At 46.2% G+C, this 122,005-nt stretch overlaps 5 protein-coding genes and 1 non-coding gene across 19 annotated transcripts; 3 read left to right on the plus strand and 3 right to left on the minus strand.

The window, feature by feature from the left end:
• Positions 1-3,801: 3,801 nt before the first annotated feature.
• LGALS3 (galectin 3) lies at positions 3,802-8,580 on the plus strand. Its single transcript, XM_032112691.1, has 7 exons — positions 3,802-3,876; positions 6,134-6,187; positions 6,305-6,327; positions 6,619-7,041; positions 7,190-7,278; positions 7,539-7,707; positions 8,325-8,580. Exons 3-7 carry the CDS (start codon positions 6,310-6,312, stop codon positions 8,478-8,480), a joined length of 855 nt encoding a protein of 284 aa, XP_031968582.1. The 5' UTR covers positions 3,802-3,876; positions 6,134-6,187; positions 6,305-6,309; the 3' UTR covers positions 8,481-8,580.
• A 977-nt stretch (positions 8,581-9,557) lies between these two features.
• On the minus strand, positions 9,558-29,580 carry DLGAP5 (DLG associated protein 5). Of its 5 annotated transcripts, none has more exons than XM_032112690.1 (20): positions 29,539-29,580; positions 28,890-28,947; positions 26,147-26,396; positions 24,719-24,927; positions 24,153-24,257; positions 23,654-23,738; positions 21,861-21,959; positions 21,028-21,098; positions 19,078-19,370; positions 18,576-18,694; positions 18,376-18,493; positions 17,904-17,989; positions 17,196-17,356; positions 16,372-16,464; positions 14,732-14,951; positions 13,521-13,743; positions 13,100-13,157; positions 11,855-12,020; positions 11,435-11,484; positions 9,558-10,776 (listed from the first exon to the last, which is right to left on the minus strand). In XM_032112690.1, the coding sequence occupies exons 3-20, from the start codon at positions 26,385-26,387 to the stop codon at positions 10,654-10,656; spliced, it is 2,520 nt and encodes an 839-aa protein (XP_031968581.1). In that variant the 5' UTR covers positions 26,388-26,396; positions 28,890-28,947; positions 29,539-29,580; the 3' UTR covers positions 9,558-10,653. The 5 variants fall into 5 exon arrangements, with proteins under 5 accessions (XP_031968581.1, XP_031968580.1, XP_031968579.1 ...); XM_032112689.1 differs by having other exon boundaries at positions 18,376-18,496; XM_032112688.1 differs by having other exon boundaries at positions 24,710-24,927.
• Positions 29,581-36,246: 6,666 nt separating this feature from the next.
• Positions 36,247-75,769, plus strand: FBXO34 (F-box protein 34). 10 transcript variants are annotated; one of them, XM_032113361.1, is made up of 5 exons: positions 36,247-36,365; positions 48,685-48,784; positions 49,961-50,039; positions 61,844-64,540; positions 72,955-75,769. In XM_032113361.1, the coding sequence occupies exons 4-5, from the start codon at positions 64,464-64,466 to the stop codon at positions 75,098-75,100; spliced, it is 2,223 nt and encodes a 740-aa protein (XP_031969252.1). In that variant the 5' UTR covers positions 36,247-36,365; positions 48,685-48,784; positions 49,961-50,039; positions 61,844-64,463; the 3' UTR covers positions 75,101-75,769. The 10 variants fall into 10 exon arrangements, with proteins under 10 accessions (XP_031969252.1, XP_031969257.1, XP_031969251.1 ...); XM_032113366.1 differs by lacking the exon at positions 48,685-48,784 and having other exon boundaries at positions 61,844-64,079; positions 64,341-64,540; XM_032113360.1 differs by lacking the exon at positions 48,685-48,784 and having other exon boundaries at positions 61,844-61,946; positions 62,756-64,540.
• Positions 75,770-79,301: 3,532 nt separating this feature from the next.
• On the minus strand, positions 79,302-98,619 carry ATG14 (autophagy related 14). The gene is made up of 10 exons (XM_032113370.1): positions 98,390-98,619; positions 93,594-93,656; positions 93,417-93,459; positions 92,928-93,009; positions 88,473-88,710; positions 87,680-87,909; positions 87,062-87,179; positions 85,863-85,953; positions 85,667-85,752; positions 79,302-82,672 (listed from the first exon to the last, which is right to left on the minus strand). Exons 1-10 carry the CDS (start codon positions 98,617-98,619, stop codon positions 82,366-82,368), a joined length of 1,488 nt encoding a protein of 495 aa, XP_031969261.1. The 3' UTR covers positions 79,302-82,365.
• Positions 98,620-100,870: 2,251 nt separating this feature from the next.
• On the minus strand, positions 100,871-110,050 carry TBPL2 (TATA-box binding protein like 2). Its single transcript, XM_032112762.1, has 7 exons — positions 110,000-110,050; positions 106,610-107,007; positions 105,783-105,870; positions 105,445-105,536; positions 104,211-104,378; positions 103,128-103,222; positions 100,871-101,382 (listed from the first exon to the last, which is right to left on the minus strand). Exons 1-7 carry the CDS (start codon positions 110,048-110,050, stop codon positions 101,303-101,305), a joined length of 972 nt encoding a protein of 323 aa, XP_031968653.1. The 3' UTR covers positions 100,871-101,302.
• On the plus strand, positions 109,862-109,933 carry TRNAG-UCC. Its single transcript has one exon. It is a non-coding gene; the product is annotated as a tRNA-Gly (tRNA).
• Positions 110,051-122,005: the final 11,955 nt, after the last annotated feature.

Genomic DNA, 122,005 nt, shown 5'->3' on the forward strand with positions numbered 1-122,005 from the left:
ATGGGGGTCTTTGGCCCCATCTGCACTGGCATTTGGGGTCACTGTAGGTATTTCTCCTCCAGTTATTTAATAGTATTTGCATGAAGGACTCTCCATAAGGGCCCCTGGGCATCAGGCTGCAGAGGAGGATGGGATTTCTGTGAAGTTCAAAGCCAGGGCGAGTTTGAGGACTTTTGTAAATCTCTGTTGACACAAATTGCTACGAGACTCATTGAACGCTTGGAAAGCAGCTTATGCTCAGATCTGAATGTCAGGCTCAAAGTGCTTCTCATTTCCTCATCTCCAATAATATAAAAGCTTCAAACCTTAGCAGGGTTTTGCTCATCTACAGCATCAGCAGGAGAAGCTGGGTGAAGCTTTTTGGGGTGGACTTGCAGCTCTCCTGGTGCTGCCAGAGCAGGAGGGGGCTGGGGGAGCTGCAGTTTTGTGTTTTCCAGGAGGAGAAGGAAGCTCCAAAGGCAGGAGTTTTGCTTTGGTGCTTTATAAAGAGAATAAGAGGAGGATAAAGAGAGAGAGTCCAGACTCGCTGGTACACAGGAGGGTTCATGTGAGCAGCAGGGGTGGTGCTCCTTATCCACTGATTTTCCTTTCTTTACCACCTGAGTCGGTGAAGTTCTCAACCTTCCTCTCGTGGAGTATTTCCCCAGTGCTGGGGCAAGGTGAAGTTTGGGAGGAGGAGGAGATGGTGATGCAGCCAAGGAAGCTCTGGAATGAGCCACCTCCCCAAAAGGGCTGCACGAGGAGGAGGAATCTTCAATTCCTGCTCTCAGAAGTCCTGGGAGGATATTGCACAAGCCTGGCAGGTCACAGAGGAGATTCCCGTTGTCTGATTTTGCCCTTTCTTACCGCCGAGGAGAGTCGGAGGTGACTCGGCCACTGGAATGCGGGGCTGAAACTGCAGTGACACCTCGGGGAAGTGCAGTGAGGGGCTGCACCTCGCAGCCGCATCCCCAGCTCTGAGAAAGGAGGTGATGTTGTTCCAGCTCCCCAGCCTGGGAGGTTGCACAGGGAGGAGGCAGAGATGGTGGCTGAATTTAGCACTTTGGGATCGTGCCAAGCACGGCCTCCGTGGCAGATCTGCAGCCCAAACATTGCACACTGTGGGTGCTGCCAGTCCCACACACAAGTCAGGCCACAGAAATCACAAGGCAGGGAAACATGTGGATGTGGGTTTGTTCTGCTCTGTGAAGGGAAGCGGATCTCTCCTGCCATGGAGCTTCTTGCCCTCTGCACTGGTTTCCTCCACGTTAATTTACCATCAAGAAGAGAGGAGCAGCTTTCTGATTATTGATTTCCAGTCAGCAGTTTGAAATTACTGCTTTAAAGTTATTTAACTTTTAGAGATCCATTATCTATTGCAGTGAGGTCTTTTTCCACAGCCCTTTACCAGCTTCAGTGAGGAACATCAACTTCCCCCAGCCAAACCCAGCCACTATCACCTGGCTCTTGCTGTTGGAGAAATGCTGGGAATTCTAAAACGGGGGAAGCAAATCGTGCTTAGAGTGTTTGGCTGCAGTGAAGGGCAAGTTGAGAGCACATCCCTGAGAAATGGGGTGGTCTCATGGCTGATCCACCTCCCTGGGTCCTCCATCTCCCACCCCTCAGATTTGCAGTTTGGGGTTTTAAATCATCCATGGTACCAAGGAGGGTTTTGTTTTATATTGAGGGTTCTCTAAGCCAAGCAGGGCACTTAGGAGTGCTTAAAAACATTCAAACCCACAGAATATATCGATTTTTGAGACACGACTAATTCTTTACCCACTTTGGAAGAGGCAGGGTTGCATGGGCATCACAATGCTGCCAGTGAGGAGATCTTTGTCTTACGTCTCCCTCAAAGCTGGGGTGTTCCAGCCCTGCCCTGCTCACTCATGGCAATAAACCAACCTTTCACTTCTCTGGATCCCAGGAGACAAAACTGTGAAGCTCAGTGGCCACACCTCGGTGTCCTGTGACTCACCGTGGGATGACTCAGATAAGGAGCATCGCTGGCTCTGTGTGCAAAGGGCTCCAGCACCCACCCCGTGGATGCTGAGTCATGGAATCACGGAACGGTTTGGGTTGGAAGGGATCTTAAAGACCATTTCATTCCACTCCTGCCACGGGCAGGGACGCCTTCCACCAGACCAGATTGCTTCAAGCCCCATCCAACCTCACTCATCATCCTCACTGCAGCTTGGTTTATTTAAAAGGAGGAATTAATTAGCTCTGGTTTTGATTTCTGTATTCACTGACTTTTGGTCAGATATTTTTCTTTAACATCATGTGTCTGTTGCATAACTGGAAGCACAAACCTTATGGTATTGGAACAGGAAAAAAAACCAAAAACAGGCAAACCTTTTCGGTTAATGTTTGAAGCCTTGGAGTGAAATCCTGAAAATAGCAATATGGGTTTTCCATGAAAATCTCTCTTCCTAAATACATCTTGAGAGACTCTTAGGGAGGAAGGGAAAAACCTGTGCATTAAGGATTTCATGTAGCCTTGTCTGTGTTACAGACTCAGGAAGCTCCAGCTCCTCATGCCATGGATCAAGGATCCTTCAGCATTACTGGCTTGAACCCTCTCCAGCTCCCTTTGCCCTAAAACACCTCCAAAGATATTGCAGTGTTTGTTTACAGTGGGGTGGGTGCTGTGAGAGGCAAGTGAAACAACACTCCCTAATTAAGTGTATTTCTTATGTACTGATATACTTAATATATATTACTTAATATTTATGTTAAGTATAATAAATATATATATTTCCCTGAAATACTTAATTTTCAGCCACTCCCGCGGGTATTCCTGGCATTTTTACACACTCGAGTTTGGTCTGAATCCCTGTGACAAGTATTACATGAAGCTGAAGGATGTTAAAATCCAGGCTGGAGCCCCAGTGGAGAGGAGGCTGCCCTCTTTCAAGTCAAATCTTTTAGAGAATCAGAGCTGACCCAGAGGAACTTATATTAAAATTAATCAAACCCAAAGTCAACAGATTTTTGCCCTTTTTTTGGATATCAGCTGCAGTATCAGCTGAGCCCTTTAGCTGAGCTAAAGAAGCAGTTTCTACATCTGTGATGACACCAATTAGAGGGTTCGTCCCTTGGTAAGCTTTGGTCAGCCCTGAATTGGTCAGGGAGGTGGATTAAATGGTCATTGTGTGTTGTCTTCCAACTGAAATCCTCTGTTCTGTTTGATTCTAATCTAGTCCAGTCTATTCCATTCCATTCTAATTCCTTCCCTTTCCCTTCTCCCAGCAGCGCAGTGCAGCAGATCAGGATTTCAGCACAAAACCACCTCGTTCTTTTCCATTGCTTCAAGCCGTGGAGCCCATTGAGCAAACCAGAGATGATTCACCCTCAACCTCAAATAAAATCGGGCTTGTTGAAATTCCAGCTGCCTCTAACAGCTTCCCAGAGCCCGTCCTCTGCCGGCCTCGCTGCGTCGGGGGGAAGCAAAGATTTTTTTTGGCCTTTATTTTTTCGGGGTTAAGGAGAAAATGTTCAGAGCTTAAAAGCCAATTTGTGTTTTACTGAGCTTCACTAAAGCTGGGGGAATGGGGCAAACAGGAGATGGCAAGGGCAATGGAGACACGGGCAAACCGCTGGCAAGGAAAACATCTGGCAGCGGCTCCAGGTGGGCAGGGCAGGAAAACGGGAACCGTGCGTGGAACGGACCCGCGCGAAGCAAACCACAAACCACGAGAAAACCAAATTACTCTCTGTTAACATCCCCCGTTGGTGATGTCACCACTGATAAGGGGAAATAACTCGCTGTTCTGGGCTGTCACGGGTGTCCCCGGCGTGGGGACCCTCCCGGCACCGCCCCGTCCCCGCCCCCGGGCGGGTCCCGCCGAGTCCCGGTGCGGGAGCCCAGAGCCGCCGCGGAGCCGCCGCACGCAGGTGAGGGGCTGCGGCTCCCGCGGGGACCCCGGGGGAGAACAGGGGGATTAGGCACAGGTATCCTTGGAAAGGAAGGGTTAGGGGTGCTCTCGTCCCCTCGGAGTGCGAGGTGGGACACGCGTGAGCTCCTCCGGGCTCTGCGGTTCGGGGCGCGCGGAAAGCCCTCGCTGGATTTAGGGATAATGGTGGGATGGTGACTGTGGAGGAGCTCGAAGGGTGTTCGCAACTCGCGAGGTGCTGGGCAGCCCTGCCCGTGCCCCAAAATCCTTGCGGGGTGGGGGGTGGGAGGCTGGGACACCCAGGAGAGCAGCTGCAGGAATAGCACCGAAGGGGAGAGCACTGGTGTTTCTTTCCCAAACGGAAGTTTTTTTCCACTTGCTGTGAATATAGGGAATGTTTGGGGTGCTTCACGAACGTCAGCTCTGGGATGTTTCCTGCAGCTGATCCTCTGCCCCGGCAGATCATCGTATTAGTACATAAAAAATACAGTTAATTAGGGAGTGCTGCTTCAATTGCCTCTCACTCAAGTGAGTTTGAGCTCAGCTGCGCAAATGCTGTTGGAAATCAGAGCCCAAGTACTCGATGAGGAGCAGCTGAGGGAGCTGGGAAAGGGGCTCAGCCTGGAGAAAGGGAGGCTCAGGGGGGACCTTGTGGCTCTGCACAAGTCCCTGACAGGAGGATGGATCTGGGAGGGATTCAGGCTCTGCTCCCCGGGAACAAGGGACAGGATGAGAGGAAATGGCCTCATATTGCACTAGAGGAGGTTTAATTGGATATTAGGGAAAATTTCTTCGTGGAAAAGGTTGTCCAGCCCTCGAACAGCTGCTCAGGGCAATGTTGTAGTCCCCATTTCTGGAGGGATTTTAAAGCCGTGTGGATGTGGCACTTGGGGACATAGTGCTGGAGGAATGGTTGGACTCAATGGTCTTAAAGGGCTTTTCCAGCCCCAGTGATACTGTGATTCTCTGCAATCCATCATTGGGGCACTGCTGAAGAAGGTGGGAGAAAACCCCTTCCCACAGCAGCGGGCAAATAACCCAGAGGGGCATTTCCAGAGAGCTCCAAGAGCTCCAACACTGCAGTGACAGGAAAGGTGGCACCGGGCTCCAAGCCCGACTGCACCCTTTGGTGGCAGAGGAGTAGTGGTTTTTGGAGATTTTGGTTACAAACAGCAAGCTGTCCAGACCTGTCTCCAGACCCAGCTGGGAGACACGAGACTCCGGCCACCCTGTCCCACCAGGGCCAAGGGGAGCAAAACTGCTGCTCCCTGAGGTATTCCAGGGGAACAGGGGGATCGTGCAGGACCTCCCACTGGAGCAGCACAAGCCGCTGGCAACCATGGAGCAAACCTGACCTGGCCGGATCCAGGCCAGGGGAGTCAGCAGGAGCTGTGTGTGCACCCCTGGCTTCACCTGCCAAACTGATGGCAAACCCAAGGGCTTTAAAAAGAACCCAGAAGGCAAATAAAACTTTGGAAGATATGGGCTGTTCAAACAGTCTGGGCTGCTGGATGCTGCCTTAAAAACCCCGTGGGCTCAGGAGAATGAGTGTTTTACAGGGAGAGGAGTTATTTGCTGGGTGTGAAACTCGGGGGTTTGTTGCTCCTGCGGCAGGGCAGCCGCGCCGCCTGCGAGCTTTGAGCACCCGAATGTTTCTTTCAAAGAGAATTTGCCTTCTCTGCTTTAAATTTGGAATTTTCCTTTTCTCTCCCTGTTTCTGGCTGTCCCTTTTTCCTTCTCTTATGAATGCTCCCTTTGATGGGAGGAACCCAGCTCGGGCTATTCCTGTGCGCAGGCAGGTGTGTGTTCGGCCAGGCCGCGTCGTGGACTCATAAAACTTGCAATGCAGCTTTTATCCGCTGGCCCGGAGCCGCCGTGTCCCTCCCACGGTGCCCTCCGGCCGGAATGGGACAATTGTGGATACATGGGAGGGGGAAGGGGACCTGTATCCATGGCTGCCGCCCTCCTCTCCCCATTCCAGCCCAGTCCCGGGGTGGCTGCGCGTCCCCGATGCGCTGTGCTGGATCTGCAGCTCGCACGCAGCTCCTGGTTGATGCTGTGCCTCCTGCATCCCCCGGGAATTCTGTTTGGGTTTTTTAATGGAAATCCTTTCCCGGATGGTGCCTCAGGGCTGGGGAAATGAATAACACTGAGAGTGTTGTAAGCTCAGTGGTGGATTTCATCCGGAGAGTGTCTGGGCTGGGCTCACCCCGGAGCGTTCGGGCTGCTCATGGCAGTGACTCCCGTTTATCCCACAGGTGTTGGACCAGGATTTGTTCTGTGGCACCGGAGCTGTCGGCTCTGCTGGGCAGGTATGTGATGAGAACTCAGCAATTGCCACTGTAAACTGTAACTCCCCTCAAAAATCTCTGTTTTTTGGAGGGTGCAGGTTAAAAATGACTGAAGCTTCTTTTGTCTTTTTGTTTCAGGAAAAATGTCAGACGGTTTCTCCGTAAGTATGGATTTCTTTCAAAAACCATGGGGGCTGTGGCTGTGGCCTTGAAGCAGAGACCTTTGGCTGGGATGGGAGGGAATGTGTCCTTGCTAACCTGTGTAAATCCCCAAATCCTCTCCAGCTGCGTCAGCACTTACTCGTTTTCTGGAAAAAACTGGGGGGCACCTGAGAGTTGAACTCTTGCCCTCAGCACACGCTTCAGGCTACCAAAGATGGATGTTGGAGAACTCAACGTGATCCCAGGAGGAATCTCCCCCTCCTGACCCTTGTCTTCTCCTCTGCCCCCAGTTATCCGACGCCTTGGCCAACAGCAACAACCCAGCCCCCTGTGCCCCCCCTGCCCAGGGCTGGCCCTCCTGGGGGAACCAACCAGCAGCTCCTGGGACATTCCCAGGGTATCCTGGAGCACCAGGGGCCTATCCTGGAGCACCAGGGGCCTGTCCTGGAGCACCAGGAGCGTACCCAGGAGCACCTGGAGCTTATCCTGGAGGACCAACAGGACCGGGAGCATACCCAGGAGCACCTGGAGCTTATCCTGGAGGACCAACAGGACCAGGAGCATATCCAGGAGCACCTGGAGCATTCCCTGGAGCGCCAGCAGCAACGGGGCCGTTTCCCACCCCAGGACAACCATCCAGTGGCTCTGGATTGGGGCCTTCTGCTCCTCAGGGAGGACCAACTCCTCCTCAGGGAGGACCGACTCCTCCAATGGTAATGGCTCCATCATTTTGAGGGTTTCTGTGTCTTCAGTAGCTGGTTTTGCTTGGCCACAGGAGGGACCTGGGGCTGGTTATCCCCAGGGTGGCATTTGGCTTCTGACATGATTTTTTGTTGACACCAAATCCCTGTTGTCTCCCAGAAAGTCCCCTTTGAGCTGCCCCTGCAGGCAGGACTCGTCCCTCGGCTGCTCATCACCATCACTGGGACCGTGAACCCCAACCCAAACAGGTACTGGGGGCGTCCAGCTCCGAGGGTGGGGGGTTTCCATGGGGCACTGGGGGTGGAGCAGGGAGGGCTGGAATTTGCTTTCCATTCCTGCATAACACCTGCCTGGTGTACCATCAAATATTACCCTAAATAAATGTGTAAATGCACTGTTGTTGCCCAGCGGGGTCTGTGGGGTTTTCTTTCTGCTGTTTTTGGGAAGCCCTGTAACAGAGTCCAGGGCTTTTGTGGCAAAAGCAGCAATTCCATTATTGTCTTTGCAGGTTTTCACTGGATTTCAAGAGAGGGGATGACGTTGCCTTCCACTTCAACCCCCGCTTCAACGAAGACCACAAGAAAGTCATTGTCTGCAATTCCAAGTTCCAGAATAACTGGGGGAAGGAGGAAAGGACAGCTCCCAGGTTTCCATTTGAAGCTGGAAAACCCTTCAAGGTACCAGAAAAAACCATTCCAGCTCAGTCTCAGTGCACCAAAAGCACTGAGAGGGTTTGGGCAACAAGACCTGTGTAAGGACATTGATGCTTTAGCACGGGAATCAGCTCCCAGGGGTGCTTCTGGGGCAGCCACCCCATGTGCTTCCCTGGCTGTCCCCACAGCACCTCCCCAGCTCTTCTGACCCCCTCCTGCAGCTCCAGCTGCCCAGGGCATAACTTCTTCCCCCTTCTGCTATCCCCATGGATTATGAAACCCTCCTTATTTACACTGTTGTTCTGCAGCAGTGGTTGGACAGGTTTCTGTAGCGTGTTTTCCCTGCTGGCAGCTCTTCACGAGGTTTTTTTCCTATAAAGGAGGTTCACACTGTGCAATTCTGCTTTGAGTGATTGGCATAGGGATGAGGAGGCAGAAACTGGGCTAAAACATGGAGCAGGGAGAGCACAGGAGAGTTTTGGGAAGGTAAAGGCCACTGATGTTGCACCTCCAGCTCCTCCATATGCCCCAGGGCTGGACTCAGCTGGCAGCAGCCTCCAGCCAGTGCCAGCCTGCGGCTTTAAACTTCTTCTAGAACAAATCCAATGCGTTTTGGGGCTGATTTGGGGTTTTCTTTTCAGCTCCAGATCCTTTGTGAGACGGATCACTTCAAGGTGGCCGTGAACGATGCTCACTTGCTGCAGTACAACTTCCGCGAGAAGAGGCTGAACGAGGTCACCAAGCTCTGCATCGGGGGGGACATCGCCCTCACCAGCGTCGTGCCCACCATGATATAACTGGGGGGGGACTCTGGGCAAACTGTGCTCCTTCTATGGTCTAACAAAAGTGCCTTCTCCCAGGACCATTGTGGGGTAATAAAACATTTTACCTGAAAAATTTGTTTTTTATAATATCTCAGAAGACAAGACGCCCTCCGGGCAAGCTGAGTTCTGATGTGGCAGGAGCTGAATTCTTGCTGTAGAGACAGAAACAAGGAGTTTGATTTCTGTGGAGAGGAGTACTTGGGAATGGAGCCTGTGGCCTTCTGTCCCTGGTCTTGTCACCAAGGGCAGCAATCCTCTAGGAAACACAGGGAAAACCTGACAGCCTCCGAGCCTGAAGTGTTTCAGGAGAGGGTTCAGAGCTGGAGGAAGAAAAATCTCTCTGCAAGCCTGGGGCTGGAGAAGCCATCCCTGTCCTTCATTTCAGCCCAGCTGGGGGCCCAAACCAGCGTGTCCCAAGTACAGTTCCCTGCCCAGGGAGATCCCACCCTGCCGAGTGTTACGTACTCCACGGAACGGGTCACGAGCCTTGTGCTGCTCCCCACTCATCACCCCTGTGTGAGTCAAGACCAGTTTCAAGGGTGGGGAAGTTTATTGGCAAATTCACCTCATGAGTCAGGCTGGTAAAAAAAGAAAACAGAAGTATGTTCCCTTTGCTGTGAGTCACTGCAGTCTTGTCTGGAAAACAAGAACAGTGCAACAGCCACCACTGAAGTTTCCAAAGATTTCTCTGACGTGTCTCATGCTGTTTTATAACAGTGATTCCTTTTATACTTGGGAGTGCCAAGTTACAAACAGAGTCCTTAAAATTTCCAGCAGATGCAGCACTCTAGAGCAGCACACTGCTACCAGCAGCCCAGAGAAGCTGTGGCTGTCCCATCCCTGGAAGTGTTCCAGGCCAGGTTGGACAGGGCTTGGAGCAACCTGGTCTGTGGAAGGTGTCCTTGGGTGGAATTGGATGGGCTTTGAGTTCCCTCCCAACCCAAATCATTCCTCAGCAGGAAAGTCATTAAAAGGTACTCAGAAGCATCCCTAAAACTGGAGCTTAGTAATGAACAGGACATTGGATTGAAGAAAGTGGATTCCAGCACACATCAGCTTCCTCTCTTTATTCAGTGTAATCAGTACACAGCTCCCAGGTTAAAACTTGCCAGACGAGCCCTCCTGGCAGTGGCAGCGACACTTTCTGCTGAGGGACTGAATTCTCTGCTTGGTTTAGGATCGAGGCTGGTGGAAGGATGTGTGTGTTACACTAAGGTCACCAGTACAAGAAGAAGCCCAGTGGAGTATTTGTTAAAAATACAACAACTGCAGGTACTGTAATACTCCTCAAATCCAGAGTCTATAGAACTGGCATGTTCCTTATGCACAAATATGTTACAGTCTGGATGGGGAATGCACAAGGAACAAGATGAGAGAAGAGACTGAGCCTAAAGATGTCTAAAACAAGGAGAAAGGTCCTTAAGATACTCAATAGAAAACTGCATCCTTAAAGGAAATAATATCAATGCCTATTTTAATACATTGCCAAGAAAACTTAGAAATCGGACTTATCTGACATTATCTGACTTAGAAATCCTTGTTCTGAGTTAGTTTCTAATATTACAAACCCAGTGGCTGTTAACCCCAGGAAAGAATTGCATGCATCCAACACTGCCATAGCTGGTGCTGAGGCAGGTGTTAACACACCAGACACTGGAGCCTGAGGGTGCAGAGGTACCCCCAGAGCAGTGACAAAGTATTCCAGGAGGGAACAGGCTGGGTCTCACCCCAGGAGGTGCCCTCCCAGCAGAAAAGGGGCACAGGCATAGCTGGTGGGGTAGGCACCTTGGAATAACAATAAGTCATGAGGTCAGTCAGGTCAGGGCAGAAAGTTTAAAGTTTTACAACCTGAAGGAGACAGGAAATACATGAAATGATACCAACATAAAAATGCTTCAGGTTGCAGTCAGAATTTACAGCCAGAGGATACAGCAGGGATCACCAGAACACAGCCCACTACTGCTGTACAGCAGTGCTTGGTGCATCACAACCACACCGTAAAATGATACAAAACCCATTATCAGATCCATTACCACAGGTACTCTTCCTCTCTCAACACAGTTCCAGTGTAGCAGACTGTGTTCCAGGTACCCTCTGTGGGCTTCTTGGTCACAGTATTTACATATTTTGCATTTTAAGTCACTTTTCATTGATCCCCTGAGGGACCAACAGGAGAAAACACGATGAGGTCACTGAATACTTCAGCTGCTGCAAACTTCTGGGCTCTGGTCTTGACTGGAGTGAAGGGAAGCTCAGCATCCTGCATTGGCTGTGGGAGGAGCCAGAGTGTGGAGTCAGTGTTTGAAGAACACTTAAACCGTGGAGCACTGGAAGGACTCTGATTTCCCCAAGAGTAATTTTGCAAGCTTATTTGCAAGCATAAAATGAAAAGTGATTACACGTGGTCCATGTTGAAGACAGACATTCCTTACTCAAGTCAATAATCCATATCCTAAAGAGGATTTTTCACAAGAAATCCTACACCCAAATTCTATGAATTCTATTAAGTGTGAAAGCTTTTGCACACCTGCTTTTCCCTGCTGAATGTTACTTCCAGCCCCAAATGCTGAAGTGATTAAAAAACCATTGGGGTAGGCTTAAAAAATTCCAGGAAGAAAAAAAAGGCTATTTTAGTGAACATCTACAAGGAAATTTGTAAGAAACATAATTTAAAGGCTCAATCTGACAAGAATCCGACACAGTCCTGTTACAAATGTCTTGATTCATCCTACACTCATCATGAGCAACAAGGAATCCAGTGTGAGCCCAAGCAGGGAGACAGCTGGAATGTGGCTTGTATTTAAAGATGTTATCGAGCCAATTCATGTAAGAGTTTAATTTTCTTTGTGCAGTAACTGAGACTGCAGCAAAGGTTAACAGTCCTGCAACACGCAGCTTTAGTCAAATAAACTTCAAGGTCAACTTACCACATCAAGAGAATTTCTGTCAATGGGTGTCAAACCACTGCGTGAAACATCTGAAAAATAAGTATATAATTTTTTTTTAAAAAGTTACTCTGAAAAAGTTTCCAAAGCTGAAAAATCAGTATTGTTTTCTGTATTTATTAAAAGAAGAAATCCAAACTCTAAACTGTATTTATTTCTTTTTATCAGCTTTCTGCTTCACATAATCACACAGAAACTATACAGAGAACTGCTGGGGCACTGTTTGCTCATGTGCAGTGTGTGTTTGTCCCACCAGCTAAGGGAGGCTTTGCTAACAGCACACACAAATCAAGCTGACACCGATTTCAAAGAGTAATATTCAGATTATTATAAATGGTTAGAACAACCAGAAGGCCCCAGCAATGCCACCCAAACTACACCATGCAGCTCTAGGATAATCACCTGTTTCATGTATTTGTGGCTCTCCAGACTGAGCAAGGTTTGTGTCTGTGCTGGGATCCTTCTCTGGGCTGCACATGACTATGTCTTCTCCTTGTTCTGCAGCAGACAGTTCCATCTCTTCCATGCCATCCACTGCCTTTGATTCACTGCTAGAATTTCCCAGCACCTGAAAAATAGGGATTTTCTCTGCTTCCAGCCATGTCTTTGTTATGTCAGACCAAGTCCACACATCTAACCTACAGTTTTTATGGACAATTCAGGAGAGATGGAGTTTTAACTCCAGGCACTGCATGAGGCACAGGCAGACCAAGGCTCAGGGTTTAAGGCTGTGACCCATACCCCAAACACCCTTTAAAGCCTGAAAATCCCTTTGACAGTTCTTCCACAGGGAAGAAGCTTTTGAACTTCAAGTGTTACCTGGTGACTTTTCCTCCAGAAAAACCTTTTAGCAATACTGAAAAGTTTCCCCAGAGAGTGAAATCACCAACAAGTGATTTCTCATTTTGATAGAGAAAGAAGGAAGTAAAAGGCATAAGAAAAAACTAGTAACCAGGATGTTTCAAATATGTATTATACGTAGGGGGATGGGAGGGGAAATGACTGCTGCTGTCATGCACAGATCTAAGCAGTAACAAAATGAAGATACTCCACTTTCAATGAAAGGCACTGAATGATGATTAAGTCCACAGCACTGGCTCTCACTGAGTAGCACAGTATCATCTAAATTAAGAGGCCACATTCCTGTTTTTTAAAGGCTACTCAAACACAGGCAATGTCACCAAGTCTTCAGACATTTCAGGACATGGATTTCTGGCACTAGGATTAGTTCTTGCTATACCTTTAAGGAGATTAAGAACCCAATGCTCTCCTGTGGCAGCATGAGGACTGAGTGCTGTTGCTTTTAGTCACGGTCCATAAATGCACAAGCATTTAAAAAATCCACACCAGAAAAGAGGAGGTGGTGGACTTCCAGGAACAATGCTTGTCCAAGTGACAAGTGTCCTCATGGAGCAGCCAGGACCTCCAAAATACAGCTCTAAAGAGCAAGACAAGGTCCCCAAACTGCAGCAGTCCCCACCTTTGTCCATCCTCAGAGGGAAAAAAGCACTGCCCTGAGGAATACACAAAATTTCTAGAGTGAGGATTTGATCAGAAGTCCAAGTGTCTGGGGTAATCAAGAGAATTTTTCCTTTGCTAGTAATAACAGAGTATTTAAAGCACATCCATGAACAATGCATGACTTACCTTATTTCCCTCTGCTGTTCCAGCAACCAGACAAATTTCTTCTGCAACCACAGAAATGCTGGAAGAAAAACCAAAACATTTTCATTCTTCTCAATCATCTTCATCAACCACCTTCAATCATCTTCTGACTTGTCCAACTAATCTTACAATTTGTTCTGCAATTTTGCTAGCTTGGTTGGCACTTGTGAGCTACATCAAACTTCCTGGGCATACAATAAACTTCTACCCCCAGCAGCAAAATTACATTTGGGCAAAGCTCTTAATATTTGCTTAAGGGAAGGAAAAGTCACAAGTACTTTGCAAACTTTATCACTGCCAAATTGAAAGGTAATGTCTAATGGGTATGAACATCATGTCTTTCTGTTCCAACTCTAACATTATTTGTACAAAGTTAATTAAAAGCTGCTTTAAACATGCCTACCTCTGTTCAGGACCATCAGGGAGTTTATCCAGTGGGGGAGTTTTTTCAGTGGGAAGTTGGTCCATTTTCAAACTTTGTGCTGGGTGGAAGCCTTTGAGGCCTGATGGGGTTTGTTTTGCAGTTGCATCCTCGGGGTCACGGAGAGGAGAAGGAACGTTCAGGTGCAAAGCTCCAATGGATGGTCTTGGAGTCGCCAGTTTTCCAGGGGTCCTTGGAAGCAAACCTGGAAAATGTGTTTCATGTTTCATTCCTACAGCAGTTTCCAGAAACTGAAATGAACTGATCATTATGATTCTAACCAGGGCCACAATTGCTTTCTGCTTGCTAAATTATCTCATACAAATATTATATGGAAATCTTACATACACTTGCAAGGAGAAATTGAAATTATTAACTTTCATCTTTCAAATTTAACAGAGTTTAAAACACATTCAGAACTGATGCTTATAACAGATTCTCTGCTGGAGTTGGCTTAAACCCAGTGTTGCTCAAAGCTTTTCAGGAGATCTCCCCTACTAACAAGAGGCACATGAAAAAATTGTTAGTTTTGTGATGAGAAGAGAGATCTGCACCAAAAACCCCAGAATTTAAAATCAAATTATGAACTAGAAATGGGAGAGAAGCAGAATTACTGGAAATACTGGCTGCTCACAGATGTCAATAAGATAAGATGCTGAAAATGAAGTTATATTTTGAGCACCTGTTAAAAACCTCAAACTATTTAACAGCTTTTATAGCAAACTGGATTATGTTACAATCTTGTTAACCATGAACACAGATTATGGGTAGACTTTATCTGCAGCTTTGAAGACAGCACTGCAAGAGGTTTAGTTGAAAAAAAAAGATCCCAATTCCTGTCCTACAATTAGAGGATGTGAGCTGGCATTGACTTTGATGAAGAGGCTCGTCAGCTGAATCTGGGAACGCTCAGATTAGAATTTCATTATTAAATTTATGCTGGAAAAACATGAACCAGCTATTTCACCTCTGTCTAAGCAGGGATTTCATGCTGCCATAACCACTCAAATCAGCACATTCACGTACACCAGTTTACTTTGGAGCCCTGATGTAATTAGTCACTGGTTGAAATAGCATGTCCAGTACTGGAGTTGTAGCCAGGATAAACAGCACAATTCCTCTCCCCAATGAAATAGATTAAACTCTCTTCAGTAGTTCCAAGGTCACAGAAATCATGATTAAACTTCACCTACCTGAGAAGTTTTTCACAGGACTTTCAATCCTGAAAAACCCTGCTTCAAAAACCACTTTTTCTGCCTCTGGCAGCCTCTCCTGATGTGCACCCTCAGCGGCTCCCTCCTGCTTCATTTTATCCCTCATGGCTGCTTTCACAAAAGCCAGGCGGTTCCGGGCAGCAGTTCTGGCAGCTGCTTCCAGCTTGGCTTTGGGCACTCTACTTGGAACAGCCTTTTTCTGGAATGGTAAAAAAGCTGGGTCACACCTGGGAGCTCTCTGGATAGGAGTAATCACACATGAACCTCTACACAGGTGCTGGTGCCACAAACACAGCAAGGAGCAAAAGGAGGCTCAGGGGGGACCTTCTGCCTCTCCACAACTCCCTGACAGGAGGGTGCAGCCAGGTGGGATTCAGGCTTTGCTCCCAGGGAACAAGAAATAGGACAAGAGGAACTGGATCTAATTTGCACCAGAGGAGGTTCGGATTGGATATCAGGAAAAACATCTTCACTGAAAGGTTTGTCCAGCCTGCCCAGGGCAGTGGTGGAGTCCCCATCCCTGGAGGGATTTAAAAGATGTGTGGATGTGGCACTTGGGGACATGGGGCAGTGGTGGCCTTGGCAGTGCTGGGGAAATGGTTGGACTTGATGACTTTTCCAACCTCAACAATGCTACAATTTTATGCATCAAGGCCTCTGCTCATCCCCAGCATCTCTTGGGCTGCCATCCAGCTGCTAAAATGAGTCTGTGGTGACAACATTAAGATTTTTTTTCAAACTGAGTCTGCAATTCAGAAATGCAGAATACAACCTTTTTTCCTAATAAATTCAGTAAGATTTTGGAAGCACTGGGATGCAGGGACTCCTAGTGGCAGGGACAGAGTGTAACCACAGGACAGACTCCAGGCAATCAATGAAGTCTCTCTTGGCATTCAGTTTTCCAAGGGAAGTTTTGTTTTGTACCACCTGTAGGGTTCTGGCACTTGTGTGCAGCTCCTACAGGCCACATTCCCTCTGTTTTCCCACGCCTGAAGTTTCTTATCCACCTTCATATCAACTTTATGATTAGTGAAGCAGTCTCAAGGAACTGCACAGAGTTTAGGCAATGCAAATACACCTTGACACCTAGTCAGAAACAATTTATATATTTCAATCCAAAGAGTAGATAAAACAACTCATATTACAGCTTATTTTGCAATAAGCACTAACTTATTTTGGAGAGTGTCAGATCCATTTGTGCTTAGAGAAGCAGCAGTTTAAAGCCACCCATGGTGTTGGCTTAATGGGACACCATTATAATTGAGCACTCCCTGCTCAAAACTGGCAGTCACTGCCAAATTCCTGCATGGTTTCTTTTTCAGTTTCAGTGTCAATGCCAGTGGCCCAGATAAACTGTTTTACATCTGCACGGTAAGTTTATATCCTAAATTTAATAGATTTGTCTTACTAGCATAGAATCCAAAGACTCAAAAAAAGTCATTGTTCATTCTTAGCTCTAATCTTACCCACCAAAAGAGGCAACTAGGACTAAACTCTCCAAATAATACAAGTGCACGTGGGAGAGGCGAGGGAGAAGGGTGCACCCTGAAAGGAATTTCACTTAATAGTTAATATATCTAAAGAAGCCATACAAGATGTGCTTTAGGGGCTACTCATACCTTGACAACTGCTTTGCTTGGGACATCAAGTGGCTGCCACTCATTGTCTTGAAGCTTCTTCAGATTATCAAATTTTTTATTCACGTCCTCAATCTGTTGGTCGTGTATAAGGAAAGCAAAAGAATACATTGCAAAATAACCTTTATCCAAACAAGCACAGTCTTCCATCCTGCAGGATACAATCTCTGAAATACCTCTGAAGAAGCAGATCAAACCCTCATGTATTCTGCAGAGAATTCAAAACCTATGCCTAGGACCATAAATCCATCTCTGCATTTAACTACTTACAAATTCCTTTGTTGAATGCTGATTTACAACCTTTGGATAATTCAGAATATTGTATTTCATTCTGAACCCAAAGAAAGCATCAACAGAGGAAAAGAGATGAAGGTTTTCTACCACCTAGGCTCACCTCTAAATAGTGTTATTTATACATGTAGTTTCTGCATTATTTTCATACTGAAGCATGGAACCCCTACTTTTCAGGTGAGCTTCAGGAATTTTCCAAAAACTGGGAGGTAGACATTGCGACTGTATCCTCACTCCAAAACAGACTAATATTTGGCCAAACATAGTCATTCCAGAGACAGACAAGATACACAGGCCACAAGAAGATACAACAGAAGAACTGGTCCATGAATTATAAGTCATAGCATACCAACTGCAACTATTCACTGCCACAAAGTGTTAAAACAAGGACTTGCATTTTTAAAATTCAAAATAAAAACCAATCTGAATATAAAAAAACCCCAATTAGTTTCAATCCAGGGTTTGTAAAGAACGACATCAGTTTTACGCTACTACGTTAACATGCAAGTACATACCTGAAAATTAATCATATCCCAAAATCCATCCAGGTCTGTACATGTTGTTTCTTTTTCACCTCGTTTAAATTCACAATTATCAACCAGTCCTTCAAACTGTTTGAACCTTTCTTCCATGAGCAGCCTTGTCTGACCAACTGTGGTGCGAATCAGGTCTTTAGCTGGTAGCAACAAGAAAAAAAATAATACAGGACATCTTGGATAAGTAAGCGTTTGAGGAGTCTGGAGTTTGTTGTCCCATCTATTGCAAACCTGCAGTTCAATTCTGATGGAGCTTCCCTGTCCACTGGCCTGTTCTAAACTTGCTTCTTTCAAAAAAAATTACTCTCTCAAGTCTTAAAGAAATGCATTGCCGGAGTCATCTTTGTTTTCCCAGATAAGGGTACTTATTCCACATTAAAAACTAATCTTATTTTTAAAAATTAGCTTGGTTAAAGTTCACACATTTAAATACACTTCAGACTGGCAACAGAACAACTATTTTGATGTGCACTTTGTTCACTTTATCAATCACCATCACATCAAGTGCTACACAAATTTTTGTAATAGGAGACTTTTTGTCTTAGGGCAGACGCAACTCTAAACTTTCTCTAGCACAGCTTTGCAAATTTTTTTTACTATTTTGCAAAGAGCAGATACATGTCCTTCCCTCTGTCCCATTCAGTTCCTGTAACCCTCCTTCTAGTGCCTACTGCAGCTCACTCTTACCATCCTCTGGAATGTCCAGCTCAAGGTTTCCTTCCCACTGGAGGCACTGAGACAGCAGCCGCTCCGTCTCAGCCCGAAGAGTGGTTCTGAAAATACAGGGATAGAGAAAAAAATAAGGATTTGGAGAATTTCCAGACTTGTGGCTGTCAATGGTTACTATCCTTTTGCTTTCAGAGAAGCCACAGTCTTTGAGCAGAAGCCATTAGACTGTTTTACTTTGCTGACTGGCTGAGGTGCAATTTCTACTGGTTTCAAGCTCATGATCCTTAGGACAAGGTGTCAGTCTCCAGAATTTTATATTCATTCCTTGCACTAAAGGTACAAAAAGGAAGACGGGAATGTGTGCCTGCTCAGGTCACAGCTGGCAGGCACCAATCACCATTAAATTAAGCTGATCTTTAGAAGATGTCTCGTTATTCATATTAAGAACCTTCAAATGGACATCAGGGAAGTGAAACAAATGAACCCAGACCTGAAATAGGGCACATCATGCTCTTGCTCTCTTGTATCATCTGACTTCACTGCAAGTGCTGTTGAGAGAGGAGTTGTTTTGTTTGATTTCTGAGAGGAAGTTCTCTCATCTGATTCGCCTGCTGAAAAACATGAAAGGCATTTGTTCAGAATCTGGTGATAATTAAAAGCATTAGAGTAAAATAAATGTTAACTTCACACCTTCTCCTTTCAAACTTGTGGTCATTTGTTTTTCTTGAATGCCTTTAACAGCAGGTGAAGTTTGACTTTTTAAAGTAGGCTTTTGAGCTTTAGTTTCACTGGATTTTTCAAATATTTTGCTGGAAACAAAGAAAAGTACATTTAGTTACGACACATTGAGAAAGTGACATCAAATATGGCCAAACACGCAGAAATGCACAGCTTAGAAGGCAAACTTCCACACAACACTAGAGAACTCAAATAATAAATTAATAAATCTGTGCAGATAGATATAGGGCAAAGTCCCTGACAGCTGCTCCTAAAGGAAGGACAGAATTATGGATTAAATCCGTATCTGCTGTTGTATTAAGTCCACATTTAAGCAGTGATAGAAGCCATGAGGATCGGGTGTTACAACACAACACTTTGTAACAAAGTGAATCTCTCTATTGACAAATGTTTTTTGCATCCCCACAGAGAGGCTCACTTGTGTTTTAGGCCCCATTAGAAGAAAGAATCTTACACTGAAGATTCTGAAAAATTCCAGACAGCACTGGGAGTCAAAAAAGCATTTGCCCTTGAAGGAGACATGGGTGTCACACTGTAGGTTGCTAATCCACTCAGAGGCTGAAACACAAAGTTTTGAGGTGCAAAGGAGCGTGTTCTGGGTCTCCTTGGAGAAGAATTGCTGTTTTCCACTGAGGTTTGTTCTTGCTGAAGTTCTACTGGTATTGAATGCTTGGAATCAGCTGCAGAACTTTTCACCCTGGGATCCACTCCAGCATTTGTCTCCACTTGATGTTTAGAAGGAAATACCTGTAACAGCATAGACAGACAAATCAAATCATCCAATCAATCATGTGCTTGCAATAAGCATGGGCTGAATTATAACATGAGTGTCTGAAAGCCATCAGGAAGGGAACAGCTTAAGGTAAGTCAGCTCCTACAACAGCACACCTGTACAAGAGTGATGAGTTACCAACAAGTCCAACCATTTTTGACACCTGCAAATCATTCTAGAGACAGAAGTAACACTTCACCACAAAGAATGCAACAATCCACTCCAGGGGCTAAAGCAGAACAACTCACCCACCAAAACAATAATTAAAATTGGCAAATGCTTGCTCCCACTGCTAGAAAAAAGCTTTAAGGTGATAAAATCCTCAAGAGCAGAATTACTGGCTACAAATCCAACTAGGCCTGTTGAATAATCACAGTTTATACACATACTCCAATCCTATCATTGAAAAACAAGCTGGAATAGGCTGATAGCTGAGGAATGCAACCCAAGTGCAGTTAGCACCACAGAATGTCACTAAAAGAGAAAAAACTAAACAATAATTCACATTCTTACGAGATGAGTGACCAGATAGTCACACAGAACACATTTCTGAGATACCTAATCAAGATTGCTAGCTAAAGCCAGCTAAAACTTTGGGTGTTTTTCAAGAAAATATGCATCCTCAATGCACTGAAAGTCTTGTTATACTTTAGTCACCCCTGCTAGGAACGTAAACCTTGAACTTTGTTTTTAACCAACCTTTTCAAACAGGTTGCCTGTGGTTACAGTAAGAGTTTACCAACTGGCAGGGACTCCATCTGGTGAAGAGGTGCTTGTCCAAGGAAGACACAAATGCTCTTACCTCCTGTTTGGGTGTGATTGCACAATCTCAAACACACTAGAGCACAGCTGCAGTTACAGGAACAAGGTGGAGATGGGAGGTGTGAGAGGGAAGGGTGGAGCGCAAAGAAGGAAGAAATCATGGACAGCTCTTGCACAGAACTGTCTGCACATGAATGCAATAAAAAATCCTGGAAGTGATGGCAGCAAGAACCACAATGACTGCCTTCAGTTGTAAATCATGAAGAGAATAGCATTCTACCTTGCAGAGAATAGCGTTTCCAGCTTTATATTTTGGTGGTTCAAAACCTAAAATTGTGTTTATTTCTTAGCTTCTGGAGTCCCAAATCATTACCTGAGCAGGAAAAGGATCCATTCAGAATGCACTTCAAAAAGGAATGAACTGCACAGAATTTACAGCTGCTTGATAAAGCCAGCAAAGCAGTCTTTTTTTTTTTGTTGGCTAGTTAAAACATCAGATATATGTCATGTAAGAACTTCTTGTCTATTTTAAATCATTGTCCAGATCTTGATTAGTAATCAAATCATCCACCAGTCACATCCATATCCATGGTGGGATTCTTGGGGTTGCCCTGTGAAGGGCCAGGAGTTGGACTTGGATGATCCTCGTGGGTCTCTTCCAACTCACAATATTTTCTGGCTCTATACAGGCACTAAATTTGATCTTAATTTTAAAAATAGATCAGTATAAATACTTGGAGCTCCTTCCCAAGTTCTAGCTTATTAGTGAAATTATTACTTCTTCGCTTGAACATTTCAGCTACAATGACACAGTTACTGGCTCTTAAATCAGTTTTACTGCTTTTCCATTTCAACTATTACATGACCTACCTTTGTGGTATCAGGTTTGACAGCTTTCTTCTGCTTTCCTACACTTGCTGTCGCTCTCTGTGACTGGTTACCTACAAAAAGAGACACTCCCAGAGGTCAAAAAAGCATCTGAATAATGTAATCTTTCACCAAAACACCGCCATAAAAATCCAGTTGCTGAAGATGGGAGAGACTGTTTTATTTCTTGAGTAGGAGGTGGCTAGAGGGAAGAAATAGCATTGCAAAAGTTCATTCAAAAGAAAACCTGGCCTAGGATTTAACAGCCTAGTAACAGATGTATCACCAAGAAAACAGATTCGTTAAGTCATTAATCTTAAGACACTGTCATATAGTAAAAATAAAAGTCACCTTATTTCCTTAAAGTTTGAAGAGAGAGTGTCAAGCCAATTTGAGTTTAGATTTTTAATTTCTATATGGCATAGGAATTCTGTTGGTATATTGAATTCTAGTAAAGAAGCAAACATGGACAAAGAGAAATTCCTAACCTGAAGAACAAAGGCTCTCATCTCTTCCAGAGACCTTCCTGTTCCTGCTCACACATTTAATAATCATATGGCCATAAAGTCATACACCAACGAGGCAAATCTTTACCAGTTCTGGCTTTGTTCTTTGAGTTTGTAATTACCATGTGGACATCGATGCTCCACACTGATGGGTTTTGTGGGGAACTGTCCAGTGTTAGTTTGAACATCTCGATCCAGATATTGCAATGCAGTTCCAGACAAGAGTCTGAGTGATCCAGCATTTAGCCCTTTTCTTATATGATAATTTGGCATGACTTAAATGCAGTCTAAGGTACAGCTAGCTGAGCTACACAACTCTGCCTTACTTACCAGCAGTAGCAGCTGTCGGTTTCAGGACCTGCCTGGCTGCAGAGGCAGCTGCTCTGGTGACTCTCACATTTAGGGCTGGTTGGGGTGCAGTCTGCAACACTGCAGGAGAAATTAATCCCAGAGATTCCAAGTTTAATAAGGAGCTGCACTCAGGTAATAACTGAAAGTTTACATTTTGTAGAAATCAGAAAAATGCACCAGCAGTTATCAGGGGCTTGCCAGAATGAACAGGGTTGGGTGGTTTTGGTCAGTTCAGGGCAACCAGCACAGCTTGGCCTTGGCATCCAGGCAAGGCACTGAGGGATCCTCACTGAAGGTGGTTTCACTCTACAGGTCCATCAAGGCACCAATGTGCTTGCTGCCATGCAAAAAGCTTAAGGAATGCTTCCCACTGTTCCCTGCAATCAGAGTCAAGACTATTCCTGCTTTACAGATGAAGTTTTGTAGAGTAATAACTTTGCCATGGTTATTTGCACAGCTGGAAGCTTAAGCAAACCATTGGTGTAACAAAGTGATGCCCTGGCCATTATATGAAAGATTTCCAAGGTCAGAATTTAATGCAATCTAACAAAGTACCCTTAAGACTAATTGCCTCTGAAATATTTCATAAAACATGACAAGTTCATGCACCGTATTACCCATCTTAATCATTTTCATCTTTGTAATTTAGCACTGTTTCTAATAGGCTTTTAAAATGACAGCGTTTTCCTGCACAGACAAATTTCACAGGAGCTCTTTATTCCATACTCTGCCTGTCTGAAATCCCCACTTGGTTATTGTTAATGCTATTCCTGTCTTTAATGTCAAACTGCAATTCTGTAGAGGCTAGAATGAAAAGTTGGGAAAAAATTACTGGCTAAATAACTACAACATTGGATTTATCAAACATTCACTTCCCAAATATTTTTATATTGGTGTTTCATAGAATCCCAAAATGGTTTGGGTTGGAAGGCACCTGAAGGATCACCTCATCCCAACCTCCCTGCCATGGGCAGGGAAGCTTAAGTGCATATAATGCATATCCTTGATTCAGTACAAAACAAATAATCCAGTCTAGTGGATGACCATTTTTCAAAAATTAAATATTTAAATTGTTATATCAAACACTAATAATACATCTTTTCAGTATTCACCAAAGGCACTGCTGAAATTTATTTAAATAAGGGTCTGCTGCTTGCTGATTTAATTAGATTAATGATGTGAAAGTCATTTCACTCTGAATTACTGAATATCCTGCATTAACATCAATATTCCACGTAACTTGGCTGTATCTACTTAAGGATACCACTGGACTATGAGGAAAAGTTTCTGATCCAAGGTATTCTACCCCCTAAAGGTGGTGCAGGTTGTTTTGTTTTTTTAATTGCTGTTTTCTTAAGAAATACCTGTAATTGTGGCACAGAAAGCGACAGACACAAGGCACTTGCTCTTCTGTAACAGCAGCAGTCACTACCTGTGATATTCTTCTTGAGGCAAACAGAAACCTCTGCACAGCTCCAGGAGCTGAGGCAGCTGGCAGCTGTGCAGCTTGCCTACTGACCTGTTTCTTTTCCCTCTCCCAGGGAGAATAATCAGTAACCAGGACTGTCAGGATCCTGCATTCCATTTCCCCCAGCCTATGGAGGCAACAAGTTCACGTAATCCCTGGAGCCACATGCTTCATAATCTGCCAGCTGCTGCCCTTGGTAGGAATGGCCATCCTAAAATCTCCTCCATGCTTCCTACACCCAGAAATGTACTGGGATCTTTCCCCCCAGAACCCCCAACTTTCAGGTTCAGATGTACTTCCATACCTTTCTCTTTTTCAGCCACTTTCACTGTACTCATCTGTTTACGTCCTGCCTGTGTAGGGCGCATGCTCTGCCCACGGGCACTGACCTGCAAGAAAAAAAAGCAGGTTTTTTGTGAAGTTACAGATTTCCAGAAATTCAGCAGCCCAATTTCTTTCCTCATCTATCTATCCTAGACTACAGTAAGGGAAAAAATCAAATAATTTGTCACAGGGGGCTTTAAAAAGTAGAGAGACATTAAGGATAACTAAAATAGATTGGTTTAGGGATATGTTAAAATGCATTATCAAACTAGAAATTGTCAGAAAAAGAATGAAGAAAAATATTTAAGCACCAGTTTAAGTATCTTGAGAAACTTGATTAAAAAACAGATCCAGAAAACCTGTGCCCTTTTCTGTTTGTACTGATCTAATCAAACTTGTAAAGATACTACCCTGAGTCTGAAATTGCATCCCTTTCTCTAAATTTATTCACTGAAGTTATATATATATAAAAAACAAACCGTAGAGGACTCAGATGCAGTTGGAATCAGAGTTGGTATCAGAGTTTTTCCTTCTTGGATCTTGGCTTTTGAACGAGTAACCCTTCCAGAGAAAGCAGGAGCTTCCTGGAAACATCCCCAAGGAAACAAGAGTTAACACACTCCTCTTCCCCCTCGTCCCTGAGAGACTGAACAAGAAGCATAAATGTGAAAAACAATATGTCTGTGCGAAATGGGTCAAGTGTGTAAACTGGAAAGCTTTCAAAACCGAGTTGACTAAATATGAACAAGTTACTAGTTCTAAAATAACGCAGCTCTTTCATTTGTGGATGAATCATTCCAGTTTTTGAACTGAGCATAGTCATAAATACAAAAATCCACATATCACTAGCAGTATCTCCAGCTTTGTTTAAAAAGAGAATGAGCCAAATTACTCCCTTACTGCTCCTTACCATAACAAACATTAATAAAGCGTTTGCAAAATAAACAGCTGATTTGGAATAATATACACATCTTGTATTCAAATAGCAATTTAAATGAAGTACACAGATATAATTAATTTAGATATTAAATATTACCCTTGTTACCGTCTCTCTTGGCTTTGCTACCGCTGCTTCCTCAGGGGCAAGTGTAAGAAATCCAGGTGCAGCTGGTCTGTACAGCCCAACCTTGAACACCCCTTTCTTGGCTTTCTCCCTCTGCTCCTGCAGTTTGCGAAGCTCCTTCTCCTCTTTGTAGCGCTGGAGCATCTCCCTGCGCTCGTTCATCCTCTTGGTGGCTGCATTTGTGGCTTGCTCTGAAGCAGACATGGAAGACAGATGTGTTATAAAATCATGAAGATATTTTTGAGCCGACAAGAAGTCAGAAACTTTCAATAAACTTTTCCAAGCTAGAAGAGGAATGCAAGTCAAAGAGCAGAAGAACTGTCTGGAATCTCTAAAATTGTTTTAGTCCTTCCCACTAAAAGAGAATTCAATGGAAAATTTCAACTTACAAATAGACTTCCCCAAATATCCACCTGAGGATTACTGTAAATTCATTCCCATTTTACAGGGAATTGTAAATACCGTTTCTTGTAAGGCTGCTAGTATGAAAATTAACACTTCAGTTACTTATTTATATATTTGTACCAGTTTCTCTATTCAAACACTTGCAACGTCATTGAAAGCTGAGCTTTAGGTCGGCTTTAGATACCAAAGTCTGCCTCAGTTTGAGGATAAATGAAGCAGAAGTTTTATAAAAGAATAAAACCTTAAGAGATTGCAAACTTGAATTATGTCTACCTTAAAAATTAATATCCACTTAAAGTTGAAATTTATTAAATATAATCAAGACACATTTATTACATTTATTTTATATGATTACATACGGACTGCACTCCAATAATCTTCTGCTATCAAAATATTAAAGGTGAAAATATTTCTAAAAACACCTGTTAACATTTTTAAATATTAACTTAATTTCTTAAACCACAAGCATCCAGGAGAGCCAGGAAGCAAAATTCAGCATATATGCAGGCCCTGTTTTCTGAGAGGAAAAATAAGTTATCAAAAACTAGCCATTTTCAAAATAAAATCAAGCTATACATTTATCCATTAATAATTTTATATATAATACAAAATTGCCCATTGCTAAGTACAACTTAAGCACATGACAGGCATCAGTTATATGTTAGATGGTATTTTTGATTGGCGTTTTTCACATCTTAAAGGACAAAGCCATCATAAAGGCACTTCCTATTGAATATTAATAACAAAATGCATTCTTCCTTTAGCTGCTGCAGCCAAATCAGAGCAAAGCCTTATTCACACCACCGGAGCAGTGAGGAGGGCACAGCTGTATTAAGATTTTATTTCCTTGATTTTAACACTTGGAAAGGCTGATAGGGTTTTAAATCTTAAACTTTTTTGTCAAATCAAAATGTTGACTGTTATAAGGTTTCTGTGATAATGCTACTAAACATACTTAAAATTTTTAACTTTAAAAAAAAAGGTCTGTAGCAAGTATTTACTTACTCTGTTTCACACTGCTGTTCTCTTGAGAGCACAATTCTCTGGTCTCCTTGAGCTCGGAAATTCCCCTCTCCTTGGAGAGCTGAACATTGACATCTGCCAGGCCAAACTGCCGGCCCTTTTCAAAGAGTTTGTGCCTGTTCTCCTTCTGAAGGATGGATTTCCTGCGGGCAACCTTGGTTCTGAGGGCTTCTGTACTCAAATCCTTTTTGTATCGACTGGCAAACTGGGAGGTAGCAGCCATCCTGATGACCTTAGACAACAACCATAGTGATTAGGAAAAAACTGCCATGGTTTGTTTTCCATTTTTGTAAAAGTTTGCATGTGAGCAAAGCCCTGAATTCTTTGTTTCTGTATGTGACCAGAAAAAACTCCAATGATAATTTTAGTAATGACTCTTTCACCAATTTCTCATTATTTTTATTCATTCCAGGGACCAGTTTGGTTGTTGAGTGGTCAACAAGTCTGACACTGAATTAGGAGAGGACACTGCACTCATGTCTGGGATTGGCTGGGCTGCTTTCTCCACAGCTGTTTTCCACATTAAGGAGGTGAGCAAGTAAATGACAAGGCTGTAAGACAATACTTGGAAGCAACATTCCATTTAGATTAGACCTATCTGATAGCAAGGAATTTTGTCATGGCTAAGAGTACTCAGAACCAGGATGTTTCCAGGATGCAACTGCAATAAAATACTGGTTATTTCAAGCAGCATTCCTCCCATCTTTTTTAACCTGAGGAAGCCTTAAGCCAATTGTCAGTTGGTTTGCACTTGCTGTGCTAACAGCTCCTAAAGGGGCTACAAGAGAGGTGGAGAGGGACTTTGGACAAGGGATGGAGTGACAGGACAAGGGGGAATGGCTGGGATGGACAAGAGGGCAGGGCTGGATGGGATATTGGGAAGGAATTCTTCCCTGAGGGTGGTGATGCCCTGGCACAGGCTGCCTCGAGAAGCTGTGGCTGCCCCATCCCTGAAAGTGTCCAAGACCAGGTTGGATGGGGCTTGGAGCAACCTGGGCTAGTGGAAGGTGTCCCTGCCCATGGCAGGCAATGGGAACAAGATGGGCTTTAAGGTCCCTTCTAATCCAAACCATTCTGGGATTCTATTATCCCCTGCATCCCCACTGAAACCTGTCTTGCCAAGGGTCTTCCACCTCAGCCAGGATCTTTCAGATATCTCATCTTCCTCCACTTACAGAAAACAGCTTTACAGCAAGCAGGGTGACAGAGCTAAGCACCCAACAGTTATTAATTAATTGGTAATTTAGTCATTTACTGAGGTTCTTCATTTCAGGACAGCAAGCTCTGATCAAACTAAAGGAACCATCAGTGAACTAGACTGGAAAGACTTGACAATGGGTGTGCAGGATTTCTTAAAGCCCATCCCCTTCCCATCGATGTGCTACCAAAAGCCAAAAACTCAACCAGCAGCCTAACTGGAAAACCCAAATGTTAGAAGGAAAACAGCAGCAAAATAGAAGTAACACAGAAATAAACTGCATATGCTTATGGGAAAAGCAGTCAAGGAGAGGTCCTGAGCTGTAGGAAGAAGGAACACAGAGCAAGCCTGTTCAGATGCCATCAGTGCTGGCAGTGGCCACTCCCTGTTCCCCACTGCATGGAAGTGCTCATGTAGGGGGGAACTCGCACAGCACCAACAGCACCTGCACAACCTCCTGGAACTGCTTAGAACAGATACTGGACAGAAACCTAAATGGGTGCATTTTGCTCCTTTTTTTCTGATATGTTCGGTGCTGCAGAAGAGCAAAGTGGTCAATGGAAGTTGGAAAGCAGAGGGGAATAAAAATCAAAACACAAATCAGGGATTGGATCTCTTCCATGCAATCCTGGAAGAGCTGGTCCATGCCAGCACCACCCGATTTGTGAATATCTTGGGCTTCACCCTGCATCTTGCATTCCAGCTTTCAGAAATTGATTCAAAATGCCAGTTAATGATGACTGGAAAAACCTCCACTGCGGTTCATGGGTCATATTTGCCCTGCTTTACATTTAAGCGATTAAGGGAGATTAATTCATGAGCATCTCCAATAATTATATTTGAACTGATCCTGCTAGTAATTACAGAATTAGTCATTACAGATTTGTTAGTAATTACAGATCTTGTTAGTAATTACATGACATTACAGAAAGCCATAAAGAAAACAGTGGGAATACATCTCTACTATCTATGTCCTAGAAGCACCTGGCTTTTGAGGCCAGTGGATGAAAAACATTCCTCAAAGCAGCAGTTTAGTCTTTACACTCATCCTTTTACAGGACAAAGTTCCTAAATTTACCCCTAAACATGTTCTTTAAGTACAGCAATCCTTTCAAAGTGCATGCATAGTTTTTAACCTTGATGGCAACACAACCTATATTCCCAGAATATACATTGTTATCTATCAGGCAAGCTCTCAGACAGCTGCACTTGCCTTAAACACTGATAAACATTTAACACTGTTCTACCTCCTACTTTTAATATTTTCCTAGGTATTTACTGAAGTACAAGTCCACTTAGGACTTCTCCCATTAAAAAGTCCCATGAAGAAGTGATCCATATTTCAATAAGAAATCCTGCAGAATTAATCTTACAGATGAAGAGAGCAAATGTAATAAAAGCAGAGAAACAGACAGAGCTTCCCAGAAACGTATTCCCAATTCAGGAGGTCCCCAGTGATCTCTGTGGTCTCATTAAAAATGGATGGCATGCTCAGTATCCTAAAGATGTGTTTAGGACAAAAAATACCTGTCTCCTCTTCTTCCCAGGTTACTGCTCCCGTGGAGTATCTTGCCCGAACAGGAGCCTAGAAGATTAATTGGTATTTAAATTGGCATAAACTCAACTAAAGAAAGGGACAAAGGGTTTATACAAAAGATTTGTGACTGGCTAAGGTAGAGTACCAAAAATTAAAGCTGAAGATGTATTTTGATAAATAACAGCGAAGGAAAAGAGACACTTTTGACCAGCAACACTCTAAGAACCAAAGGGCAATAGGAGCATGAAAACATTTAGGTGCTCTTTTAGCCTGAATAGTGAGCAAACAGAGCAGGGGAAGCAAACATCGTTACGTTTACAGCGGGAACCCGTTAAGTTTAGAGACTGAGTAAAACCTGGACTCAACGGTTTCCAGACGGGCCCCGGGGGTCGGAACAGACTGTGGGGCACACCCCAGACCCCGCTGAGCGGGCTCCCCCCAGGACAGCCCCTTCTTCCCTTCCCCGACAGCGCCTCAGGGTTGAGGCGCCCCAACCCAAAGAAGCATGCTGCCAGCCCACCGCCAGGAGAGACCCCCACGCCGGGTCCCCTTACGGAGCCTACTGCCGAGGCGCCAAGGTCCTTCCGACCCCTGAAATCCCGTCCGGAGCCCCAAAATCCCCGCCGGGGCCGCCATTACCTGTCCCGGCCGCCCGCAGCCCTCCGCCCCGCCGCGCGCGGCCCCGCCTCGCTTTCAAATCTCAGCCGCCAACGCTCATTGGCCAGCGCCGGCCCGCCGGCTCCCATTGGCCTCACGCGCGGCCAGTGATGGGCAGCGCCGAACCCCCACGGCGAGCTGCCTATTGGTCGCCCGATTGCCACGCTTAATGCCCATTGGCTGCTCGGAGCATTTCCCCGCCCCCGCTTGCCGCTCATTGGCTGGCGGAGTGAGGAAGGTGAAGGTGCTGAGCGTGCGGGGGCGTGGCCTGTCCTTGTCGTCCCGGGCGGCGCGGGGGGGCGCTAAGATGGCGGCGGGGGTCGCTTGTGTGGGGGTTGCGTGTACCTGGAGTCACCTGTACATGAGGGTCACCTGGCTCCGGGGTCAGCCGGACCTGGCGGCCACCTGCCAGCGGTCTGGGCTTGCAGAGCCCTCACTCCTACCGAGAATCGGAGAGTAATGAGCCCTCCCACCACCCACAGAATCCCAGAACGGACAAGGCTGGAAGGGACCCCAGTGGCTCATCTGGTCTAATCTCCGTCTCGAAGCACATGGCACAGGATTGTGTCCACACGGCTCTGGAATATCCCAAGTGAGGCAGAGTCCGCAGCCTCTCTGCTCAATCTGTTCCAGTGCTCGGTTCACTGCACAGGGAAGTTCTTCCTCACGTTCAGGTGGAACTTGTGGGCATCCGTTCCTGCTCGCTCCTCTTGTGCCATTGCTGGGCCTCGCGGAGCAGAGCCTGGTCCATGTCTGAGACCTCCCTGTAGACACAGACAGGGATGAGGTCCCCTCTCGAAGCTGGACAGCCCCTGCTCCTTCAGCCTTTCCTCCGAAGGGAGATGCTCAAGTCCCGCTGTCGTCCTCCCCTGCACCCACTCCAGGAGCTCCATGTCTCTCCTGAACCGAGAAGCCCACAAGGTCTGTGTCCACACCTCAGTGACCGCATTGTGCCACCTCCTGAGGAGCCGAAGCCGGGTCTCCACAGGTCTGAAAGGGCCACAAACACATTATTAAAGTGTTTTTATTAAAGACCCTTTATTTCCTCCCATACACGCATCGCACCAATCCCGCCGGTTGCTAGGGTGGGTTGCGTTTAACAGCGTTCTCAGCTACTGGATAGTTCTGTGTTGGTTTGTAAGTGTTAACCTGGGAAATTCAAATGCTAACGGAGGAACCATCCGCTTGGTGGCACTGCAAAAATGGGGACGGCGTTTGGAGGGGGGAAAAAAAAAAAAAAGTATTGGGAAACGGGAAACTGGTGAGCCGCAGGAGCGGTGGTCAGCGGCGGAGGACAGCCATGCCCTTCCAGCTGCCTGAAAATGCGGGATCCCCTCTGGCGTTACAGAAATATATCAGTAATTTTGTATATAAACGCGATTTTTGGACAGCAATAACTGGATTAAAGGCCACAGTAACAGCGCAGAGCTGTTCTCCACGGCAACGATCAGTCTTGGATTATTGCAGAGTGAGTGGCTCTGGGCATCCCAGATGGGAGCAGTCGGGGAAGAGTCACCTCCTGTTTCTGCACAGACTGACAAAGGTTACGGCAAAGGTCACAAATATTGACCATCCAGCCTAATCCTACAATCATTTATTTGCTAGAGATAATAAAAGATCAGTATGGAGGTTATTGAGTGCTGCCAAACCGATGGTTTGAAAAAGATCCAATTAAACAACAGAAACACAGGAGCTCAGGTCTGTAGACTGTACAGAGTCCAATCCAATGCAGTCCTCGGTGTTTTCTGATTTTTCTTACTCCACTTTTCCTCCTGTGGCAGTGGAATTTGAGGACATTCAGCAATTCTACCTTACATCAGGATATAGTTAAACTATGTGAGCCATGCTGAAACACAAGTTTTAGGGGGAAAGTGAGTCTAGGAGTGTCATCCTTTCAATCAAAAATCAGTTCTTCTCTTACTGCATACCTGAATATGCTGAAACAATACTTGTTTGCTCCTTGGAGCATCTGGACTGACACATTTGCTCATTTCCACTCACGTGGATGTCAATACTGAATTTAGGAAGCTTTGCTACAGCCTGGGCTTAATCTCAGGAGCTCAAATAACAACACGAATGATAATACAGCCGTGGGCCCTTTGGGGAACCCGAGTACCTGCCCTGGGTTTGCTGTGCACCTCTGCAGGTGTTACCTGAGCCGGGTATGTTACAGCCAGAATGGGTTTCCTTAACATGCTGCAGACACACCTTCCACTGACAATATTTAGGTCACCACAAGGGTCTCGGTGTGCTTGAATAATGCCAAGATTTTAAAGTGTTGCAATGTCACTTGAGATAAAACACACTAATCAGGTGTTTTCCAACCAAATTCCTGATTGCTACTGATTTTATTGTGCTAAGAGAAATATTGTGGTAAGAGGAATAAACATATTACCATTTAATAGAGATAAACAAGGGATATGAATTTCTAAACTCATTATCCTGTGCAGATATTAGCCATGCCTGACAGGTAAAACTCTTTGTTCTCACACAGACCTGATGATTTTATGATAATATCCCATTTTAGCCATTGAGCTTTGAGAACCAATTTGAATTTCTTTATTTCTTGGCAATAAAACTGTCATTATCCAACACATTTTGTACTGAGGAGATCATTATGTGGCAATCTGCTAACTTGCTCTTTCTGCTCTTCATTCTTTCACACAGAATATTGTTCTTTGTGAAGGTGATTCTCCCCACCCTTGCACAAATGAGGAGCAATATGGAGTGTGTAGGGAAATCTATCCCCAAATTTAGCCCTGAAATAATTACACTTCCTGATCATATTTTTGGTGGAAGTACAGGCAAATGGAGCTATAAAGCTGTACCCCACAGCCACTTGCATGGAGTCAAAGAAAATCCTCTCTAGTAAAAACATGATGCTGCAGAGGGCACAGGGTAGCCCTCTTGCCAAATTTAATTGATAACCTCTCAGTCATGTATTGAACAGCAAACTCATTTTGATGCATTGGCTGCTGTTCCTACTTTTTCTCAGGCTTTTCATTTGAAGTGGTTGCTAGTTTAAAAACCAGAACAAATTCTAGGAGCAGAAAGTAGAAGTGAAATTCCTGTCTTTGAGCAACTGTGGAACACAGTTAAGCCTCTTGCTGTGTTCTGTGAGGTTTATTTTGCTCTGCAGCCCATTTTTACCAGGAATGGGAGGAAGCCACCCCGCAGTGCCTCAGCCTGTCACCTGGGAGGAGGGCATGCTCCAGGCAGGTAGAGAGAGATGTTTGGACTCTCACCTGGATGAGCCTGGAGAGCATCTTCCCTTTCCTGGGTATTTCCACCGCCCAGACCAGCACATACAACAACTAACATCAAATGCAACCCCGACACCCGCAGTGTTAAACAGAAATTGTTATTGCTCCGATCCTTCAAAGAGCACTGACAGGCTCCTAAACACCAATGTGTGGGCCGGGGACCCTGAGCTGATAGAAACACCTAGAGTGCCTATGCAAAGTGACTCCAATACACTCCTCGTTTGATGTTTCCTTCTCCCTGGTTTCTGCTCGGCAGGTGGGAGTTTCCACTTGCCCTTGGGAAGTGTCTCTCTCTAGACTATTAATAGCAGGACGAGGTGCCTGACTCTGGATATTCTGTTGCACTCTGGCAGCTGATACCCAAAAGCTGGATGTTGTAGCACATTTATAAGCTCCCAGCTTTCACAAAAATGCCAACTAGCAATGTCAGGAGGCAAAGTGCAGTTGGGAACACAGCCTGAGTGGTTTTATCTCAGCATATCTGTACATCCTCTGTTATTTATGGGGTGTTTACACCGAATGTTCCCTGCTGCTACAGATTCCACTCACAAACCTGCTCCAGCACTGCAGGTGAAAGCATCCTCAGCTGGCTTCTTCCCCCACGGCCCAAAGCCACATTCTTAAGGATTTCACACTTCTTTCCAGACTCAACCCATCTTGAGTTTTCTTCCACGGCAAAGAGGGGAGTGGGAATTAACCCCAGAAGAAATGCTGGATTCAGCCATAAGCCAACCATAAGCTGAGTTGAGACCAAAGTTTTTGTTGTTTCCAGGGACTTTGGAGTGGGTTGCTTTGGGGGAATTGTGTTTTTATCCCCTTGAGCAAAAGCAGATGAAGAAACCACTTAGTGGGGTGCGATTAGATGACGTTTCAGCAGCAGGAAGTATGTTTCTGAATTAGGCCAAGACCATTGCATTTTCCTCTGAAAAGACCATCCTTTTCCCTACTTGCACAATAATTCCAGTATTATTATTTTTTAAATTTTGGCTGAAAACCTGTATCTTTTTTGGCATGTGCCTCTGTTTTGTCTCCATTGCCCAGGAGTGGAACATCTGTGGAAGCTGGATGGAACTGCTGGAGTTGTGTTTCATGGTTAAAGCTAATACAGCCAGTAAGGAACATCTTGGTTTAGGGAGTACAACACAAAGCTGTGAGGAATATGACTGCTAATCAAGGTGGAAACAATAAAAGAGTTGTAAGGACTTGGTTAATCCTCTTTGCTCTGACAGAGTAAAACTTCTCCAGGTCTCTGATAAGATAGGACTGGTTTTCTTTATCTATTGTTTTTTTAATGTTCAAGGCTACTGAAATGCAGAAGGGCCAGATGGCCCTTTGAGCTAAACAATGTGCAAAATCTTTCTTATATTATCACTAAATGCCCCGAGGGGGTGGGAGGAGAAAGGTTGTTTAATCGTTAGAAGTCACTTAGCAGCAAATGGCAGTTCACTGTCTTTAGCAATTTACAACAAAAGATTGGGGCCGTATCTTTGTGGGGCTTTTCTCTAATAAGACAGGGCACATATTTCATTCCCCTTTAAGTCATCTGGGGATATCTTGCATCTCACTGCGTGTCACCAAACTGTGGGGCCATGCTAGTAAACAGGCTTTTTTTCCGTATGCATTTGGTCCTATACCAAAATACAGACTTTTTCCCTGGAACACAGGAAACTACTGTGTCAGCAGCAGCTAAATCCCGTTGTTGTTCTGTGGTTTGTTACAGTCCAGTGGAGAAAGTACTAGAGGGGTGAGAACAGTAGGGTCTGTTTTCTGTCCTGTCCTGATCTAATATTTGACCTTCATCTTACCTCTATCTTCCCTCCCACCCTCTATTTGTATATAGTGGCCGTAGTCAAAAGGGGCTCCAGACTTTGGGAGGTTCATCTCAGCTATCTGAGACACCATGTTAATGTGATCTTGGGCCTTGGCTGATCAGCTCTGCCCCTCACCAGGACTGTCATGGCACAGTGCTGTGCTGACACACTGCTTTTTAGCTTCAGAACAATCTCCAGGATCTCCTCTCAGTAGTGTATACACAGAGTAAGTAGTGCCGCCCTCCAGCAGGTCAGGGAATCATAGTTGTAGAATATCCTGAGTGGAAAAGGACCCACAAGGTTCATCCAGTCCAACCCCTGGCCCTGCAGACATCCCAACAATCCCATCCTGTGCCTGAGAGCGTTGCCCAAACGCTCCTGCAGCTCTGGCAGCCTCGGGACCATGCCCATTCCCTGGGGAGCCTGGGCAGTGCCCCAGCACCCTCTGAGGGAAGAACCTTTTCCTGATATCCTGAAGGTCTTCTGACGCTGCTTCCTGCTGTTCCCTCGGGTGGAAAGAAACCAGGCCTTTTCAGTTTCCTACCTGCTTCCATCTAAGTGGAAACGATTTGCAAAAATATTTTAAGGAGAGGGGAAGCTCCTTCCTGTAGAAACCCTTTTAGGTTCAGACTACCACCTGATGCCACCACTTAATCCCCCTTTTCCCAATGCCTTCCCTTTGTGTTTCTCTCTTGTTCCTGATACCTTTGGTTTCAGAGGATTTCTGCAGTGCCCTTCTCTTTCTCCCTGTAGGCTGAGACTTCTTGAAGACTGCACAGAGAAGATGGCTGGGGTGACACTTGCATGACAAACCACTGCTCTGGGTACATCTACACCAGGAACAGCAGCTCATGTTTTCCTCTGCCAAGGACAGACGACAGCAAAAGGGTATTTAGTGGTTGTGCCAGGGAGGCAACGTTAGCAAAACAAGCTGGCAAGGCTGGCACCATGCTGGTGGGGTTCCAGTATGGAGGGACACTCCCAGTGACCTCCCTGCAGCTCTTTTGGGATGGACTGCCAAGGGAGGTGGTGGAGTCACCATCCCTGGAGGTGTTCAAGGAAAAACTAGACGTGGCACTCAGTGCCATGATCTGGTTGACAGGGTGGCGTTCGGTCATGGGTTGGACTCGATGATCTCAGAGGTCGTTTCCAACCTAATTGGTTCTGTGATTCTTCTGGCCCTGCAGTCGGGAGTTCAGCAGGTTTCAAAGCCAGGAGGTTTATCGAACGACTTTTTGGCCTTCTGCAGAGGACCTTATAGATTTTTAGCCTGTTATCACCAGACTAAATCCACCGATAAGCTGCCGGTGCCACGCAGCGGGCTGGGAACTGGCACCCCCGTGGCTTCCAGTGCCACGTTGGTCGCTAAACCTCGTCGGTGAGCTGCAAGCCCGGCACACCGGGGCGAGCGGGGGATCACGGGGTCCCCAGCGCCGGGGGCTGCCTTGGAACTCGCTGGATCTCCAGGGAGCTGCTAGGAGCGAGGAGCCCGGGAAGCGCCCCGAGCCGAGCCTCCGGTGCCTGGCGCGGCGGGGCGGCCGGTGCCTGGCGCGGCGCGGGGGCGGCTCCGCGTCCCTCCCCGGCGGCTCCGCGTCCCGCCCCGCTCCGCCCCGGATTGGCGCGGCCGCCCGGCTCCTCCCGCCGCCGCCGGGCGCAGGGGGGATCCGGCCGAGCCGAGCCGAGCCGAGCTGAGCCTGGCGGCTCCGCCACGGCCCGTTCTCCGGCCCCGCTCCCGGTAGGCTCCCGCGGGCACGGCAGGGGTGGGTGGGCGCTGGGTTCGGCGCGGTGCGGGCAGGTGGGCGGCGAGCGGGGCCCTCCCGCAGCGCCCGCGCTCCGCCGGCCATGGCGGCTGCGGGGCCGCCGAGGGGCCGCTGCCCGCCCGCAGGACGGGGCCGCGCCGAGGGCACCGCGCTCTGCCCCCGCTCCGCTCGGCTTTATTTTATCCTCTTGCTTTATTCTGTCTCCGCTGCTCCCCCAGCGCCCGCGCCCCGCTCCCGGCCTCTCCGGGGGTTTTGTGGTGCTCCCTCCCCGGCGCTGCTGGCAGCGCTCCCGCGGCTCTCTCCCGGCCCGGCGGGTCGGGCAGCGGGAGCCCAGGAGCGGTGCCGTGTCCCCCGCACCGCCCGGTCGCCGTGCGGGGCGCGGAGCATCCCCGCTCCCCCGCGGTTGCGTAACGCGCCCGTCCCACGCGTGGCCGGGGGGACCGAGCCCCCCTGCTTTCTGCGGGTCAGTCTTTTCGCGGACCTTCTTTTAAAAGCGACCCTCCTCCCAAACCGCGTATTTTCCCCCCAAATTTTGGTCTCCTGAGTTGCGGTCACTTCCTGGTCGTGGTTTTCTGCACGGCTTCCCCCGTGGTTTATACATCGATCAGCCCTTCAGAAGGGAGGGGTTGTGAACTCGCTGAACATAAACAGTGATCTGAAAATGGCTTTAATGGTTATTATATATGGTGATAATTCTTGAATAACGCCTTCACGTGGGGATGGCGTAAGAACCTAAGGAAAGGTTAAAAGTACAATTACAGTGGAAGTGATTTCTTCTCGGAATTACTTCCTCCAAGGCCTTACTCGAAACAATAAGCATAGCTTTTAATTTCTTCAGTAAACCGAGGTTATTGACTTGTGCCGTGCGGCTCCCAGTTGGAAAAAATCTGCTTGGATCAGCCAGAGAAGTGGATCTGAGGCTCGTCCTGCGAGGTGCTTCGTGCAACGCCCAGCAGCCGCGTGTGTCTCTGCTCTGTTTTTAAATAACCGGCTTGGATGGGGCTGTAAAGCTCAGCCCCAGCAGCCCGGAGCGTGTTGCGGGCTGTAAAACCCGCCTGCGAGGCTGTGTAAGTACTCCAGGGGCTGGCCCTGCCCTGCTGGGCGCTGTCCTGGCCGTGCCACAGCGCTCGGCATCCAGTTTTGGTGGCTGGAGATATCCAGGGGAACAGGCGAACGTGCGGCGCAGGCTCCAGCCGAGAGTCTTAATGAGTGTTTGCGTAGTGCTTCGTGTTTTCTCGGATGAAAGGTTTTACATAATTGGCCATTATAATTGTCTGTCACCCCTAGAGAAGAGCCAAAAAAAACCCCTAAAAAACAAGCGTGGAGATAGGTAGTTGTCTTAAAAGTCCAAAGTCTAAATGCCTGTAGGTTGTGAATGCTGTTACTGCTCAGTGTGGAGGCAGCAAAATGACTGACTAAAAAAAAAAAAAGATTAATCTAATTCTGTCCTCCTTTCGAGCCATTTGATCAGCATCATTGGGACAAACGACATCCTGCTTGCATTTGAGCTGCTTGTTCTTTGGTGCCCAGACGAATTCCTAATGTGACTCTGGTTCTACTGGTGTTAATGTTGGTGGTTTTTTTTGTTTTTTTTTTTTTTTTTCCCCCTTGAAATCTTAACTGGAAGCCTTTTACAGTGTTTTGATTCCTTTTTAATAAATGGCTAATCCCTTGCTGCAGGGGATGGGAGTGTTTTGAACGCAGCATTTTTGGGTCCTGAGGGGAGGGGGAAGGGAGCGCCTTGTGTTGCTTTCCAACAGCTATCCGCCTTTCCCCAGCCTGCGTGAAAGGGCCTTATTGACTGAATTTGAAGGTAACCTGCCCAATTCTCCTCTTACGTGCTGAAACCCATAAATTTTCTGTAGCACAGAGCCTTTGAGGGGAAGAAATGGAATGTCAAGGAGCCTGGGCTTCATCACGAGCGGCCTGCTAACAAAGGCACTGTCTGTTAATTACATCGTACTTATCAAAATCTCCCCTCCTAATGACAAAGTAATAATTTAATAGGTGTGAAAAGTTGTGGGATTTGATTTAATACCACTGTCTTAAAATCATCCTGCACGCTCAGTATGACTAAGTTGTCGCTTTCATATTTAGTTGGAGAGTGAGCAGGGGCTAAGGAGAAAGCTGGGGATGTTTCACTTGCACTAAATGCTCTTTAAAATCTTTTCTCCGTTTGGAGAAGGATTGTGAAGAATTGTGAGTGGCTTGTTAAGTGCTAAGCTGCAGCTGAGTGACTTATGGGTTATAAAACATCTTTCTGTGTCTCTTACATTTGGAAGCTCGTCTTGAAGCTTGTGCTGTGGGTGTTTATCACGGTGTTCAGAGACTGGTCGGTAGTTCCCATGTCAGGAAGGACTGTGGTTTTGGGGTGTGGAGGTGCCAAGTTAGGTTTGAGTGGTGTGAAGTTGAGTGCTGTGTAGTGGATGCAGGACACTGCCGAGGTAATAACGCTCCCTGAGGTTCCAGGTGTCAACACCTTCATCACAATGTGTTATTTTCACTTCTCGGTGCCCTGTAGCATAACCAAACCAGCATTTTGGTATAATCCTCACACAGAGGTTGTTGTATTCCCAGCAGATAGGGCATATTTCAATATTCCTGTTGCAGGTTTGATACCGGGTTTCAGAGGAGAGAGCGGCTTTTCTTGGACCTGAGGGTTGAGCCTGTAAGGAAAACACAGGACTGATCCTAAACCTATCATGCAAGCTAATATAGCCTGGGAAGCATCTCTCTTGCCCTCATCTGCTGGGATTTTCTGTCCCTTGTGGATTATTTGGTCATTGGATTTATCACTGGATGTTCCTATCCATAGTTTTGAGCTTTTGAAGGAAACACTGGTTTAGTGAAAGTTGTGGGTTAGAGATCCTCTTCCCAGCTCTGTAAGCTCTGCAGGAAGGAGGGCACAGGAATGCTGCTTTGGTATGTGTGGCTGCTCTGTTTTTATTTGTACCATATTTTACTGGCTTTGTTTTCTAAGCTATTTTGATTCTATTAACTTATTAAACCTAGAATCTATTAGTCAATGTGACAGTCTTTCTTTAATGTATGAATGTTGTCCTTTTTTTTCAATGTCCTTTTTTCACCCCTGAAATATGAAACAGAATAATTATCCATAGTTCAGATTCTCCCTGTAATTGTGGGGTTTGTATTTAGAATTCACATTGTAGTTGTGGAATTAGTGTTTATTCCCCAAATAACTTTTCATTTTTTTTTGTCTTTGTTGTGGAAGCGGAATATCTGCTGTATCACTTGCTAATCCTGCTGTTGCAGTTTTATGCCTAGAGCACAACTGAAGCTGTATTTATCACTGTAGGCATGGTGGTTGGTTTATTTAACTATTTCGGGTATCAAACACAGAGAAATCACAGCAGGACTGGCTGGTGTAGGTACAGGATGAGCATCAGTAGTACTGTGACCTGGCTGCCCAAATTTGGGTGTCTGCAGCGTCATTGCAATGGGTGTCAGAGAGAGATGGATTAAATATAGCTCAGGTGTGTCCCAACATGTTGCAGCTGCTCCTCCTGTTGCAGTACAGGGCTAATAGGAATGTTTACATAGATCACCTTCCTACACATCCCAGGTTCACCTCTTTGGTAGCAAGTCGCTGCTGGGCAGCCACATGACTGCTTAAAGCTGTTTGGAGAGTAGAAATACACTACAGAGCGATGCAGAAATGGCTGTTAATAAATTGTCAGCTTTTAAAAAAATATTTAGAAATGGTTGACTGGTATCTTGGGGTGCAGAAAATAGTGCTGGTTTTTGTTTCTGTGCGATTAAAAAATAATCCTGCTTCAGAAGCAGCTCTGTCTGCAGTTCGCAGCGAAGTGATGGCATTTGGGTAGCAGGGAGGCAGAATTCCTGCCAGTTAAAATCTTGCTGTCCTAATATGCCATTCCATGCAGTGCTTGGAAGCTGATATACAGTGTTCTTCTGCCTTGCAGCAAAACAACTAGTGATTAAAAATTCAGCAGATGCTGTGGTTCACTTAACTACTTGTTCTTGCATCATTCAGGTCATATCACACAAGTAATGTTGCTAATGTTCAATCTAGCTGCTTTTTTTTTGCTCTAAGAATGGAAATTATCTGAACTACCATGGGATTTACAGAACTGTTTTGGCAGGAATTGGGCTATGCAAAGTAAGTTATTCAGGACTGTTTTTGCCCTTCCCCTAACTTGGAGAATCTTCTTTTGATTTCAGAAATATTATTTGTTCATGCCAGACGGGGCTGTAATTTCTTCAGCTTTTCCGTCTTTAAAAATCAAAATGTTTTCTTTTGATTACTTTGGGATAAATGAGACTCCCTAGATGAGAAGGAAGAGGGGGAGAGCATGATAGGTGTAAGTGCTTGCTTTCTTACTTAAACTCAGTGTTTCATTTGGCCACAGAAGTATTTTTGTAAGAGAATTCTCATTTTGTTGCGGGCAGGGTTTCTGCTGCTTTGTACATTGTACATCCTGCACAATTTTGGTTAATAGTATTCCATCCAGGGTGTCACTTACTTGACTTTTGAATTAGCATTAAACTTTACCATCCCCTCCCTGTATTCCTTTAATTATGTAAGCTTTGGGTTCTTTTTGTAACACACACACAGATTCTAGCTATCTTTTCTGAGCTGCCTGAAAGTAATATTCATGTAGGAAGAGAACTTGTAGTTAGTTTTCACTTCTTTCACCAGTTTTCTGCTTGGGAGCTGGTGTTTAGGAAGAAGCTTATCCACTCTCTTTGTGATCAGTGTGGTAGCTGCAGTTCTGGTTGCCTTCCCTACACCTTCTCAGGATTCTCCTACTGCTGCTGCAGTGGGAGATGCTCCTGGGTGGTGTCCCCTAAACTGGATGGATGTGTTGATATGAGCATGGCTCGTGCTGGTCTAAGAAAGATAAAAGGCACTCTGACAACAGACAAAAATTCCTGGGTCTTTCAGTGTCTTTGAGAGGAACTCGCTGTGGTGGGGCAGCTCTGGGCTTGAGAATTTGAGAGAAACTAAATTGAGAATATAGAACACAGGTCGAGTATTTTGGTCAAGGGCACACACAAGGTTCAGCCCTCGCTGGAGAGCTGCAGGGCTGAGGGGAAGGTTGTGTCTTTTAAAGTGTGGGATAAGGGGCAGATCCATACTAGGAAGGGAAAAGGTGAATTTGTATCAGTATATGATACAGCCCGTGAGCCAGGATTTGGAGAAATAATGGGCAAAGCCAGGAGCCTTTGTTTACACATGTTGTTTCGACTTGCAGTTTGGGTGACTTTTTGTGATCTGTCAATTAACACATCAAGAGGATGTATTTTTAGTCAAGGCAGACATTTTTCTTTGGAAAAACCTGTTTGGACTATTAACTCTAAATGTACTTTGAGATAACTTGTCTCAACCAAGTTGTCAGCAATCAGTTTGAAAAATGAAGTCTTAAATATGTAAGCCCTCCCCCAGACTCTTCAGTGTCCTGTTCCAGAATGATGGAAAAGAAGGATTCAGGCTGGCTTTTGCGTATTCCTGCTTCCATGAATGCATGTATCCAATGTGCTGTACTTGCAGAATTGATATTCAGGATAATATGTTTAATCTTCAATTGCAAAAAAACCAGCTTCACACATAGCTAATTCCATCTGCTGGAGAAATAAGAGCGAGGCTAACTTCATCACTTATTTGGGACCTGCTTTTTGCTGTGCTAATTACTATGTATGAACATTGGAAATTTGCATAATTTTTTGGCAAACCTAAGCGGCAGCCATTTAATTTAGAATTTTTATTAACTTTAAACATCCCTAGCAACTCCTAAGCTACTTCTGGTTCATTTTGTGGTTTTGGTGTTTTAGGGGGTTTGATTTTGAAAGCTTCAGTAGCTTCTTTTTCCTTCTCCTTGCAATGACTTTATATAAGCAATAGCAGCTTGCTGCCATTTCCAGTAACTTTCAACCTGCAATGTGACACAGAATTCCTTCTGTCATTCAGATAAAAAAAGTGTTGAAGTTAAGTTCTTGTAAAAAAAAAAAAAAATTCTGAAAAAATAAAATTAGAAGGTAGGTTTTGGTTGCTCTTCTGCAGTGTGAGAAGGGCACTTGAAATATTTCAAGAGTAGATGCGTTTCCAAAAGTAACCTTGGGGAAACTGGGGCATGTCAAGTCTGGTCCTAATTCTGGTAAAAGCTAGTCTTATGATGTGAATTTTTAAGCTCCAAAGAGTTTGGATGTAAATTCATCCTTGCAGATAGCTACTAAATGTTCTTTCTTACTCAAAGGCTGTATTTTGACAAATTTTCAGCTTCCCAAGGTGTCTAGCCATGCCTTTTCCACTTGGTTTGCTTTTGTTTTTGTGACCTCCACCTTTCACTGATTTTGCTGGTTGGCAGTCAGTGGAGGCGTATCATCTGTAAAATATTGAAGCAGTTGGAATTTTATAGCAAAAAATAATGTCTGCTTTATTGGAAAGCTGTCATTTGGAGTCAGCTGTTACATGCTGATTTTCTTTTGGAGGCAATAGACTGGATTAATTTTAAAATTTGAACTATTCGTGCCCAGTTTCTGTCTCAATACCATCAGCAACTTCCTGTGTTGCTCTGTGCAGTTGCTCTCCTGAGTCTTGGTCCCTCTTTTCTCATCCCTCTTGCTCTGTTGACCACTTAAAAATGCAGTTTCTTCCTCGGGATGAACAGGGTTATATTGCCAGACTCTTTAATTCCTCTCTAATTGGCAGAAAGCCAAGCATAAAATCTTCTTCATAAGTCACCCTAGAGGTTTCTTTGTATATGCTATTATTTTCTTTGTGTGCTAACATCACTGAAAATACTTTTTTTTTTTTTTCTCCCTCCCCCCAAGTCTAGACCAGGCATAATTATGTTCCTGTGTATGTGTAGGCTTGGGTGTTGCCACGCTGCAGCCCAGAGAGCAATTTGAAGTCCTTGGGCAGTTTAAGACCAAAATTTCTAGTAGCATCAAAGGCAGCACTATCCCTCTGCATCTAGGGAGGTGAAGTAATCTTCTGGTGTATCTGAACTTCAAAGACAAGCTCATGGCTTGTGCCTGTGGTCTGGCTTTCCGAGATGTGTCATACTGGAGGCTATATTTTAAAAGAAGAGTTTGGACCCTGGATTCAAGCAGGACTTGTGCCTCAGTGAGAGTGGCTAGTGTTGGACTGTGGATTATGTTCTATGGTTCACGTGCTTCAAAGTTGTCTTTTCATTTATAAAGCTCTTCATTGAGGTCTTTGTTCTGAGCTTCACCTTTATTGCAAAGTCTAAAAATCCTCTCCATCAAGAAGCCTTTGCTCTTGTGTTTGGCCTCTTAATGTTTTTATGTCTTTAGAGCTTCTCTGCTTCCTCCCACCCTGACTCCTGAGGTTGAGACAAGCTCCCTGTAAACATACATGCAAAACTGCCCCTTTTGCTTCTGCTGAAAGCTGCTCTTGCTTTGCCATCATGTCTGCTGTGATTTTTCTCATTCCTTTCCCTTCCTGACCTCCTGCAGATGTCCCGGTGCTGGGGAGAGGAGGATCCACAGCTGAACAGTGAGGGCATGCAAGGCATGGTACCTTGAGACACGTGTCAGGCACTTGGTAAGGGAATTCTAAAAAAACCCCACCACCCTTAAGGAAATCTTGAAATTGCCTGAAAATGGGTTTATACACCTCCATTTAACCATCAAGGAACCAGAGCTTGCCAGTAGGTGTGGGACAGACTGTTAGTTCCTTGTATTTTTTCACTTAATTTCCTCTCTAAAGAGGGATGACACTTTACCACTGTTTTTTTTTTTTTTAGTGAGGTAACTTTTATCTTAATAAACAGATGAATGAAGTGATGCAAAGAGTGCTTGTTTTTGCAGCTGAAATCTCTGTGAATCTGCTGCCGCTTCTGAAACTGGGGCTGTGGGAGGATTACTGATGGCAATGAATCCATCTTCCATGGTGTTAAGGGAGGGGAAAAAAAAAAGTCTCTGTGTTTCTCTTAAAGTGCTTATGGATTTTTTTTAGATGCAGTAGGACTGCAGATGTAGTCATATTAAAATATAAACCAACTCGTTTCAAGTTGGTCTCGCAGCAGAAGGAGTTGGAGACGTGACTTTGGTACAAGTTACTGGGAATTCTCTTTTTAACGCAGCTTTGCAGCCTGTGCTGTGGATGGGAGCCCAGAGCAGTCTGAGTCATGCTTCCTCCATGGATAGGACATGGGATGCCACCAGCAGTGGACTAAACCAGTTTTCCTAATGATTGCTTTGTTCAGCTTTAGCTACTTATGGGGTTGTTAAGATGGTGTCAGCTGATGTGTCAGCTGGAGGCCATGGGGTAAAGTGTAGGATAAAGAGTAGTAGTTTACATACCTTTGTAGCAAATGTCTCTGCAGCATTCTGCACACTCTTCTTGCCTTAAGAGTTTTCTTTACCCTTTTTCCTCTTTTGAATCAGTAGATGTATGAAGCAAGGAAAGAGTTGCATATGGATTTTGTGAGGTTAACAGGGCTTCGTCCCTGACCTGACTGAATCCAAGGAAGCGAAGGCACCAGTGCATCCTGCAGGGATGGCCCATTGTCTTTGGGAAAATGTTTTTAAGAAATTGGGAAGAACTAGAAAAATGTCAAGGAACAAATAAAAATTGAGTGAAATTCACTCACTTGGGTGAATTCACTGAGTGAGAATTGTTGCATCTGTAGTGGATCTATACAGAGCAAGTTTGTTGATGTTGCTTTAATAGTGGTTGTAAGGTTTTTGAAATTTAATATTTATATTTTTTGTTTTATTTTAAGGATTTGGAGAATGCCCCCTATCCCCTAGCTCTCCTTGTGTTCCTTGGGTCACAGATAGAGCCTTTACTGGGATAGATGTAAGGCAGAGGATGCTGAGGGAAGCCTTGTCTTTAATTAGACCAATGGGTATCTCTGGGATGGAGGGGAGGAGATGAGTGAGCTTTTGAGTCTGAATAAATGTCAGATTGTATTTTATCAGAATTGCAGTTTGGCATCAGGGATTCACTGAGTTTCCATTTGGCTGTGGGCTGTCTGGGGCCTTTTTGCATCTTCCATCTCTTAGCTGCAGTTGTGGGAAAGCTGCAGATACCACTTTACAGACATACAGCACAGCTCTTTAGGGGAAGGAAGGGTAAATGACCCAGGTAAAATGAGCTAGGTTGGAGTCAGTAAAACTACCCAGAGTGCCAGCAAGTGATACCTGTGTCCTGAGTTTAATATATTCACTTCCCAGTGGTCGTCCCAGGAGGATTAGTGAGAGATGCTTTAACTTAAAGCTACTAGGAACAGCTGAGGTTTTTTTTTTACCCCTCTCAAAAGTGGTTTGCTTTTACTAAAATAGCTAAATGCAGGCATGGTAAGCTTAATATATATGTGTGTGGGGGTACCTGAGAAAGCATCCCATTAGGTAACCCTGTAACTTTCTCCTGGGGAGATGCTGAGAATATCACCTTTGCTGCCAGTCAGGGCCAAGCCAGGCTTGTAAGCAGCTTGTAAGTGACAGCCCTACTTTGCTTTGGGGGTATTTTAAGTGATGAGGGTAGCAGAGCTCGAGGGAGAGGTGATAAAGTCTGTGCTGGTTTTCTTCTTGATAGGGGGTGGCGGAGGAGGAGGAGATAGGACTAATTGCATACCTTCCAATTCCAGTTACTTCATTACTGAATAATCATTGGAGCAGCCCTGCAATCTGCTCTGATAGCAGATAAGTGGCGTGGCTCGAAGCACTTCAATCTAAACAAAACTTAAGTGCTTTTTCCTTTTTCCCTGGAGTGAAACTGTAATTTCGTTATGTGAATGTTAGCCAGGACAAAGTTGTTTTTGCAGCTGTCATGATGATTCTCTGGGCTTTGTGTTAGAGGTATGTCCCCAGTGTATGTAGCAAAAATATCCTAAAATACTGCATTCCCTTACCTGGAAGCTTCAGTTGAAGGCTCTCCAAGTGTTTGCCAGGTGAAGATCTGTTTAGCTTTGACATTAGATGTCTCAGAGGGTTTAGATATAAACCAGTGAAGGTTTGGATTATATTCCTTTCCATAGCAATACATGTTAATTAGCTTCTCTGTCTGCATTAGGCCCTGAAATAGTCAAGTGAAAGAGCCTGAGCACATCTCTGCTGCTTCAGAATATGAGTCCCTGTGGTGAGAGTGGCCACATTGAAGCATTGCCTCATTTCGGTTCTCCGGTGTAGAAATGGTTTAAATGCAACCCATGTGATGCAAAAGAGAATTATCAGGCAGAACTTTGGAGAGATTTTGCCTTTCTTTGAAATGGGGTAAAAATGAATTCGTACTCCGGGCTGAACCCTGGGAAATCATAAAATCCTAGAATGGTTTGGGTTGGGAGGGACCTTCAAACCCATCTTTTTCCAACACCCTGCCATGGGCAGAGGCACCTTCCACTATCCCAGGTTTCTCCAAGCCCCATCCAACGTGGCCTTGGACATTTCCAGGGATGGGGCAGCCACAGCTTCTCTGGGCACCCTGTGCCAGGGCCTCATAAAATAACTGGAGCTGCTGTTGATGATGATGACTTTGAGGTACCGGCTTAAGGCCATGAGAGCACCCCAGGCAAGTGCCTGGACTTTGCACAGTGCAGTACTGGCCAAACCTTAAACTCTCTTCAGGCTCATTTTTTCTGAACTGCCACAGAACCATTAAATCTGATCTGTTCCTAAAAAGACAGCTGACTGTGCAATCTGAGCCACATAAAATTCTTTGTCTCTGCTTTGGACTTGAATGGAAAAGTAGTTTGTTTTCCCATTAAATTGACCTCAACTGTCGCTGCCCCAAAGGGGGTCTGTTCTTGCAGGCTCTGCTTGGCCGGGAGGCAGAGTGTGCTTGGCTCTCCCTGTGTTTTGCTGCAAGCCTGCTAACTCGCTCCAGGACAACGGGAGGATGATAATGCACTAAGGCAGGTATTTGTTAGCAGGTTAAACGTTTTGGGAAAGAAAATGTAACACACTTTGTAAAAGTTAATAGTTTTGTAAGTTCAGGCTTGGTTGTGTCGGTTGTAGCTTGGCTGGTAGGGTTGATTGTGTAGATCCAACTGCAGCATTAAGCTCTGGGAATAAATAAGGTGAGCTGGTGGTGAATTTCAAAGGAACAAAGAGTACAAGGCCCCTGTAGTTGAGTCTTACATTTTTAGGGTGGCTTTCAGAGGGAAAGGCCCAAACATGCTTTACAAACCAACCTGTGCATTGTGTACTGTAGTGGATCCATGCTTTGATAAGAACCGTGTGACTTATTTAAGGAGATGAACTGCATCACCTTCTTTTTTAAAAGAGGGATTTATTTATTCATATTGCGGAAAAACACATTTTTCTTGACAGTCTGTAGCTGATCAGACTCCTGCATCCCTTTCTAGCCACTGATGTTGCAGGGACAGGAGGCTGGCAGGTTGGATTGGGTATTGCCTGAGTAAAAATGAGGTTCAAGCCTGGAGTGTTACCTGGCAGGGCTGCCTGACCCCCACCTGCTGGGGATGTTGATCCACAGTGCTCTTTACCATGGTTTCTTTGGGAGAAGGTTTTAGGATGTGAGTCTTGTGTAGGAGCACAAGGCAGTGCCACACTGCCTTTTTAAGCCACCCACACTGGGTGGCTCGACTTTGTGGGGGGAAAAGAAGCTAAAAAATGGGTTATGATAGCTTTCATGCTGGCCAAGCTGCTCCAAGGGTAATCCAGGTGAAAAGGGACTCAACTATGGACAGGAGATTCAGCCAGGTGGTCAGGAAGCATCAGCAAAGCACAGCTCCTTCCTACGAGTGGGCAAAGGTCCTCCACCTGTAAACACCATCACACACACCCAGCCTTGGCTCTTCCCTGGCTTCTGTTTGCCTTTTAATGGTTCTAGTATGCCTTGGTGCTTCCTTCCTGTCCTTCTGGTGTTTGGCTTGGGGGTTTGATGGCCCCTCTGATGTTAGAATCAGCACATGGGAGCGGGAGGGTACTTGGTGCATGTCCATGGGTTTACTTCGGTGTGTTCATGACCTGGGATGGCTGCACTGGGACTTCTCATGTGCTTCCATATCCAGTACTGAGTTACCATCCATCTTCACTGCAGAAAATGAATTGAAGGCAAATTGTTACTGGAGACTTTTCTAGGGAAAAAGGTTTTAATGAGTACCTGAAGGGCCACAATCCTACAGATTGTGTGTGGTGTCATGTAGCTGTGAGCAGGTTTTACTTATTGCAGAAGCTGGACTGATTCCTCAAGGCTGGATAGCATCTGATTTTTGTATGAGGGAGGGGGAAAAGCTGTCTGACTTTAATCTGAATTTACTAGGTAGTTAATAAGAAAGACCTCTGCCCTGAGTGACTTGCTCAGCCTATGTTGTGTTGCAGGAGCTCCATGGAGATGAAGCCTGCTGGTTTTATTTTGCTCTGAAATCCATTTGGCTCAAAGTTGCTTCCAGAATCTCATCCTCCCTGGTCCTTCAGACTTGTGAGTGGGTAACCTGCTGAGAGTTAAGGGTTGTGGCAAAGCCTGGGTGCTTTGGTGGCTGAGAGCTGACATTGGCACGTGGAACTTGTCCTTCAGGTGACAGGCAGAGGCACATTTCTGAGAGCTGTGTGCTTGTGCCTGTCTCATCCCTTTATAATCTGCAGTTTGTATTTAAAAGTAGAGGGATTTAAGTTGTTTTCTGAGCAGTTGTGATCCATGGGAGCAGTTGTCTGTCGTGATGTTTGGCCCTGGAGCTGCCTTGGTGGCCGATTGCGTAAGCGAGCAGGGAGCGAGCGAAGGTATTTGCAGCAGTCACTTGGAAACTGGGATAATTCAGGCCTCAACCAAGCTCAGGCTCAAACAGGTTGTGGAATTTATTTATACAACACCACTGGGGTGTGTGACACTGCAGAGCCAAACAAACAGTGGTTCCCAGCCCTAAGGCTTGTGTTGGGTATTAGATAACGAGGGATGGGGTAATTACAGCCAGGGACATGGGTGGAGGGGTTAGAAGTGGGTGAGGGCTACATCCGTGTAGAGAACGTGAAATGTGCCTCATTAATGGCAGCGTTAAGAAACTGTGGGTGCGTCTGGGGTTGTGGGAAGGCTGGAGGTCAGCTCTGCAGAAGGAAGTGTTGACTGAGTTATTGGAAACGCGTGGATTAATAAGGGAAAGCGGAAGGAGGCAAAATGAAACCAGTCAAGCGTACGGGGAGGGGCTGGGCTGCACGGAAGCTGACGTACAACAGCAGTGGCACTCCAGGGGCTTGAGGAATCTGGGTGTCAGAGCAGCCACTGGGAATCCACAGCCGGACCCCAAAACGTGTGTGCTTGATGGGAACAGAGGGACAGGTAAAGAAAGGGGTCCACTGTGGCTTCTGGAGGCTTTGCGGTCCCTCCTCTCTGCTATCTCTGCACCCTGGGCTCCCACAGTGCCAAATTGGCTTCTGCCCAGCCACCTGTAGTTTTGCTGGGCTGTTTTTGGGGTGTACTTGTTCAGTCAGCACTGAGGACTGTGAATTGGTGGTTCTCCACGTCAGCAGTGCATGGGTTGTTGTTCCCGTGTACCCTTTGCTCTGGGCAAACCGGATCTTTCGGGTTTTAGGAGCTGGATAGTAGTTGTTAACACCGTTATTGTGTCACTAATTTCCTTTTTCCTTCCCTTTTGCTCTTCAGAAATGCCATTCTCGTGAGTGTGCAAGGAACCTACAGAAGTGTAATGTCTAAGCCTACCTGGAATAACAACTCTTGGAAGGTACCACCCTTTTTTAACTATGTGGCTTTGTTACAGGTTGGGTTAATGGTGCACTGATCTTTGCTTCAGAGCTTGAAATTGAAGAACTGTGTCTTATGTAATGCAGTCCCTTTGAAAGGGCTGACAGTGCTGTGATCCTGATCCTCCAGTCTCTGATTTCCAGAAAAACTGGGTGCAACCCAACACTTGGTTCGGGGTGCTGAGGGGCCATCCCTGTTTCTTTGTGGATGATGTCTTTAGGCAGCTCTGGTGTTGCCTTAGGAACAGATGGTGGTTTCTATTCAGAGAGCTGAACTAAGCTTCTTCATACTTGGTGGCCATCCTTGGAAACGTATTGCCCTTCATTTTAGTGACGCGTGATGGCTCGCCTGTTTCTTCAATTCAGTGACCTTCTGGATTGTCTTTCTTGGGGCTTCTAGGCATATTTATGAAGAATATTGTGATGAAGTGCAGTTACACTTTAACATTTAGATTGAAATGTCTTGGCTGTTCGTGCTGCATTAACCAGCTCTCAGGCGTTGGCTTGTTCCGCTGTCTGATCCCGCAGTGATGCCATAATACTGAATTTTGGACTGCCCTGTACATTGCCATGGCAACAGACTGATGTCACACGCTCAAGGACATGACTTCAGTGCACGATCATGCAGAGGCACAATCAGATTTGTGGAGGAGAAAGCTGACTAATGCACATCTCAAAAGCAAACAAGGGGAATGCAGGTTACAGCTGACCAGCCAAGGTGCCTCAGTGTGAAAATTCCCTGCTTAGAGGAGGGGCTGATCCTGTCTCTAAGACAGGAACAATTGTCTTGATGAGCTTCTCTTCACCATGGAGAAGCAGGTGACTTCTCCTGTATCTTTAAAACAGGTGGTGGAAGAGATCATTGTTTCTGGGGTGGGGAAATGCTCTCTGGTTTCAGCTCTAAAAGGGCCCTGCTTTGTTTTAATTTTAAAGAACGTCTCAGTGGTCTTGTAAGCACCCTGAGAACACTTTGACTTGCTTAATGTTGTTCAAACAGTTTAATTGGTTTTCCAAAACTTTTATTTTATCCATAACATTGGAAGGTGAAAGGGGAACTCCGCATCTGCATTATGGTCACATTTTCCTATATCCTATTAGCAGATTCCAAGATTGTTTAATGTGATCTCCACCCATTTCATTTGGCTGCAACCTTTGCTCCCATGAAAACAAGGCTGATTGTTCTGAATTGCTGTGTGTATGTGCTTTGGCACGGCATGAAGGTACCTATAATAACACAACCATTGTCTGGAAAAAAAGGCAGTTTGCAGTAATAACTACAAATAAAAGGGTGCAGTCCAGGGGCAAGACAGATAATGGTCGTTTTCCCACCCGTTGCACAGGGCAGATTCTCAACATGGTCACCCCTCAGCATGTCAGGGCTGTGGGCTTTAGCCTGGGATGTGAATATTGGGAATAAGGGACTGAAATATTTGCATGTTGTTCCAAGTTTCTCTTTCCTGGCCGCAGTTCCATTGCTCATATCTACGGATGGGGAGACTGAATGACTTTTGCACAATGCGGTGTTTTATTTGCATGCTGTGAGCAGTTTAACAAGTGTGTGTGTGTGTGTGCTAAATGAAGCATTCCCACTTTCAGTTAGCAGCTGATGCACCCTTAAAATTAAAAAAAAAAAAAATTTTAGAAAAAGTGCCTTTAGGTTGAACAGTGGGGTTTTGAGGAGTGACATTGTGCTGTGTGCTCGAGTCGTGCCAAGCCTGAATGTTAACTAGAAGTGCTGTGGGATGCAGCAAATAACCAACTTACACTCCTTGGTGCTAAAGTAATTTTTGCTCATCTCTGCACTTTAAGGGATAAAAGCTGTTACAGTGCAAGATTTGGAAGTAATGTAATTGTTTTAAATGCTCAGTGTCACAGGAACTGAGGATATTTAACAGAAACTGGCATTTCTTGTAGCAGTTTGGTTGCCTCCCAGGACAGGAAGCTGCAGAGTGTTAAAAAAGAGTCAGGGAAGGAGTTTTAACAACCCTCTCTGTAAATCTTGATGCTTGAATTCAGATCCTGGCCTTGAGCTGAAAGGACTGGAAGCTCTGCAAGACCCAGTGATTCAAGCTGCTCTGCAGAGAACAAGAAGATAATGGTGATGGACTATCAAGAAGGCAGCCTTGCTGAAAAGAGAGGCTTTGTGATACGGTCAAGGGGAAGGAAGTCTGGAGAACTCAGAAAAGGAACAGATGTTTTTGGTGGTGGGGAAAAACTTAACTATCCCTGTAGTTTGTTCTTGCAGTGGAGCCAGCAGGAGGAACTTGATACCAAACAAAAGTAGGCACACCCAGGATTTAGCACAGGGATCCTGGAAAGCTGAAAATCAGTGCTTTGGTGCTTTTCTGTTTGACAAATACCTTATACAGTGGCATCTGGCAGATGTAATAATGTGTGTGTGTGCAAAGGTGTGTGTGAAAGAGTTTGAAGGTGTTTGATGCTTCTCTTTAACAACAATAAAAGAAGTACTGATTTATGAAATGATATTCAAAGTGGGGAGCCAAGAGAGATGCTGATCCCTGAGAATGAAATAATGACAGAAGATGCATTAAGAAAGAGGGTGAGGTTTTTTTCTAGGGTGTGTTTATGGATTGTGATGACTGGAAGTGTGATAAAACAGATTGCTGATCCTGTGTATCAAAGTACCAGTGGCAATGATTTTTCAAGCTGTTGAAACTTGCATCCATTAAAAAAAATATATATATTTTGTTCTTCCTAATAGGTTAATCCACTGTAATGGGCTGTGAAATCAACCTGGGGGAGTTTTCCCATCTGTAAGTGATGCACAGCCTCTTTGCTGTCTACTTGGCAGCTGTGCCTTCAGATAATTAAAAGCTGTTTTTTAAATCCACTTTTCTTTCAACTCTTATTTTTCTGCGTCTTGCTACTTCTCTGAGAGCTGTCAGTCACTCTTCTGGCCAAGGTGTAAAAACCAAGATAACGTGCTTTTAGGAAAGAAAAACTGCAGATGATCTTTTTACTTTAATTTTTAAAAAAAGCATAAAAACTACAAAACTAGGTGAATGTGAGAGGCTTTTTAACATGCACATTACTGCTGCATTTCTAAAAGTAACTAAACTTTCCCAGAACAGTATGGAAAACTTTGACTTTCAGAGCTCTTGTGCCACTTGCTCCTCTAAAATCAATAACCAAACCTCCATGGTTCACTTAGGAAGCAGTTCCAGTTACCCAGAAATTACAGGAGTTGTTCAGCACAGGGATCCTCTGGTTTCAGCACATAGTTTCATTGCTCTGTAGTGTTTTGAGAGGCCGAAGGGTGGGATGCAGCTCCAGTGAATTTCCAGATTCCTAACAGTGTGAGGGACTGTTTTTAATAGTGATGATAAAAACAGCTATTCCCAGTTGGAGGTTAGTCAGTGGTACAATTATCAGAGCTATGAAATAGTGCAGGGATGGCTCGGGATGGAAAAAACTAAGGCTTGAAACTTATTTTCATGAGGGAGCTGTTTGAAATTGTTTCCTGCAAGCTCATGGAGAATTGGTGAGAGATATCAAATGGTGAGGACTCAAGTTTGGTGGCTGCTTTGGTAATTCAGTGTTTGGGCTGGCAAGCTGCAGCTGGCTTTTGGGAGAGAATTGGTTGTTGAAAGCCAGGGGGGCGAGTGGGAGCTCTGGAGTGGCACATTTGGTTTGTAAGGTGCAGAGGGTTTCCACAGCAGGGTCACAATCCCCAGCTCCAAAGCTGGCTCACTTAAACCACCCCTTATAACCACAGTTGTGGGCTCCTTATTTTCTGCTTCACATCTTAGTGATTTGGTGGGGTTCATTCATATATTCCCCATTTTGTCCAAGAGGGGAAACTCTGAGAAGAAAATATTGTTTGTGCTGAAGGGAGCAGTGGGAATACTGGGTTAGAGAGCAATGCAGGTGTTTTTTCATTTTCAGTCTTGATTATAAAACTATTTTTTGGACCTGTTAGAATGGGTCTAGAGGAGACCACAAAGATGCTCTGAGATGCAGAGAGCACCTCTGCTCTGGAGCCAGGCTGGGAGGGCTGGGAGTGTTCAGCATCGAGAAGAGAAGGCTCTGGGGAGACCTCAGAGCCCCTTCCAGGGCCTAAAGGGGACTTAGAAAAAAGAGGGAGTGTGACTTTTTACATGAACAGATAGGGATGGGACAAAGGGGAACAGCTTTAAAATAAAAGAGGAGAGAATTAGATTAGATATTGGGAAGAAGCTCTTCCCTGTGAGGGTGGTGAGGCCCTGGCACAGGGTGCCCAGAGAAGCTGTGGCTGCCCTTGGATCCCTGGAAGTGTTCCAGGCCAGGTTGAACAGGGCTTGGAGCAACCTGGGATAGTGGAAGGCGTCTCTGCCCATGGCAGGGTATTAGAACGAGGTGATCTTTAAGGTCCCTTCCATCCCAAACCATTCTAGGATTTTATGTTTTCTGTGTTTTTTCACTAAAAAAGTTTCAAGTCTTGTAAAACAAATCTGAATCTGATGTTTTTTGGTGGACTTTTCTATAGTTCATACCTCCAGAATGGTTATTAACATGGAAAGTATTGCACCAGGATTATTTCTGGTGTCCTCTTGTAGGTTTGTACCACTAAATTTTGAAGAGGAAATGTGAAAAGGGAAAGACCTGGAGCAGAAGTTGTCACAGTTCATAAGGCACTTGGGCGTGCAGAAGTTGTCCTTTACTGAAATTTCAGTGCTATTTTGGGGCCTTTCTTTTTTCTATAAGAATGAATTACAGTGGAATTTGTGCTATGCTTAGGATTTCTGAAATTTTAATTGTGTCAGTTGCTAGGTGTATTGACTACAAAGCTCTGAAAATATCAAACTATTTTTTACTTCAATAATTCTTGGGTTATTAATGGAAAAAAAAATCTTTTAAAATAGAGCTAAAAAAAGATTAAAGATCCATGGAATTGGTAGCTTTCCAGATTAGTTTAGATTTTAAGGAGTCTTTTGGAAACAATCATGCAATAAGATACTGTATTTAATCTTGGTCTCTACTGCAATTTACCAGTCAAAACCCCTGAGCTCATCTGAAACTTAGTTCAGCAGATGTTTTGTGTATAAAGTTCTCTTGAGAATTTCTATAACCCAGGTGATACTTTGTCTGGGAAGGATTTGCAGTGTGTCCTCTTGGCTGCCTTCTGTCTTCGTCTTGAGCACTTTGGCCATGATGTGTCACATGTCTGTGCTTTGGGTGTTCAAAGTCCTTTCTGGTCCCTTTAAACGGGTTCTGTGCTTTTTTACAAGCTGCAAAGCAGTTTAAGGTGGGAAATACCCTGATGCTGCTTTGGGATTGCTCACCTGCGTTTGTGTGACCCCAGCTCTGCTCACCAGCACTCTGTTCCCTCCCTGTTCTGCTCCTGCTGCTCTGTCTGTGCTTGGATGAGCTCTGCAGGTGCCTAGTTCTGGCTGAGGGATAACTGCTTGGATTGTGGTGGTGTGCCACGTGCTGTTGTGAGTCTTGTCTGCCTTGCTGTCCTGTTCCTGCTGTCACTGGTTAGGGTTCCAGCTTTATGTTGCTGGCTGTGACACCCTGGTGTCCTGTTTCTTTGCCTCTGCTTGTGTGACTTCACACTGCAGGCCTGGAGCTGTTGGAGAGATTCTCATTCCTGGCAGCTGCTGGAGCTGCTGCCCCAATGGTGTCAGAGAGTCCCTCTCAAAGAGACCTGGTGGTAATAGAGCTCTGGAGGCCTCTGGGTGTAAAGGTGGCTGCTCCCTGTCCAGGAAGCTGGGGCTGAGAATCATCTCTCCAGATGGTGTGTCCTCATGGAGGAGCTGTGTCACCAGGTCCAGGAGTTGCACAAGGATGTAAGAAGTTTGTGTGGCATTCGTGGGAATGAGAAACCTCATCAAGTTCAACAAGTCCGGGTGCAAGGTGCTGCTTCTGGGTCAGGGCAGTCCCAGGTATGAGTACAGACTGGGAGAAGAAGTCATTGAGGACAGCCCTGCAGAGAAGGACTTGGGAGTTCTGGTGGATAAAAAGAGGGATGTGAGCTGGCAATGTGTGCTCACAGCCCAGAGAGGATAACTGTGTCCTGGGCTGCTTCAAAACAGGAATGGGCAGCAGGTCAAGGGCTGTCATTCTCCTCCCACAGGTTGCCCAGAGAAGCTGTGGCTGCCTCATTCCTGGAAGTGTTCCAGGCCAGGTTGGACAGGGCTTGGAGCAAGCTGGGATAGTGGAAGGTGTCCCTGCCCATGGCAGGGGGTTGAAACTGGATGGACTTTGAGGTCCCTTCCAACCCAAAACATTCTGGGATTCTATGCAGTAGGATGTTTTCAGAGAGCTTAGCGACCCAGAAATCTGAATTCCCTGCTCTACATCAGGGATCCCAGTGGGCTCTGCACCACATCTTACAAGAAGTCAGAAGTGAATAAAAGAGGGAGACTGGAAAGTGGTCACTGTCTATACAAGGAGGAATATTCCTGTCCCTCCTGAAGACTTGACGTTAATAATAAGCGGTGAGTGATTGCAGTGAGTGACTCCCTGCTGCAGGGGACAGGCACATCCATCTGCCCCCCTGACGGGTTGTCCCAAGGAGTTTGTTGCCTGCCAGGGACTGGAATCGGAGATGTCACGGAAAGACTGCCAAGAGAGCTTAAAGGTCAAGATAAAGTTCATGAGATTACTGATTACTGTTGTGTTTTTTACCCTTTCTTAAATATGATTGATTCTGTGACAGTACCGGTTGGTTCAGTGATGGGCTCAGCCACATCCTGTGATGGGACATGTGGAGCTGGCTGGAAAGGGCCTGGGGCAGCCCTGACCTCCTCCAGTAGAAGCTCTGTTAGAACCTGACACTAATTAGTGATTTTATCTTTGTTCTTAGCCTGTAACCTGCTCCTTAGGAGCTTTATGCTTTGTTTTGTAAGGTACATCTGGAAAGCCCAGTGAATCCAAAGCTTGTGCAGAGGGTGTGGGTAGTGTCTTGTTTGTTGATGGGTGGGTAGGTTGTTTTTAGATGCTCCTAAGGAATCTGTTCTGGTGGAAGTTTGCAGATGTAATGAGGCGCTTTGTTCCAAAATATGCTGTGAAAAATAGTTTGAGCTTCTTTCTGCGTGAAATCTGTCCTGAAGTTGGGTATACTTGGATAGCTCTTTCCCTAAGTGCAGAGCAGACTTTTTTGTGAACTGCTGGCCTATAAATTTGGGATTTCTGAGTTCAGCATTTTTACATTGTCCTTGCAAGGTGAAAGGTAGTTCTCCGTGGAAGTGTGACATTGGGGCACCAGCAGTGGCCTACTTTAAACAAAAGTTTGAAAGGATATAAGATTTTGTGACAATTCATGAGGCATTTATGCTAAAAGTAGCAGAAAATGCTCTTACGTGAGAATAGAGTGGATTCAGGAATATGATAGAAAAGACCTGGGCATTTTGAATGACAGAAATCATGGACTCAGAGCATGTTAAGGGGTTGGAAGAGACCTTAAAGATCATCTCATCCCAACCTCCTGCCGTGCGCAGGGACTTCTCCCACTAGACCAGGTTGTTTAAGGCCTTATCCAGCCTATCCAAATATTTGCAAGTAATGGCACAGTTACTTCTAAAACTCTTTTTTTGGTACTGTTATATTTAATCTAGTGTTTGTACTGCTGAGTAAGGTTCGTTGAATTTGGATTTGGAGACCCTTAGGAAAAATGTGGATATTTTAGAGATGCCTAATGGATATTGTAACCTCTCAGCCTTGCAGGGGATTGGCAGAATGAATCCATGTGGACGAAACTGTGTCGTTCTGCTTTGAGTCTTTCGTGCGTCTGTGTGGGTTTGGTTTGCTTGGGGTTTTTTGGGGAGTGTTTTTTGGGGTTCTTTTGTGCCTCTGTCTGCTGAGAAGGTATCCACAGTGGTACAGGACAGAGAAATGCACAAAATAACCTTTTGGTTAAAGGGTAAGATTCCACTGAAGTAAATAGAATGGAATTACCCCTCATTCTGCTAAACTGTGTAGGTCTGGACCTGCGATCAGGGAATATGGGGTGGTCTCAGAAAGGAGAATTGGCCACCCAAGGGCTGGTCCAAACCAATTAGAGCCATAGAAACCTGTTAAAGGCATATTTAGCTCAGTGAATTGAGTTTTAAAGATGATGAATTTAGCGCTTAAGTCACCTGCTGTGGGGTTTTCCTTGTTAGCAGAGTTCTAAAGAAGGTGCTGTATTTATTTATTTGCTGGATATTTAGAAGTCAGCTGTAGGTTTGTTCTACTATTTTAAGAAGCCATTTCATACCCCATGGAGAGATGTGCAGGAACAATTATCACTGTGCATTTTGTGCTGTGGGGCAGGGGGCCTTCTTCCCTCTGTAGTGTCATGTATGAGATTTTTGGTTTCCTGGTGACATTTTACTTTGTTGCTATTTACCAATCAAAAGGCCAGTCCTATGCTGGAGTACACAGATGCAGAGATACACAAAGATACACTTGTAATCACAGATTTGCAACTGAGTTTATTTCTGTTGTGTTCCAAGAGCTGCCAGGAAACAGGAGAAGGAAACTTTAAGAATTAGAGTGCGTCGTTATCCCGTGCTGCTGGATCACTAACAAACTATTCCTGGTGAACTGGTGAGGAATTTCTGTGAGGCAGGGCACGTGATGGTCACTTTATGAGCTGTCACAGCAAAAACAAATCCACCCTCTGCATGCCAAAGTGAGTCAAGTGCACCTCTCCAGCCAGGATCCCTGCCATCAGGGTGATGAAATGATTGTTGGCAATCCTAATCTGTCACATTGGGGTTATAATAATAATAATAACAATAATAACAATAATAATAATCAGGATGTTTTTTAGCAAGCTAATGTTGTGTTCTTGAGAAAGGTGTGATTCTTCGTGCTGGTTTTGACTGGCTTTCTCTAAAGTGGGGTGGGTTGGCTCTCTCCTGGTGTTCAGGCTGATCTCTTCCATAGAGGCAGTCTGGGTTTCTGCCTCTGCTGTTTGTCCTGAAACTCCCTTTTCATGTCAGTTCTGCATCTTGCAGTCCTTTCTACCCATCTTTGCATGTGCAGGAGCAATCCAGCGAGACCTCAGCCTCACAAAACCAGGGCACGATGTCTCCAGAGCTCTGGGAGTGCTGCTCTACTATATTTGGAACCAGCTCTATTGCTTCTATAATAGGAAGGCTTCTGGAAGCTTTCTCCTTCCTCTCACCCCAAGAAAGTAGCCTTTCAGCTGAGCTTTCATTAATTCACAATCTGCATGGCAAAACAAGTGTAGTTTTATCAGCTAAATAATTCAGACATGGCTTGTGGGTCATGTGGCCTCGAGTGTGTTCAGGGAGGATTTTTGCCCATGCCCCGTGAGCTGAGGGTGCAGCAGCCACAGCCCCACTTGGGGGGTCTTTGCTACCCCCAGTTTGTCATTCAGGGCACGCGACAGTGACAAGGGGTGCCAAGGCAGCTTTCTAGAAAGCAGAGTGATGTGTGAGGCCCGTGTGTTTGTCACCAGAGCTGCAGCAGCACTGCCCAGTGAGGGATTTACTGGTTTTGTTTTCGTCTTGGATCAAGCAGAACAAATCTAATGAGCCAGTTCTTAACTTCTTCCCAGCTGAGCAGCGAGTGATGTCCTTACCCAAATTGTGCAAGGCAGCTGAAGCCTTTCAGGAATAGCTGAACAAGGGAAACATTTGTAATATTATATTTTCCCAATACTCACGCAGGGCTAAGAGGGTGCAGTAGAGCTTGTCTTTCCTTTATTTTCTTTTTCCCTTCTGAGATTTTCCTTTTGAGCGGACAACTTAGTCCTTCCAACACTTACCCCACTCTAAGAAAGCATGTGAGCCATGAATGTGGAGCCTTTCATTCTTTATTGACATGATCTTGGAAGGAAAACAGGTTCTCCCTGTAGTGCTTCATTGGAATGAGCATTTCACATGCTTATCAGTACAGCAAGGAGTGCTGTTTGACAGCAGTGAGGAGTCAAATGTTGCCTTGGAGCCCTACATGCTCATTTCCCTGCTGACACACTCTGGCTTTTCCCCACTGTGCATTCAGAAGTGTTCCTTTCCACTGACTTGAAAGAAGCTAAAACCCACTTTGTAGCAGCTGCATTTTCCAGCATGATTCCAGGTGTGGATTGGAGATGGATGAGTCCAATCTGAGTTTCTGAGAACCTTGTCCTGCTGGGCTTTGTGAGTTCCTGCCAGGTCAGGGGTAAGTAGGTTCAGGGAGCTGACTACTTTTGGGTTAATTCTGACCTAGTGCAGCTCCTTGAGAGGCTTCAGGTGAGAAATCAGGCAGGGAGGCAGTGCTGATAAAGGGGAAGGTGTGAAAGACTAAACAGGCCCAGGTCCTGGAGTCTTTCCTCATAAGAGAGATGCTCCAGACCCCTCATCATCTTTGTGGCCTCTGATTACATGGGAATCTTCAGTTTTCATTTAAGTTGCTGCTCTGTCTGGTGTGATCCAAGGATGGGAGCTTGGAGGAGCTTTGAGAAGGAAGGTCTGGAGTGAATTTGGTGGGGAAGTGAGCAAAGGGCAGTGGTAACCAGGTCCTGCTGCTTTGCCTACTCTGGTTCCTGGTGCCTAACAGAAGTGCCATCAGCTGGTTTTGGTGTGGGAGTAGACAAAGGAAGCTCCCCCACATCGATTCCAGATGGAGCCCTTGTGGCAGTTTCATTGCCTTTAGATCAGATAATACCAGATCTGATTGACCATCAAACAGAGGGGAAGCTGAGCACACAAGGTTTCACAAGGCAAACGGTGCCTGTGGTGGCTCTTCCGGGGTTAAAAGGTAGTTCTTTAAGGTGTTTTAAATATGTAGAGATTACCTGAAGAATGGTTAAAAAGAAATGGTTGTGTTCCTATAGGTGTCTAAGAGGCTGAGGACCTGGTGTGTCATCTCACTGTCAGACATGGGCTGGGAGCTGCTGTGGATTGTTCCCAGTGGGAATGTTGAGATGAGGGAAACTTTGCCAAAGCCTCTTGCTTAGGAGAATCTGGTGCTGTTATAGGTGTCCTGCGGGGGTTATGGGGAGGGAGGGCGGGATGACTAGGCTGGGGAATGGCAGAATTTCACATCGGGTGCATTATTCTTTTGGAGACAAGGATCACGGAACAACCTAAGCTTGAGCTCACTGGTGGGGGAATGGACATGGAACCTGGTTCTTGCAAGAAAACAAATACCCTTATCTTATTATAAAGCCTCAGCACTGACTTTTTCCACACTAATGACTGTTTTTGGTATTAACTCCTCTGAGCTCTGCTCTGAAACACTTGCTGCTGCTTCCTTCTGCATCCTGAGTGTGCTGACACTCTTTGCCCAGCTAATCCAGTGTGACACCCCTGTGGAGCATCCCAAAGCTTGCCCTTCATGGAGGTGGGGTGGTCAAATGTGTTTTGACACATGTTTTTACCAACAGGGTGATTGTTGCTGAGATCCAGTCCTGAGGCCATGGCCTCCTTTCAAGAAAGTAAATTTTCTGAGAGGATGTGCCCACCCTTTGAACTGGTTTGTTGATCAGTTACTGTTGCTACAGCTAAAACACACTTGCCCTTGCACTTATCAAAATATCAAAAGCTGTAGTGAATTGCTACACGGATGAGGAGACCTTGACTGCGGTCTGGTTGAGTTGATACATTTGTTTTCCTAAGCTGCAGCAGTGTTCAAACCTGGTGATAAGACGGAGAATTTTGTGGGACCGCTCCCTGAGCTGCCGTCCGCGGCTGAGAGGATGTGATGCTTTCTGCTGCCAAAACCCGAGTCCTTCCCACATCTTCTGCAGAAGGGCATATGTTTGGGGGTGGTTTCAGAGAGGGAGAAGAACACGATTAGGGTTTTAACTTCCTCTTCTGTTTTGTTTCTCTGTGCATCTGTATTTCAGTTTTTCGGGCTGTACCCAACTCTGTGCAAAACTTAACAAATCGGCTGCAGCTCCTTCTGCTAAGGATCAGCCTTGGTACAGAAACAGTGGTAGTTAAAAGGCAGTAAGTATATCTGCTAGCTTAAATGCTGGGGTTTTTTTTCTCTTTTCCTTTTTTTTTTTTTTAATTCACAAGCACAGCTTTTTACTCCTCACACAGTAGGAATTTGTCAGGAGCTTGCTGGCATTAATAGTCTATTTCAGCTCTTTTCTATAGCCCAGCAGCTACAGAGGGGGGGAAAAAGCATGCTTTGTATGGAGCTGTGGTTGGGTCTGTGCTGCAGTGCCCATCTGAACTTGGCTGTGTTTATTTTGTCAGCTTTTGCTTCCCTCTAGTAGTTGCTGGTCCCTTCCTAAACTCACGAAATCCCACCATACAATGCCTATGCTTGGATCAGGGTTGTGGCTGCTCCTGCCCTGAACCACTTCTCTTGATGGTTTTGCTTCTCGAGCTCTTTACTGCAAACAAGATATCTTTGGGTTTCAATTCTTTGTCTGGCTTTTTATCTTCTCAATTGATCTCCAGAGGAGTGGGACTAGGACAAAACATGTGGTATTCCTAACCAGGAATCCATGGAGAGGGTTTAAGCTATTGGAAAAGTGAGTGGCATTCTTGAAATGGTGTGGTTGCGTTTATTTGGGTGTGGATATAATCATGGTTCTGTGATACAGTTCCTGCTGAGTTTGAAATGCTAGTGTCAGTAAAGCCAGAAGGAGAGCCAGACAAAAGCTTGGAGAAAAGTCAGAATTTCAGTGCCTGTTACTGATGGTTCATGGGAAAGTAACGGTTTTGTGTTTGATTTTCCTAAAGCACTGGGCATATGCTTTTTCTTCTCTGTGCATTACTGTTTGTGAATATATATATCTTTACAGCATCAGAACATCAGAAACAGCTGGTTTTTGTGCCTAGGTTTCACTTGTAGAGGTAGGTCCTTGTTACAGACTCTGGGTAGTCTGATGAAAACGGTGTTTAACTACAAAGCTTCGATTTCTGCTGTTGCTGATCACAGCAGCCTAACTCCTGGTCTTCCTGGATCCCTGGAGCAGGGGACGTGCTCTCCTCCTCCTGCTCTGCCTCTGCCATGCCTGTGTCTCCTCCACCCCACACGTTTCTTAGCCTTGTGTAGAGCTCAGCAGAGATTTCTTCATGAAGACTGGAATGTGTTTATATAATACTTTATATATTATTTTAGGCTCCTGCTACTCAAGTGTAGGCAAACGCTTAACCTCTTATTCACCACCATTAGACGAACCATGAAATTGCTGTAGCAGACATCAAGTCAGGTGCATCTAAACCAGCTTCTGTTTTTCCTGCCTGGAAGGTTCATCCTTCATAATTTTCCTGGCAAGTGTGGCTACCAAGAGTAGGTTTTCCAGGCCAGGAGTGTTTAGTGGGAGCATTGATTGTGATCTACACCGGTCAAGCAGTGCTGTGCTGAGCTGGGTATAGTGGGGGCTCTTCTGTGTGGGAGGTGTCGGGAAGGGGGTGATGTGAGAGGCTCCATCTCTGCAAAAGCAGGGGTAGGCAGCAGTAGGAACACCAGGCAAAGCTGCTGAAAAGGAGAGAACAACCTGCTGCACTAAATCACAGATCCCCTGGGGGCACAGCTCCATAGTTAGCATCCTCAAATGGCATTCCTTTATTACGGCATCATTGTGCATGGTCCTCTAGAGAGGAAGCAAACAGTCTCTAAAACAATCTGCTGGCAGCTCAGGCTGGAGTATTTGAGGTTTTCCAGGGCTCTTTTGCTGTGTCACTCTTCCCTTTAATGTTCCAGCTCGAAGGTTGTTGTTCTTTCTCCATCAAAGTGCGTTAAAGAGCCGGTAAGAGTGTCTGCTCCAAGGACAAGGTGTAGAAGGCAGCAACCCAGGGAGAAAAAGAGATCCTGCAGAACAGCTTTGTTTTGGTGTAATCTGTCTTATCTGCATGTGATGCAAAGACAGGGCAGTTTTCACAAGACTTGGAGGCTGCGTGGTGACATGTTTTCTGTCCTTTTATGAAATCCACCACGTTATTTTGATTAGAGCGCTAACGTAACTCCTGGCAGCCTCAAATCTCACTGCTAGCAGCTACTTCCCTCCAAAGCCTGATGTGGTGCTAACAAGCAGAGAGATCTTGTGCGTCCTGTTTACATGGAGCTGGGAAGACAGCGTGTTCCGTGGGAGGTGCCAAGGTAGTGCTGCAGTTGGATATAAGGTGAAAAAACTCTGTGTGTGCAGACCGGCTGTGGTGGGGCGTGTTAATTTGTGTTTAGTGGTGTTCAGGAACTCCAGCTGCAATACTGGCATGATGATGTTCTTTTATATCTGAATACATATCTTTTGTATCTATGCATGCATAGCATGTTTGTGTTTGTATATATTTATATTTTTATATATATCTATTCTCTCTCATGGGAAAGTCCGTGTCCTGATCATCTGTGCCTGTGGTCTTCTCACGTAGCTCTCTGTTGTTCAGTTTTTAGGTGGCAGAGACACGGTGAAGCTGCGTGTGGGGCAGGCAGAGCTGATGGGGGAGCCTGGGGTGTAGCCCAGGATGGACTGGCTGTGACGAGGTGCCTTAGCTGGAGAGGTCGTTACCATGAAGAGTTCCTGCAGAGCTGGCCTCCACAGGGAACCGCTGAACTCCACATCCTCCACCTTCCATCAAGTCAAACGGTATGAACAGACTGGCTGCTCTGCCTGCAGCTGAGTGTCCAGCACCGATTTTAGCCTTCTCCTTGTCCTCTCCTATTGTCTTGTGCTGTCGCTCAAATGTTTGCTCTAAATTCTGACTTTTGGGTAGTGTTCAAGGGAAGCGTTATAATGGCTTAAGGGCAGAAATGTTCTTTGACGTTTTTATTTGATAATGACAACTGCAGATTCACTACAGCTGGTAGTGTACTTGGAGAAATCCTTGGGTTTTCTAGCAACAGCTGTAAATTAGTTTGGGAAACATGACTTTGAAATAAAACTTAATTGGCGAAAGGCTCGTCAGAGTAGGCATTAAAACATGCAGGCAGCTTAAAGCAAGTGGAAATGCTGGCAGTCATTGTTGTGGTTTGTCTTACTGTGGACTAAGTAATTAGATTAGTTTAAGCTCAGATTTTGCATTGCTCACTCTCCTGTGTCTCTTATTAAGGAGAAATGCACGACTGATTTCAAACACTTGTGCTTATGTGACAATTAAGTGAACGCCTCTCACTGTGTCTCCTTATAGGAACACCGTGCAGAACAACTTGTCCTCATGCAAATGCAAGGACATGCCAGTTTGTTTGAGTTCAAGCTACTTCAAAATATATGTGCATTTTTTTTTTTTTTAAATTCTTTTTCTCAAACCAAGGCTCTTAAACTTCCTCAGTCTGGAGGAAGAGCGCCAGCTTTTTGGTTTCCAAAGGCTGTGTGGGTTTAAAGCAAACTTTTAACCTTTGTTCTTTGTGGTTGTGTAGACAGCATATACTTGCTATGTTAGTCTCATGGTAATTTAGTGCTGGAAAAGACTTCCTGGGTCACCCAGCTCCTTGCTTTCTCAAGCAGGATCTCATAATCCCTTTTGTGAACTTAGTCCAGCCTAAAAACATTTACATCTTTTCTTGCATCTTTTCTTCTCTCCTCCTGTAGATTAAGCCATTACTGAAGATGACAGATCTTGCTGTGCAGTTAGGAACCTTTTAATTCCCAGGCTGAACATTCATGACAGTTTATAGACTCATTTAAGTTTCTGTTCCTTTTATTTTCCTTTTGCCTAAGGACAGCTGCTTATTTTCAGCGGTTTACCTCTTCTTCTGCATTCTGTAAAATGGGGTTGTAACCCTCACCGGTGGTTTTGTTGTGCTAAGTGACCCAAGTGTTCTCCAGTAGCTTCTTGAGAAGCAATTGCTGTTGTTCTTAGGGTGATGCCCCTCACAGAATATTCTCAGTCCTGGCTAAAAGTGTGTGCTGTGCTCTGGAGCTGGTCTGGCTGGAGGGCTTGTCACTGCTGTCACAGCATCACCTCCACGTTCCTGTTTCATGGATGTCTCTATGGTGGCCAGTTCACCTCAGTTACTTCCAAAATGTATAGATGTTCCTTTTGCTGGTGCATCACTGCATTTCAAAACCCTCCTCAGTTTCTTTTACTTGGAGCTTTGTGCCTCTGCTGTTTTGGAACTGCCTCTATTTCTGTGGGTGCAGAATTAGTGCTGAGGTCATTCCTAACAAAATCAGATGTTCCCAGGGCTGATTCTTGAGGCATGTCTTTGGTTTCCAGGCTGGTATTTTCTTATTCAGCATCACCTGGGGCTGTCTGCTGCTGAGACAGCTCCTTTGTCTGTTTTCCCATTTCTCTGCCAATCTGTCTTAACCAGTAAATCTCTTTGTGCTCTCTGAAGTCCATGTGAGTAAGATATAGTAGATTGGTTTAAAAAGATGGGTTGTTTTGAGAACCTTGAGGTTAGTCTGGCATATTGAACTATTCCCTCTTCCCCCTTTTTCTCTGTGTCACATTAATCCTCTTTGCTTGCAAAGCACCTTTATACTGGAGTCAGAATACGAGCACTGGAGAGGCTGCAATCATTCTCCTTCTCTTTCTCCCCTGCAGTGCCCCCTCCAATGTGCCACATGTTTATTACCTCCTATTGTTGCCTTTCAAGAGGTTTATAAATCCTGTTTCTTGGCCTGCAGTGCATGAGCCTATCTGGTTTGGATTCTAAAACTGGGATGAGCCAATCCTCACAATTTTTATGAAGCTCTCTAATCCTCCCCCTGCCAATGCTCTTGTTCAGATTAATGCCTGGGCTTTTGCCCTCATCATCACCCTTACCTCCCCTCTTTAAAAATGGTGCAAAGTCAAATTTGGTATTTTGTGTTGTACTCTTGATCTCTGCCCTGCCCTTGCTTGCAGCCCTGTTTCTCTTTTTTCTCACAAACTAAAAAAACCTTTCACTTTTCCTTTGTTGTTAAATATCTCTGCAGTGACTTAATGCTGCACCAGTTCTCATGTTTATTCCTAGACTTTTTGATCTCTAAGAAAGAAGTTTCCAAGTGATATGACCCAAAACTTGTGTCTGCTTCTGGTATCCTTCACGAAGAAGGATCACATCCAGTTGGACTTTCTTTGGATCTTGTTTGGGATGTGTTCTTAATAATGAAAACACCTTTTGACTCCTGGAGAATGCTGTGTGAAGTCCTCCACACGCCAGCTGACTTCGTGAACCAGTTTCTTTCAGTCTTGAGTTTCAAAAGAGCAGCCTGATAACTTGCCTTCAGCTCTACTTTTGCTTATTTTTTATTTTGAATGCTGAGTCTGTTACTGATCGTGTGGTCCAAGGTTAATTTCTGCAACCTTTCATGTGTTCTCATTACATATGCACAAAAATGAAGGCTATAAATAGCATCACTCTCTGTTGGTTCATTAACAGAAGAAATTTGTTGTGCTGTGATATGGCGAGAGGTCTCGCTCCTCTTGCACTTCATAAATCAGAAAACAAATTAATAAAGGTAAAACATTTCCAGAAGGACATGTGTCAGTTACCTGGGCTGCTCTGGGCAGCTTTCAGCAGAAGCCCTATAAAACCACCAGTTTTCATCTTGCTGTTCTGCTGTGATTTCCTCTCATCCTGTCCCATGACAGGCGCGTGTGCCATCCCATCATCTCCGAGGTATACGTTTCTGGAGCAGCTGATAACCTTGAATTCCAAATCTTTCAGTTTATTTTGTTCCCTTCTGCTTTGTCATCTCTCTGTCATGTCTGGCATGGCTGGGAAGCAGGGCTTTGAGCTTCCTGAGGCTCAGCGAAGAATTGCTGCTGCATCACTCCCTTCATGGTAAGTGCTTCTGTACAAAAGCCTGGCGAAGCAGTGGCACTTCTTCCTGTACAAAATTTAGAAAGTAGCCAAGGCAACTGTGCTTTACTGAAGGGGGTGTGTGTGTTTAGTGTAAAATGTGTTCAAAACATTAATGGGTGGGAGCCTCAAAGTGGAGTGGTCTGTGTTGGGCTTGGGGGTGCGCTCTGTCACCCGAAACCTCTGTGTGCTGGAGGTGATGGGCTTTGTGGGGTGGCTTTCCTGGCTGTGCTGTGTGCAGCTGTATTTGGGTGTTGTCTCCCCCAGAGTCAGGTTATCTGAGCACCTGACACAGGCGAACAAGCTGGGGAGGGATCCAGAGTTGGGAGTTTGATTCTTACGTTGCATTTAGCTCCTCTGCTCTTCTGGGCCAGCTCTGCCCCACGTTTTTGGCATTCTTCCACTTCCCCCAGGCTGGCCACTGGAGCAGAGAGCTCTCCTTCAGCAGCCACATGCCTTCTGTTTGCCTTCAAATCCCACTCTAATCCTCGCTGGCTCTCCCTTTCCTGCAAGAGGCATTTTGGAGATGTTGGGAGGTGGGTCAGGAGTAATTGCTGCTCCAAGGGGAGTGGGTTTTCAGGAAATCAGATGCTTCCACGGCTGCCAGAGTCAAACCCACCCCTGCTCTGGAGCATGGTGCTTCCCAGCCCTCCTTTCTCCGAGCTTGGACCCTTGCCATGCTCCAGAACAAACTCTATGAGTAGCAGAGTGCCTTCCATCCCGGGACTTTCCCGCCCCGGCAGAATCCGTGGAATGCCTTTGAAGCAGCTCTCTGTCTGCTTTGCCTTGCCCTGGCAGTGCAAAGGGGATGGAAATGGTACTGGAGATCGAGCCCAGAGGACCCACCAAGCCCTTCCAGAAATAACAAGTGGTTGACCGTGGTTCACTCCCACTCAGTGCTCAGTCCTTGCTAATTGTCAGTGGCCTTTATGGCGGAGGAAAGCTCTGTGGACGGAGAACTGGGATGCCAGGGAGGAGAAATGCTTTGCCAGAGGTGTGGGGTTTTTATTGTTGTTGATTTCTTTTTTCCCTTTTTTTTTTTGGCCCCTGCCTTGTGTTAGAATGTCCTGAGGGGTTTTTCAGAGCTGTAGTTGGCACTGGGTGTGCAGTCAGCAACGCGAGGAGCTTTTGTCGACTGGAGTTGGTGTTTACAAGGAGAAATCCATAGGAAACTTGGGGGTTTTGATGGAAATTTTCACCCTAATAAAACCTTCCGGTGCTTTGCCCAGAAAACTTGCAGTGTGAACATGCTGCTTGTGAAGATTATGCTTTTTTGTTGTTGTTGTTCTTGCTGGCCAGATGAAATCTTTTGGCTGCACAGGGCATCAGCAGAGTCCCTGACCTGGGAGCTACAAGGGGAATTAAGGGCTCTCTGTGGACCTTACAAAGGAATTGTGAAAATGGAGTCTTTTCTAACAGTTTTTCCTCCAACTTTGGAGTTTCCACTAAAGCAAATATATTCTTGTTTAAGGCTGCTGTGATTTAGAACATGCATAGATACAAAAGGATGCTGGAAGATTCTGGCCAGCTTGGCCAACCAAGCTGGCCAGAATCTTCCAGCACCATTCCAAAACATGGAATGATTTGGGTTGGAAAAGACTTCAGAGCCCATCTCATTCCAACCCATTGCCATGGGCAGGGACACCTCCCACTAGACCAGGTTCTTCCAAGCCCCATCCAGCCTGGTTTTGGACACTTTCAGGGATGGGGAGTCCACCAGTGGGTTATGGGTCTTCCCTTGGGTGGGGAGAGGAGGGGGGGGTGTGAGTGTCTGAGCTCATATAAAGGAATATATTTCTGTATCAACAATGTGTAGTAACCAACTTGATAAAACTACAGTGGAAACAAGCTGTAGTTACGACTTGTAAAAACAGCAGTGTCATTCCAGCAGTGCAAGTATCCTGTTTTTCAGACACGGCTGATTAGAAATAGAAAAACTGGCCCCTTTATTTCATCAGCTTAAGGATGGAATAACAGTATAAAGGCAGCACTGCTCGTTGTTTCAGTGCTGATCATTCCTGGCAGAATTCTCTCCTATCAGCAATTTAAAACCGCACACTTGGGATTGAAAACCTTTTATGTTTGCTCCCGTGGACTTCTGAAGAGTCGTTGTCTCTAAAGATAAAATTAGAGAGCTTGATAACTTAAAGGGTGGAGGAAAGCAAACAGAATTATTCTGGAATGAAGTTTCATAGGGAATATGTGACTTCACCTTTTAACAACTATTTTTGGTGGCTTTAAATATTTAAAAGCTTACCTGCAGCTGCCACAGCTCTCTGCTTGCCAGCACTGAGAAACAGGGGAGTCTGTGGGTGGGGACTGGGCTCTGGTTCATCTTCAAAGCAATTTCTGCTGGGAAGCCTTGTTCTAATTCTAGGAGCTAGAGATGAAATGTGCTGCTGACGTGCAGGGAAGAAGCTGTGATTGCCTAAAAGTTCATTCTCAATGTCCACAGCAAAGGGTGTGTGAGGTGGGGGCTCGTTTTTTTCAAGTGACGCTTTCAGGTAAGGCCCACTGCTAAGATGACTTTTAAAATGAAAGTTCTCTTCCCTGCTGCTGGAAAACTCTGAGGCAGGTGGCAGCTGGTCTCGTGGAGTTTGCAGTGCTCTTTACAGCTGTCTGAAGTTATTAGATGAAGGTTTTCTTTAAATCCGGATCCATTAAAACATGTGCAATGAACTGAATGCTGAATTCAAATGAGGCAATTATTCTGGCAGTAAAACTTCTGACTAAGGCATAATTTTGTTATGTAAATTATAACTTTTCAACCTGAAATAGTATTGTTGGCTGAGCCAGGGACTAACTGAAACACAGGAGGAAATATAACCTTAAACAAGAAATCTGTAATAGGTAAGGCAGAACTTTACCCTTTGTCTTTCTCCATAGAGCAGGAATAGCTGGGAGCAGCTGAACCAACTCTGCTGGCTGAACATGTCCCCTGAGCCTGTTGGGGTAACCAGTTTGGTTCTGTTTTTATTCATACAATACCTGGTCTCACCTTCATTTGCAGCTTCTCTTAATGAAGGGTGTCGAGCTGATTGTCCTGCTGGATTCCTGAAAACTGCTTGACGAAAGCCTTCTAAAAACAAGCTCAGCTCATCTTTCAAACACCTTGGCATGAGAACTCATGAATGAAATTTGATCTTCTGCTCCTGGCTCAGGAGATTTCAGCATGCAAAGTCGTGTTTTTAATTGCATTCACCTCTTCTCCCCAGGGTACGGTGGCGAGCAGCCACTGGAGCTTTTCTCTCTAGTCTGGGAAATGTCCTTCTGGAAGGGAAGGCTGCAGGCACTGTTCTCTGCAGCAGTTTGCTGCAGTGCTTCACCTGCTGCTCTTCTGGGCTGGGCTTTGGCCAGGGCATATCAGTGGCCTGACCCTGCTTTGCTGTGAAGTACAACCACAATGCGGCAGATCCTTTGAAAAATGAGGCCAAAGCAAACTCCAGCAGTCCTGATTTCCCATTTTTCTCTTCTTGCATCCATTTCAACGCCCCAAAGTTCTATTTTTATGAGATTATTTTAGTTTTTAGCATCCAACTGAGGAGGCAAACAAGTAGCTCAGTTGCGTTTTGCAGAGGAGACTAAATTGGGAGGTGACCCAATTCCAACGAGCTGGAATTGGCAGGGGGAGAGAATTAACCCAGGGACTGGGTAGGTGTGTCTGCAGCACTGACATCTCTTACCCCCACAGTCTTTAGGTGAGATGCAGGTGGTTTTGGCACTGTCTGGTTGCAAGAGCCAGGTGATGGTCTCCCTTAAAAATCCAGAGGGAAGGAATCTGCCTTTCCAGTGGCTGCTTCCTGGCCTTCAAAGCACTGCTTGGACCAGAGGAGTGTAGAAAGGTGAACTAAGCCCTTCCTCTTGCTGCACCTCCCCAAAATCTCTGTGCTTGCCCTCCCTTCTTGTCATTAGGGCCAGAAGGAGGGACCAAATCTCCGGGGAAAGCAGTGGTTAAGCAGCATGGCTGCTCCGAGTCCTGGAGGCTTCCTCTGCTTGGGCAGCATCACTTATAAATTTGTTGGACTTTATAGACCAACAAATTGAGGTTTTTAGTTAAAAGCTGGTTTTAGGCTAGAAACGTACAAAGTTACCATACTTAAGCAACTCTCTTGGTGTTGGCTCTCAAGGGAAGCGTGTTCAGTGCCTGAGTGTGCCTGTGTCAGCTCATAATGAACGTGGCATTGAACCTGCTGCTCTTCAACTCTCGAGCACAGATCATCCCCAAAGAGGAGGCCTTTGAGTGCAACAACTCAAAGATTACCATGGAAACGTAATCTATAGTTAGTTCTGTAATGTGCTTATGCGATACTCTTGGGAGAAGAGCCTGGAGTCTCCTGGTGGTTGCATCCCGTGTGGCAGTGCCCTGGGCTCCAGTGTTCCCGAGCTTTGAATAGAAGATGGCTGTGGAGGTGTGACAGGACAGAGGAGTCTGGGGCTGCTGCAGGAGGGCTGCTGCTGCAGTGTCAGCAGCATCCAAGGGGTCCTTCTCAGCTCTGGAATTCTTGACTGTAAAATCCCATCCTTGAGAGTGGGTGTCCTCAGCTGCATGCTATGCTGCTGTCACTTTTGGGGGGAGCATCTGATGTATAACATAGGGACCCTTATGGGAAAGTCACCAAACTTGCCATTATCAATATACTAAAGGAAAGGTTTCATTGCCCAGAGAAGCTGTGGCTGCTCCATCTCTGGAAGTGTCCAAGGATGGGACTTGGAGCAACCTGGGATAGTGGAAGGTGTCCCTGCCTGTGGAAGGAAGTGGAACAAAATGAGCTTTAAGGTCCCTTCCAGCCCAAACCACTCTGTGATTTCGGGTGATGCTAGGAGATTAGATATCCCCTGGGATCTCTGATTATTAGAATTACTCTCGCTTATTTCCCTTTTGAGCTTTAACCTCGCTTTATCTGCTGAAAGGAGTGTGTGTGGTAGCTGATGTCCAGATAAACCCTGTGACCTATGTGTGCCTTGCAACTGGATTGAGGAAGGAGCAGGCAGAAGGATGGCTCTAGCTCAAGAATGAACCACTAGCTATGTTTTCACAACTGATACAACTTAAACTTTAGAATTTCTCCTTGCAACTGCCTGGAAACAGATTTCTCTAATGGGAAGTTCTCTCCTACTGCAGGAAGTTCTCCAAGGGTGGATTTTGCAACCTTGGTGGCTCTTTTCCTTTCTCATGTGGTTCCTCTCGAGGTGTGGGCTGGTGCCTGCTCTGGGCCACCTTCACACAGGCATATTTTGCAACTATAACTTCTTCCCTCTCTGTTTTTCCAGGGTTTCTGGTATGCACTTAAAGCCATATCTCAAGTTACAGAAGAAAGAGCGATCCCCAGAAATAAGCCAGGATTCCCTGCGAGGCCACCAGGGACCAGCACAAGGAGAAAAATACGCCAACTGCACCAAACTGAGCGTTTTCCCAAAACCTTCCCTCGTGACTCCATCTCAAAAGCTTCTGGGGATTATTTATCCAAATACTATGTGCAATATGAACGGGAAAGGCCCAGCGGATGGTCCAAGTGCCAGGGAGAAGAAGAACGCCCTGTCTGCAACAATCCACCAGGGAGAAGAAGGGGAAGGGCCGCTGGATGTCTGGGCTGTGGTGAAACCTGGCAACACCAAGGAGAAAATCGCCTTCTTCGCAGCCCAGCAGTGCAGCAGCAACGCCCGCACGGGCTCCATGAAAATCAAGAGCACGTGGGACATCGACGGGAGAACGGCCAAACGCAGGAAAAAATCGGTGGATCTTAAAAAAGCCAAAATTCAGCTGGAAAGAATGAGGGAGGCAAACGCCAGGTGCTCCCAGCCGGAGCCTTTCGCCTGCGGCATCGAGCACTGCTCGGTGCACTTCGGCAGTGACAGCGCGGAGGGCGCGTTCCCGGGCCGCTCGCTGTCGGTCATCGAGATGGTGGCGTTCCTGGAGCAGCGGGCGAGCGCCCTGCTCGTGGACTGTGCCAAGACCTGCACGGCCGCCTCTGCCACCAGGCTCAGCGCCCAGCCCAAGGCCGCCCTGCCCGGCTCAGACCCCTTCTCCTTGGCCGCAGCGTGCGAGGCGCACGCGGAGCGGGGCCCTGGCGAGCCCCAGGGCGAGCCCGTGCGCGTGCTGGACATGGTGGCCAAGCTGGAGTCCGAGTGCCTGAGGCGGCAGAGCGAGCGGGAGGCTGGGAGCCTCTCCCGGAACAACAGCTTCCGCAGGAATGTCGGCAGGGTGCTCCTGGCCAGTGGCACCCAGCCTGAGGGAGAGGTGGAGAAGGGGGTCCCGGCTCAGGGGGACGGGCTGGGGGAGGCAGGGGTGGCAGAGGCTGGATACGGAGGCCGCTGTGGCCCTCTGGGTGACACCGAGCTGTGGGATGGCGCTGCCTCTGCCCAGCAGCCGTTTCCTTCGGGGCTGGATACCCGGGTGGGGAATGTGAATTCGGGACTTGCCCAGGCGGTGTTGGCAATGACAGCTGGCAGGAATGACACTGAAGCACAGATTGAGCCTCCCAGGGCTCTGCTGTCCCCATGTCCAGCTGCTGCCAGGCTGCCACCGGATCCCTTGCAGAGCAAGAACACGACTGTTGATTGTACGTCGAAAGAGTCTGTAATTTTCCCAAAGCATCCTGCTAGGAAGGAGCCCTTATGCATCAGTATATCAGTCACCAAGACAGAGAAAGGGTGCAGGAAGGAGAAGCACTCCAGCTCCAGTTCTGGTGAGGATTCACTCCCAGGGAGGCTGTTTTTCCTCCAGGGTGAGCAGCCTGCTGCTCACGAGCAACAGCCACAGCAGGAGAATACCCAGGAGAAGCCAGGGAAAGTAGCCCAAAATGAGGATGAGGATGCTCTGGCATCTGGTAGATCATGTGTCAGAAGCAGTGTCCCTACAGAGCCATTGGCCCCTTCTGTCCCTCCCACAGAAGGGGCTTTGCAAGTACTTGATGCTTCCTGCCTAAAGCGGCAGGTTTCGCATGACTTTCTGGAGACCAGGTTTAAAATCCAGCAGCTTTTGGAGCCTCAGCAGTACATGGCCTTCTTGCCTCACCACATCATCGTGAAAATCTTTGGATTGCTTCCCACCAGGAGCCTGGTTGCCCTAAAATGCACTTGCTACTACTTCAAATTCATCATCGAGTACTACAACATCAGGCCGGCGGACTCGCGCTGGGTCCGCGACCCCCGCTATCGGGAAGACCCTTGCAAGCAGTGCAAGAAGAAATACGTGAAGGGGGACGTGTCCCTGTGCCGGTGGCATCCCAAGCCCTACTGCCAGGCTCTGCCCTACGGGCCTGGCTACTGGATGTGCTGCCACCGCTCCCAGAAGGGCATCCCGGGCTGCAAGTTGGGTCTCCATGACAATCACTGGGTCCCTGCCTGCCACAGCTTTAACCGCGCCATCCATAAGAAAACCCGAGGAGCGGGAGCAGAGGTGGAAGAGGAATATTAGTGCACACTTTCCTGTGAGATTGTTTGGGGGAGGAGGAGGAGGAGAAGAAGATTCTCATGCCTTGTGCTGTTTACAGTGTATATAGTTGTCGTGATGATTTTTTTTCTCACAGGGCTATGAAACTGCACATACTCAAACACAAGAGCCTTTACCTTTTAGATTAAAAGAGAGCTTTTAGTCCATCTCTGTAAATAACACTATAAAAACTAATTATGTACATACAGAGTCTACAGCTGGCTGAACAAGGTAACCCTACAATGCAGCTATCCCAGTGTTGCGGCTATAGGTGTGTGTGTTTTTAAGTGTCTTGTTTCAAAATCTGTATATCCTGTATAATATATGAATGTTTCTGAGAAGAAACTCTAAATAGGTAAAGGTCAACGTGTTTAAAGAAGCTGCAGACAACTTAACTGGACAACCTGAAACTTAGACTATAGAGCAGATCCATTATAGTAGTGTGGCAGTGGATTAAAAAAAAAAAAAAAAGAGAGGAATATTATTGTATAGTCAGAATATAAAAAAAAGTTCTTGTCTACCTTACCCGTGTTGTCTGGTTGGGGTTCTTTTTTTACGTAAATAAAATGTGCATTCTAGATCTGCCTTACCAGACTTTCTCTTGTAAGACTTTTGCCCCAAAATAAAAATGCAGAAACTTGGTGCTGTGCTGTAGTTCAGACGTGCAGTGTGCTTTCTCTAGCAAACCTGTCCTCCTACTAACAAAGAAACAAAAAACCCCCAAATCTCTAGTACTTGGAGAACTCCCTGCTCTAACTGTCACAGATTCCAGCTTTTCCTTTCCTTCCTGCCAGCCCTGCATGCAGCAGAGGCTCCTTTCATCGGGAATTCTGGTGCTAGGTGTGTAAAGCTTGCAAAAACGGGCACTTTCTGGTCATCCTGCTTCTTGGCTCTTGTGTGGGCACCTGACCTGTTCCCTGGATGCTCGAGGACGGAGTGTGGGTCCAGCAGGACGAGCGTGGAGGTGCCTTGGCTCTGTGATGTGCTGGAAGCTTTCCTATCTGCTCTGTATGGAATTTTTCCCTTGCAAGAAGAATCCTTGCAGTGCTTTGCCCTGCTCTGCTGCAGCCCCTGGCCTCTCGTCCCAGTGCTGTGAGTCGCTGCCTCCCAGGGGCCCTGCGGAGTTTGTGTCGGATGAACGGCGATTCCTCACACTCGGAATGGGAGCGGAGCGTGGAGAATTTCCCTGGATCCATTCCTGTCCTGCCGTGCTGTGAGCCAGACCTCAGCCTCCCGTTACACCCCTCGGAGGGTGGATGGTTTGGAAGTCTGGGAGTGGACCCTGGCCAGTCCAGCAGCCGCGTCCAGCTCAGTCAGGGGAGCAGCAGCCATGTTCCAGGGAGCCGTGCCCTTGCCCTGGCCATGTCCCTTCTCTCCCCCCACTTGGTGCTGTTGCTGTTTCTCTGCCCCTTCTCAGGGCACGGATGGACTCCTGGCTCTCACCATTCAGGCTGGAGCAGCCAAAATCTCTGACCTGGTGCAAGAAGAGCCGGTGCCACCTTCCCATAGGGCTCATCTTGGGCCTTCCTCTGCCCTGCCAACCCCAGGGAGCAGCTGGAAAGGGCAGGGATGGGGTGGCCCTGCACCTGGCGCATCCTGTTCTCTATCCTTTGGTGCTGGAGCAGAAAGGTGTGGAAAACTGCTGGCTGTGGGGGCCAGGCTGAGCCGCCCACCTCCACCTGCCCTGGGATCACAGGGAGTGGCTCGCCTGGTGTCGGAGTGTGAGGAGGACAAAAGAGGGTTTGAAGGCGGATGCTTTTGTTCTTTAACAGTGAGAGAAGGAAAATCGAGCCCTGGCAGCCTGAAATGTGGGCTTGGTGAGCTCAGGCTTTGCAGGGAGGTTTAAAGGATGTGCTGGTTTTATTTTTTGCCTTCACCTGCTCCTGCCACCCCCCGGGTGTCAGCAACCCCTCCCGGAGCTGCTCAGCCTCCCTGCACTGCAGACATGATGACAACCAGGAGGAATGAAATTAGGAATCTAAAAGAAGGGTGTGGCCGCCTTGTAATCGGCTGGGAAGAGGGAGAGGGAAATCAGGATCTCTCCTTAATCCCCGACTTCATCCTCTAACGGGGCACAGGCTTCACCCAAACTTCCATCTGCTCCCTCGGCTGCACCCGGACCAGCAGCAAAACAACTTCCAGGCTGTTGTTTTGCCAAAGCCTTCGGCATCAAAGGCCTTCAGCTTCATTTTGGTTAGGGGCAAGGGGAAAGAAGCTGCTTTCCTGCCCCCCCACCCAAGACTCTGGAAAACTTGAGGCTTGACAGCAGCGAGGAAAGTCCCTGCGAGGCTGGAGTGGAGCAGCAGAGGAAAATATTTTGTAATTAGATAAGGGGCCAGTGAGGTCATTCTGTTTCGAACAGGGTGTGAGATTTTGGTCACCTTTGTTGAACAAGGGGGGAAACGAGGATAAAATAATATCATGAGGCTATTTTGTTCTTGGAGCAGGGAAATCCAGAGGACAACTTGCTATCTACCCTACCCCATCCGTGCCCTCCCCCCAGGCTGGCTGGGGAGCGTGGGCTGGTTTATACATCATTTATTACGTTGTCTGCTGGAACTGTCCCTCCTGCACAGCACTGCTGTTAAAAATTGTTTCACAGAGCAAGCTTTTGCGTCCAGAAGTAGGTTGGTTCCGAGTGTTGCCATGCTGAGCTGCCTGCAGGCTTTTTTTTCCTGTAACGTTGTAAAATGCAGATTTCTGTTTCCTTAAGGGATGGTTCAGGGAGAAGCCAAGGTCTGATGAATGTTGGGTTTTTTTTCCTAAGAAGCAATTAAAAAAAAAAAAAATCCAGTGTTGGATTTACAAAGTTCAGTGTTTAGAACTGAGGACGAAGGACTGCACCATGTGCTTGGCTTCCCTGCCTGGGAGCATTTGGAGTGTCTGGACTGAATTTCCAGATAGGCCTGCAAAGAAGTTGTAATAACATTTCCATTGTCCATAAGCTTCCAGTTTTCATCAAGCTCTGGGGCTCTCCTGGCATGGACAGCACTGAGAAAGCTGCCTGTGGCTGAGGCTTGCGGTTGGGCTCTTGCTCCATCCTGGCTGTTTCTGCAGCAGCTTTTCCTTTTGCTGAGCCCTGTTCCCTGTGGAAAAATCCTGGGATGCTGCAGCAGAGCTCAGTTCCTTGTGTTGGACCCAGTCCTCTCCTGCAGCATCTGCCCCCTGCCAGCCCCTGGAACTCTCGGTAAGGCCACAGAGCTGCTCCAAGGGCTGGAGCCCCTCTGCTCTGGAGCCAGGCTGGGAGAACTGGGAATGTTCACCTGGAGAAAAGAAGGCTCCAGGGAGAGCTCAGAGCCCCTTCCAGGGCCTAAAGAGAGCTGGAAAGGGACTGGGGACAATGGATGGAGGGACAGGACAAGGAGGAATGGCTTCCCACTGCCAGAGGGCAGGGATGGATGGGATATTGGGAAGGAATTCTTCATAATGAGGGTGGGGAGGCCCTGGCACAGGTTGCCCAGAGAAGCTGTGGCTGCCTCATCTCTGGAAGTGTCCAAGGTTGGACAGGGCTTGGAGCAGCCTGGGATAGTGGAAGGTGTCCCTGCCCATGGCAGGGGTGGAACAAGGTGATCTTTAGGGTCCCTTCCAACCCAAATCATTCTGGGATTTCACACCTGCACAAAACTGCACTGACAGATCCAACCTGTGTCTCGACTCCCACTTCTTGCACGGTGGAAATGGTGCTGAAGCCTCACTTGGGGCTGTTTCTCCTTCCCACCTGCCTTTGGCTGGTCCAGGCAGTCCTGGTGCAGGGACAGGACTCGGGGCATTACCAGGCTGCTCTCCTGCCACAAACCAGAGTGGGCAGAGGGCAAAAGCTCCTGCTGCTGGCCCTGCTTAAGCAGAAGTGGTGCGAGCATTCTGTCTGCACGAGCTGAGCTCGGCCCCACACTTTGCTTTGCCCGTGGCCATGACCTGACTGTGCTGTGACCGAGGCCATGAACTGCCCCAGCTCTGTGTGCAGGAGGCCCAGGTGGCTGCTGCTCCCACTCCTGAGTGTCCAGCAGCCAGGAATCACAGGGCCATCAGCCCTCCTCATCAGATATGTCACCAAAAATGGAGTGGGGGGGGTTGTTTCTCCTCAATCATCCAGCAGCCTGTGAACCGTGGGCTGCCAGGCCACCAGGGCCCGTGGGCAGAGCCTGCTGGGCCCTTTCCCATCCCTGTTGCTCTGACATTGCTTCACTTTAATAACTCCAAACTTCAAGAGATACCTTCTTGCATCCTGAAATGACCTTGTAACGAGGAGCCCTTTGCATGCAGAAGGAATCCACCACCTGCAGAAACATCACCCAGCACAGGCGCAGCCCGGAGCCAGGCTCACCTGAGGGGTTTATCCGTTTACATGTACATAGAGGGATGTGTGTGTGTGTGTGTGTGTGTGTTGTGCAGGACTCCACCCCCTGCTCCCATGGAGATGCAGTTATTTTATGTAAGAGTATTTTTTTAGAATGGGTATTGCTTATTCCACCGCTGTACAACTGATTGCACTGTAACAGGTCTGGTCCCTGTGATGCTTTGAAGGCTGGAAATTCTCATGTACTTTGCCCAGCACGGTGAAAAACAAACCACACAGAATTAACAGTCATAAATATACAACTTTAAAAAAATTACTGTTAAAGATTTATTGCAATAATACAATAAAATTTAGAAGAAAAAAAAAAAACAAAAAAACCAAACCAAACCATTTGTGTTTAGTTACATCTTAAGTCCAGAAGTTGCGAGAGAGGGACTGCGAGTTTCCGCAGGTGACAAAGCCACCCCTGGGTGTCCCACCCGAGACCCTGCACAGGCACCTGATTTTCGGCACAGGGCTGGCCCCCAAAATCAGGCTCTTCTTTGGCAGCCCAAATTGGCCACCCCAGGTCACTGGTCATGACCAGAAGTCCCAGCCTGAACTGAAATTCCCGTGTTCATGCTACGCAAAATGTTGTGTAAACTCTCAGCTGGCTGCCTTCAAATATCTATAATTACATATATTCCTGCCCTCCCTCCCCCACCCCCCCCAAACAACCTGGAAAACGAATCCTGGTGATTGCACTCAAGGTTTGGACACACACAATTCTTCCTCAGCTACACATGTGCAAAACACTTTTAAAAAAGCCACCACAACCTTGTGTTCTGTTACAAAAAAAAACCATTCCATGAAAAGCCCCACCCTGATGCATCTGAACACCCTCACGGTGCCCTTGTACACTCTCAGAGTATGACAGGGTTGCAAATAAATTATTGTGGAAAACATGGATAGGAAGTATATGGCTTCTAGAAAAGTTATTGTGTTGGGTTTTCTTTCCCTAAGTTCAGTGACAGTGCATGAAGCTGAGTCATGGCCTGACCTTCCGGGGCTCAAAGCACAAAGGCAGCAATGAAAAAGGGACTGAAATGCCTATTAAAAAACAACAACAAAAAGGTATTTAGATGGTGGGGTCCAGTGCAAAATACACGGGGAAGCAGAAGGGGCTGGGCTGTGAGCCCAGTTTCCAATACTGGCGTGTGCTGGTTGCTCAGAGCTGTGAGTGATAAAGTGCCGTGAGCCAACAGAGCCCAAACCCTCGGGCTCGGCCTGGCAGCGGGGCTGGGGGCACTGGCCCCCATCAGGCTGCAGCAGTCCAGGGGCCTGGGCTGCTCTCCTAAAACAAACCCAACTCTTAGAGCAGAGGAGCGGCAGCAGTGAGGGTGGTGGTGTCTGACTCCGCGGAGTTAAGGGTCTTTGGTTTAAAAAAAAAAAAGATAAAAAGAAAAATTAAAAGAAACTACTGACAACAGATGCCCAAGCTCAGGGCTAAAGAGAAGCAGCTGCCATGGAGGGGTGGGTGACACAACGCTCAGCAGGGCCCCTGGCATGGGGCACAGGGGTGGCACTGCCACACCTGGCTTCCCACCCCTCCTGGGTGGGGACAGAGGCAGCGCTGGCTGGGCTGGAGAGGAACAGAGCTAACCACAAAACACCCCGTGAGGGGGCTGGGAAAGCCAGCCCTGGAGCTGGGATCAGGCAGGGATGTGGCCTCTGTGTCACTCACCACAGCCTTGCTGTGTCCCCACAAGCTGCGGGGCAGTGGCAGAAATTCTCCCTCGAGGAGGAGGGCAGGAGGCTCTGACATGGGCTGACCCTGTGGGGGAAACTGTCCCAGCTCTAAATGTAAACGTTGGAAGCTCTGCTGAGCAAACCACCCGGGAGGGCCCTGTCCTGCAAGGCAGAGGGAGAGGAGGAGCCCTTGCTCACCAAGTCACCTGTCAGCACCCACCCTCCTGGGGTTCCAGGAGGAACCTGAGCCAGTTGCACCAGGGGAACCAAACCAATTTCTTGGCAGTGAGTAAACAACAAACCCCACCATGAACATAAAATAAAATAGGGTTAAAAACACATGTAGTGTGGAAAGCGTGTGACTTCACCAAACTGGCTTGAAATGAGGTGTTTCTAATGCTAAAAAGTGGCAATGTGGTGTGGTAACTGATGGGCATTATTGCAACAGTGCAATTCTGTATCAGCATCGAATGTGGGTCTAGCAAGAGAACGTCCAGTGTTTCTTTGGTGTATGGTAGTAAGAGTACAGAGCCTGTGTGCCTCAGACAGCACAACACAAAACTTCTACACCTACCAGTGGAAACAGCATGAAACAAGCCAGTTTTCTATGGCAAAACTGGGTAAAGATCCACAACCAAATCTAAAACAACAGCAATTTGCTTTGTGAATTCCCTGTCCATGCTAATTGTTTGTATTAAAAATATGGCAACAGAGATTAGAAAACATGTTAAAAATGCATAATTTTCATGTCCTGAATGAAAAAAATTTAGAAATACGCATTTTTGCATTATGCAAGACAGATTTAAAATGCACACACACACACACAAAGGAAAACCCTGTAAGGAGTTAAGAAATTGGGAACTGCATTTGCACCACTGTCCAGACCGCGCCCTGAGCAGCCTTCCCTGCGCTCACATCCCGATCCAAACACTCCAAAATCTGTTTCTTCTTCAGAAAGTAGAGCTGGAGGTTGCTGGGTCCTTTTACAATCCTCGATGCAGACAGAACCAAGACACAAAGTGCCCTCACAGAATCCGTCGGGAGCACGGAGCTAATTTACAAAACGGGGCCGTCACAGTCATCTTGGGTAAATAAAAAGGTTTTCTCCGGTTTACAAAACGAAAGTCTGACCTTTCCTTTGTTCCAGGCACTACTTAACTGAATAGGTAAAGGTTGACTACAGCACAGTCGGGGAGAGGTCCCTGGCACGGCTCCTGTGTGCCCGCTAGCGGTGCCCGGTGTAGGCCTTGAGCCACGAGGTGACCGAGGCGGCGGCGGACGAGATCATCCCGCCAGCGCTGCTGCTGGCGATGGGCTGGGACACCTGGGTGCTCTGGCTCTGCAGCATCTCCACCTGCTGCGAGGGGATGTCACAGAACCTGGGGCTGGGCAGGTTCTCCCAGTCCGTGCCCAGGTCCGTCTCCTCGTCGCTCACGTGCTCGTCGCCGCTCTCGTCCGTCTCGCCCGCCGCGCTGGGGTCCACAAATTCCATGGAGTCTTCCAGGTCAGCGCTGATTTCGAAGGGGCCGGACCTGGGGGTGAGGACACAACGCTGACCCATCAGTCCCTCTGTCCTCTCTGCTAGGGTGAGCCCTGGGTGCCCCACAGCACCCTGTGGGGCATCTGCCATGGGCACAGCAGAGATCAAATGCCCCTGTCTCTATCAGCTGGGCAGAGAAACTGCAGAGGGAACTTTGTGTCACCACGGTCATAACACGAACACTTGGCCAAGGGAGGGACAGGGTTCCAGCCCACGGAGCAGGAACGGTGGGAGAGCAGTTCTGCTCTGGCAGGGGTAGGGAAACACACACACAACAGAGAAAGCTACTGGTGATAACTCAGGGCTCCAGTGGTGGGAATCTCGGCTTGATGTGGAACAGCTTTAATTTCCAACACCAGCCCTGGCCAGGCTGAGACGGCTCAGCTCTGTTGGGGTGTAGCTACGATTCACAGGTCTGGCACAGCTCACCAGTGGAGACTTCCCACTCTGCCCTGAGCAACACCTCAACCTCTTTCTCACTCTGAGGTTGGCCAGACACTGGAACAGGCTGAGAGGCTGCGTGGTCTCCCCTGGAGACAATGCAAACCCCACCACACAGAATCACAGAATGGGTCACGTTGGAAGTCACCACAGTGGCTCATCTGGTCCCACTTCCCTGCTCCAGCAGGGTCATCACAGAGCACATGGCACAGGATTGTGTCCAGTCAGCTCTGGAATATCCCCAGTGGTTGAGACTCCACATCCCTGTCTGGTCAATCTGTTCCAGTGCTCGGTCACTGCACAGGGCAGTTCTTCCTCACGTTCAGGTGGGACTCGTGGGCATCAGCTCCTGCTCGCTCCTCTGGTGCCATTGGTGGGCCCCACGGAGCAGAGCCTGATCCATCTCTGAGCCTTCCCTGCAGACACTGAAAGACAGGGCTGAGGGCCTGGACAGCCCCTGCTCCCTCAGCCTTTCCTGGGCAGGGAGATGCTCCAGTCCTGAGCACTGGCTCTGCTCTGAGCAGGGCCATGGGCTGCATCTGCCCAAACCCACCTGGGCTGTGACTCCGAGTTCCCTGCTGCCACTGCCTGGTGGGAGAAGCGATTGCATCCTGCCCATCCCACTGCTCTGGGCTGCCTGTATTCCATGGAAAAAGGCGGATTCCCCACAGCAAGCAGCATCCCTGACTGAGTTCACTCCAAGCCACAGAACTGCCCAGTGAACGTGAGCAAGAATTTAATGGAATCATGGGATCATTTGGGTTAGAAAAGACACCCAAGATCACCGTGTCCAACCACTAAACACAGTAACCATTTAGCACAAGCAAGAATTTCTCCAGCCTTAGTGGGAGAAGGAGCCTAAAGCAGTGATTTATAATGGAAAATATTAATGCAGATAATTAAAGTTTGGTAAAATTATAAGCATATGAAAACAGCAGCATATAAAGGAGATTGTCAGGCAACTACAAGCTTAGGTATCTAAAGGAAAATAAAGAGAGCTGGTTGCTGCAAACTTTGCAGCCAGCTGAGAAATTAAAGGCAAACACTCCTCTTTCATAAACTGGAAAAGAATGGGAGCGCTGCCTCCTGGCAAAGCCTTTTGCTTAACAAGGCAACACAAGAAGGGAGTCATCAGGGCTGAGGCCAGAAGGGACCATGAGATCATCCCAAGTGACCTCCTCTCTAACAAAGGCCACTGCGTCCCACCCGTTCTCCCTGTCCTGAGCCCAGCAACTCCTGCCTGATGACAGCATCCATTCCAGAAACTCATCCAGCCCTGAGAGGATGACAGAAGGAAACAGAATCCCCACCTTCATTCCTGTGGGTAATTAATGTCTCTGTAAAGTGCATGTGCCTCATTTCAAGCAGCTCAGACTCTGCTCCCAGTGGTGTCTGTAAAGCCATTCCAGCAGTCTGTGGGTATTTTATCCAACTCTCCTGTAACCCTTTCTTTTACTATCTGGACCCAGCTGACGGATCTGGAGCTCTGTGACACCTGCACAGGTGCCCACTGTGACCCCTGGACCTTTTAGAGCAGCTGCTTTCCTTTGAGGACACAGCTCTTCATCCTCTGGGTATTTCCAGCACTGTCCTTGTTTTTAGGCAAGCAGCAGCAAGCACAGATTTTTGTCCAAAATCCTTTCCAAAGATGTGGTTGCCCATGTCTCTGGGCTGAATCAGTAGGGATATATCCAGAGAACACAAGGTGAGTGGGAACAGACAGTTCCTCTGAGTGGCACTGCAGGTTTTTGAATGAAACCAGATCCGTACATGAGAACAAAGCAGAAGAGTAGATTTCGGAACATTGCTGTGCTTAAGGGGCGAATAAAGCACCAGGCACATCAAACAAATGTTTGCAGACAGTTTGGGCACAAGTGACTTGTGTCTGGATTATCCCAATGGGGAAATCAGTATTGTTTGCTTTCTTATATTTAACTTGTGAAAAAAGAAACAAATTATTAAACCTGGTGTGTGCAGGCCAGAGCTGACGTTCTTTTCATCGTGTTCTAAGCTAAGAGAAGAGTTGTCTTTAATCTTAATTTACATATAAATGAAAATTATTTGAAGGGTCAACTTTGGTCTAGGCAGCTCAGTGACTGGAAGTATTTTGAGAAAGGTTTGCCTGGGATTCTTCTCAGGGTTTGTATTACTGGATGCTCTCGGGTATTTGCATGCTGGCAAGGCGTGGGCAGGGTCACACTTGGAGCATGGCAAGGCTACCTGGCATTTGTGCTGCTGTTCCTTGGAGGGAAGGAGTTCCTGCTCCTGGGTGTAGGGGAAATAAGTCCATCATCAGCTGCAAAGCCTCCAGCTGAGCCTGCCATAGGCAGAAGCACAGCAAACACACGTCTGTGAAATTTGATTTCCTACTCAGAAGCCCCCTTTTTCTGTCCTGTTTTGCCTCCTCCTGGAACTACCCCGATTTCTGTGCTGAGGACTGATCTATAGGCACAGCAGAAGAGAATTTCCCTCATAAGTAACAAGGCAAAGGCATAAATTCAGAAGGAATTCAGCCACAGGAGAGTTCATATTTTGCTTTTCTTACCTGCCCAAGTTCTCAGTGTCTGGGCTGACCAGGTACATGAGGTTCCTGAGGGTATGCAGGGGGTGCAACAGATCTAAATTTACATGCTGACATGTGGAAAGGAAAAAAAAAACCATCATCAGGTCCTGAAGGAAACCAGCAGGCACAACTGATATTTTAAAAGCTATTTAAAGATATCAAATATGCACCCCCCTACCTGAGAGAAGCAGAGGTGAAGGATATTAGCATTCAGCTTCTTCACTGCCCGTGTGAACCTGTGTCTGCTGAGATTCTCTCCACAGAATTCACTGTTAAAACACCACACACACAAATACACAGGAAGCAAAATGCTGTGAAAATCCACTTACTGGAGGCATCAGCATTCCGTGCCCTGGCTTCCTAAAACATCCTGGAATAAAAATCCTCGCAGTGAGCACTTGTTTGAAGTCCACAGCCAGTTTTAGAGTGCTCAGGAGACTAATTTTTCACCTAGCAGGACTGTGAGCCTTTTTTGGGCTCTCCTTGCCCTGGCCTCCCCAGTTTCCACAGGACAGGTGGTGTGAACTGTAGGGAACTCAAGAGATCCACCAGTGCCAAACTGTTTCAGATCTCCTTTAAAATCCTGCATCATTTCCTGTTCCCAACCTTTTCCTTCTCTGAGCCCTGAACACCCAAATAAAATCAGAGAATCACAGAATGGTTTGGGTTGGAAGGGACCTTCAAGATCCTCTGGCTCCAAGTCCACAGCCATGAAGTGGGAAAAAGCTGAAAGCCTACACAAGTTTTGTGCCCTCACTTTGACAGCCACTATTTTAAAACACCTAAAAGAATCTCAGCAGCACATTTGAGACCCCTGGGAGTCTGACCAGGTCTGCAGCTCCTTCTGTACAGACCCCAGCTGCTCCACCCAGACACCAAAATTCTAACAGCGCCTTTCATCCAAAATGGGGTTCATGCAATGCACTCCTAGGTGTGTTCCCATGGGGGTTTTATCCCATTGGGAATTACACTGTTGCCATGCCATATTATAGGACCTTGTCCTACAGCACAGGAGGCAGCAGAGCTGCTCTAGAGCTGCTGGATCGGGCTGGGATTTTGTGAAGCACAAAATTGGGGTCGAATAAAACCAAAAGTGCCATTCATACACTGCCATATTTAAGCTCTCTTTTGAGGATGCTGAATATATCAACTAGAAAAGTGTTGTTTTCAACTGTGATGGTTGGGCTTCCTCTCAGGAAGTAAAAAAGAAGGGAGGGACTGTTAACTGTGGTCTAAAATCCTGCCAGCCCTCCCCTCAAACAGCACAAAAATCCACGAGCCACCCATGTTACCAAAAAAGCTGTTGCAATTCATGACTTTGTTCCCCAAACGAAGCTGATTTAAGGTCACTGATTCTCCTGCTGTGTTTTTACTTGCCTGTTGCAGAGCTTCTTGGGAAGATTTACATCAAGTATGAGAGACAAAGTGTTAACGAGCTGAGTTGCATAGCACAATGCAGCACTGATGGTATGAGCAGGGTTATTATGTTCCATATCTGAAAGAAATAAAAACAACATGAAATCCTTGTTTTAAATGAAACCTCGGTGAGTGTGTTAATATGTTCCCGGAGTCTGCTCTGGAATATGTCATTTCTAACTATGGAGCACAGCCTAGCAATCATTTCCAGTGAAATCTGTCAGAAGTTGGAAGAAAATAGTAATTCTTGGAATTCCTGTTAAGATGATGACATGTGAACTGTGTCAAAACTGTGAATAATTAACTTTCTCTATTTCATTGTGCTGTGTATCCCAGAGAGCATTTAATGCAAAATAAGATTTCAGCAGACTCATCATAAAATCACAGACTGGTTTGGGTTTGAAGGGACCCTAAAGACCACCTAGTTCCAACTGGGCAGGGAATCTTCTCCTATAATCCCTATACTGGCATTTATTTCTGGCTCAGGGTGAGAACAAATGGACCAGTCTCCTGCTCCTCAGTGGCACCCAAAGCTTCTGGAGTGTCCCAGCTGCCTAAGATCAGGCCTTTGCCCCTTACCAGGCCCCTGTGTAGTCTTCTTCTCCTCCACCCAGTTGTAGTAAGCTGAGTAGTCCCCGTTGTTGGGGAGGATGATCCAGGGCCCCGTGATGCTGATGCTGGTGTCCCCGTTGTGGTCGTCACACACCCACCTCCCCGACAGGTACGTGGTTCTCCGTGCCTCTGCCAGCTTGCTCACAGTGCTGGAGGTCATGGCATTGTCACTCTCTGAGGACACATCTGCAGGGTCCCTGCAGGACCCCAGAAGGGTTTGAAAAGAAGTGGTTAAAAATAGAATCGAAGACGCACCTGGCAGGCACTGAGCCAGATTTCACTCAGGGCAAAATGGTTGTTGGATTGCTCCTGCAAAATCCTCAGTCCCAAAACTACTTTCATTTTCTCTGGCATTTTTAATTACCTATTATGGTAAAATCCTAGAATGGTTTGGTTTGGAAGGGACCCTAAAGCCCATCTCATTCCAACTTTCCTGCCATGGGCAGGGACACCTTCCACTATCCCAGGCTGCTCCAAGCCCCGTCCAGCCTGGCCTTGAACACTTCCAGGGATGGGGCATCCATATTTTAAGGAAGTTTAACACTGGACACACAGCTCAGATGTCTCAGTGGGGAGATGCAAGCACCTCCAGGTTCAGATTCTTCTATCCTGGACCTTTGTCTTTGGGTGAGAACACAGCTCCCCCTCCTCCTCCCCACAGATCCTAAGGGAGCCAGAGCACATACCTTAGATTGACACAACTCTCTTCTGCGTGTCTAAACCCAAGCAAAATGATCCCAAAAGGACAAGCCTGCCATACCTCATGCTTGTCTTCACCTCTTCAATGGGGAAGATGACCGAGGTCAGCTCCAGGATGTGCGACCGACGGAGGTTTGCCAAGTGCTCATACTGGGATTTCAGGTCGTAGGTTTTTTTCTCCACCAGGTCTCCCAGCTTCCTGTTGTGCCTCTGGATCTTCTCCTTCTTCTCCTGATGCCTCTGAGCCCTGCGATAATGCTTCTGGTTCTCCTCTTTAATCCTCAGCAGCCCCTCCGTGTCTGTGAGAACGGCAGCAGATGTTATCCCTTGCAAAAGGAGCTGGGAGGTGCTTGGAAGAAAAGCTTGAGAAAAGCTTTATTAATATTTATAGAAAACTAGATCTATGGCAGCTTAAAACAGAAAACCCTGCTAAACTATTAACATCTTCCAGCTGCTCAGTGGTACAACTTTTTAATCTCCTGTGAAGATCTTCAAAGAGACTGCAATTGAGATTATTCTTTCCCTATCTTTTACCTGGCTATTTTTGGATTTGGAGCACAAAAACCAAGATTTCCCACTTTAATTAAACTCCTGAGGTAATCATCCTGACAGAAATAGCCTGACTGTACATGTTTGCATCGTGCTGGCCAAAAAAGCCCTGCCCTGCTTGCAGCCAAAATCAAGTGCAGATAGCATCTTCAGTCACCATTTCTGGCACCTCTGCTGCTGTTAGTGTGGGTTATTTGGGCTTCACTCGTGGATGTGCTCTTACAGCACTTGGATCCCAGCAGTGCAGGCTCCTTGTTTCCACAGGGAACACTGGCTATCTCCCTTTCCACTCACAAAATGGGAAATGTGCTCATTGCTGAAGTGCTGAACTGCCTGGATTCACTCCACGTGTCAGGAACGCTGAGGCTTGGAAAAATACCCTGCAAGAGCATCTTGAAGCATCCAAGGTTGGGCCTGATGATCTTAAGGTCTTTTGCAACCTCGATGATCCTATGGGTCTGCTGATTCTGCTATAAAATAACTGGCTGTGGTAATGCTCCACAAACATGGTGCTAGAGAGAGTCAGCCACCTCTGTCTTTTAAAAGCTCAGGGAAAGATTTCCTGTGCTCTTCCCAAATACAGGTTTAAAACTCTCTATGTGCCCTATTTGAAGCGTGCCTGCCCCTGCAGACACAGATGCTGCTCTCTCTGAACATCAGGAACCATTCCAGTCATCTGATCTGCTGCAATCCATGGTGTGTCTGGTAGGAAGGGAGATCTGGTATGTGGGAGATGCAAAGTCCCAAATTAAAGGAGGCGAGAAGAGCTCCTCCATGCAGGTAAGAACTAATAATCCTCAGGTTTATATAATATAAATAAGTGGCCCCTGTTATAATTTAAATAAATAACCCTTGGTAGAGGAGCAGTAGAAAAATCCACTTTTCTCTGAGCAATACCAACAATCCCTATGTGTCAGCTGCAAATCCCTTTTCCTTTAAGCAGTCCTGTAACATCAACACAAAATCAATTAACACTTGCATTCATATTCCCAAACTCTCCCTTTGCATAAAGAACAAGAGACAAAGGAGGAGGAAAATGTCCATCTGTTCAATTTTCACATTCATGTTCGACTTGAAAGGCTACTTTTTCAGAGTGAACTCCCTTCCCTGCAGGTCCAACAGCAATTATTTGGGAGCAGGGGAGACACTGAACTCACGTTTCCTCTTCAGCGGTCCCAGTGCACAAACAGCTGTCCTGCTCTCTGCACAGCACCTCTGCTTTATGACCCAGTTTATGAGGTGATTAAAAATCTGTTCCCAGGGGTATTTCAGGACACCACTGTGTCCCACCTGCACTGCCTGACAAATGCAAGCCCAGGCACACTGATCTCTGCCCAGAGAGCTCTGCCAGGTATTTGCAAGCCTGTCTCCTTGAACTGTTCTGCACAGAAAGAAGGCAAACACACAGATTTTAAAACATTATTTTAAGCACCAATTATTGAGGTCTCCAGGAGAGTCAGCTCCAAAAGCAGGAACCCAGTGTTCTAGAAATCGTTCTTATTTCAGAAAATTAAACTGTGCCACATCCAAGAGAAGATAAACAACTTTTTCACACTTTTTATGTGGCCCAAGAGTGACCAAGTTGGTTTCCTGATCTATTTGGCTACTCACAGCTAAAATTCATTTCTGGTCTTTCTCCAAAAGCAACTGAGCTAACAATAGGTCACAGTTGGGCAATGGTTAGCTCAGTTTTTAAGTCACATCTAACCAAATTCACTGTGAATCAAGAGAAGTTGCAAGAGTTGCAGACAATAAATTCCACAGAAGAATAGGAAAATGGAGAACTTCACTCCCTGGTTGGTCCTAACACTCTGCCACCTTCAGAGCATTTTGAGAAAAGGTGACTAATTCCTCAAAATCACATTGATTTCCTCTTCTCCTTTCTTCACAGGCTAAAGACAAAAAGTCATACTCTCCATAATAATAATCTTCTATCTACTGAAAAGCTTGTTTTTCTTCAACTTCCTCTTCTCTAAACCAAACATGAATTTTCTTAGCCATTCTTTCTGTTTCATTCCCAACACTCAGACTTTCTTCACGTGATTTGTATCTTTCTTAAATTGTTTAAATTGGACACCAGACTTCCACTGAAGCAATAGCAATACCTGGCACAGCAGGATAACTGCTTCCATCTTAAATACAGCACTTACTTCAGTTAACCCAGAAAGAGGCCTGAGCCTTTCTGGAGCACCACGAGATTGATAACTTTTATTTAACTTGCAATTCCCCAGATCCTTTCCTGCCAAATCTCACCACCATCCCCCATTCTGGGTTTGTTTCTCTTTACAACAGCGTGTGCCTTGACTTCGTCCTTTTCAGATGATGTTGTCTATTTATCTGCATGATTTTGAATTTGGTCCTGGTCTCCACAGAAGGCATTTCACCATCCAGCCTGGCTTTCTCCATTCCACCCTCTATTCTACTGAGCTATTATGGGAAATACTGAAGAGAACTGGGCCAGGAACTGGCTCCTGCTGAGCTCCACCTGTCTCACCTCCTCAGCTGGACCAGTGTCACCGCTCTTTGAACGCAGCTTTCCTAACCTTTTGTGATGACCTTGCAGGGGTTACACCCAGAGCAAATGTCTTGGTTTGCTCACAAGACAGTTTCAGGCAGTGCCCAAATCCAACTTATGTGCAGCTTCTGCTTCATCCTCCACTGCACCACTTGTTCCCCAGGCATGGGGTTGATTTGACATGAATATCATAACCATGACATAAATAACAAAACATGAATTTGACATGAGTATCACAACCAAGTGATGCCTATATTTAACCACCTTATCTTCCAGTTACCAGCAAAGTTGCCCCATGTCTGTAACAGGATGCCTGTGTCATCAGTGTGAGGTTCTTCCTTCCTGCACCCTTTGAAAGCAGGTACTGCTTTCAGCTTCCTCAGACATCCTCACTCCCTCGTGTGTTCCTGAGTGCTCCACAGACTACTTCAGCTTGTTCCTTGGGTTCCATAAAGCAAAGTAATATGCAGCTGTTTGTTTCCTTTCCTTAGCCTGCAGTCCTCTCATGATGGAAAATTTAACCAGGCTAAGCAGCTGATCACGTTTTCTTTGCAGGAAGATGAAGCAAAGGCAGCACTGAATGCTTCAGACTTCTCTGCACTGTTATTTGCTCTCTTTCCTGTTAACTAACACACTTGTCTACTCCTTCACCTTTTCTTTATCATACATTTCCTATTGTTACTATCCATCCTCCTTATTAATTGAAAATCATTTTGCATCTCAGCCTTTTTTTGATTTTTCACCCCAAGCCCATGCTAATCCTTTATGACTATTCTCAGATTATGCCTCTGCTTCTACTCTCTGTATGACTCCTCTTGAATTTCAAGCCATAAAAATATCCCAGATTCAATCAATATGCTTCTGAATATGCTTCCTCTACTTCCCTTGCACATAGGTTGTAAGCACAGCTGCACATTCTCTTCTGAAAAATGACCTGGCACATTTAGTGTAAAACAACCTAATGAGTTTCAAAAACTGAGGTTTCTGAATGAAGCAACTCTCCAGCCCACACCATATTTCAGTGACTCTTGCTCAAGTAGGATTTTAGGGTTTTCAGACAGGTGTGGGTTAAAATTCAGCAGTTTCATGAAATCTGTGACAGCTGCAGAGCTGTTTGCTCCTCTTTATCAAGAGGAAGTTATCAGAAACACTACACTGAATAAAGCAATCTCTAGGGACACAGCCAGAGTCACAGGCTGCTAAGCATTTGCTCTTAAAGCTGTTGCAAAACCATCTCCATCCAGCTGAATAATGTCTGCTGTTTGCTAATTAAAACCCAAGCATAAAAAGGCCAAAATCCACTCACCGATTTGCCTTCAACTTGATTTAGGAAGCGATGGTTTGGAAATTCACCATTTTTTAAAAAACTAATGCTCAAATTCACCTCAATTGATTTTTCACTCTAAGGCACAGGGCGTTTTTCCACATCACAAAAGCAGAGGCATTACTCACGTCTTGTCATTTCATCATTTTCTTTGCAAATGGTCTGTTTCAGCTGCTCAATCCTCATCTTGCAAGACATTATTTTCCACCTCTGAAAAAGAACATTCAGCAACTCTAGGGCACAAATGACTTCAAACACGCTGAACTAATGACTAACAACAAAGCCAGCAGCTTTAGTGCAAAAGTAGCAGGATGCTCTTAAATGGATCAAGCAACTAAATATTTCATACAGCGTTTTGTGCACAGAAGAATGCCACAAACAAAACGAGTGCTTAGTATAAAGTCAATCGGTAAAATAAGTTATTGAACAAATATCTAGTGAGAAATGAAAAATTCAGCCAGCTTGGAACACTCTGCTTGCAGAGCCCATTTCAGTTTTGCTTACAACAGGCTCTTTGGGAAAGCAACACAATGCCCTCAAGGTAAACTGTAACTTTACACTATGCGATCTAGGAATTTAGAGAGTTTAAAAACCATGGGACACTTGGAGCAACTCACCAGCTGATCAGTTATTTCTTTCCCTTCCATGGCCTTCAAAACACTAGAGGAAAAAACATGATTGAAAGTTTTATGACTATCTGGACTCTGTCTGTCTCCAGCAACAGTGTGTTAAAGAGACTGTTTCCTTTTATGAGATCTCTTGGCTTTTATATCAATTTAATAAATACAACTTACTGTTTTTGGAATTCTCTCTGTTTGGTTTTAAGATGCATCAGCCTTTCTTTCTTGTCTGAAAACCTGGAAGAGATTAAATTCTTTTATTGATATTTTACACAATTACAGCACTGTAAGTTGTCTGAAAAAGATAATAAAATTGAAGCTTGGGGATTCTCCAAACCTCAGCTATCTGTCTTCATCTTGGGAAGTAATGGCTAAATGTGTAAAACTCTTGCAGAATTCTAGAGCATGTGTCTCACTGGAATTGCAACAGAACCTCTAAGCTGGAGAAACATCAGAGAGTTGAATTATCAAACTTGTAAGCAAATTATTGCTACTTCTAGATTTATAGCTTAGCAAGAGCAGTATTTTGTGTCTTACAAAAAACATAGAGTACTTTAAAAACCTTCAGTCACTGGAGAAATTAATAGTACTATCTTACATAGTCCATGACCCAAAAGTCTTGCTTCAGCTCTGCTTCACTGGATTCTGGGGTATGGGAACTGCAGAGAACTGACCACAAAGGAATTTTTTTAGGATTCATCATCCTGTGTTTTCACCCTTTGAGTATGCAGAAGCCCCATTCTGCCCCCCTTACTGTTCCACAATTTATTCTCTTTTCTTCTACAACATGTAGAATTGACAATTTCATCCTAACAGAGCTGTGATATTTCCAGATGCCCCATCCCTGGAAGCGTTCAAGGCCAGGCAGAACGGGGCACGAAGGTGTCCCTGCCCATGGCAGGTGGTTGGAACTAGATGGTCCTTAAGGTCCCTTCCAACCCAAACCATGTGATTTTATGATTTTACCTTTATTTCAGGGACATCTAAGCTTTATTTAGAAAAAATAGCACACTGAGCCTTGACAGGACGACATCTTGCACTTCCCTCTGTTACTCTGCAGATTTGATTTCAGGTAAAACTTCAAAATGCTTCACTTTTTTCCTTTGAGTGCTGAAATCTGAAAGCTTGGTGACTACCTCTGGATTCAGAGAGTGTGTAACCACCCTTCCAGATGACATTAGCATTAGAACAACAAAACCACTGGCTGCTGCTTCTGTAGTCAAGCAGAAATATCTGTTTTCCTTCCAAAGCAAACCAAAACCAAATGCAGTTGCTTGGCATAAAAGCCAGAGGCCACACGTGAACTGGAGGAATGTGGTGCAACTGGAGCCCAGCTGCTCAGCCCAGCGCGTCGTCCCCTCTTCCTGTGTGTCCTCACCCCAGGAGTCATCATGGAAATGACAAAGGCACTGCATGAGCCTCCTGTTTACCACAGAGCAGTGCACACCTACTGCACCCCGACCTTTGGCTGCCACCAAAAATCCCTTGGCCCAGAAACATAGAGCTCAGCAGTCACACAGTGAGAGCGCTGGGGTAATTTGGCAATTCTTGGTTTCAGAGCTGGATTAATGGGCACAGATTCTGACTGCACAGAATCACCCAATTCCCATCCATCGCATCAGCAAAAAGTTGAATGATTTGTCAAAGAATATAGGAATAAATTAAGTCCTGGCTGTGGAGGGAAGACAGAAATATTTGTGAAAGCCTGTAGAAATTACAGCTCACCACGCGCTTCAGCAGCGATGTCAAACAGCTCCTACCAACTTCTCCAGCAGGTTTCTCCTAAGCAAACATTTCCATTTCTTTATATAGCTCTGATTTCAATTGCATTGCATCCTGCAACTCATTTTTCCTTATATATCTTTAGCCTTTCAATTTGGCAAAGAAACAAAACTTGGGATGAATTATTATAGGAACTCCCATAAAATGTAAACTGAGAGGAGAGAACATCTCAAATTACCCATGAAATGTTTCTCTTTCCTCAAGTCTTATCACATTAAGGTGAGATTTTCTGTGGTTACCTGGCTGATTTCCACATGTTCATGATTAGAGAGAAGCAACCAGAGAGAGGGGCTTCCTAATCTACAGGAGTTGATTAATGCTGAAGGAGTTGAGGGCACTACACTCACTATAACTCCCTTGCTGCAAAAAGTCACTGCTACTAATCATAACCCACAGCCTGGAGAAATTAGACAGGCTCAGACATCACAATTATATTGTCTTTGGCTTTTGCCATCTGCAGACACACAAAGCAAAGCAATTCAGTAGTCTGGGAAACACACTCTGAGAATTTATGCACATGACAGGCTGCAGGACACTCCCAGGAGGAAGAAGAACCTCTGAGCTGAGACCAACATCAAGATGCCAGCTTGGCTTTTGAATATAGAACACATTACTCATGAAAAGAAGAATGTCAGTGACTGTTTTACTGGAGGACTTCTGGACTACTCATCCTTAATTGTAGCTCTCCTTCAGTAAGTAATCTTAACAGCTCCTCAGTCTCTCCCCCTCACAGATATGGGGGGTGATTTTTGCCAGACAGATGAAAAACTTCCAATTTTACTGTAGCTCTTCTAAAACTTAGCACACAAAATAGTCCCAAGAAATCTGGAATAATTAGAACGTGAAATTGTTTGTCTTCATATAAGGAAAATTCACAAGAAAATTCTAAAAATGAGCCACTGTTGGATACAAGGTGTAATGCTTGGTTTCTTTACATTTAACTAGGAAGATAATGATCCTTTCCCCCCCCCCTCTGTAACACTTCAAAAAGACAAATGGGAGGCCCAAGTGCCCCCAAACACTTCCACATTCTGAATTTCTCATGCCAAGCCACCCAGCAAAGCCCTTGTCGTGACACTCCTCCAGCACTGGCTGATCTAAAATTAACCCAGGTACTACTAGAAGGCATAAAATCAACAGATAAATAACCATGGTTGTAAACACCAGCTGAAATGCAGCCAGTGAACTGCACCTGCCCCTGCATGGCTTTGGATTCAGTGGTGCCTGGTCACCATTTAAAACATCTCCCCCTCTCCCAGGGATCACATCACAAGAAATTCAGAGACACCCACAAAGAGCAAACAAAGAAAACAGACCTCTTCCCCAGTCTTACTTTAGTCATTCCAAGTATTAATTAGAAAACACAAAGAAAATATTTCAGGAACAGCTTAAAAATAATCCCATTAACCTCAAAACCCAAGCTTTTTGTCCCTACACAGAGTGCTCCTGCTGCCATCAAGGATATTCAGGTTGTTCATATTGTGTTATTCATATAGGTGTGCTGTTCCTTTGATTCACTAAAACAAATTTGCCACTTTTAATGAATTGCACTACTGCAATTCATTAATGGGAAAGTTCTGCGCAGCAGGAGAAACAAAGCCTGGGGAAATGGTGTGTGTAGGGAGGCTCCAGGTTGATAAAACAGCAGTGATCCCCACAGATGGAACCGTGATGTCCAGGCAGAGGGGGGGAAAAAAGAAAAAAAATTAGAAAGAGATTTAATTCTTGCAGTTAAAAAATACAGTGTAAATAAACAGGAGCTTTTCCAGCCACAGACAAATGGGGCACTGAAAGCATCTCAGGAGGACGCAGTGATAACTGTCAGACAGAAAAGCTGATCCTGTCTCATGTGAGAAGATAAAGAGGGTTTTCTCTTACACTGGTGCTTCTGGTACTTTGGCTAAAGCTGCTTCTTTATGACTTCATTTTTCTGATGGGCAGAGACTTCTTAAGCCTTGGTTAATACAGAACAACTCTAACAAAGGCTACAATTGAATTTCTAGAATTAAGCCTGACATTTAGCCAAAACTTAGGCTACAAAAGACAAGAAAAATACCAAACTTGGTTTATGTTCTAAGCTCCATATCCAATCTTTTCACAGAATCTGCAGAAAACCCCAAGCAGTCTCACACAACTACACGTTTTCCACCTATTTTAGAAAGACTACATTTAATTTGTGGTTCTACAACACAGTTTTGTATTTAAAAAAAAAAAGAAAGCCCATCCAGTGGCAGACTAAGGTCTCAGTTCTGCAAGCTGACTCACACTGGCTGACAGCCTTTCCCCACTCCCGTGGATGTTGATGGGTGAAAGGCACCACTGTCCCCTTGTTCCTGGGGACAAAAGGAGTCTTTGGAGTGAGGACACCACCCCCTCGCACGCTGCTTGCCACCTTACCAAAATAGCTCCAGGAATCAGTCCCAACAGCTGCTAATGGGACCAAGAACACGGTGCCAGCCAAGAATCAGAGCTATTCCAGACATGGCACTGGAAGACTTTTTAAGAATCTGGGATGGACATGCTGTGAACGACAGCGATGGAGGAGCCATCTGAGTCATATCATGAGAAAATTTGTTTATGGGCATAGCACTCATGCAGCCTCCCTCATGGAGAGCCAGGAGCAGGACGGCACATGATTAACTCAAGGGGAGTATTTTTTATAATCCTAAAGGAAGAGGTGTACACACAACAAAATGTTTCATTTCTTTCCTACACACCCTCCTAATTTTACTTAAGGATTTAGAAAACTACTGTTTCAAAGCGTGTTGCCGAAAATAGGTAACCCACTTGAAATAACCCACTGCACGGGTCTCTCTTTGTGCCCTGAACTGTCTGGAGCTTCTGTGACCGCATCGACACGGACACATCTACTGAGAGCTGTACCTGACTGAGTGAAAGTCAGGGTGATTTCTTAATCATTATTAAAACTATTACTATTTCAAGGCTCGTACCTCATCCTGCTGTGTCCGCCCCCAGCCCCAGGGTGGGCCCGGCAGCCCCCGGAGCGTTCCCCCGTCCAAACCCTGAGCCCGCCGAGCCCCGTTCACCTCCCCCGACCCCCGGGACAGCGGGGAAGGGGCACAACCCCCATGCCCCTGCCCTGAGGCACAGCCCTAAGGCCCCCGAGGCGAGGCGACCCGCGGCAGAGCAGAGAGAGGCCGTCCCGTTCCCCTCAGCGCCGCCGGTACCTCTCGGAGTCGCGCCCATCGAAGAAGACGAAGTCGCCGCTCTGGACGCACTTGGCGCAGGTGAGGCGGCGGCGCGTGGTGTTGCAGAGCGGACACCGCTCCACCGCCACGTAGAGACCCTCGGCGTCCTCCTCGGCGCCCCGCAGAGCCCCGGGCCCGGGCCCGGCCGCGGCCCCGCTGCCCCCACCCGGCCCCACGGGCTGCGGCCGGCGGCCGCTGGGAGCCGCCATGTTGGGCGCCGCGGTCACGTGGAACGCTGTTGGCGGGCAGGGCATTGTGGGAAGGGGCGCTGAGGCGGCGGGCGGGAGCGGGGGAGGGTGCGGGGCGGGCCGCGCTCCGCCGGGAAAATCCTTATTTTAATATAAACCGCGTCCTTTTCCTTCTCTAGAAGGACGGGGATCACACCCCTGCCCTGCTCCCAGAGCAACGTGGGTCTTGCATTCCGGCTCCTGGGCCTTCAGAGGTTGCCATGCTGCGACGATCCGTCAGTAACACTGCTGTGGGGACTACGGCTACCGGTCAAAGCACGGCCCTGTATTTACAACAGCATCCAAATCGCTTTGCCCAAGTAGCAAATACCGATGCACATCCTTAAAACCGACGTGGGGGTAGGTTCCGTCAACCCGGCCTCCGTGCTGGAGCCACGGTGAGGAGTTAAATAATAGGATGAAGGAGAGTTGAAGAGAAAGGACCTTAAAGATCATCCAGCTCCAACCTCCTGACCTGAAAAGGGACACCTCCCACTATCCCAGGCTGCTCCAAGCCCCAATGTCCAGCCTGGCCTTGGACACTTCCAGGGATCCAGGGGCAGCCACAGCTTCTCTGGGCACCCTGTGCCAGGGCCTCCCCACCCCTTTTCTGAGTAAGGAATTTTTTCCTGATAAGTAATATTGCCTAATATGAACCTACTCTCGATTTGAAGCCATTCTCTCTTTCTGTCTGGAGAGGGAAAGACCAGCCAATTAGAGGAGATTGAGTCCACAGAAGCCAGAATAACTTAAAGCAATATCCCCCTTCCCAAAAGAAAGAAACACAACTACAACAACAAAACATTGCTGTACTTTTTTTTTTTTTTAAGAGCAATTCCCAGCCCTACATTATTCCCCCTTCCTACCATTATCAAACACTAGCAGGAACAGCACCAAGGAGGTAGAACCAAGATTGTTGTTTTAAAGACAAGAGTTACCACAGCAAACATTAAGTTAATCACTAGAGCTCAGTGAAAAGGCACAGAGCCCAATTCTTATCTCTAAGGCTTTATCCATACTTCTAAAGAGCACTAATTTTACCACTGAAATCATGTGGGCAAGCTCTTAAGCAAAACGTGATTTCTTGAAAAAGGCTCATCTTAGATAAACTCTTTTTTTCCCCTGAAACCTCAATAAAAGCAGGGTGTTCTCACTTAGAAAATATTATTGTAACTGAAGCTCATCAGCTGCCACTACAGCTACAGTGCAAATAGAAGTCCAGCCCGTGGCTGTGGAAAGTCTCCAGTGTTAGAAAGCAAACAGAAAAGTAAGCCTGTGTTTAAAATAGATTTGAGTGTGGAAATCCAGTTTGACAGAGAAACTGATAACAGCTAAGACCAGTTTATCATGAGGAAGCACACAAAGTTTTTCAAACTCTTTTCCAGAGAAGCAGAGAGATAGATATAAAACCACTTGTGAGAGACACATAACAGACACAGAAGATGAAGTCACACCCTCACCAAATCAGAAATAAACTTGTGGCAGCAAAGCTAAGCCCAGCAAGACCCTGTTCAGAGCTGAGCCGTAGCCCAGCCCGTGTATTTCCAGCAAGGACAGAGGAAGATTTTGGCCTGGGTTACACTTAAGTCATCTAAGAGCAACCTCTAGTGGTGTTTCCAGACAGGTGACACACCTTCAGGACGGGAGGACACAGCACAAACTGGGCTCGCTTGCTTCCAGGGAGTTTCCAGAGCAGCCATGGGATAGGCTTTGCACTGTTCCTGCTCACAGGACCACTCTGAGCAGGACACCTTCTGAAAAGAAAGGCTTGAGTTCAAACCACGTACAGGAAACCCCATTGGTTTTGCTCCAAAATTACCAGATGTAGTGCCATTGGCTGAACTCTGATTCAATAATACAGATAATTAAGTCATCAGCATCTTTTTGTATTTTCCTCAAATCCGTTTTTAACAAAGTTCCAAACCAACATGTTTTTGTCTGCACCAAACTCCCATTGTCTGAGGGCACTTCAGTAATACAAATGGGTACCATTTAGTTAAAATCTAACTTACCCCATGTCAAATTCGGTAATTTAATTAGTTACCCCTCCACCCACAGATTTTCTAGGTATATCCCAACAGTCAGGACTTGGAACTTCTTCTCTGTAAAAGAAAACACTGCACCATCACACACAAGAGTTTACCCGGCCATCGGGATCAGTGTGATTCAATACAGGTCTTCTAAACACTGAAATCAACTCATGCTGGATTTTGTAAGCCATATTATAGACAATAATCTATTTTAAGCTTAAACATGAAAATACAACATCGCAGGAGCAATTCAGGACACTTAGAGCTGAGGATTTTGATTAAGCCAGTTTGAAGTGCAGTGTGTGGATTCTCCTGTTCAACAGGGGAAGAGACACATAGCTTCTACTACAAAATATTTTTAGTGCCACCTTAATATACATTCTATTAAAAGTGCATTCATTTATCAAGTGTTTTAGCTTGACAGAAGTTGTCAGAACTCAGGCGGATTACAGACACATAATCTGAAAGAAAAGAACATTTCACAAACTACAGAAAGGCATCAGCATATATAGCATTCAGAAATGAATCATTTGCTTAATAACCCACAACTCCACAGCTGGGGCCAGCAATCCCCTTGGCTTCTGTTCCACACACAGCAACACCAGGTGTTGTTCTGGATTGCTTTGTGAGCCATGTCACGATGGCTTCTTGAAACCTCTTAAAATGGGGTAGATGTTCTCAAATGCCTCATAGATTTCAGAACGGTCTTTTGCTCCTAAATGGACATTTAAGAAAAAAAACCCCCATGAATTAACAGAGTGCTGAGATTAACTGAGCGCAATTTAAACCTTGTAAGATTACAAACCATGAGGAAACCCAGGAGATTGAAAGCACCTTACTATTAAGAGCAGAATTTCTATCTGCTGCCTTAAAGAACAATTTCTAGCTTGCTTAGCTTTAAGACTAGTTTTGTTTAATCTGTGGAACCAAAACAGCAATTTTCTGCTCTTGACAGGTGCAAAATATTGGCTTTGAAGAAGGAAAAAAGCAACTGAGCACCACCATGGTGTTAACTGCTTAAGAATAACAGCTCTGCTTGTTGATAAGGTGAGTGGAAAGGTAGAAACAAGAACTGAAAGGCCTTTATTTCGTACTGGAAGTTGTTCCACAGTTTGAGAACTCTCCTTCTCCAGCTCTGAGAAGCAATTTTAATTTTAAGATGTGTGTTAGGACACCTTTGATTTCAAATCCCTTTCCATGGTACTGCAATCAAATCTTTAACAGCAAGTCTTGCACATGAACTGCATTGCAGCAGGCAGGAACATTCCTTGCTTGCCAGCAACACTTCTCATGCTGGTCCAACAAACATCAGCTACAAGAAAACTGCATTTAAATGAACTAAAAGTTGAATTAAGCCCTGCTCAGGTTGAATGTGTAAACCTTTTCTCATGTCCTCACTTGGACATGAATAATTCATCTGCCTTACCACAACTTTTACTTTCAAAAGTAAAGTTACTTTCTTGATTAGGGAAAAAAAAAACCCAAACCCTCACAGCTCAGCAAATTCAGTCTTGTCATTACAGCTGGGCCCAGTATTCACAGCAAATGACTAAGGGAGTGTGCTGCAGGCCCAGAAGCAAGGCTGTTACAATTAGTGTACCCCAAAAAACGCAAGCTTCAGTGGAATGGAACTGACCAGTATGATTTTACTGGACCTAAGAAGGTGATGGACATTGGAGGGGGAAGCATTTAAGCTTTGTCCCAAGTGCCCCATTCTTCAGTTAGCTGAGCTCATTCTTGATTTATGATGGTGAGAATCTCTGGCTAAGGCAGCACTTCTCTTGTCTTCCACCTGTCTCAAAGCTGTGTTGTGAAGATAAATACAGCATTCAGAGCTTCTGGGAACAAGTACCGTTTACCTTTCAGTACATCTGAATAGAAGCATGTTCATGAGCTTCACAAAAAGGATTGTGCCAGGAGCTCAAGAATTCACCTTTTTTGAGCTGGGATCTGAGGTACAGGTATCTGCTGAGCACACTGACTCAGCAAGACTTTTGCCTCATGAGTGTTTTGCCAATCAGTCTGGAACAAGCTCTTAGATCTCCACCCTTTCCTCTGATAATCCCTACTAAATGTTGTCAGTGAAGTGTTTTAAGAAGTTTGTTTCCTGTCCAAGCAATTTTAAATTGCTTATTGTGAGGTTCCTATTTAAGTGCCTGAGTAGTTACTGGCATGTCAGCATCCTGTTGGCCTCCTCTACATTGGCACGTGGCATCAGGCTTTGAATAAAAAAAGTACTTAACATGGAAATCTGAGACTCTATGTATGAAACAAGACAAGATTCTAGTGCAACAATACTGATGTTATCTGCAGAAAGCACAGATAAGCTGCAGCAACCATTAAAAAGATCCCTGAGTGGCTTTACTGTGGCAAGATACTAATTTTTAGTTAATGTTTAATTTAAATGCTCTCAGAAAGTGAGGTAGCACTAGGCTACAGATATAGAGAGGCACCACTTACCAGTCAGTACAACTTTTCCAGACACAAAGATAAGCAGCACTATCCTTGGTTTGACCATCCTATAAATCAGGCCAGGGAATAGTTCAGGTTCATAGCTGTGCAAAGCAAGCAGGTAAGATTAGTAAAATGCAAATGCTGTTTCAGTGTTGTATGAATAAAATGTTCTTTAATTACACTAACAATAGGGTAATTAACCACACAGATTTTAGCTAGCTGCCCTGAGAAATGCAGGTCAGGTTTTAGACATCTTGAAGGGAAACCTGTTAAACCCATCTGGAGCTGATGGGAGATTTTCATGCTGACTTTCAAAGACTTGTGAGTCACTTCTGATTTTCCATGGCACTGGAACCTTTATTGTAATCTTCAAACCGTCCTCAAATCATGGAATGGCCTGGGTTGGAAGGGAGCCCATCCAGTGCCACCCCCTGCCATGGGTAGGGACACCTTCCACTATCCCAGGCTGCTCCAAGTCCCATCCAACCTGGCTTTGGACACTTCCAGGGATCCAGGGGCAGCCACAGCTTCTCTGGGCACCCTGTGCCAGGGCCTCCCCACCCTCACAGTAAATCCTTCCTAGTCTGCAAAGTTCCTTATCAGGAAACATCTTGTGCAACTAAAACAAGATAATAGCCAAGTACAAATATTTACTACATATTCAGTTCCTAAATGAAATGCAGGTTATTAGATGCAGCACTAATAAAAGACAACTGAATTTTGGTTTTGTCAGTGCTGAAATCATCCTTTCCTGATGGCAATATCTAGTTCTGAACAAGCTGATCTCACAGGCTGAGCATGCCCATCACTCAGCTACAGCTTTACTTTCCATTCTTGGCTAAAGAACATCCAAACAGAACTGAAACAACATCCCAGAAAAACACAATATAGCTGCATTATGCAAATGCAGTTTGGCTTCATGCCTGAAGGTTGGAAACCTTATTCCTGCAGACCAGGCATCTGCTTTGCTGGCAGTGAAGAGGCCACCTTGGTATTAAAAGTCCACAGTGGAGCAAGGGCATGGAGCAGGCTCGAGTAGCTGCAGACCCTGCTCCAAGGTGCACAGGGTTATACCTGATTGCCTCATACCTGCTGAACTGCTGGTGGGTGAGAACCAAGCCTTCCAGCCGGATGGGGAACCTCACATCACAGCTCCCCACCATATTCTGGATCTTGAAGTCCAAGAACTTGGCAGGGAAGCCGAGCTTCTGCACCACCCGCGCATATTTCCTGGCTGCCAGCCGTGACTGCTCTTCGCTGAAGGAAGAAACCTTTATTGTCACCTCCAAACAGCCCTCAAATCACAGAGTCACAGGATGGTTGGGGTTGGAAGGGACCTTAAAGATGATCTCATTCCACCCTCCTGCCATGGGCAGGGACACCTTCCACTATCCCAGGTTGCTCCAAGCCCTGTCCAACCTGGCCTTCAACACTTCCAGGGATGGGGCTTTTCACTGAAGGAAGAGCAGAGAGGAAAAATCAACTTTGATTGGTGCTTTGCTCTGCTCTTGAGGTGGAATTCAGTTCATAGCCACCACTGTGCTAACCTGTACTCCAAAAAAAAAGAGGGCCTGCTGCTCAGAATAGCAAGGCTCTATCCCCAGAACTGCTGCAGAGAGCTAAAATGAGTAAGGCACTAGGTCATTCACCTTCCTGAGGTCTGGTTGAACCCACTGGAGATGTTGCATCACCCAGAGGTTCCCCTTTTGAGAGGTTTCTCAGCTCCTCAAAACAGCTTCTCAGTGCTGATGCAAGAGTTAGACTGCAGGCATGAGTATAATCACCTGCCTGGGGTGGTGGTAAGGCCTGGAGAAGAGGTCTCTTAAGCATGAGTTAACTAGTTCTAATTGACACTTTTGGGACATAAAAATCAAGGCAGTCTGCTGGATTTCAGGAAGAAAGCCTCAGAGTACAGAAATAAACTTTGCTTTTCCCCAACTCCCATTTTCTCTAGAGGCAGATGTGTTGGCTGGTGAACACAGACACTGAAGAGAAACTTGACAGACACAAGTTATGTCCTAAACACTTTAAAAGTCAGTGAGAAATGCAAATAATCCCTTAACAATTCCTGGGAATTTTAGCAGCTTTTCTGCTGATGTCTGCTCCGCTCAATCTAAATTCAGGGACAGAAGTACACAGTTCAGAAATTGCTAAGGTGCCATCATGAAGACAGCAAGACTTTCAATATCAGTGCTTCACTTTTTCTTGCAATTGGTCCTTTGCTACATGTTTTAAACAAGACTTTTCAGACACTCTCCATCAGAATATATGCATAGCTGCAAGATCCAGAGCTCTAAAGGGAAGGGAAAAACCAGAAAAATACCTTTTTGCTCCTGTGCAGACCATTTTTCCTGAACTGAAGATGAGGGCTGTTGTTCGTGGTTCCCTGATTCTCATGATCACAGCAGCAAACCTCTACAAATTCAAAGGAGGCCCTGACAGGAATTTAGTTGGTACTGTATTTCTGTTCAGCCTTGCAACCGTTAACACTTTTAAAGCTTGTCACAACACATATTTGCTTTTTAAATGTTTCTTTACCACCCTAAAGTTATTTTCCACCCACCTAGGAACAGAGGAGTTAAGACTACAGTCCCAGGACCATTTGGCTCCATCAGCACTGAGAAAGGGAAGTTAGGGTAAAGCTTTGAGTCCAAGATTTACCTTTGGGTTATACTCTGCGTTTCTGGCATGCAGAGCTATGTTCTTCAGATCCAGTTTACAAGCCAAGTTTACAGTTGACACAATATTCCTGAGGAATATGAGAAGAATTTTCTCATTGCAAAAGCCAGCCACTGCAGAGCAACCCCCCAGCAGTGCTGGCTTAATGTGGAGTCACATTTTAATTAAGAATTGCCATCAACTGATTTCCTGCCTGTCTCTTTCCCACTTTAGCATTAAGCTACTTCTGGCAAAACTTGAGTAATTCAACCCCAAAACTGCACTTTGAGATAGAACAAGTTATGAAATTATTAGTCCCTGAATTATAAGTTTGTGTTTCTTCCAAAAACTGCATCACTGAAGCCTTTCTCAGCTTTCGATTGAACCATTACTGACTGTTTAGAGTTACTGCAGCACCCAAGGTAGGTAAGGCTGTGTTATTTTCTACAGGCGTAAATGACTCCATAGTTGCTCTATCCTAGACACAACAGCATCTTTTAATGAGGCCAGAGTTTCTCACACTCAGTTCTGTTTCTCCTTTTGAAAAAGCAGAGTGATATCTTTAAACCCCTGGAGTCTGCTGTCATTCACATTCTCCTTCCTGGAAGAAATCCTCCTCCTCAAGCATCTCCACATTTTTATCCAATATTGTCAGTTTATTTTCTCCATCTCTGCCCTTCAAGAGGAACAACTGCTCCTGTAGTATTCTGGCTTATTTAAGATCAAGCCATGCTTGCTACATTCTCCAAGTGAAAAGTCAGAGCAACACCTTGCAGTTTAACCCAAAGTTTAACTATGGTGTACGCTACATAAATAATACATAAACTTACTGTAGCTGAGGTACTATTCCAGGGCTTTCCGAAGCTGGGGTCATAGGAGTCATTGGAGTCAGGGGAGGACACATGGCAGATGCTCCAGGAGATGGCTGAACTGCACCTGGATGTGACAAGCTGCTTTCATCCATGAAAACACCACTGTCCTTGTTACTTGGTAGTGACCCATCAAGCTCTTTTTGTATTTCATGGCCATCCTCAGAGAGATTTTGTTCTTTGTTTTCTTGGGTAACATCTGGAAGAAAGCTGAGATCCACAGAGGAGAACTCTGTATGAAGCTCTTTGGGCTGACTTAACTGGGAACCAAACACCCCATCTTCAGCTGTTTGAATGGGAAGTTCTACATCATAAGGGCTCATAGGAGTGAACAGATGAGGACTAGCAGAGAAGTCATCCTTGAATTAAGAAAAAGTGCCATTAGGGGCCTTGTATTAAAACAGTTACTTTCACTGGGAGAGCAAATTAATATTACTCTTCAATGAGGATGTTTCAGTAATTTTTTTCCCCAATATGTATTTTAGCAAAAAATAGTTTTAAGATTGAAAACGTGTCCTTTGCTTCTCTGTGAGTGTATAAAAATTCAGATAGCTTGTATAATGCATTTTCCCACTACAGTCCATGGGCACTCTGGAGAACTCCTGGGATAGCACAAATTGAGAAATGCTATTCACCTTCAGCCCTGGCTGCAGGTAACAACACTGGCACTTCACCCTTCAAAGCCACTTTCACACCTCAGCTACACACACAACCACATTATCACACTCATGAGTTTTTCCAAGGAAGACAGACAGCATTTTCTGACTGCCTTTACCTCCCATTCCATCTCCTCTCTCTGCTAGCAGGAGACAGTGTCAGCATTGCTTTGTGCAACAGAGGGCAGCAGCTCACAGAACCAGCAGCAGTTTATTCCTCAGCTCCTGGAGGCCACCAGCCTGATTGAAGCTATAGATGAGAAAATGACACTAAAAAAAGCCTCACCAGAGTCAGCAGAACCAGCATCCTGCCCTGCACCCAGCACACAACACACCTGCAAGCAAGCGCTTTCATACTAATGTCCTTCTTTATCAACTATTTATTATTAAAAGCTGTTTAAAAAGCACCATCATATATTGATGAGACAAGAGTTTCAGGACAGGATTTATTCCCTCTCCACTGGTGCATAAGCATCTGCTCAGTGGAAAGCCTCTTCCTGAAGGTAGTTTCTGCCAACATCCACAGCAGGTGACAGCTTGGACTAAAGAATCCATACAAGAGGCTTTGTGTTTAATCAGGCATTTTTAGGTTCAAGAGCCAGAAGAACTTGAAAAGTCCAAGCACAAATCAGAGCAGGGAACAGTGCATAAGACTGTGGCCCTCAAATTGACAGCAACTGCCTGACCTCCAGCAGGAGCAGGATTTCCAGATCAATGCTTCCCAGCCCTGAGCTAGCACTGCTCTCTTCTAGTCAGCTCACTTGGCAACCCAGCCATGCACACGGAGAGATCTCTGCTCCTGCTTTGCAGTATATTTGCCTGCAGACACTTGGAAAACTCCTACAAAGTGACAAATCCTCCCAGAGAACCCTCATTAGCCTGACTACAGATGCAGGTTTAGCTCTGAAAGCATTACAAACACATTCAAAGCAGCTTCTAAAACTGACTTCTAAATGCAGAGCCCCATACAAGATCAGGTGGGGCAGAGTGCTGTTAAATAAGTCTAGGTACTTCTTCACCCTTTGGAAATTAGGATCCAAGAGCACTTTTCTGAGAATTAAGGTCAGATATAAATATATTAACAGTTACAAATAAAATATTACAGAATCACAAAAATAGATGTATTTTAAACAGATATTTTTCAAGCCAGCAGCAGGGGAAGGAAGGCACAGTCTCTGCAAGAATTCCAGTGGACTAAGGATTAGCTGTACAGGAGCTCATTAGGAAGCTTTTGTACGAACCATGATGTAGAGAAAATGGTACAAAAACCCCCTGTGAGACTACTCACATCATACTAATAGGCATCAAAGAATGAACATAACAGTAAAAGAAAAAAAACAACCCACAAACAACCAGCCAAAGCCAGTTTGTGACATATCTTAAAGAAGCTAACAGAGAAACGAGTGGTACATGAGGCTGGAAGTATTACACAGCTGTCAAGTTTTTAGAAAGTAAAGTAAATTGCATAGAGCAGGTAGAAACAGAGAGCAAATTTTCCTTCCTGATCAGGTTTGCACCTAAGAGGTCTGAGGAAAAGCCCTGATAGGGTTAAATACCGGGGAATATTTCCTTCTTGTCAGACAGGTGCTCAGAGGCTGTGAAAGGGGCACAAGACCATGTTTGTGTTGGGCTGGCTGCCAAGGGTTATTGCTATAGACTCTGGGTTAATTAACTTCACCAAAGGCCCCACCAACTGCATATCTTTGGACATCTCCCAGGAGCTCCAGGGAGGAGATTTAACACACAGATCCTATCTGAGATCCCTCCGTTTGGGGCAGCTTGAGGGGAAACAGCCTTTTTCACTTCCACTGCAGAAATCCCTGCAACTCAGGTACATACAAATCAAACCCAGCTGCCTCGAGCAACAGACTTGGATTTTTCTTTTCCTCCCTGCAGTGATAGCACACATCTGTTATTATCAAGTGTCCTAGCAAGTCTGAAGTGTATAAAGCTTACTAGCGTTTGTAAAAGCTTTATTATACCTTTGCACATTATATACTTTGTGGGGGCACATTCAGAGGGCTTTACCCGCTGCCACAGGAAGGTCCCAAGATTTAAACAGCTCGTGCTAAGGGTGTTTCCTGAGCCGAAAAGTAGTTTACAACAGGATGTAAAGAAGTTTTTTTTCCCCCCTGAGTAAGGATGATGCTCAGCTGTGGAGTTCCAGCCCTCTCCTAGTCCCTCACCTGGTTGCTCCTACATCCGCCTGAGATCAAGACAACCATTCCAAATATCAAAATAAGGAATTTTTGTAGACATTTACTAACTAGAACGAGGAGATGCGAGCCTCCTACCCTCTCAATGCCCACCCACACCAGCACCCGGGCTGATCCTCGCAAGCAGCATCCCACAGCAAGAGTTTAAACGCAGCCGCATCGTCCCTCTTACAGGAAGTAAGAGCGACCTCCGCTCCGGAGAGCTCCTCCATGCTGCCGATAGCGCTGGAATTGCCTGGAGCGGGGAGGAATCCCTCGGGACCGTGGAATTTCGGGCTCAGCCCGGCAGGAATGCGGTGATGACGCAGTTGGGGCGCGGCTGCGAAAGAACTTTCAGCGCAGCGTTGGTGGTATAGTGGTGAGCATAGCTGCCTTCCAAGCAGTTGACCCGGGTTCGATTCCCGGCCAACGCAGTTACGTTTTGCTCCAGTTTACTTTCTTTTTCCCTCCCTCATTTTATTTTTTCTTTCCTCCCTTACCTGCCCGCTACAGCTCTCCAGGTACCGCTCCAGCGGCGATGCGCCCTCCATGAGCACAGCCACTGGCGCAAACCCTCCGACCTTACTCCGGCCCCGCTTTAAATCCCCAGGCACAGCACCAGGGCCACGTGCGGCTTGTCAGGGAGCAGAGCCCATCACAGCTGGGAGTTTTAACCTCATCAAGTAGCGTTGGAGCCTCTCGTCTGCCTGCACGGCTCTCTGAGAGGGTTTGCCCCGTCCTGCAGGACTAGAGAAATCGGGGTGCTCTCGTGTGCTTTACAGAAGCCTGGAAACACAACCTGTCCCCGAGGTCCTCTAAGCCTGCTTTCCTCTGCAGGGCTGAAGAGAAATGGGGAGTGGGATCTGTAGTTTAGACCTTGCACAGATTATGCTTTTTGACAAGCGTCATGTGCCCTTAATTTTTCCCACCTGCTTCATCAAGTGCAATGAGGCACATCTGGGTTTTCGAGAGGAGCCCTCCCCCAGCCAAAAGTGTAAACTTCAAACTGAAGGCATTGTGATGAAATGGTTTGTTCTCATCTGGGTAAACACTCTTAGGGGGAAAACCTTTACTCTTTACATTCGCTGTCCTCCCCGTGCAGACTCCCCCTCTGGAGCATACTCCTGCTCTCTGTAAGTGATGATTTAGGGCCATTCTCTTTTCCCATGTCCCGGTGTGAGGCAGCACGTTCCCAGGAAGGAGTTCATGTTGTGCCTGGCTGATGGATGCTGTGGGAGTGTCACGCTGCCGACGCAGTTTGGCTTGGGCACTGCTTGAGTCTACGCCAGCAGTTGCTGTCTGACTTGTTCCCTCTCTCCTGTCCTGCTGCTGTGTGGCGATGGATGGATGGATTTCTGTGGAGACACAGCTGGGAACACATCCCTGTCCCTGCCTGGGCTGGTGGAAGTGCTGACTGTTGTGATCACTGCACTTGTTGCTCTGCCAGACAGGACTTTGCTGAGAGATTTGCTTACAAACAGCAAGCTGAGCTGAAGAAACCATTTGGGAGAAGATGTCAAAGCTCAGACATGCAGCAGGTCTTTGGGAGCTGCTGCCAGGCTCTTCTCACTGCCTCAGAGGTGCAAAGGCTTAGATTAGTGCTCTTTATCCAGGGAACAGAGCATACATGGCTGATGAGCATCCTTCTGTCCTCAGCCAGCCTGCTGGGGTGGTTTGTAGTATTTCTGGGACTCACCTTACAATTTATAGGTGCCAAATCCTCCCAGCCCCAGAAAAATCCAGCCTCAAGCAGGTTGATTTTCATCACATGGCCTGTCCTGGAGCACCCAGGAGGCAAATCAGGCAGCAAAGCAAGGAAAGGACCCAGAGAGGTTGTACCTTGAATTAGGGAGGCTGGTGCAGCTAGCTTGACTCAGCTCGGGATGATTAAATTAAAATGTCCCGTTTAGGGCTGGCAGGTGATTGGGGTGCTTGCAGATAGCTCTGTGACCTAGGATACTTTTGTAGGCACAACAGGATGGGGTACTGAGGGCTGTCTGTGGTGGGGGGCTCTGCTCCCACCAGCAGTGACAGGTCCAGCCCTCACAGCTGCTTCCTGACAGTGTGGGTCTGCACTGCCCACAGAAATCATTGAACAGAGCACAGGGGTTGTGCCGAGTTTTGCCCTTGCAGTGACATTTCAGGGGGCCAGGACATTGGTGCTCCCCCAGTGTGTGACACTCTTGCTGTGCTCAAGGTGGGAAGCTGGAATACTGTGGTACTCCTGGGGCTTCCCTGGTGCAGCTCTGCCTGCAGCATTGCAGCTGTAGTGCTGTGAGTTTCCTCAGCTAATTAATCCTTCATTACAGAACCCCTTGGAAAGGTGATATGTTCATCCTGCAGCCCCTGGGAATTGGTTTGTCTGCATTTTGTGAACCTGAGATAGAGAAGGCCAACTTACGGTGTTCAAGTGAGTGAGGCTACATCAGACATGAACATAAAATACAAATCTCTTAATATTGCTTCTTGCCTTAAGTATGAGCAAATGGCATGGGCAGCATGAAGTGATGAGATTTTGGGTCAGTTGTGGAGTTTGGTGTCTCAGGCTAAATGGGTGAAAGATTGTTTATCCATCTGAAGAAGGAAAGATGTTTAGAAAGCTGAGAGATCATCTGAGGATCCAAGAGTCACACTGTGTGTGCAATTCAAGCTTTCAGGATTGCTTTGCTGTAAGGGAAGGGTCTTCTGGCTGCTGCCCAAGGGAGGGCAGGTATGGCTGTGCCTTGGGAGGGCTCTGTGCTCGCAGCCTCTTCTTCTGAGCTGGGCATCTGCTTGTGGTGCCCAGTGTGGGGCAGGCTCCATGAGGGAGGTGTGCAGTGATGGGGAGCCCCAGGGAGTGAAGGCCCAAGTGGTGGGAGGTCCAGAGAGCAGCGATCCAGTGAGCAGGAGGCACTGAATCCCTGGGCTTCTCCCTTCAGTCTCCCAACTCCTGTGTCTCTCCTTCTTAGTCATCAGAGGCATCATTCCCCCTCTGCTCCTTCCTTCTTCACCAGGAGCCTGACCCCAGTCACGGGTTGGACAGATGTTAATTCAAAATGTACCACTTAGAACTCATGAGACCTACCTGCTTAATTTCTGATCATCCAAGTCAAATAATGTTAGAAAAGGCAACTATTTTTCCCATCCTAATTTTAAAAAATATTATTTCTCTCTCAAACTGCCTGGGGTTTCAGCCACCCTCTTTTCTTCTGGACCCCCCTTTTTTTTTCTTCTCCCTTTTTCCTCCTCCCTCTCTTCTTTTCCTCCCCTTCTCTTTTCCCCCACCTTTGTAATTCCCTTTGGAAAGCAGCAGCCATCCAGGTCCCGGCCCGAGTGACTCATGGCAGGAGTGCTCAGAGCAGGGAAGGAGCCGCTGGAGGCAGCCCTTCCTCATGTCCCCGAGAGGAGCCGGTGACAGGGTGATGAATCACTGCAGTGCAGAGTTACTGTAATGATGAATTGTCATGAGTCTTAATTAGCAAATTGGTTAATTTTACTTAGAAAGTTGATGATTAGTGCAACAGTAAGTGCTTTGTGTATTCGTTGTAAGAGTCATTCAATATCACTTCTCCTTGGATAACTAATTGGGGAAGACTGTTCCACAGAGCTGCTGCTAGCACGCCTGGATCAGCCTCTTAAACAGTTCTGTAGCAGACACTGCTGCATCATCTGGATGCTGTAATCTAGTTAGGGGATGGGACTAATCACAGGACACTCCAAAAACCTGGAAGGGACAAGGAGCAAGTCAGTAAGGAACCTCTACCTGTTTAATTCATCAGTGCTCTGCACAGCTGCCTTCTATTCTAGCATGCCCTAAATGCCTTGCTGCTTGCTTTGAAGTTGGTTAATCTGGTTTGGCTTTATCTTATCTTTTTAAGGAGCCAGTTTCAGAATTACAGGCTTGTGACTGACAGTGTTCTCCTTTCTGCTCTCCTGAACTTTATGCTAAACCTTTACAGCTGTCATTGTCTCAGAAGAATGTAGCTTGCCTCAGGTGTAGCTTCCATCTCTCCATGCCCTCGCTGCCTGCAGTGTTAAAGCTCTGCCTTTGGAGCACGTAGAAGAGCAACTGAGAGCTGGACCGTGTTCCAAGGGAAAAAACCCAATACATTATGCACAAGATGTCTCCAGATTCCGCACTTTCTAATTACTCCAGGAGCCAGCACTCCTCTGTCAACAGCAAAATCCAAGTCTTGCTGCAGAGGTTGTTCCTTCTGTGTGGTTTAGCCTTGTTTTGGTCCTGTGCCTTGATTCCCATCATGTCAGGGATGTAAATAGAGTGAGGTGCTGAGGGGGACCCCAGGGGGGGTCAGGGAGAGGAGTAGGTGAGCTGCCATGAGGTCAGTGGGAGCAAAGGGTCTGCATGGAGCTGGAAAAGCTCTCGAGAAATGCCTGCAGCCCAAAAGGCAACCGAGAGAGAGATGCTGAACTGCCTTTGGTCTGACAAGTGTGACCATCACTCTCTCATACTTACCTGTCCCATAATACTCCATTCTAGACCTGATCAATGCTTGGCAGTGTCAGCAGATACTGGATTTATTGCCAGGGAAGGAAAGATGTTGCTATGACTACTCACCGAGTAATAGTGAGTAATTTGACTTTTAATTGTGAATTATTTAGCATCATCATTAGGTTGTGCTGGTGTAAAATAAACATGAACAGAATCAGGTCCATTAGAGTTGATATCTGGGTCTAACTTGCCCTGTGTAAATCAGGAGTAACCCTCTGGCAGAAGTGAGGTTACAATGACTGGAAGTTGAGCCAGAATCCAGTTTCATTTTCCAGGTTTACTGGGTGATGGGAAAGGCTGTAACTTCCCATTTACCCCCAAGTGCTGTGTGCCCCTCCCTGTGTCAGATGATGCAGCCCAAATCAGCCAGTGCTAAGGCTGCCTCTTTGCCCTGGTTAGACTGGGGCTCTCTGATTCCCTGAAAAGGGCAGTAATGGGGCAATTTGATACTTTTTGCAAACATTAGTGGACTCTGAGCATTTGTGTGCTAATACGTGTGCCTGCCATGCTCACTGGCAGAGACCAGGGTGCGTTTGGCTTTTGGATCAGGAAAGAAAATCACTTCTCTCAAATGAGAAGGGGCTAAACTGGTTAGAAGAGAACTATTTTTTTCTGGCTTCTACAGCTCTATTATGTGCGATGGAGACACTAACTGCCCCCATGTCAGAGAATTGCTGAGAACCAGACCCAGAGAGGATTGCCAAATCCTCCGCTGAATGCCAGAGGAAGAAGCACTGTAAGTAAAAGTCATCTGTCTCAACTGAAAGGCTGAATGGTGACTTGAAAACTGTACAGTTAATTTAATTTTCCCATCTGTGCCATCCTGGCCCAGTCTCACGTGGGGCAGAGCACAGCAGCCTATTTTTACTTTTTATTCTGTGTTGTATTTAAAATGTGGCCGGAAAAGGGGGGAATGGGATGAGGAAGGTTTTAAACATTGGCTGCCACCTTAATTGCAGCCTAGCAATGAATGGCTGCAGGCTTCCTTGGACAGCTCCTCTGTGAATGTCAGACACAAATCCATCTGACACCTGGGGTCAGAAGTATTCTTCCGTGCTTTTTGTTAAGTCATCTTTCCCACTTTTGTGCCAAAGGGTCTGGCTAAATTGAATTGCATTTAAATGAGGTGAGTGTGTGATGGATCATCCGAGTGCTTCTGTTTCCCTCCAAGTTTTGTGACAAATCTCTCTAATGCAAACACCGTGTCTCATGCCTTGAACTCACTGCTGCAATTAAATACTGATCCTTTAAGCCTTATCTGGAAAAACAGTATAGTAATAGCAGTCCTGCGTGTTTGCGCGGAAAAGGAGAGGTGTGCACGCAGCAGATGCTGGCAGAGCTCTGCTAATTCAGTTTGCAGGGGTCACAGTCACATTGAAGACACGAGCAGTGACATTAGCACGTCCAGACCTTCAGTGCAAGCTCTCCAGGAATTAGAGCATGTACTGCGATGCCTTCACTGCTGTGTCAGCTGAGTTGTGACACCACCACAGTTTTTATCAGCTCATTGTACAACTAAATGCAAATACAATGAGTCAAGGAAGAGTGCTGACCAGTCACTGAATCCCCCCTAAAACTGAGTTTTGCCTGACTGATCAGCAGGATATCATGATTGACACTGGAATGAGACTGCAGGGCATACAGCTCGGTGATTAGTCAGTTCTCATTACCTGTTCCTCCAATTTACGTCAGCAAATCAGTGCTCCTGAATCAACGAGGACCTCAGGAGAAGCTAAACTTCCCCAAAACGCTGCCAGATGTCAGCAGAAGCTCCAATCCCCTTGCCTTGATGGTTCTGTACTTTTACCACACATAATTAACTGTTAACGCCGTCCTGTTTCTGTCACTCCAGCCCTTCACCCGTGGGATGCTGATGAACGCTGTTAGTTTAGCTATGATGGAAGAGTCTGTGCCCAGCTCTGCTGTCTTGTGCTCCTGCACTTCATCTCATTTCCATGCTCATCCCAGCCAAGCAGGAACCCAGCCTGAGATCCCTTTTGTTACAGCTTCATCCCTCCATTTGGATCTTCCTCCCTCCTCCTTGCTGTCTTTGCAGTTTCCCTTGAACAGGTTATGGCATTTGGCTTTTATGGTCAGTCTCTGAAGTGGAATATGAGTTAATTTTCCCCATACTATCCAAGATACTATGGGGAATATTTTTTTTATATTTTTGGTATCTGCAGGCTGTGGAGAAAACTCACTTGTCACAGTGCCCTTCATTAAAAAGGTGTTTTTTTTTTCCTCTTTTTTTTTTCCCTGTGACGTGTCAGGAATAATTAAATGCTGTGATTGCTTTGGCCTGCCTTCAGTGGGCATTTACCCAACTCATAAATACAAGAGTAGCTCCCCTGAACTCTGTTTCCACTCAGGTAGAGTTGTGAAGGTTTGCTCAACAGTGCTTTGAGGAAAACGAGGAACCCAGATGAGCATGTGTTTGGGAGGATCCCGAGTTGGTTGTTCTCTAAAACCCAAATAGTGTTGCTCAGATCAATTAAGATTTGCTTATTAACATTAAAAATACATTCATCCCCAGGTATTTTCACAGTCCCCTCTGCTTCCAAATTGGCATGGGCAGTGCTGCTGTCCAAAATAAATGAAGTGTGTGAAGACAGGCCATTTAAAGGCGTTGAGGAATGCAGCTGTTTCAGACCTTTTACATCTCACTCAGCGTTCACCTAATTTGTTAATGAGTATGTTTTCCCTGTGGGAAAATAAAGCTTTTCTCTCTGACATTTTATAGAGGGCCTACTAAATCTTCTTTTTTCCCTTTGGGTAAAATGAGTTGAACTGGCTTTTCTGGTGCCTTCTGTTTTCCCTAGAGGATCTGAGTTAGTCGTGAACCCTTTCTGTCCCCCAGGCCTTACGAACAGTATGATAGAAACCCTTAGATACCTTCCGAGTCTAGGCACAATGTGGGCAGCTGTAGGTTCACTAGGGAGAGGCTTGTTACTATCTAAAACATATTGGATATAGAGGTGAAGAGAAGAGTATTTGCTCATTTTAGGTGTGAGCTAAAATAGAAGCCTGCCGAGGGATGCACGGTGAGTTTGCGACATCACTGGGAATTGCTGGATTTCCTGGGGCACCAGAGAACAGGATGTCTCCTCAGACCCAAGGATTTGCAAACATTTCCAAGTCTCCAGCCACCCTTGGGACACAGGTGTGTGCCACCTGTGAGAAGTGCCCTTCATCAGGGAAAGCAAACTGGGGACCAGAGCACGGAGCTCCCCTTGGTGTGACACTCATTGCGCCAGGCAGGCGGATGCATCCCTTGTGTAGCTGCAGACAAAATACTTTCATATTAACCTACTCTGTGCTGGCAAGAGCAGCTGGGATGGCTCCTTGTGCTCTTTGATTTATCCAGACAGGTACCAGGGTGTTTGCTGCACATTTCCTTAGAAGTTTGTCAGCCTGATACATGCTGTTCCTGTAATGCCTCGCAGAGCTCAATCGATGTCCTTCCCTGGCTGCAGGAGGAAAACGTGCTGAGCCAGCCTTGCAGGCTGCTCCAGCTATGGGACACCTGATCCTCAGGCTGGAAGAGCCCTTGGAGCCCGAGGTCTGTCTGACTCTCCATTTCTTTTTTCTCCCCATCTCTCACTTCATATTCTGTTTGCTGTCCATCCTGCTACATTTCTGGTGAACAACAGGTCTGTGCTGAAGAGGGGCGTTGTGTTGGTGTTGCAAAGGTTTTTCTTTGCAAAGGAAAACATCTTCATTCCATAGGTATTGATGAAGAAGAGTATTAATTTAAAACCTGCCCTAGATTAATGTAGAACAGCAAAAATAACAAGCAGGTGCTGTGAGTGATGAATGGGAGAAAAGGATTTGAACTGGCACTGTTCTACCACACAGGGAGTGTTTTACAGGAGACAAGGTGATTCTGTGTCATTTCTGCATTTGCTTTACTAAATAACCATCCACTCTTAAAAAATCATCATCTGCTAGGATGCTACCAAGAAAGAAGAAGAAAACTTGGAACTTGCTTTGAAACAGCACTCTCATGGGAATTCAAAGCATGGTTATTATTGTGCTGCTCGGAAAGCTGCTTTTCTGTCCAGCTTCCCTGTGATCCCTTTAGCTCTATCTGATACCAAAGGCTTGAGATCTCCAGAATAGAAATTAAATTCCACCTCTGTGGCCCAGACCTGATGACCTGTTGGAGTCACAGCAGATAAATTTACCTTTACAGTGAGTGCTTCCAGCTAAAGCTGTTGCTTTTTGGTCAAAACTGAACTTTTTTGGAAAAAAAAGGAAATTAAAACCATCTGATGTAGGTGTAGGAATAATAATTGACTTGAAATTGAGTAGGGATTATTCAGAGTGATGGCAGGCCCTGATCTTGCAGGGATTTAGGTGCTTCTTTTGTTCTGCTGGCATGTGTGAGTACACAGGACAGTCAGGAGGGCTCTCTCCTGGGGGATTTAGGGGAGGCTGTGGCACGGCCAGGAGCTGTGCATTTGGGACAGCTGGGTGGGATGTAGCACTTACAGCATCAGGCAGCAATTCCTTCTCCTAAATTGGGTATAAACCACAGCATTTCAGGAGTGGGCAAGTGTGGCTTAGGTGTCTGGTACAGGAGCAGCAGTCTGGGGAGGGCAGGAGAGGGGTTTTCCCATTGCGATTTCTGTTTTACTTTGCAAATGTGAAAACTGGGAGTGACTGGTGTCAGGCCTGTACTGGGAGGTGGGCAGTGAAGAGCCTCAAGGGAAACTGGCAGAAATCATCATTTAAGTGTGATCAGTCTGAAGGTGTCAAGTTACTGAGATGAGTACTGAGCTGTCTGGGTGTCTCTAATTGTGCTGCTCATAGCTGGTCATATTTTGAGTGTGATAAAATTGAACAGTACAATTTTAAAACCCAATTTTGGGCTTTTCAGTGCTCTGTTACAGTGATGAAATCCAGAAATGGAAGGTGAATGTAGTTTATAATTTTTTTTTTTTTTCCAGTGAGCTCTGAAACAGTTTCTAACAATTCACTTAATTAGCTGGATTTCCAGCAGTACAAAATGTGACCATCTCAATTTAATTAAAAGCACATCTACATTGTGATAGCGTGGGGATTATGTGGAGGCTGGTAATAGCCTGATGGATTTTCATCCTGCTCACATACAATGTCATGGTTTGGACTGTTGTTTTTTATTATGGGCTTTTACTCTTCTTGCAAGAGTTTCCAGTGTCATTTCTGCTGACAGATGCTGCTTAGGACAGATTTATTTTTATTCCCTTACAGTTGAATTGGATCAAACGTCTTTTTCCATGTAGCTCAAGTTTCCACAATGGAGTTACTCCTAGCTGACTACTCTGAGAAGAAAATTGTAGTAATTTTTGTGACCTTCTTTAGCAGCAGTTGAAATGTTTTTTGGCACGTGTGCCTATAATCTATTAATTTCCACTTCCTGTCAATTGTAGGGATTCATGCTTATAAATAGTATGAAAAATTTTAATGCAAATAAAGAGGGAGAGAAAATCCAGAATTTGCTCTTTTTTTTTTTTTTTTTCTTAGCTGGATTCAGTGAGGTGTTGAAACATGCAGGGCATTTGTTTCTGGCATTGATAAGGATCTCTCACGTTCTTATATAAAATGCTACATTAACAATAATCAGCCCCCATGACTTACAGCCCTGCTCAGTGCATAGCTTGCCTTTTTCTCGGGCTTCCTCTGAATCCACAGATCTGAAGGCTTTTTCCCTGTGATCTGAGAAAGCAAAATTCCTGACAAAACTAATGACTTGGGGCTCCTGCGGCATTTTAAAACCTTTTCTTTTTCCCCATGAGTGGCTGCCTAATGTGAGTGGGATTTCAGTGGCTGTTTGCATTATTTCCTCCCTGCAGTCGGGACATTCAGCCCCATTAGCCTGCCTGGCTGCTCGGCACAGCAGTGGCTCTCCGGTGAGGTTTTCCACCAGGTTTCCCAATCCACACAATTGAGATAGTTTATTGCCTTACATTTTGGGTAATGGTATCTGACATGGGATTTAAAAGCATTTTCAGGTCCTTTATGCTGTGATGTTGTGGCAAATCCATAAGATGTGAAGAACTGGAGATTTCTGAGCTGGTAGGAAGTGGAATGTTCTCAGCTGAAATCCTTCAGAGCAAGCAGTGACCACGCAGCAAGGAAATCAACTCTGAATCCTGGAAGGAGGAAGAGGAGAAAGTTCTGAATCATAGAATCAGAGAATATCCTGAGCTGGAAGGGACACACACAAGGATCATAAGTCTGACTCCTCGCCTTGCACAGACACCCCAACAATCCCACCCTGTGTATCCCTGGGAGCATTGTCCAAATGCTCCTGGAGCTCTGGCAGCCTTGGGGCAGTGCCCATGCCCTGGGGAGCCTGGGCAGTGCTCAATCACTCTCTGGGAGACGAACCTTTTCTTGATATCCAACCTAAACCTCTCTTGACACAGCTCCAGCTGTTTCCTTGGGTCCTGTCACTGGTCACAGCGTGCAGAGATTGGTGCCTGTCCCCTCTGTAGCAGCTGATTTGCACTCTCTGCTCTTCCATTGTGGCTCCACTCCTGGCAGGACAGGCAGCCCTATCCCTCCAACGCCCTTCCCAGGCTCGTGGCTCCAGTGTTTTTCTCTCTGTTAGCAGGACCCCCACCCACTTTCTGGGAGGCAGCAAATCCCATTCCTGGGAAGCGGCGATTTGCTTCTGATGCCAGCTGGAAAACTCTCCTGTGGACAAGAGCAATTAAACATCTGCAGAATCTGCTGCTGCTAAGCCCTGCCACAACCAGTCCTGGAATGGTTAATATTAGGAATATTTGGCCTTCAGTTTTCACCTTGGAAGCGTGGGGTGGGGATGCTGCCTTTGGCTGGATCATGTGCTGCTCTCAGCAGCGCTCCTGCTAGAGTGGAGTGACTGGCCGGGATGTGCTGAGCCAGGGAAGCTCCAGGATGAAGCAGCAAAATGCTGCCTGGCCAGCTGATGGCCGGTCACACATTCCAAGTGTCCAGCCGCCTCCACACCCCCGTGGCCACCCCGCCAGCGAGGCCTCGCCTCCCGGCCCGTTTCACCTCCCAGGCAAAGGCACAGCTTCCGTCAGCATCTGCCTCATGCCGCTGCCTTTGTTTGCTCCGGATAGTTTGGGAATGCGGCGGTAGCCTGCAGCTGAGTGACACGCATGGCTGGCCAAGAGGGGAATGCTGAGCTCTCCCCGCAGCTCCATGCAAATCCTTCCTTGATACCCAGTGCTATGGAGCGGTTGATTTCTCAAAGATGCTTTGGGACAAATAAACATATGGCTTGCTGTGAGCAACAGGACCTGGAAGTCAAACCAGGCTCCTCATTGCCAGAGATCTGAAGAAATGATGGGAGGGTGCGTGCAAAGCCTCTCTGCTGCGCTGGGATAACTCCCTTTTGCCGGCTGCCTCCCGGCTGCAACCGGACACTGTGGATACCTGACCAGCATCGGAACTTCCCCCCAGCCACCGCTGGCTCAGCTGTGCTGCTGAGCCAAAAAAGGTGCATATTCCTGTGTTTTCCCCAAAATGTTTGGGATTCCAGGAAGCTGAGAGTTAATGTCAGTCCCTCAGCGATGGAGCTGGACGGGTACCCTCGGTGACTTCTTGGGCTGTTTCGCTGTCCCCAAGTAACAGACAGAGCATCAGTTTCCATCCCCGTGGGTACCCACAGATCCGTGGTCAGCCGCTGAGCTGAGGCAGGAGAAGGAAATCTGCCCTGTGAGCACTTTGGGAAGGATCCACGTCAGAGGGAAGAAGAACTCGGGGCTCTAAGAAGTCAGAGCTGAAAAAATCCTGTTAATCTTCCTCCCTGCAGACTCCGCAGACTGCTGGGATGTCCCTGAATGAGCCCCTGGTATGTCTACGCTGCAGGCAGGGCTGCCAGGCAGTTTTAAGATATTTAAGTGAAATTGAAGGACAAGCTCTATTCCTGGTCTTGAGGAGGTGTCTGGTCTCCTTCATGTGCTGGAGGAGGCCTTGGGGTGTGCTCTGTCTGCTTGCCTTGGGCACCTGGAATCCCCACACCCACCCATCCTGCCAGCTCTGG

Source organism: Corvus moneduloides, chromosome 6 (genome assembly GCF_009650955.1).
Source record: "Corvus moneduloides isolate bCorMon1 chromosome 6, bCorMon1.pri, whole genome shotgun sequence".
Taxonomy (NCBI): domain Eukaryota; kingdom Metazoa; phylum Chordata; class Aves; order Passeriformes; family Corvidae; genus Corvus; species Corvus moneduloides.

Bases quoted from the DNA above. Each gene is read 5' to 3' on its own strand.
- ATG14 (XM_032113370.1), bottom strand. From the start codon at position 98,619: ATGGCGGCTCCCAGCGGCCGCCGGCCGCAGCCCGTGGGGCCGGGTGGG. The intron at 93,657-98,389 runs GTACCGGCGGCG...AATCTCTTCCAG, and splicing joins GATGGGCGCGACTCCGAGAG to GTTTTCAGACAAGAAAGAAA. The intron at 88,711-92,927 runs GTGAGTAATGCC...CCGTTCTCACAG, and splicing joins AAATGATGAAATGACAAGAC to ACACGGAGGGGCTGCTGAGG.
- DLGAP5 (XM_032112686.1), bottom strand. From the start codon at position 26,387: ATGGCTGCTACCTCCCAGTTTGCCAGTCGATACAAAAAGGATTTGAGT. The intron at 13,744-14,731 runs GTAGGTGAAGTT...CACATTTTCCAG, and splicing joins TCCTGTGAAAAACTTCTCAG to GTTTGCTTCCAAGGACCCCT. The intron at 11,485-11,854 runs GTGATTATCCTA...CTTATTTTTCAG, and splicing joins GCCACAAATACATGAAACAG to ATGTTTCACGCAGTGGTTTG.
- FBXO34 (XM_032113361.1), top strand. From the start codon at position 64,464: ATGAAGAGTTCCTGCAGAGCTGGCCTCCACAGGGAACCGCTGAACTCC. The intron at 64,541-72,954 runs GTATGAACAGAC...CTGTTTTTCCAG, and splicing joins ACCTTCCATCAAGTCAAACG to GGTTTCTGGTATGCACTTAA.
- TBPL2 (XM_032112762.1), bottom strand. From the start codon at position 110,050: ATGGAGGGCGCATCGCCGCTGGAGCGGTACCTGGAGAGCTGTAGCGGG. The intron at 107,008-109,999 runs GTAAGGGAGGAA...TCTTAATTCAAG, and splicing joins TGGAGAGCTGTAGCGGGCAG to GATGACTTCTCTGCTAGTCC. The intron at 105,537-105,782 runs GTAAATCTTGGA...TTGAATTTGTAG, and splicing joins ACGCAGAGTATAACCCAAAG to AGGTTTGCTGCTGTGATCAT.
- LGALS3 (XM_032112691.1), top strand. The intron at 7,042-7,189 runs GTAATGGCTCCA...GTTGTCTCCCAG, and splicing joins GAGGACCGACTCCTCCAATG to AAAGTCCCCTTTGAGCTGCC. The intron at 7,279-7,538 runs GTACTGGGGGCG...TTGTCTTTGCAG, and splicing joins GTGAACCCCAACCCAAACAG to GTTTTCACTGGATTTCAAGA.